The 136,477-nt window shown below is 44.7% G+C and overlaps 16 protein-coding genes, 2 long non-coding RNA genes and 3 other non-coding genes across 27 annotated transcripts in view; 13 read left to right on the top strand and 8 right to left on the bottom strand.

Moving 5' to 3' along the window:
• Nucleotides 1–655, top strand: part of LOC108160923 — a 1,192-nt gene extending 537 nt beyond the window's left edge. Inside the window, exons 4-5 of the mRNA XM_017295206.2 lie at nt 1–102; nt 455–655. The exon at nt 1–102 is cut by the window's left edge and continues 72 nt beyond it. Of these exons, the coding sequence (XP_017150695.1) occupies nt 1–102; nt 455–555 (203 nt within the window). The 3' untranslated portion in view covers nt 556–655. The remainder of the gene's footprint in view (nt 103–454) is intronic.
• Nucleotides 1–850, bottom strand: part of LOC108160922 — a 2,920-nt gene extending 2,070 nt beyond the window's left edge. Inside the window, exon 1 of the mRNA XM_017295205.2 lies at nt 712–850. Coding sequence (XP_017150694.1) covers nt 712–768 — 57 coding nt within the window. The 5' untranslated portion in view covers nt 769–850. The remainder of the gene's footprint in view (nt 1–711) is intronic.
• A 6,614-nt stretch (nt 851–7,464) lies between these two features.
• LOC108158205 (facilitated trehalose transporter Tret1-like) lies at nt 7,465–9,190 on the bottom strand. Its single transcript, XM_017290428.2, has 6 exons — nt 9,080–9,190; nt 8,795–9,024; nt 8,606–8,736; nt 8,209–8,546; nt 7,737–8,149; nt 7,465–7,679 (listed from the first exon to the last, which is right to left on the bottom strand). Exons 1-6 carry the CDS (start codon nt 9,147–9,149, stop codon nt 7,479–7,481), a joined length of 1,383 nt encoding a protein of 460 aa, XP_017145917.1. The 5' UTR covers nt 9,150–9,190; the 3' UTR covers nt 7,465–7,478.
• Nucleotides 9,191–16,069: 6,879 nt separating this feature from the next.
• Nucleotides 16,070–80,342, top strand: LOC108159662 (exostosin-1). The gene is made up of 10 exons (XM_017293139.2): nt 16,070–17,657; nt 47,459–47,611; nt 57,475–57,549; nt 57,631–57,757; nt 58,986–59,105; nt 77,905–78,008; nt 78,066–78,216; nt 78,289–78,624; nt 78,690–79,006; nt 79,081–80,342. The coding sequence occupies exons 1-10, from the start codon at nt 16,846–16,848 to the stop codon at nt 79,187–79,189; spliced, it is 2,304 nt and encodes a 767-aa protein (XP_017148628.1). The 5' UTR covers nt 16,070–16,845; the 3' UTR covers nt 79,190–80,342.
• On the bottom strand, nt 36,748–38,996 carry LOC108159664. The gene is made up of 3 exons (XM_017293142.2): nt 38,911–38,996; nt 38,751–38,827; nt 36,748–38,509 (listed from the first exon to the last, which is right to left on the bottom strand). Exons 1-3 carry the CDS (start codon nt 38,923–38,925, stop codon nt 37,102–37,104), a joined length of 1,500 nt encoding a protein of 499 aa, XP_017148631.1. The 5' UTR covers nt 38,926–38,996; the 3' UTR covers nt 36,748–37,101.
• On the bottom strand, nt 66,840–71,322 carry LOC108159663 (lamin-C). Of its 2 annotated transcripts, none has more exons than XM_017293140.2 (4): nt 70,718–71,322; nt 68,289–68,883; nt 67,418–68,226; nt 66,840–67,350 (listed from the first exon to the last, which is right to left on the bottom strand). In XM_017293140.2, the coding sequence occupies exons 1-4, from the start codon at nt 71,116–71,118 to the stop codon at nt 67,230–67,232; spliced, it is 1,926 nt and encodes a 641-aa protein (XP_017148629.1). In that variant the 5' UTR covers nt 71,119–71,322; the 3' UTR covers nt 66,840–67,229. The 2 variants fall into 2 exon arrangements, with proteins under 2 accessions (XP_017148629.1, XP_017148630.1); XM_017293141.2 differs by having other exon boundaries at nt 67,501–68,226; nt 70,718–71,321.
• Nucleotides 80,343–89,085: 8,743 nt separating the features above from the next.
• LOC108161002 (cocaine esterase) lies at nt 89,086–91,462 on the top strand. The gene is made up of 3 exons (XM_017295309.2): nt 89,086–89,359; nt 89,416–89,508; nt 89,586–91,462. Exons 1-3 carry the CDS (start codon nt 89,258–89,260, stop codon nt 91,446–91,448), a joined length of 2,058 nt encoding a protein of 685 aa, XP_017150798.1. The 5' UTR covers nt 89,086–89,257; the 3' UTR covers nt 91,449–91,462.
• A 546-nt stretch (nt 91,463–92,008) lies between these two features.
• LOC108158541 (DNA-directed RNA polymerase I subunit RPA1) lies at nt 92,009–97,674 on the top strand. The gene is made up of 10 exons (XM_017290950.2): nt 92,009–92,453; nt 92,516–92,879; nt 92,948–94,313; nt 94,373–94,866; nt 94,927–95,212; nt 95,273–96,200; nt 96,261–96,465; nt 96,527–96,653; nt 96,716–96,815; nt 96,886–97,674. The coding sequence occupies exons 1-10, from the start codon at nt 92,111–92,113 to the stop codon at nt 97,614–97,616; spliced, it is 4,944 nt and encodes a 1,647-aa protein (XP_017146439.1). The 5' UTR covers nt 92,009–92,110; the 3' UTR covers nt 97,617–97,674.
• A 27-nt stretch (nt 97,675–97,701) lies between these two features.
• Nucleotides 97,702–98,724, top strand: LOC108158546 (biogenesis of lysosome-related organelles complex 1 subunit 1). The gene is made up of 2 exons (XM_017290954.2): nt 97,702–97,849; nt 97,906–98,724. Exons 1-2 carry the CDS (start codon nt 97,789–97,791, stop codon nt 98,283–98,285), a joined length of 441 nt encoding a protein of 146 aa, XP_017146443.1. The 5' UTR covers nt 97,702–97,788; the 3' UTR covers nt 98,286–98,724.
• LOC108157980 (transformer-2 sex-determining protein) lies at nt 98,725–101,001 on the bottom strand. Of its 2 annotated transcripts, XM_033391353.1 has the most exons (8): nt 100,892–101,001; nt 100,777–100,826; nt 100,641–100,721; nt 100,105–100,243; nt 99,901–100,044; nt 99,485–99,660; nt 99,201–99,430; nt 98,725–99,133 (listed from the first exon to the last, which is right to left on the bottom strand). In XM_033391353.1, the coding sequence occupies exons 1-8, from the start codon at nt 100,892–100,894 to the stop codon at nt 99,108–99,110; spliced, it is 849 nt and encodes a 282-aa protein (XP_033247244.1). In that variant the 5' UTR covers nt 100,895–101,001; the 3' UTR covers nt 98,725–99,107. The 2 variants fall into 2 exon arrangements, with proteins under 2 accessions (XP_033247244.1, XP_033247245.1); XM_033391354.1 differs by lacking the exons at nt 100,641–100,721; nt 100,777–100,826; nt 100,892–101,001 and adding an exon at nt 100,483–100,582.
• Nucleotides 101,002–101,061: 60 nt separating this feature from the next.
• Nucleotides 101,062–103,215, top strand: LOC117185743 (rRNA N6-adenosine-methyltransferase ZCCHC4). Of its 2 annotated transcripts, XM_033391352.1 has the most exons (5): nt 101,062–101,106; nt 101,208–101,356; nt 101,432–101,880; nt 101,941–102,129; nt 102,185–103,215. In XM_033391352.1, the coding sequence occupies exons 3-5, from the start codon at nt 101,480–101,482 to the stop codon at nt 102,918–102,920; spliced, it is 1,326 nt and encodes a 441-aa protein (XP_033247243.1). In that variant the 5' UTR covers nt 101,062–101,106; nt 101,208–101,356; nt 101,432–101,479; the 3' UTR covers nt 102,921–103,215. The 2 variants fall into 2 exon arrangements, with proteins under 2 accessions (XP_033247243.1, XP_033247242.1); XM_033391351.1 differs by lacking the exon at nt 101,062–101,106 and having other exon boundaries at nt 101,112–101,356.
• LOC108158543 lies at nt 102,964–104,478 on the bottom strand. Its single transcript, XM_017290952.2, has 2 exons — nt 104,097–104,478; nt 102,964–104,033 (listed from the first exon to the last, which is right to left on the bottom strand). Exons 1-2 carry the CDS (start codon nt 104,125–104,127, stop codon nt 103,576–103,578), a joined length of 489 nt encoding a protein of 162 aa, XP_017146441.1. The 5' UTR covers nt 104,128–104,478; the 3' UTR covers nt 102,964–103,575.
• Nucleotides 104,479–104,569: 91 nt separating this feature from the next.
• Nucleotides 104,570–105,236, bottom strand: LOC108158544. The gene is made up of 2 exons (XM_017290953.2): nt 105,145–105,236; nt 104,570–105,077 (listed from the first exon to the last, which is right to left on the bottom strand). Exons 1-2 carry the CDS (start codon nt 105,191–105,193, stop codon nt 104,590–104,592), a joined length of 537 nt encoding a protein of 178 aa, XP_017146442.1. The 5' UTR covers nt 105,194–105,236; the 3' UTR covers nt 104,570–104,589.
• Nucleotides 105,237–105,344: 108 nt separating this feature from the next.
• LOC108158540 (titin) lies at nt 105,345–116,521 on the bottom strand. Of its 2 annotated transcripts, XM_017290948.2 has the most exons (9): nt 116,265–116,521; nt 115,874–116,182; nt 115,482–115,808; nt 115,266–115,406; nt 114,945–115,184; nt 109,803–114,821; nt 109,632–109,709; nt 106,001–109,554; nt 105,345–105,936 (listed from the first exon to the last, which is right to left on the bottom strand). In XM_017290948.2, exons 1-9 carry the CDS (start codon nt 116,311–116,313, stop codon nt 105,526–105,528), a joined length of 10,128 nt encoding a protein of 3,375 aa, XP_017146437.1. In that variant the 5' UTR covers nt 116,314–116,521; the 3' UTR covers nt 105,345–105,525. The 2 variants fall into 2 exon arrangements, with proteins under 2 accessions (XP_017146437.1, XP_017146438.1); XM_017290949.2 differs by lacking the exons at nt 109,803–114,821; nt 114,945–115,184 and having other exon boundaries at nt 105,348–105,936; nt 116,265–116,518.
• A 690-nt stretch (nt 116,522–117,211) lies between these two features.
• On the top strand, nt 117,212–118,176 carry LOC108160740 (protein transport protein Sec61 subunit beta). Of its 2 annotated transcripts, XM_017294931.2 has the most exons (3): nt 117,212–117,341; nt 117,398–117,609; nt 117,688–118,176. In XM_017294931.2, the coding sequence occupies exons 1-3, from the start codon at nt 117,339–117,341 to the stop codon at nt 117,773–117,775; spliced, it is 303 nt and encodes a 100-aa protein (XP_017150420.1). In that variant the 5' UTR covers nt 117,212–117,338; the 3' UTR covers nt 117,776–118,176. The 2 variants fall into 2 exon arrangements, with proteins under 2 accessions (XP_017150420.1, XP_033247723.1); XM_033391832.1 differs by lacking the exon at nt 117,212–117,341 and having other exon boundaries at nt 117,392–117,609.
• Nucleotides 118,177–120,930: 2,754 nt separating this feature from the next.
• LOC117188232 lies at nt 120,931–121,364 on the top strand. Its single transcript, XR_004472524.1, has 2 exons — nt 120,931–121,133; nt 121,334–121,364. It is a non-coding gene; the product is annotated as an uncharacterized LOC117188232 (long non-coding RNA).
• Nucleotides 121,365–121,435: 71 nt separating this feature from the next.
• LOC117188539 lies at nt 121,436–121,516 on the top strand. Its single transcript, XR_004472633.1, has one exon. It is a non-coding gene; the product is annotated as a small nucleolar RNA Me28S-Cm3227 (small nucleolar RNA).
• Nucleotides 121,517–121,665: 149 nt separating this feature from the next.
• Nucleotides 121,666–121,745, top strand: LOC117188541. Its single transcript, XR_004472635.1, has one exon. It is a non-coding gene; the product is annotated as a small nucleolar RNA Me28S-Cm3227 (small nucleolar RNA).
• Nucleotides 121,746–121,902: 157 nt separating this feature from the next.
• On the top strand, nt 121,903–121,983 carry LOC117188540. Its single transcript, XR_004472634.1, has one exon. It is a non-coding gene; the product is annotated as a small nucleolar RNA Me28S-Cm3227 (small nucleolar RNA).
• Nucleotides 121,984–122,352: 369 nt separating this feature from the next.
• Nucleotides 122,353–123,967, top strand: LOC117188231. 2 transcript variants are annotated; one of them, XR_004472522.1, is made up of 7 exons: nt 122,353–122,366; nt 122,558–122,636; nt 122,838–122,893; nt 123,061–123,111; nt 123,320–123,381; nt 123,576–123,688; nt 123,878–123,967. It is a non-coding gene; the product is annotated as an uncharacterized LOC117188231 (long non-coding RNA). The 2 variants fall into 2 exon arrangements; XR_004472523.1 differs by lacking the exon at nt 123,576–123,688.
• Nucleotides 123,968–129,554: 5,587 nt separating this feature from the next.
• Nucleotides 129,555–130,647, top strand: LOC108158253 (lambda-crystallin homolog). Its single transcript, XM_017290489.2, has 2 exons — nt 129,555–130,001; nt 130,058–130,647. Exons 1-2 carry the CDS (start codon nt 129,582–129,584, stop codon nt 130,592–130,594), a joined length of 957 nt encoding a protein of 318 aa, XP_017145978.1. The 5' UTR covers nt 129,555–129,581; the 3' UTR covers nt 130,595–130,647.
• Nucleotides 130,648–136,477: the final 5,830 nt, after the last annotated feature.

Here is a 136,477-nt window from a genome sequence, read left to right as displayed (position 1 = left end):
GTGGCAAGTGCTGCCCAAATCTGTGCAACGGACGAAGCTGTGTCCAGCCTAACCAGCTGGGCAACTCTGGTGGAGACAAGTCGCCCTTCGGCAGCAAGAATAGTAAGTGTTACCCCTCATACATGCAGAAGTTAGTGAAATCTAATGAACTCCACCGACTACTGACTACTGATCTCTTCCTTTGGAAGATATTTGTCTGAAATATGGCAGAATCTGTTTATCGGATCTTCGTCCATAGCTTCAAAGTTTTTGTGAAAAGCGATTTGGTTCTTCACGAACGTTCTTAAGTAATGGGAAAGTTTAACTTTGAAGATCAACCAATCAACCCTCACAGAGTATAGTTTAGTATGCTTCTATCGATTCCTTCCTACCTAATCGATCTGGAGCTGTGGGTGACTAAAGTTAGCCTTCATTAACTGTTTTTAATATGATTGTACTTCTGTTTAATTCCTAGCTGGAGCTACGGGCAGCTATTGTGGCAATGTCAAGTGCAGCAGCTTCGAGAAGTGCGATATGGATCGCAGCACCAAGCGTCCCAAGTGCGTCCGATCTTGAGAACACCCAACCCCATACCCATTCCCACCCCCACCTAATATAGCCACTAAAGCACCAACAGCAACGCGATTAAACTTGTTTGTTTGTAACTAAATTGAGATTTTCCATGTGGTTTTCCTTTGTTCAGGGGAGTTTTCTCTTTTCTTTAACACTCACGGGTGCGGAGAGGACAACGGTAGCCAGCAGGCTGGCGATCAACACGAATTTGAACATTTCGATTGGGTTGATGAACTACAACTCTTTACTGGACTGGATGTGTGTTGGCGCTGCAAGTGATTTTGTACTATGGATCGTTGGCTGGCTGGTAGCCGGGCTTTTATATCACACTTGAGACCGAACCGGCCCAAAAGCAGCAGCACCAGCAGCACCGGCAGCTGCGTCAGCTTCGGTGTTGCCTTTTCCCCTGCTGCCACTTCACCAATTTTGGCTTTGGCTTTGGCCTGGCTGTTTACATATGTATTTGACAAGCCAGAGATCTTCCCCTTACCAGATCGGACCCAAGCGTGGTAGTTGTTTTTGTTGGGGGGAAAACTCACAAAATTTCAAATGGAATTTTGCAATCGTTTAAGGGGGGGTCTCTTCGAGTGGCCCGAGGCTGTAAGCTGCAATTCGGTTTGCATGGTGTAGATGGGGCCCTGAAGAAGATTGAATGGGGAATCGGTGCATTGCGTAAGACTCGCGTGGTGCGGTGCGTTGCGGTTCGGGCTGGGTCCCATCTCGGCTTCAAGGTCAGTTGGTCAACCAGTTTCGATCTCGGCCAGTTCCAAAAGGTGCACTTACCCTACTACCTATTCTGTTTCATCTTCTTCTGCATCTCCTTCTCGTGCAAGCGCTGTTTTTTCTGTAGTCTCGGTTGTGTTTTGTTTTTTTTGGTCAACTTATGTAATTTATGTGAAGTTTTGTGCAAATTGAAAGCCTCGATGGTGTGTCTCGGTCGGGTCTGTTTGAGTTTGTGTTTTATTTCTCTTTCTTTCGCTTACGAGGAAGTAAGTGGAGCATTACGTTGCGTCTGGGGCGGGGGCACCCTTTGGTTAAGGCAACGCCATAACCACTCACCAACAGCTGGGACTCTGCCTAGAGATTGGGATTGGGACTGGGACTGGAGCCTGCGACTGGCACTGGGGACTGCAATTTTCGGCTTCGCCCCAATCTGGAGATCTACAGTGGGGCGTACTGGCACAGGATGTTGGGCAATCTTGGTAGCAGCCTCAGATAAAACAGATAAAACATTCGAGGAACCATGGAGAAAAAGTCAGAAAAAGATTCAATGAATACATTTCGTTTGCTATTTACTTAATGCTAATTCTTCCCTCACTTTTTTTAAAGCAATAAACTGAAATTTATGAAGCCTAAATTATACTTGATTGTGTTTTAATGTTTAATTTTTTCTTTACCCTTGCCAAAAGGTTAACCAAATGAATTACTAAATAAATGACTCTCTGCGTATAAGTGAACTCTCGAGAATTCTCTCAACAGACATTTTATCACGTATCCGACCATAAGGTACGTTCTACCAGTAGGACGGACCGATTTGGGCATGCCCAACCGACTCTGGCCCACTGTCCGAGTGCTTGGTTTTTTTGTTGTACATCCGTTCGTTCCACTTTCGATTCGTTTCCCCATCCAGAGCCACCACGGAGCTTCCCTCCATTCACCCACCTGCCGATCGCCTCTGCCTCTGCCTCTGCCTCTGCCGCTGCCCCTTTCACTGCTGGCTTTCTATGAATCGTATGGGTAGTATTTGTAGTATTGTATTGTAGATGTAATAACAGTTTAGTAAACTTATTTTGCTTTTATGTGTGTTATTTCAACGCCGCAACGCAACATTGCAGTGGCACCAATTTCGTTTGAGCTAATATCCAGGCGTCTCTCGGAGATGGAAGACAAGAGTCTTTTTGTTGTAGTTGTTGTTATACCCTGCCAGAGGGTGGGTTTTTTTTGGCACAATATTTAATAAAGAACTTAAATAAAATGAAGACTTGTCCATAAATAATCCCCTTAAAAATACTTGGTACTATGTGTAGAAAGGGTATACAAACATCGTATAGGGTATGCGAGAGCCCACTTTCTTGTTGGTTTTTGCTTATGTTTTGCCTGAAATTGAAATCAATATAAAAAGCTCAAGGTGAGAGACCGCATCAACTCGATGTAGCGATGTAGTCTTCGTCTCGCACACGCAACGCCCCATCATCGGTGCGTCGTTGGCTTGGTTTACCGATAATTTTATAATTGTACTTTGTTGCCTTAATGATGGCCAATAGCGCAGCGACAGAGAGGAGGGGGCAGGAAGCTTCAAACATTTGCCATATTTACGACTCTATTTGGACTCTGCCTCCGCCCTTCCTTCCTTCCTTCCTCTTTCTTCACAAATTAGCACGCTCCTATCACCATCACCATCACCATCACCCCATCTCCTGCCTCCACTCCCTGCCTTCCACTCTTCCGGCGGACATTTGCATGTTAACACCCCGACCCTCAATGGGAGTGGGAGAGCGGGACTCTCTTGGGCGTTTACGTTGACAAATTGCTTTGGGGGGCGCTCTCTTTTATCGGCCGCTCTTATGCAAATGTGCTTTTTATTTTGTTTTATGCTCGTATTCTTCGGGCCTGTCTGCTGTGGGTTGGCCGGCTCTTGGATTTAGCTCAGGGCTATGGCTATGGATATTTGACATTTTCAATCAAAATTTGTTAATTATTTATTGGAGTTTGGAGACGATGATGACCCACTCATACAAATGATGTCTGTAAGGGCGAGTCGCATTCGCCTTTGGCCACTATTTAGTCTTTGTTTTTTGTTGTTTTCTTCTCTATATGGGTGATTCAATGACCTTTCGATTTGCATTTTGGGCATTGTCGATCGATACGCATAATGAGACTTTTAATAATCCATTGAAGATTCATCAATTGATCGGATTTAGTGGGATTAGTATTTAAGGAGGTGGGGGGATCGTTTTGTTTTGTTACCATCTCAAGTGGAGAGGATGGACTGCCACGGCTAATGTGGAATAGCATATAATTAATGTTCATTAATTATTATTACGCGCACTGCTTGAAGCCAAGTGATACTAGCTTCTGGAAGCATTTCCTCAGTGGAGCCAGTGAATCACTTGTTTTCATCTGGAAATAAATCCGATTTATAAGCCATCGCATAAATTTCCAGCTTTAACAGCTGTCCTCGCACTTGGCAGCAGACACTGTATATACGCACAAATTTCAAGGACAGCTGGGCAAAAGTAACCCGCAAAACGTATACATATGTATGTACTTATACTTATGCATACATATACATAATATACATACTTATATTTGACTGCTGACATTTAGAAGAGGAGTGTAAGAAGCTTGATGTCGGCGTCGCCGGGTGCGTGCGCTCAAAAGGAATGCAATAACAGAAAATGTGCGAAAAAAAAGACAGGAAGAGCAGCAGCAGAGGCTCGAATTATGCACAGACACAGAAATACAGCACACACGCACACACACGCATACATTTGCCTGCAAAGAAACGAACGCAAAGCGTCAAGGTATATTAATTAGTGGGTGAGGCCACACAGGCTCGTACTTATGGTAGAGCACTGCAAACGAAAGTTTTTGATGCAGAATATCTTAGACCGACTATGTAATTTAGGAATTAATACATAATTTGAATTGTTTTTGGTACCATACCCACTGCATAACATGTCTCTTGAATGTAAGGAGAGCAAGGTGCTGGGTGAAGAGAGCGAGAGAACTGAAGAACGGGACAGAGTAAACATTAAAATATGTGTAGCAAATATTTTCCCAAGCACTTCCTTCTACACAAACAACCATACGCATGTGTATATGTATGTATGTACTGAAAATACATGCAATCCCTGCACCCATAAAGAAATGGGAACAAATGGAAGCTTCCAGATACATATCTCAAGGCAGGTTTGACCAGTTTTAGATTCACTTTATTTTTTGTAAAAGAAATTTTATATAAAACAAGTTTAAATTAATATAAATAGATTACTGGAGCTGTGATAAAATGTATGCCACATGTTTAAGTGTAGAAAAAGTAATGCCACTTAATTGCTCCAACTTTGTTTCCACTTTAAATCGGGAAACACTTGCAGGAGCTGAAAAAAAAACTTGTTCTTTCGTCTCTTTTACGCGGGATAATGTTTCATGGTCTCACGTTCCGACTTTAGTCAACGTTAATTGCATTATTCATAGCATTTAATTTTATTTTGCTTGTGGTCTTTTTTTTTGCTTTTTCAGTTTTTTACTCGACCTACCTCAAGGCTCACAAAGCACTTAGCAGCAGCCCCAGAAGGCTGTATGTAGGGGGGGGCGGCAGGGGCCCCTAAAGACCCTCATATGCATGAGAGCGAAAGGAGCAACAGCAGGGCGAACAGCTGTAAGCGATACTGAGAGAATGCGCGGTGTGCGGTGCAGTGCGCTGCAGGGGGAAGAGAGGGAGCGAGAGAGAACGAAGTTATCAAAAGTAATTATCAACAAAAGACAGAAACAATGGCAGAACTAGGATTATGGAGGGTTTTTTTTTTGGACCACAGTAGCGGATTATGAGGGGGGGGGGCGTGCAGTGTGTGGTGGGGTTGGTGGAGTGCATAAATCTGGGGTTAATTAAGTTGGATGGCAACCCAGTTGGCAAAACATACAAAATTCCCCTTTTGGCAGTTTATTTCGGCATTTTTGTTACGTTTTTATAACTGGGAGTACAGGTCGTTCAGTTGCTGGGACATGGAGGATCGTCGTACCGCGGAGAGCACCAGCCCAAGATTGATATAGACCAGGACTTCCATTATACTCCAGCTGCTGTCCCTTACCCAACCGCGTCGCTGCCACAAACGTGGCCATATCTTGTTAGAAAGCATCGCACAAGTGCTTATCGTAGAAAACCAATTTCTTGAGGTTCTTAGACGATTCCCCTGCAGTAAGAGGCTCTCCAGGCTCTCTCTCGCCTGCTCCTGCTTTCAACCGCTTGAAGTTCCTCCATAGTGGCAGCTCTTCCTAGTATGTCTCGCAGAAGAATCTGCTGGTTTTCACCGAAAATAGGTGCATTTTTAAAGCTGAAGTGCTGGCTGGTTCTGTGGCTGGTTGTGTGGCTGTCAAGGCAGCATTGACCCTGCAGGAGTCACAAAAACACAGACACAGGCATGGACACACTGCGACATGTGTAATTGTGGCAGCAATTTAAGCGCTGCATCATGCAACATCGCCAAACCGGAAGCAAGTGCACCACAAAACCCACAGACAGGCAGACACGACTAACAAGGGGCGGCAGGATGGCAGGATGGCAGGATGGCAGGATGGGGCTGGGATTGCAACTTCAGGACGGTGGGTTCTTCTGCCGGTGGCTGATGCCTTTATTAAGCCAGCAAATAAAATCCGAAAGCGTCAAGGATACGCCTGTCTGTCTCATGCATAGTCAGGAGCATCACCATGGAGGTGCATACGTATGCATACCTACAGAAGTAGGAGAAAAAGCAGCAGCAGTCGCATCCTTCACATGTTTTGTATACGGTCTGAGGCAGTTGCAATTTATGCTCACAACTTGTCAACGATGGCATGGCGGCGATGGAGGGAGTGGCTTACAAGTGCTGCATTGGTTAGCCCCGTCGAGCAGAGGAGAGGAGAGGAGCGGAGCGGAGGGAAGAGAAGGAGACAGAAGACAGGAGTACTATGTGGGGGAGGGGGGGGGTTTAGGTGGTAGAAGGTTGATAGAAGCAAGCAATTTACACCGCACAATGCGTTGACACACGTCGTCCGCAAATGTGCGGCCAGAAGACAATAGAGCCAGGCAGCCAGACACCCACCCAGAGAGCAACCCATGGAGCTCAAGTCAGACCAGATACGGGTCTAAGATGGGAGCTTCGTGCCTCATTAAGCCGGAAAAGTGTCAAATGTCCTGTGTGGCTGCCAATGGCAGCGGCACTCTACCATCCCAAGGAGCTTTAATCTTGAGCCAGAATTTACGACTGTGTGCCAGGCGGGAGCGAGTATCCTCGCCCACTTATCCTTGACGCTGGGACTCCCCCCCCACCTTCATAATTCACACAAGTGTTGACAATGAAAATGAAATTCCCATTAAAATGCAATATGTTGCAGCAACAGAGAGACAGGACAGGACAGCACAGACAGCACAGACAACGCAGACAGGCCAAAACGAACGGACAACTTGGCCAAGACCAATATTTATACGGCCAACAGAATTTTCGCCTGTGAAAATTTACACAAAACTTTATGATTCGGTTTTCTGTGCAACTGCAAGTGCAAGTTTTCTCTCGTAATTCAGTTTTGTTGTTGCAAACTGTAATTGAATTGGGGAAAATATTTGCAGAATATTATTAAATTCAATGCGAAAATCATAAACTATTTGCCAAGAGCACATACATAGGTGGAGAATAATTAGTGTTTTGTGTGCAGGAGTTGAGAGGTTGCACAAATTTACAATGTTTTAAGACTCAGCTTATATATAGGCTACCTGTCTATAGATCATAAAAGTGTGTGTTCGAAAGCCAGGGGTTCAAACAGCCAAATGACGGGAGGTTGGAACCTTTATTGCCTCATTCTGGCTATAATAATGATAAAGAATAATAGTTGTTGAGTAATGATTCTCTACCTGCCTGTAGATCCTAAAAGTGTGCCCCGAAAAGACTACTGCTCTAGCATTAATGCTGTTCGAAAGCCAGGTGTTCAAACAGCCAAATGACGGGAGAGCTGTAAACTTTTTTTTGCCTCATTCTGGCTATAAAAATTGAGCTGATTGCAAAGCTTTTCTGCAATCTAGTAGACATGGATAGTACTATTTGCATACGAGACATTATACGATTTAGGAAGCTCAGACTTTTGGGGATTTAAACGTAATCTTCGCTATCACAAATCTTATAATTCGCAGATAATAATCGCTGTAAAGAAGGGCAGACATAAATGTAGAAATTTTAATCTTCAATCATGGACTTGCCCATAGTTTCTGGCAAAAAGAATAGTAAATAAATAAATGTGAACAAAGACCAGGCGCCGGAGAACCACATGGTGGCCGATATGCCCCAGTGGAACATCATCAGAGGAAAGAGCTTCAAAGTGGCAAAGATCAAGATACTCATCCACACCACCGATATGGAGGTGGCCAGCGAGCGTATCTAAACAGGGACAAAAACTATATAAAAACCAAAATCGAGTCGGATTAAAAGTATTACCTTGGCTGGAAACAGTTCCACCAGCTGGAGGAAGAAGAGGGCGATTAGTCCAATGTTTGCCAAATAAATGATGACGATCATCAGCACCAACGGCAGCCAATTGAAAGCCGTGAGATCGAACTGCTCCGCACAGTAGGTGAAGCAGCCGAAGGCAATGCATCCCAGGCCCACGCCCAGAGTTGAGATCAGCATGAGCAGCCGTCGTCCCACAATGTCCACGATCAGGGTCGATGTATAGACGCCGAATATTTGCACTATCCCAATGATGATCGTTGAAGTGTTGGCGTCCAGGGCCAGTCCGGACGAGGCAAAGGTGTCGGACATGTAGTTGATGAAGCTGTACACGTTGCAACACTCGAGTCCCAGGCAGAGCACAGCAGCTGCCCCAAAGGCCTTCAGGGCGGGTCTGGTAGCTGCAGGAAATCCAAGTGAGATTTAATATACGGAAGTGCCCCCCCAACTGTTTGCTTACTCAGGTCCTTGTAACTCAGAGGCTCTGAGTTCTGGCACTGCTGGGCCAGGACTGCTGTTCGAAGCTCGTCAAAATCGCACTTGGTTGTCTGTTTGGCTTTGCGGTCTGTTGGATTTTTGTAATAATCAAATGATATCTCGGCAGCACTCAGCTGGCCCTGCCTCAGGAGATATGGTGCTGTTTCGGGTAGTATTAGATTGGCCAAAAAGTAAGCAATCGGCAGACAAATGCCCAGCATGGGTACCACATGATAAGGCAGATATGTGCTCAATACAAAGCCAGCCAGTACGCCAAAGTTGTAGGACAGCATCACCATAGAACACAGAGCACCTCGAATGCTGCACACGAAAGACAAAGAGAGAGTTATAGCTTCCGTAGTGGGGGGTATCTGAAATACCTGGTATCCGCCAGTTCGCTGATGTAAATGGGAAACACCACAAATGCCGCGCCTCCAGTAAATCCGCACAGGAATCGCGCGGCATACAGAAAGCCAACATTCGAGGCAAAGTAAACGAGTATCCAGAGGCACTGCAAAGAGGGATCGAATCTCTGTTAGGGGAACCCCACAATCGAGAAGATTACGAACCGCATAGGGCACGGCCAGAAGGTAAATGCAGAACTTTCTGCCCGCTCGTTCCAGGAGCAGGGCTATCGTCAGATTGGCGCATAAGCTGCCCAGACCGATCATGGAGCCCAGCCAGGATACCTCGTCGATGTTCACCTCAAAGTCCAGCGGGGAGCTCGGCGATTGGATTTTCGTTAGGGTCGGCGAGAGCCAGCCCACGCCCAGGCCATGGCCGAATGTTATGATGTTCACTGTACACAGTAGACATTAGTCCTTGGAGACAATCGATTCGATTCCTCCACTCACCGATCATCGTGGCCAACACCTGGTAGCGTGTCCTTGGCTGCAGCAGGGAATTCTGCAGGATCTTTGTCATTTTTGTGTGTCTTTCGCGTGACAGCAACTCAAACCGAATGCCAGGCCATGTCTTTATGCAATTCAGCAAAAGGCAACAGACCAGCCCCAAAGTTACAAATTACACCCTAAAGATAAATCGGGGGGCTCTCCAACACTTAGATAAGGCTCATCCCGAGGGGCAGACATTTCACAAGATAAACAAAGAATTGCGCAATTCAGTAGGGGGGCCTGGCCGTCTGGACTTGTGTGTTTTTAAAGGCAAATCTTTATGATGCTGGTTTAAAGAGATCTTATTCGTTACTAGGTGAAAAGCGGATTATTCTTGAACATCTGTGCTGCTGGAGGAGAATCATTTTCACAATAATTTCACGTTAATTAATGAAATACTGATGAACATTAATATTCCAATAGATTCCAATAGAGGCACCCAAGTCCTGCCATAAATTCAATTAAAACATCAAAATGTAATTATTTCCCATTAATTCGATTTAATGCCAGACAGACATGGTATTATTGTATCTTTAACCTACGGCTAAGAGGCCTGCAGGCTCGGAGGCTTTCTGTGTGCAAACGGGAGTCTAATCTGGTTAAAGTTTACTCTCGGTTCCTTTGATCATTTGGTGTGTTTAAGGTGGCCCAGATTATGGGGAATATTTTAAATTTCAAATCCTTTTGAGTACACTTCCTTCAGTGCCGTAAAAGTTTGTGTGAAATTGCCTTACGAAATTGCCTTTTGGCATAAAATAACACATTTTCCAGCTGGTTGGGCCTCAAGGATTATGCCGAAAATCTTTGCTCACTGAAACTGAAATTGTATGTTTTTTTTTAGTGGTTCTTTAGAAGTGTACACACAATACATACGAGTACATACAATATTTATGTCTCAAAATTTGATGGTTTTCTTTTTTTTTTTGGATGGATGGATGGACTGTTTTATCAAATAACATATCGAATCAATGATTTGTACGGCCAGAATAGGGAAAGAAAATGCCACAGTTTTTGGAATCTTTTTACCAGAAGAGGTTTCAGAATTGCAGCTTCTGCTTGAATTGAATTATTCCCCACACATCCCTCTCCCACATATGTGGAGTATATAAATATTTCTTTTTTGTTGGAAATATTCATCTGGTTCGGTCGCTGGTGCTTTTATTGGGCGTCTGCTTCTGCTTTTGCTTCTGTTTGATGTTTGCCAAACTAATTTGGTGGAAGCAACACAGCTGAGAGAGGGGGAGAAAGCAATGGCGTAACGGCGAAAGTTTTCCTTCGTGTGGGGTTGGTTCGGGGGGCGGGGGATGAAGTGTTTGCATATCAAGTATACGCAGCGTTGATTGGATTTGTTAACTGACCAACAACTCCTCCTATTACTCCTCCCATCACTCCGGCTTCCCCTGTCCGAGGCACACCAGCAGAATATCCCCCCCCCCCCCCCCCCTCTGTTTAAAGTGCATCCCCCCTGGAACAGCCACTGTGGTAATGTCGTATAGGGTTTTCGGTTGGCGTTATCCTTGGCACGTCCTGCAGGCATCGACGACGACGACGACGTCGTCATGGCTGGGCCTGTCATGTTCACCTCAGACAGGGAAATCTGACAAGATATGGCAGCTGCTCTGCGTGCAAGTTTCTCTGGCTCTGGCACATATAGATATTGCATTTTTCTGGCTTTTTCTGGCCGATGGGTGGAGAGCCATCCAGATGGCACAGAGAGGATGCGTTAACACACCTCCACACACCGCCATAATCGTTCACATTCGAGTCGTAAAAAGACACGAGCTCAACCATATTATGGCCACTTTATATTGCCAAAGGCGATGCCAAGGACACCCCCGGGGATGGACAGCATTAGCTGCACACGAGTATCTCTCCCTTCTGTCTCGATTTCTGTTTTTGTGTGCATGATTTCACAATCGGGACAGGGAGCATTTATTGTCACACAATATGTGGCACTAGGTTTCACACTGCCTTCCGTTTACTTCGTGGCACGAGTGTTGTGTGGCAATGGTCCACAGCAGCCCAGGCTTCTTCCTTGCCAACCAAAGGTTTTCTTTACCTTAAACTCTTTGTTAAATCTACATTTGTTGAGTGGAAAATTGATTTTTAAATATGTGTCATTGAACAAGACATTATTTATGTGTTTTTTGCTAATTTATTCTCAGTATTTTATATGTATTTTCTATATATATATTTTTATATTCTTTTTCTTTTTAATATATTTATTTTGATTCTATAAAAATAATATAAATATATTTTTATATTCTACTCCACATTTTATACATTATTTTTTCTGTTTTTTTTTTTTATTCTACTTTTATTTTCAATTTAGTTATTCTTATGTAATTTATTTATATTTGTTTTATATTCTACTTTCTCGTAATTTTTCCTTCTTTTCACTACTTCTCCTAATTTAAGTTCGTTCATTTAATTTGGCATCTGGTGAATTTTTGCTGTTCCATAGATCTTTCTCTGAAGGTCCAAAATTATTTAGTTGATGTTTTTATCACGGGCATTTAGGTATCCGTTTTTCTATTAAATAAGTGATGGAATTTTGTGGATAGAATTTTGTTCTTTAACAAAAATTAAAACAATAAAATATGGGCCGTAAAAAAAAGGCTTTTTGTAAATGTATAGAATTCAGCTAAAAAATGATTATATCAATAATACATTATTTAAAATAAACCAATAATAGTTAAATAAAAAAAATATATATATGAATATATTTACAGCTAATGAGAAGTATTTAAAAACCGTATTAAAATCTTTTATTAGCACTAGGAATATTCAAAATAAACAAACAAGCAATTTAAATATCTCGCTATTCAAACCGGATTCTGTTCTTGGAGCATTGTATTTTAGATCCTATTAGTATTTTAGTTTTTCTAAAATACCTAGTAAAATGCATAATGAATGTCTTGGAGGAATACCTACCGTAGTATACAATATAATTCCCTTTGACACAGGGCCCCCAGCTTCGTCTGTCTTCTTGCAACAACATAATAATATGTAATAAAGTCCCACCCTTCATCCTTCACCCGCTGAGACTGACGTCATAAATTTTGCAAGCACTTGAAATGAGAGTGGAGTCGAGGGGGGAAGATAGTGCAGTCGAATGGGTGAATGGGTGTACGAAAAGTATATCACATGGCAGGTAAGGTAGTCTGGAATCATAGCGAGAAAGAGTTCAAAAGAGACCTATAGCCGGGGGATATCCTATCCTGAAGAGGGGGAGTGCCTTACCTTTTCTGGAATATGCTATGTATGTTGGGTGGGCATTCGATTTGAGGCGAAAAAGAGCTTTGACGAAATGAGAGAGACAGAGAGTGGGAGAGCGAAAGAATGAGGCAATGGCAAACAGGAATTCCGTAAGCTTCCACTACACCACTCCCTGCACCCTACCCCCTCTCTCACATTGTCTTCGAGCTAATGAATTTATTGTTGCTGTTGTTGGTGTTGCTTTTGCTGCCGAAGGCACCACTAGAAGCCAAGGAGCTGCACTGCCAGAGAAGCAAGACCAGGAGCAAGGAGGAGAACTTAAACAGAGAGGGGGAGAGGGAGAGATATCGATAGAGAGAGGGAGTGTGTGTGTGTGTGTGTGTGTGTGTGTGTGTGTGTAGATTGTCATGTGGTCGTACGAGCAGTTTTTTTGTAAACTTCCTAAACAATGTTCATGTATTCGAGATTCGAGTAAGTAATAAAGCCTGTGGCATCGGAAAGTGTGGACATGGGGCCACGGCCCCTTTGGTCAAAGTGAACCGAAAATTGTTTTATTAGCAGCCAACAAACAGCAAATCATCAAAGTTTTCATCGCATCAGAAAGAGACAGGCAAGACAGATATATAGCTAGAGAGGGAGAGGGAGAGAGATAGGCTGCCCACAGAGTGGGATTTGGAGGGGAGGCACCCAAAGAAGTGAAAGTCCCAGCTGCCTGAAAGCCTTAAAAGTCGGAAACAGGGCCAAAATTATGGATGAGGCGTGTGCATGATTGATTAACATTGAATGAGTGGGTGGGGCGGGCCGTAATCCGTGATTTACCAGAAAAAAAAAATAGGGAAAGAAATCCCTAGAGCTGCAGGGCAGTGGCAGGGCGGAGATGGCCTTTAGCCAGGGGCCATGAGGCGTGGCTGGACTGAAGCCCCAATTAATTAGAGGCGCACCGGAAACGGAAACGAACTGCATGACCATCCAGCGGTGGGGCCAGAGCGCCAGGACCACAGCCAGAGCTGCATTTGGCATGTTTAGCCTGGAAAGGACCAGAGGATATGGTATTTGTGTGGACGAATTAAATGGGTGGAGATTTTTAATCAAATGAAGTAAAAGCGTACAAATATTTGCACTATTAATTAAATTACTGAAACTTTATAAAAACCTAAAAAACCTCCTCCTTTCCATCCCGTTTGTAAATTTTATCTTTCAAAATTAAATTCTACTCCGACGAGAAAGGGAGGCCTGTGCCTCCCTGTGCCTCCAGTTAAAGTCCTTTATCCTGTGACATACTCCTTCGTGTTCCCTCACTTCTCTGCACTGCACAAACAAGTTGCGCTAAATCTAATAAATTTCATAAATTTTCTTTGGGTGTTTTATTATATTTCAGATTTCTAGCATCCTTTTCCTCCGTGTAGACCTCTTTTATTGGCTTTTCGCTGATTTGATTTGCATGTGAGGCGCCTTGGGAGCTCCTTATACAGCCATGAAAGGCGGCTGGGAATGCCAGGGGGTACATGGGACTCCCCTTTTTTTGGTCACAGCTGTCGCCTGACATATTTCACTTTATTGTGAGGGTGGTTGGGGCGGATGTTTTATCTGCGAAGGCGCATCATAATTGCGGCCATGCCGCAGGAAGCACACCGGAAGTAAAAAGAAGGAGGGCAACAGGGGGCAGGCAGCAGGGCATTCCTGTGCATAATTGAAATTCCAGCCTAAACGCGTTTGTGGCACGGAAATTGCGCGCAGAGAGCGCCCCCACAGCATCCAAAAAGGCGCAACCAATGGCCGGACGACGGCCACACAAGGCTGCGGATGCGACAGTTTCCACAACGAACCAACAACAACAACAATATAGAGAAGACACAAAACAAATAACAGTTTATTTGCATTTATTTTAATAATTATTATTTCATAACGCGCCTGCTTCAAATGGCATGTTGCATGCCACCTTCTGGCCTGCCCGTTGCATTGAAATGAGTTTTTGGCCAATAATTAATAACCGAATAAGTACAATTCCCAGCGGCAGCATTCGCAAATCGTGTCCACCCCAAAAATGTAATTAATTTCAAAGCAAATAACAATTATTTTTACGAAGCTGCAACAGCAGGTTGAATGCCACAATTATTATATTGGTAATTACGTCTCGTGAACATATTATGCTATTATACGCTTGGGGATTGAATATGGCCCTTTTTTGCTCTCCCACCAGAAATGCATAAATGATAAATGCATTTGAAAATTCAAATTTGAAATGCGCGCGCATAGCTGCTAGCGATCAGCTGTCGCGATTTATCGAAACACTGCCATCTCAATTGGATTTGTGGGGCAGATTGCGCATGCGAAGGCTTTCCACAAAAGAGTCCAAGCGTTGTTTTTGGACATTTCCAATGAAGTTGGCTGGCCAAGTTGGCCAAGAGAAGTCCGTCAGTACCAGCCGAGCTATCAAAACGCATTGACATTCGCGCGGCCATCGCATCAGCTGCATTTATTGTGCATTGTTATCAGTGCAGTGCGCACGAAACGCGATCAAACAGAAGCAGCTGCTTAGAACTAGTGGAAACACGCAGATAATCACTTTTTTTGCTTGATAATCGAAAGGAAGTTTATGGCACTTTTTTTTTGTGTTTGTGCTAAAAATGTGTTGAATTTAAAAAATTAACGCGCGTTCATTTCACAACATAATGTTAAATGTTAACATAACATTCACATAAAATGCCCTAAATTGTACCAAGCGCGTGCGAAGTCTTGATCGATCATAAAAATGTATGTTGTGTGTTAATCTATATACTTTACGGCATATTTTAACGTCAAAATTGAGCTGACGGTATATTTACTGTATATCGGTATATTTCGACAATGTGATCAATCTATAAAGTTTCATTTTTAAAGATATATTAGAGAACATAGGGTATGCAGGTTTTTTGAATTTTGACTCCCTCAAATCGAACTTCCGTGAATCTTTTATTCCAGTGGATTGCAATTTTTTTTATTCACTTTCAAACTATTTCTATTTGGCGCTTAAACTGTAGCGAAATTTGGTGGGACTCTCTTTGTCGAGGATCTTTATTCACAGCAGTGCCGCTGGAAAATTCAATTTGTATGGGCCAGACTCATGTGCCCGAGAGCAGCATGTCCCGCAACATGGGCAACATCCTGCATACCCTGGGGGAAAAGGATATTATAAAGTTCCGAACATTTTTGTCATCGCAGGCTCGAATAATTGCAGAAACTATTCAGTCTCTTTTTGAAAGCTACTTCCACCAAATTTTGCAGTTTATGGCTTTCTTACAGAGACCAAGAAGAGATATCGGGATCGAGATATATACAGAAAACAGATCAAATGCAATAATATGTCCAAAGCATGAGAATCTGGGTAAAAGACATTATTAATTACGATTCAAAGCAGCTTGAAGAACAATATTTTAATTCAAAATGTACGAAAAGGGTATATAAATGCCCATAATCCGGTTGGCAAGCAACAAGTCTTCAAATACCAGCAACATGTCAGAAGTGACGGGACATTCCATACTCAAAACCTTGTTTTGCACACAAGGGAGTATATAAAATAGAAAATTGATTCATTAACCGGACCAAATTATTTGGGCAGAGCTGAGGGTTCTATCTAGCTAGTAATATTCTACGGAATCTCGAAAACGAGGAATATGATGAAACCCGAATAATTCGTAGGTATATTTACGGTATATTTTGAAAATGAGACGCTATTTTGGTATTTTTCATAGGAACATCCGTGGGCACACTGGTCACGATAACAAGACGAGCATAAAAAATGTTTTGTGTGTGTGTGTGTTATAAACATTAAGTTTATAAAACAAAAAATATAAATACCCGGCAATAATGCAAAAAAATGCAATAGAAATGTCCGCGTATGTTAGTGTGTGTGTGTAAATGTCGCGGATATGTTGTCGCTGGGAGACCGCGAGAAGTGCCGTCGCCGTCGTCGCGCCCTCGTTCCCCCGTCGTCGTCCCATGCTCCAGTCACAGTCACAGTCCCAGCCCTTGCCCACTGCTGCTGCCCGCCGGCGTCTACACCCCACCGCTGCCCTGCTGCTGCCCCACACCGAGGCTTCTGGTCCGCGCCAGGAAATGAATAATCATATAAAGATTATTATAATATAACCTTTGCATTGGAAACAACAACAAACATACACACACATGTAGTACAGGGAGATGATCAAGATCTGTTTGTAGGCAAAAGTGTTATCAGCAGGGGGCGGCAGGCAGCCAGCCAGGCAACAAAAAAACACTAAGCAAAAGAGCAGCAAAAAAGAGAAATAGTAGTAGAAACGGTAAAAATGCGTGTGGCTTAAGAGAGACTTGTTATTGTTGTTGTTGCTGCACTTGAACCGTAAGACACCTCCACACGCTCTCTCTGTCACTCTCTCTCCCACTCATTGGTGCACACAAGGAACAACGGTAGAGCATTCCCCTTCACAAAAAATAATCAAATCTAAAGTAAAAACGAGACTAGCGGTTAACCAAATATAAAAAGGGGGAGAATGCAGGCCAAAAAGCGTTATATTCTCGTGTTCGTCAGCTGCGCCTTCCTGGCCTACGCCTACTTCGGTGGCTATCGGCTGAAAGTGTCGCCGCTGCGGCCCCGTCGTGCCCAGCACGAATCGGCCAAGGATGGGGGTGTGCAACCGCCCTACGAGCAGCTGCCCAGCTTCCTTGACCGAGCGGATCCTCTGGGGCCACTGGGCAATCTCAACGGATCTGCTGGGGCACTGGGCGCCCTGGGACACAACGACTCGCGGCGCAGTCGAGGATCGGAGTGCCGGATGGAGACCTGCTTCGACTTTACCCGCTGCTACGAACAGTTCCTGGTGTACGTCTACCCGCCGGAGCCGTTGAATTCGCTGGGCGCCGCCCCGCCCACATCGGCCAACTACCAGAAGATACTCACTGCCATACAGGAGTCGCGCTACCACACCAGCGATCCCTCGGCCGCCTGCCTCTTTGTGCTGGGCATGGACACCCTGGACAGGGACTCCCTCTCCGAGGACTATGTGCGCAATGTCCCGTCCCGGTTGGCCCGCCTGCCGCACTGGAACAACGGCCGGAATCACATCATCTTCAATCTGTATTCGGGCACCTGGCCGGACTATGCGGAAAATTCGCTCGGTTTCGATGCGGGCCACGCCATTCTGGCCAAGGCCAGCATGAGCGTGCTCCAGGTGCGACACGGCTTCGATGTCAGCATTCCGCTCTTCCACAAGCAGTTCCCCCTAAGGGCCGGCGCCACCGGCTCAGTGCAGTCCAACAATTTTCCGGCCAACAAGAAGTACCTGTTGGCCTTCAAGGGCAAGCGGTAAGTGCATTTTTAATCCAACATTTCTACCTCCCCCATCGATCTGTTCCCTGATCGACATCTGCAGATGCCCCGCTGTCAAAACTGTTTTCGATTTCTCTGCAATTAAAAATCCTACCCCATGGGGTAGGCATACGGCTTGGTCTTTAATCTCTCTGTCTCTCTGTATCTCTGGCAGCCATCAACCAGCAAACATTCTCCTACTCCACCGAGTGGGATGGGGGACGGGGGGGAGTACGTCTGGTGTAGTCAGGCGGCAAATTGCAGGTTGCATCTATCGATGCCAATTCCTCTACAGGAAAATGGAATACTGAAAAACTCAATTCGCAATCCAAAAAGGATGACTATTTCTGTTCGTTTTTGGGCCCATGACTAGCCTATCCATTGGGGACCGATGGGACGACTGTTGGGAGGGGGGGGGGGGGGGGGGAGGGGAGTCGCCATTCAAATTGAAAAATTGTCTAGCAACGCGTCGTTCATCATCATGTCCTTCCATATTTCTGTGCCACTGTTGGACGGGGAGGGCGAGGGCCTCGACTTGGTCCTGGCTTTTTGTTACTCTTTTGTTTGTCTTCGCTTTATTGTTGTTTACTCGATTGTGCCACACCGCACCGCACAGCACAGCACTACAATATCAACGTAGGCAAGGACTACAATGTCCTTTCCCCCCCCCCACCTCACTCAACGAAGGGGACAGGTGGGAGCCCTGTGCTGTGCTGTGTTGAGGCTTCTTTTGGCAGGTAACTCGATTCCATAACACACTCTCTGTCTCTCTCCCGCCCCCCACAGGCACTGCTCGAAAGGTGGAGGAGGAGCTGCCGTCTGGAATGACCTTTTTGTGTCGTGCGGGAATCACCTGATGGCCACGTGTTTATGGGTGACATGAGCTCATTTTGCTCTAATTTAAAATTGATTTTTGTCCGCCTTCACTTCATAGATACTCCCTTCCTTCATTACGCTGAGTGCTGTGGCATTTAACACTCAAGCAATTAATATTTTATGGAAAAAGCACTTGAAAAGTGAAGACATTCGCCATGGAAATGCAGTTGACTGCCTTTCAATAGTGCATTAAATTAAACAGGAAATACAACTATCAAGCTAAGATTAGCGCCCAAGATATGCTCGGATTCTGTACTCCAAAGCGTCGCTGGAACCAGAGCTAGAGCCACAGGCGGCGGACTACATTCGGAGGTACGCCAAAGTGTTGTTCAGATTTTTAATGCCACACGCACTTGATAGGGGGGACGGCTTGCCACTACACCTTCTACTCGTACACGCACTCGATTGAAAGCCCACAGGATTCCACAGGAGCAGGAAGCCAAGTGCCCCACTCCCCCCACAGAGAGGACATCCTTTGTGGAATGAAAAAGTTGTTTTTTTCCCCAATTAACCAGCCAGGCACTGCTTCTGTGTGTTTTTTGGGGTCAGAGTTAATCTGTGACTGGACGTCGGCTTTCAATCTTCTTTTGTCGGCTTTCAGCGTTCAGCCTTCGGCTTATTCGCACTTCTGTGCAGCAGTTGGGCACTCAAAAGGCTCAAAAGGACTTCCTGTGTTAAAAGTTCCCATAGACGAACGGATGCATGCGTTACGAGAAGCTGTTAACAGCCTTAAATAGCCTCGTTGCTGAGGCCAATAGCATATAGAGAGAGCTAAGGCAATTCCTGTGTGTGCAGGCAGCCAGGACTCGCATGCCCCTCGTGTGCCCCCCAACAAAGCGTAGGTCCCCAGGTGGCAATGTCTTGATTTTCTCACGTTTCTCTCTGGCTTTTATTAACTTTACATATCCCCCTCCCCCCACCCAGACGTAGAGGGGGTTCTATAACCAAAAGAAGTAGCATTATTTTAAGAGTTTTTCCCCCAGTTTTCCCCCATAGATACTCACTTGCTTCTTGCAATTTGTGCAATTGATTTTGCTACTTGGAGACTTTTGCTTTTTTCAGAGTTGATTCCTTTAATTAAGGCAATTTTTCCCCTGCCTGGAGAGGACTTCTGTTCATATTTTTGGTACCAATTACCAAAAGGAAGACGAACCAAAAAAGTGTACCTTCTGGAAAATGGGAAAAACTCAATCAACATTCATTTTGTTGTCCATCAAGGACTAAGGACGAATATCTATATCTGCACTCCCCCAAAGCCCTAAAGGATTCCACACTATCCAGTTTTTTTTGTTGGTTCTTTTTTGGTTTATTTTCGTTTGCTTTGAGTTTCATTTGGATTTTCGTGTGTGGCATCGTATGCGTTTTCAGTGCAAATGCCAAATTGCAATTGCATTTTAGACCAAAACTCACACCAAACACCCACCACCCCCCACTCTCTCTCCCCTCTCGCCATTTTTGGCTCGAAAAACAGTTTGTTGCGGTTCGCTTTTCATTGCGTTTCGTTTCCCACTGCTTTGGGGTGGTGGAAGGGGGGGGGGGGGGAATTGGTTGGGAAATTGGGAAAAGAATTAGCTTTCAGTGCTGTGTGTGTTTCAGCATTGGTTCATTGGTTTTTCCCAGCTTTTCACTTAATTATTTTCTGTACAAATCAGAATCGGAGTTTCCGTGTGAACCCCCCCAATGCAGTCTCGGGCCCTGCTCTTGGGGGAATTTGTATTGTTTCTATTGTAAAATCCAATCAAATGCTAAAATAAATGCAAGAAAATGTTGAATTCTGTTTGATTTATTTCATGCCTCTTCGTTTCAATAACTATCTTACTTTCGTTTAAAGTGCACTTTCCATGGGCTTAAATTTCATTGTTTTACACGGTTCCATTTGTATCGTTATTCAACGAAAATAAACAAGAGTCTTGGGTACGTATTTCCGTATGCAATCCGCTGGCAAGCCCTGCCCCCAAAATGTTTTCCCTGAATTGATTATGGAGCAACAATTTCAGTGCCTAAAGATGCCAATAACCAGACAGTGCCAGAGAGCAAAAGATACATAGATACTCGCAGGAGGAAGGAGGCGGGAGGCAGGAGGCAGGCACTCGTAACTTTATATAGGGCCTAGGCTCACCCACACACACACACACACACACACACTCAAAGCCCTCTCTCTCTCTCTAGTCGCACTTATGACGTGTAAGCGGCTCAGACCGTTTATGCGATTTGCAGCTTTATTGACGGCACGTGCCGGACAGGCCAAGAAAGGGATTGCTGCAGATTGCAGATCTGCCATCCGTTCCATCAGTTGGTGTGAAATATAGTCTCCCCCCCTCCCCCTCAATGAGAGCACTCGGTGGCTGGGGAGGGGCAGTGCGGGGCCCATCTCATTTGGCATTCGTTGGTGAGCGGGCAGGGGGGAGGGCGGGTGTGCCCGCGAGCTGTTTGAAAACTGTTTCTAAATTGTTCTCGAATTTCACAAACGCCAAAAAGCTCCAGCCGGCTCCTTCCACACCCTCCTTCGGGCCCCCTCCTTTGACATCCACTAAGTGACATTAGTTGGCATTTTTTCTTCTTCTTCCACATTCTCTTATTCTCTTTTTACTTATTTGCCTTTCTCCCTCATCGCCTTCTTCGCCTTCTCCTTCTCCTTTGGATTCTCTTCAATTGCCTTATGCAGATTTTCTGGCTTCAGTGAAACGGGATTTGTGCCTGGCAAAGGGGGAAATATTTTAGGTCAGCCACTGTATGCCAGTGTACAGTGAAGGCCCACTTTGATGGACAGCCACGTACATGGCTAAAGATAGATAGAAAGAAGAGCACAGAAATATTGGTAGAGGTATTCCTGTAAGGGCTTTATATATATTTCATGTTTAAAATAAATATTTTTTATATAGAAATTAAATATTTTTGTATTTAAATTAAATATATTTCCTATAAATTGAATATAAAATATTTATTTTAATGTACATTAAATCTATATTAAAAAAGTATTAAATATGGGCCAAAACAAAGGCACTTTTTAATACTTTTTTTTTTTAAGTAAAATAAAATGAATATATTTAATTTAATTTCACAAAGTTGGTACATATTTAATATATAATAAAAATATATTTCATATCTAAAATTTAAATTAAATATATTTCCTACAAATTGAATATAAAATATTTATTTTAAAGTATTTGAAATATATATTTAAAATGGATTAAATATGAGCCAAAACAAAGGCAATATTTAATAATTTTTTTTTTAAGCAAAATAAAATGAATATATTTAATTTATTTTCACAAAGTTTGTACATATGTATTTAATATTTTAAAATAAATATATTTCATATTTGAATTAAATATATTTCCTAAAAATGTAATTGAAAATATTTTAATTTGAAGTGTTTTATATTTAGATTAAACATTTAATACATTTAAACAATTTGAATACATTTAAAATGTTTAAAAAATTAAATTAAAATTCAATTAATTTAATTTCGTATTTAAAATCGCAATAAATAAATTTATTTCACATTTAAATTAAATATATTTCCTAAAAATTTAATTGAAAGTATTTGAATCTAAAGTGTTTTATATTTAGATTGAATATTTAATACATTTAAACAATTTGAATACATTGAAAATTAAAAAAAATTAAATTAAAATTAAATTAATTTAATTTCGTATTTAAAATTGCAATAAATATATATTTTTCATATTTGAATTAAATATATTTCCTTAAAATTGAATTGAAAGTATTTGAATTTAAAGTGTTTTATATTTAGATTAAATATTGAATTTAATTTCAATTTTAATACATTTAAAATGTTAAAAAAATTAAATTAAGATAAAATTTAAAATTAAAATTAAATTAATTTCGTATATAAAATCGCAATATTTAATTGAAATTCCCCGAATGTACGGGTTTTAATTCCACTATAAATTTAATTTTCTCACCAAGAACGTGTCCCATCACGAGAGTCTTCACTGTACAACTGTACGGGATGTGCGTGTGGGTGTGTTTGTGTGGGGCAAGAGGGCCACTGACTCGTTGCCAAATAAAAGTCAATAAAAACCGTAAAGCCAGTTGATGACCATAAATATTCTTTATGGTTTCCAGTGTACCAGCAAACGCAGCGTCGAATGAACTTCGAAAAATCATCAACCGATAAATAGCAAAAACCCCATAAAACCCCGAAACGGAAGTCTGATATCTTTCCGATTGATGTGTGTCTATGAGGCGTTTCCGGGGGTTAAAAAGGAGGGAGGTTTACTCTATTTCTGTGGCATATTTTTGGGCTCTTATGCAGAAATAAATGTAGACAAAATAAAGACTTGTGCCTCCAAATTAGTTGCCACAGAAACACTCTTAATTAAGATTGCCACTCGGTTCGAGTCCGAGTTGGAGTCCACTTGCAGCCGCAGAATGTGAGAGGGGGAAAAGGGGTTGCAGTGGCGCCACACAATAATCTTTCGGCTCTTAACTTTTGTGCACCACAAAAAAGGAGAAGAAATGAAGTACGACGCTTGGATACCCTGAGAGATGCTTCGTGTATTTTGAGGAGAGACTTCTGCTCAGAGAATTGTGCTACCCTGTGGAAGGGTATGCCAAATGAAGAGTAAGCCACATTTTCGTCTGCGGACGAAATGATAATTCAATTGCTCTCAATTGAGTGCTGCCATCCGCAGTCCGAGGAGAGACGGAGAGCGAAGAGAGGCCGTTCCGGCCGGCATTGAAACCTCCAAACCATATTCCTGCCCCATGCCCCATGCCACATGCCACATGCCGCATGCCACATGTACGAGCATGCATGATTATTATTCCACTTTCGAGTTTGGGCCTGGCCTGGCAGAACGATAATAAAATAAAAAACATTTAATTTTAATTTCATTTTGTAATGAGTCATGACGTGGCGGGAGGGGGGAGGGGGGGTGTTTGTGGTTGGGACTGCGGTGCGGGGGGTGCCGGAAGGCTCTGGGGATTTGCAGAGAATGTTTGGCCTAAATATGCGATGGCCTCTGGTTGTAACCTGCCACAGCCGCTGCCCCAGCCGCTGCCTCTGCCACAAATTTCTTTCTTTTTTTTTTTTTAATTATGCCTTTCCTCTCCTTCTCTATGTGTGTGTGTGTGTGTGTGTGTGTGTGTGTTGGTCCTTTTCACATGGCCTGGCTTTCCTCTCGGTTTGTGGTTCGTGTCCGTGCTAAATGCGCATATGGCGCAAAATGAATTTTTGTGCAACAAACACTAAAAAAAAAAATAAAAAAAATTAAAAAAAAGAAATGTGCGAAAAATTATGGTAGAAGTAAATTTACTTTGATAGTCTACGGGCATACCCATTAATTTACAATTTTTCTACATTTAAAAAACATTTCCCAAGACATGTCCTTTGTGCCGCAAGGCGAACATAGACTTACGACACATACTATACACCTGCCTCTTAATCTCCCCAGAAAGGTCCCTATCATTCAATAACAACGACCCCATCCAACTTATCTCAAACCCCACCAACGCAAATTCCAAAACTATCCTCAAATTCCTAGAAACCGCAAATCTCCTTCACAAAATATAACCGAGCATTATTTAATAAAATAATAATAATTTAAAATTTTTGAGGAGATTATCCGTGGAATGGAGTTGCAATTTTGTGCCTCTTTGCTCTCTCTTTCCTTATCGCCTATACTGTGCTCTCTTTCTTAGAACTATGAGCACTGCTTAGACGTGGGAGACACCTGCTGTTGGCACCATTATTTCTGGATTCCGTTTTGAGCAGCAATCATGAAGAAATATTTGCTTCTAATAAAGTCTCTGACCCCGCTCTCTTTCTGTGTTTGTTTCTTTCCTTAAATCCATGCTCTTTTTTAGAGATCTCCATGCTCTGGCAGGCTCTAAATTTACTAACAGGGTGACATCGTCACCACATCTGCTCTCTTTTGAGGACCATCCGTTTGCCAAGCACCGAACGTAAACCGTTTCTCTCTGAGAGGCGAGAGAGCGTGGATGGTCCTCACAACAGCGGACGATGTCACCTAATAAATTCATCTGGGTTTGGCATGCAATTCTTTTGCTCTTCTTTGCTTCTTGCTCTTGCGGCTCTCTTTTAATGAAGATCATCTCTTGGGCAAAAGCTCTCTTGTGCTTCTGAAGCAACAAAATATGCGACTATCGGGAGAGAGCAGAGACGGCATCTTATTTATTTGTTCTCTTACCTTTCTGTTCTCTCTTTAGGGTTCGCTTTTAAGGCATGTCTGTGGTGAGGGTTAAAGTAATATTTACTTGAGAGAGAGTTTACTCGTTGGAGAGAGTCGCATATGGTCTTGCAACTACTGGGTATGCCAGCCACACAGTGGCAACACACACACACACACAGTTGAAATAATATGCCATGTGTGCACTTTTGGAGCCACAACAAGTACAGCTACAACTACAACTACAACTACAACTACAACTACAGCTGCTGTGGCAGTGGCAGTGGCGGCAACAACAGTTCCAGTAGTGCAGTGCATTTATGTTTTGTTTGTTTGTTTGTTCTTTTCATTAATTCCTCCCTCTCCCTCTCTCTCTCTCTCTCTCTCTCTCTGTTTAAAGTTTCATCTTAAAGTTTGCCTACTTTTTAGGGCTATACAAATAGAGGGAAAGGGAAGGTTGGGCTTCACTTCGTCCTGTTCTTATTCTTACTTTCGGGTATCTCGGCTTTTAATTTATGGCAGTGTGGGTGGTTGTGGGGGGGGGGGGGAGCAGGCAGGCAGCGTGCTAATGTAATTATGATAAAATGCGTCACCGCAACGAGTTGAATCTGCTCTCCCTCTCTCCCTCGCTCTCTCTCTCCTCTTTGGGGCATGGTTGTTGAACAAATTTGTTGCCAAAAACACGCAGCAGCACTTGAGTACACGCGTTGTGGGTAAAACAATAAATTTATAAACGTTCAACCGAAACGCCGTTCCCCATCCATCCATCCCCCCCCCGTCCCCTCCCCCTCTGTCGCTGGTAGTACGTTTTCTGCCTGTCCCCCGGCCCCACGTTTCTGCCTGTTCCCTGCCCCCCACGTTTCTGCCTCACGACTGCCTGTCCCTTGCCCCGGCCCCATCCCCACGTTTCTGCCCCTCTACAGCCCTGTGTGTGTGTGTTTTTTTTTGGCGGAGTTTTGCCAGTAATAACAGCGTAAAACGTTGTCTGGTAAGGTGCCAAGGACTCTAATGGGCGGAGGAGGGGGCCCATGGGGGTCTACTCCCCTGACAAATGGGTGTGTGAAAGGAAAAATCAACAGCAAGAGAGAAAGAGAGAAAGTACGTGCTTGGCTAGGGAGTTACCAAAGTATTTGGCTAAAAAAAAGGGATGTACATATGCCGGCCCCTTCTCTGAAAAAGCCTCCCATATATCCTTTTGGTGAAACATTTGAAGGGATTGACCAGGAGGCAATACTCGTATGCAAATGGAAAGAAAATTCAATTTGTTTTACAATAAATAAACACACAAATTGTATTTATGGAAATCGTTTATTAAAGAAATGTGCATAAAGGAGGAATAGATTTAATCTCTTTGTTGGACACGGTAAATGCTCTACGAATATGCGAATTCGATGCTCTGCCAAAAAAGATCTGCTTGAAAGTCTTATACATACAATAGAAGAGAAATCTGCGAAGAAACGGAGTCTCTACCTGCACCTCTTAAGGGGATCTGCTTCTAAATGCCAAGAGAGTAAGCGATAGAGAGAGAGAGAGCGCTCTCTTTTCGTTCTTCTACTACTCCATACGCCTGCAAACTTCGTTCTGCTCTCACTCTATCTCTCTCTCTCTATGGCCATGGTCCGAGCGCTCTCCGTTGTAATGAGCGGACCCGAAAGAGGCATAGCCCATACTCGTGGCTCTCTTTTAGTTCCATGCTAAGAAAAAAGCTCTTTAAGTTTTGGTTGCTTTTTTTGCTGTCGCTCTATCGTATTCCTTGCTGCCAAAGAGAGAGAGGAAAAACACGTGTGTGTGTGTGTGTGTGTGTGTGTGCCGTTATTTCCCTGAACTCTCTAAACAATAGAACTTTATTTTCCAATATTCCTTTTCCTTTGTTTTGTGTACTGGCTTTTGTTTGTTTTTTGTCTCGTTTTGTCTTTTGTCTTTTGTTGCTGGTGCCGTTGCTGTTCTTTGCTTTTGTTGCATTTTCATTGTTTGCTGTTTACTTTGGCACTTTTGGCCTATGTTACATTTTTTTTGGCGACTAGCGGGCGACGACAGACAACATTTGTTGTTATTTATTGCCCAACAAAAGCGAAAGAGCGGCACAACAATAGAGTTGGAGTGGAATCCGCTCACGTTTCAAATAAATTGATTCAATTTCATGACACTCCATCAAGCCACAGAAACAGACACTGCCACAGCCACAGCCACTGCCACTCTAACATTTTCATGGGGTTTTTCAGTGGGTTTTATTTTGTAGCTAAAACTTTTCCACATAAAACATGGGGGCCATGGATGCTGCAAGTTGTTTTCCTTGTGATATGATTATTATTATGCCTTGGCTGTGCGGAGGAGGGAGCAGGCGGCAAGGCAGAGTGCCATTCCACTTTCCGGTGGGAGCGGAACAGAAAAAACCACAGCATACTTCCAGGCGCTAATTAACCAACACGTCTGCCTCCCCCCCCCGCCCCGCACAAAACCCCTTGGACGCGTCGCAGAGTCGTAATGAATATTTGAAAAGCGTTTTTTAATTGAATCCACTTCTGCAAGGGCGGTGTGTTTTTTTGTCCGTCTACTCACCAAAAAACATTTGTCTTCCTCTCGTGGCAAAGCGTCAGGAAAAAACCACAAAACCAGATGGCAGATGGCAGATGGCAGAAGCGAGAAAGAAAAGGCCAGGAAGATGGCACCCGAAAGCCTAGATACCCTTGCAGGACGATTTATGACAGTGTTTGGAAATTATTTGAGCGCTTTTTGCCCATTGAAATGTTTCAATTAAGAAGTAATCCGATCTGAAGGCAATAGATGCAGATTGTATAGTTTTTTTATTGCATCCGATTTTTATCCGATTAAATGATGAAATATAATGTTATTTGACGTTCGATCTGCTTCGTAGATAATTCTGTTAAAATCCTTTTAAATAGTCTCTGAAAGTTCAAAAAATGTCAAGCAAAAACCTACACGTTTAATCGAATAAAAAATCCAACAACCTTTGCACTTACGTGGACATCCATTTTTGATTTAATTAAATTTGCTTGCCATTTTCCAACAGGTTTTTTGCTGTTGTTTGCCTTTCCTTAAATGAACGGAAAATGCATGAAAGGAAAAGCAAAAATAATCAGAAAAAAGGGGAAATAATTGCGTTAACAAATACCCGTCGTGTCAATAGAAGGGAAGGTAGGGGGGAGAGGTTATTTGAACTCCATTTGAAGGTCCCTCGAGTGGCAACTGGAAGGACCACAATTAATTGACCCTTAGTATTCGGTTAATGGAGACAAGAAATTCTTTAAGGGTCAATATATGTACCTCAAAAGAAGTGAAGAATCCTTAAACGATAAGGGGTTTCAATTCATAAACTTTTATTTTCAATTGAAACTAACTCCAAGTGTAGATTTCTGTCTACATTTTTTGATTTCTTTAACTTTTCGTATTGCCAAGTGCAAAGAACTTCTATCATAACAATAATTTGTTTTTTTTTTATTCGCTTTCAAGATGGGGGCTTTGTGTTTATTAATAAGTGATTAAATTCCGCACAAGAAACAAAAATGTATCGTCGTTTATCTTCTGGTTTCGCAAGACCCGAGGCTGCATGGAACCTCTCTCGGCGCCCCTCTCACGACGATCTGCTTCGTGATCGGCGCTCGCTCGTTGCTGTGTTTTTGCGCTTTTTATTCGCCGGATATCGAATTCGCCGTCGCTAGCTCTTGCTTTGCGCTCTCAATGGTGCGCTCAGCTCTCCTGTCCGAATTCGCCCTACCCTCGTTCGTTGCTGTGCTTTTGCGCTCTCAATTCGCTGGATATCGGATTCGCCGTCGCTAGCTCTTGCTTTGCGGTCTCAATGGTGCGCTCAGCTCTCCTGTCCGAATTCGCCCTACCCTCGCTCGTTGCTGTGCCTTTGCGCTCTCAATTCGCCGTCGCTAGCTCTTGCTTTGCGCTCTCAATGGTGCCCTCAGCTCTCCTATGCGAATTCGCCGTCGCTCGTTCTTGCTTTGCGCTCTCAATTCTCCTGTAATGATTGGGAATTCGCCGTGTTGCGAAATCGCCCACGCTCGTTGTTGCTTTCTCTTCCAGATCAAATACATACACATTATGTAGTTAATTTTCAGAAAGTTGTCCTTTCTATCCCCCAAGCGAAGCGAAGAGACCATTCAACTTTTGTGCTATTAAAACCCTTAAAAAATACCAACTTTCCGACTGGAATGCGCTTTACTATCAATTTCAATTCTCTCTCTGTCTTTCTCCTCCTTTCCTACTTTTTTAATGCCAGTCCTCACTCTTTCCGCCCCCACACCGCCCCCTCAGTCACTGAATAAAGCTGGAATCTCTTCAAAGTTGGCTTCATTTTTCTGGCACTTTGCGGACCACCAGGACCACTCTCTCTCTCGCATTTCTAACATATTTCTGCTTTTATTTTACTGTTAATGTGATTCCCATTTTACGTTTTGCCCTTCTGCCCTTCTGCCCTTTCGCTGCTCATTTTTATGGAATTTCTGAGGGACTTTTCATGTGGATAATTAAGCGAAATACCAACAAAGCAGGCGTTCAAATTAAAGGCCAAAAGTGAACAACAAAAATGTATGTAAAGATAAATAAGAATGCTGTCGACTATAAGATACCCAATACTAAGAGATAAAAGATACAAGTTGGTGGAAAATTAGTTAATAAATTTAAAAAAATATAGAAGTACATATATGTACATATATTTATATATCTGCATCTTTCGGAAAAGTACAGGATAGTTTTTCTGTTTTATTTTGAATTTTTTTTAGTGCTAGACATTTAATACCCTTTATTTTTAAATTCAAAGAAAAATAGAACTACATTTTCTTGAGAATTGTAGAAACTTCAGCAATTTTTTCTATTAATTTAGTCTTTTATTATGATCTGAGTCTCAGGTTTTCCTAACGATAGACAGAAGGAAGAAATATCTATATCCATAGGATTTTTTATTTTTTTTTAGAAACAAAAATAATTTATTTTTAATAATACATATTGTTGTTGGCTATTACTTTTGGAGCAATTTATACAACAGTCAATAGTCAGGAAAAATTATGAAGATTAATGCCTGTCCTTATTTTGTAATTAATTAATTACGTATATGTATATATTTTATTTTATTTGATTTTAAAGAATATACCCCTTGTCCTTATTTGTTTATTAATTAATTACATATATGTATGTATTTATTTTATTTTATTTGATTTTATAGAATATACCCCTTCGACTCTACAGATCACGGGGTATTAAATTAACTAAAAAATTCCCACGGGACTGTGCTATGCCTCTCTTTTTTTTCTGTTCTGGCTGCTCCTATTTTGCCCTTTCATTAAATTTAATTTTGTTTCGTTTCCTTCGTACTGCGAGTGTATTTTATATTTGACCTAATACTCACTCAAAGAACTTTTATTTGCGGTCCTCTCAACGCTACCTTTTTCCTACTTTATTTAAATACATATATTCTATTTTATTTCTGTTTATCTTCTCCTTTTTTTTTGTTCGGGAATATTTTTGGCAGCTAATTAAATATGAAATTTTATATTGCAAAAAAAAAAGAAAGAAAAACACTCAAAGGCTCAAAAGTTACTCCAACTGAAGGCATAATTAGGTGGAAAATACATGGAAAGGGTCTGCCAGGATTCTAAAGGAAAATCTATGGAAATCTGCAATGGAAAAAATATCAAAGGGGTTTCCAGAAGAAAATTAAGATTTTATTCGTCGCTTTTATGGCGTTTGATTGAAAAAGTCTTGCTCTCACAGCGCTTTAGATCTCAAGGATGATGTGGGGTGGGGTGGGGTGGGAGTGGGAATCAAGGATAGCATTCAATTGCCCCAGCTGCCACATCCTGCCGCACAGGATGTGGAGTTTGGCTGTGGCCGTCGCTCTGCTTGGCTGCCATCGACAAAAATGTGCTTCAATAGTTTTCTAATGGACTTCATCCGCCATTTAATGCACACACCGACACGGACACACACGCCATATCTCTCATCCACACACACACACCCACAGAGAGAGAGAGAGATGCACAGACACACAGATACACAGGCAAACGCGTGCAATCGAAGTCCGAAAAAGTCGGAACACTTTGGCTGGCAGCTTGCAAAGATTAATGATCAGTGCAGGCCCAGACCGAGGACGAGGACGAGGACCCGGACCAGGACCCGGGCCAGGACCAGGACCATCTCCCACCCACCCTATAACGCATAATGTGCGATTTGGAGTCTCTGGCATCGAGGACGTCAATAAAATTCCCCATTTCCCCCCGCTTTAACCCACTCTGCTGCCGTGCCACCTTAACCCACTTGAATCGACCCCACCCCGACCCCTACCCACCCCGATCCGACCCGCTGCCGCTGCTATTGACAGAGCCATCGAGTAGCGACAGGGGCGGTGGGGCGGTGGGGAGAGTGGGATGCCATGCATGAAGTTATTTAATATAAAAAATTGAATGCTTTTTTCCCCGTTGCGCTGGAAAATTCCCAGCTTCTGTTTTGTGTTTGTTTTTAGCTACCGTCGATACGAGCCGGAAAATCGCTAACGAAGCAAAAATTCACCAATTCGAGGGATTTGAAGGAGTTTTCTATAGAATTTTCGAGAACCCAATAAACTCGACTCGATAAAAAGTTATTAAATTTACAGATACATATATCGCCTGCTACCTTGGTCTCTGCTGGGAAGCAATTCCCCAATCAATCGCTGGCCATAAACTCCATCGATTCGTGTGCTCCAGTTCCAGGGAATTACAATTCGTGGTCTTAAATGCAATATTCATTAAAATTATAATGCGCTTGCACCTGAGTCCCTTGGCATCCCCTAATGGCGGCAGGTGGCAGGGGCGGCACCGATGTGAGCTGTGGATCCCATCCGTCGGTTGCTCCTCCTCTGAACTGAGTTTTGTGTGGCTGCATTTAGTAGTTTGTGCTAAATCCGCTCACCGCCGCACGGCAAATTGTGCTCGGAGTTGCACGGCGTAACTTTTATGCCTCATTCTGGGCTTAGGCTGCACCACGACTAGGACTAGGACTACGACTAGGACTAGAACACCCCTTTCTATTCACACATATGTCTGCAGTAATTGCCGCCGAGCCGCTGATTACACTTCAACAGTCGGAACACACACACACACACACACACACACACACAGACACACACAGAGCATCCCCTCATAAAGTTCACTCGAAAACACCTCCCTAGAACCCTAGACTCCCAGACTCCCAGACTCCCATTCTCCATTCTGTTGGCACTCGCCCGCTGGGCCTTCGACTGCGCTAGTTTTTGCCAGAGAGCAGAGCTCTGCATAAAACAGAAGCTTCAAGCAAATGATGGCCAGGCGACAAAGGTGTCGAAATTGAACTACGCTGATCTACGGTGATTATTCTTGGCTTTTAAGACCACATCAAATATGATCGAAGAGTCATTTTCATGTGGGTTTATTTCTGAGATGAATTTCCTGTAAAAGAAGAAAAAGTATCAGAGAAAACTTTTTAGTGGAGATGACAATTGGGTTCTAATAAGTGATGGAATTATGGCTTATCAGGCGCTAGATGTTGGGTCTTTTAATCGGGATAAATCTAACAAATATTCAAGGTATTTATTTAATAAAAACTTGAAATTTAGCAGGAAGCTTGGTTATAGGTGATATTTAATCATTCGCACCCCAGACAGATCTTTTCTCAAAGATCCACTTATTTTTAAGATCTAATAGTCGCCCATTATGGACTCGAAACCACAACGAATGCTACACCTTTTGTCGCCTGTTCCATATGAATATGAACGGGTGATGCGTGTAGGTGTGTTTGCGTTTGTGTTCGAGAGCTTTGGCTGGCTGGGCCTGTGCCACCCCAAAAACTAAACGACTCCTCCTGGAAGCTCGGCTCCTGCTCGCCACTCAATTCGCCCTCTTACCACCCGCCATATTTGAATATTTAATTTTTTAGCGAGGCGGGAACAATTCGCACTTGGAGCAAACCTGACGCTGAACGTGGGCCAGAGCCAGAGCTATCGTCTCGTCTCGTCGGGTGTTTCGCCATCCGTTAGCGGGTGTGTGTGTGTGCGAGTTTTATTAAGCAAACAAAATGTTTTCCATACCAAATGAATCCTCCCTCGAACGCGTCCCCGTTTGTTGATTGCGAGTTCAATGATCGGGTATAAAAGTTGCAGAAGGAACAATGGTTCAAAGGCCCAGCCGAATTGGCTTCAACGCAATTGTCAATATCCATAATTAATACAATTCGGGCACGAATTCTGACACAGCCCAACCACCCACCTGCCCTCACTCCCCATAGCTGTCCATTTCTCACCTGCCACCTATACCCTTTTCGCTTGTGCGGGGGGTACTATGATTTTAGCACTCAAGCAGCCGCACGACGAGTGAGAAGAGTGTAAGAGAAGAGAGAAGAGATATGTATCTGTGAACGGATCGGCGCACATTTAGTAAATACTCGTCTTTGGAGGAAGAGAGCTTAAATATTGTGTGGAGCGCGCCTGTATGCTGTGCTAAGAGAGCGAGCGTGCCTGCTGGAAAAGCTTTACATGCCAGAGTTCAAGTGGCAGAGAGAGACAGAGAGTTATAACATACAGCTTTCTGTTAACATTTACATGGAATGATCGGCTAGCGCAGGCTCGAAACGAACACACACACACTATTCATACATACACACGTGATGGTTTATGTTCGCTCAGTGCGGTCTGAGCGCCGAGTTTCATAGCTGCCTGCTACTACCATTCCAATATATATTTACGTAAGGTAAGGCGTTGGGAGGGAGGTGGCTTCCCCCTCCCCAGCTCTACGTTCCGCTACGTGCAAATGTCGCCCGCCCGCCAGGCGACGGCCTTGCAGTAGGTCCCAAATTGGAGAGTAAGCCCAGAATATGAGCAGCGGCACATCCAGGCCTAGTCGCACCAGGCTCTCCTTCACACTCTTTCCCCGCCCCCTGTCAGCCGTTTAGTCGAACATTCGCTGGGGAATCTATATTTTCGGCCTTCCTGGGCAGCTCCCTTCAGCCGAGCAGCTTCTCCGAATTGCCGTACGGGGGGGCCGGGTGTAATCTTTGCTTTTCAGTCATTTCTCCCTGCATTTTTTCCTTAGTTTCTGAATGTGATCATGCATGTTGGTATGACTCTCTCTCTCACTCTCTTTGCCTGCAGTTCGGGGCAGCGGTTGGACTCTCTTTAGCAGGCAGAGGTTTGTTCCTCTTTGGCTAAAGCTCAGTCGGGCAGAGGTTCTCTTTATGCTCTTTCTTTCATATCGTTTCACTCTGCCGCCACTCTGTAAGAGCATTAAGAGCTTCGGTCACACTGTAAGCTGCTCTTTCTTGTCTTTTAATTAAAAGAATTTCGTTTTAATAAATTGCGCTTTGACAGCAGCAGGTTCCGACAGTAGGTGCCAGGCGAATTAATGAATGAATAATTGAACGAATGTGTGAATGAATAAATGAGTTGGCTGAATCGTGGCACAATATAAAAGCTTTTTCCAATACTTAATTGACGCCAACAGTTTACACGATTTAAAGGATTCTCTTGGCCAAAAGAATGCCAATAAATGTACGAACCAATGCCATCCATCGTCGCGACGTCTGGCGCAATCGATGTGGTGGCTTCTTTCACGAAAAACCACACATTTTTATGGGCTATCATAGGTGGGGAATAAAAACGGATTGCAGTAGGATTGATTCCCTTTTAAATTGGGTTAAACTGTACTTTTTCAGCGTTGCTATACGGCCTCTGGTCACTCAGTTAGCGCTCCCTCTCCGCATTCTCTCAATGGAACGTATTGGATGGACTCTCAATATTTGCATGTACATACATATGTATGTATGTGTGTATTCCAGTGCAAATTCCGTTTATCCCTTTGACATTTCGTCGTTGAGTTGAAGGCGACCCAGTTTGACGACAAGTTCGTTGCAGAAATCTCCAAAAGTTTTTCTCTTCAAGAGATCTGGAGAGATGGAGAAGACGGGGAGTGGATGGAAAGCAGTGGCAAAAAGTGCGCGAAAACTGCATGACATTATGGCCATTGCCAGCCAGCAGTTGTTGTTGTTGCTCTCCGCTCTACGTGCAACCTGTAATGTCACCTGCACACCACCCACACAACCACCCACACATCCACATCCACGCCTGCACCAGCACCCACAAAAATCCACTCCGAGCCATGAAAACTTCCGTTCTGTTTGCATTGTTCATTTAAATTCTAATTTGTATTTGGTGCACTCGACGCTGGTGCGACGTGGCACAGCGGCTGAATGGATAAAGTGGGTGGGTGGGAGGTGCAGGTGCAGGTGAGAGGGCGTTTCCTGCCGCTTGGGCACTTGGACAGGTACAGGTCGACATCGGCCCCCCACCCACCCACCCGGAAAATCCAAAAAGTGAAGTGAGGGAGATGGAAAAATAAAAGCCAACTCCAGGCCCGGCCATGTCCCCAATAATGTCCTTGAAAAATGGGAAACGAAGCTCCCCAAACTGGATAACTTTTGGCTGGTGTGCAGAATTTTTGTTATCGACTTAATCTTGATAGGAAAATTTAAATTTCACAAAGATTTTCCACCTAATCCTTTCCTAAAAGTCTTTCAAATGTATTGCAAGTTTCTCAAAACAGGATTAAATGAAAGCTTATGAAAGAAGCTTTAGATGAGAGAAAAAATGCAAAGACTTTAAATATTGAAATAAATAGAAGCATGGCGCTTCGTGAAGTACATTTCTATGCAAGCGAAAGCGATTCCAAACGAACACCAAAAAGCCCGATCAAACGTAGGTAAACGAAGTTGCTTGTTCGTTTCGAACCCGAGCGACGCGAACATTCATGCAAGATCGAGCCCGCTGTTCGACGTTCTGCTGCCTCTCGCTCTCTCTCTGTTCCAGATCTCAATACAAGTAAGCTTTCATCTAAAGCTAATTGCAAATACCTACCTGATACAAAACCCAACCGTAAATTGCATTCCTTTCGCTCTCGCTGTCTCCCCTTCGTTAATTCATTTCATTTTATTTCGTTTCGTTTCGCTGGCCCTATGCCCAGTGCAAAATGTTCTCTTATCTTTCGTGTATTATCTGCAATTGCAATCGGTAGGCTATCTCTCTCCGACACCCCTCTGGCCCCCCTTTGCCTGGCGCTTTTCCCTGTTAAGCCGACATGTCGTTTCGTTTAAAGTTTACGGCGCACTGTCTATGCTCCTCCCCCTCCTATCCTGCTGTCCCACTGTGTTTTTTCCTTTCTCTGATTCTCTCTGGACTTTTTTCCACCGAGTTCTTGTTTTTTTTTTTGCTCTTGTTTTTTGTTTAATTCAGTTTCAGTTTTGTTGTTGCCTGCCGCCGCCTGCCGCCGCCGCTGCTTTAGTTGATTAAAAACCGCACTCAAAGTGGAAATGCGCTTTTCTTTGTTTGTTCCTTCCCGACTCTCTCCCTCGTTCTCTCTCCCTCTCTTCTCCACTCAAGGGAAAGCTTACTGTGGCTCTGTGTCTCTGTGTGTGTGTGTGTGTGTGTGTGTGTGTGTCTTATGGCTTTTGTTCGGCCTGCTGCTGGAATTTATAGCAGGTTTAACCTACTTTGTAGTCAACGTACTCGATTTCACCCCGCGGGGTCAGCCTCAAGGCTGGCCAAGTAAACTTTTTAAATTAGTTGTCAAATGCAAGCCGTTAAGAGGAATGCGATAGCCACAAACGTACACCACACTTTAGTCTATGCTCTCTCTATGGGAAACAAGGGATGATGGGTTACCCTAACCACTAAATTTCATTCCAGTATATTTATAAAATACCCCAAAGTCCACACTAAACACTACAATCTTTGGACAGACTTGGAAATAAAGAACATTTCGCTTGTAAAAAAGTCTCTGGCTTCTATGATAATAGTCCAATCCTGCTATAATTTTCTAGACCCTTAGATAATAGCAATATTTATTAATGCCCAAAGTTTCATAGCTAAGTTCTAAACATTTTTGAAATATTTATACCCCTTTTTGTTAGCCCTGAAAGCTCTAATAAACTCTGAGATCTAGCAGATCTATGGCTTCGGATATGCTTTCACACGCATGGCTTTCCACTTGGGAAAAAGGCAATGAAAAAACGCAACAGTGGCGTTAATTAAAAGGGAAAAGATTTGCCAAAGTTATGTCCGTTGCACGGCAAAGTTGGGTGTTGCGTGCAAGCAGTGCATTGACTTTGAGGCGGTGCCAGTGGCAGTGGCGATACCCGATACCCATTCCATAAAACAGAAATACACACAATAATGGGGAAATTGTTTGTTAAATTGTTAAATTGTTAAATTGTTTCTTCTTCTTCTAATTCGCTTTTACTTAGTTGTTAGATTAGGCAATTAAACTTAATTATTGGTTAACTTTTTTAAGCCTAACTTAACCCCCCGCCGCTCCTGGCTTAACTGCAGCTTTGGCTCTTTGGTTGGGTAATATCGTCTCCCCCCCCCACCCCTTGTCGTATCATCAGGCCGCCTCCTCGTCCTCGTAGGAGGGTTTGTCGCCAAACTTCACAGATCCCCGCTCCCGGATGTTGGCCCGCGGCTGCCGCTTGTGCTCCTTGGGATGGGGATACTTGGCTGCTCCTGGTTGTGGCACCGCCTGCTCGAAGGCCACTGCACTCGGGCCGATGGGGCTGCTCAGCTGGTAGCCGCTGTGATGCACCTCCGCCGGCCACTTGTCCCCGTGCATGGCCTCCACCAGGGTCGCCTCGTACTCCTCGTCCTCCAGCTGCTGCTTCTGCTGGTGCTGGTGCTTGGTGCGACGCTGCTGCTCCTGGAGACGGGCCCGCAGGCTGCTCATTGAGGAGGACGGCTGGCTGGTGGTGATCGAGTCTTCCTCACTGGCACCACCCCCTCCGTCGCCGCCGTGGATCTGCTGGTGCTTCCGAGGTCGTCTGGTGGTGGCCGCCGCCTCCCGTTCGCGGTACTTCTTTAGGAAAGACGGCGGGTAGTTGGGGGCTTCGGTGGTGCTGGTCGTGGTGCTGCTGGTGGATGTGCCTCGGCTCCTGGGCCTCGGTGGATGCTGCTCCTGCAGCGGTTGACTCCGATACCCCTTGATGGGCACAAAGCCGCTCTCCATCGATGCCACTGCCTCGTACTCCCCGCTGGAATCGCCCGTGTGCTCGGTGACCTCGTAGCGGTGGCCCATCTGCTTGGCCAGCTCGTTCTCGGTCTCCTCCTCGCTGCCGTACTCGTAGCCCACCAGCTTCTCCGGCTTGGGCAGGAGCTCATGGTCGTAATCATGGTGATGGTCCCTCCCGCTACTCGATATATCCGTGTGGAGCTGTGTGAGGGCCTGTGGCCGCAGGGTTACAAAGGAGCCGCTGCTGGGCTGCTCGCCGGCCTTGTAGACGGGCTTCCAGCTCTGGTACTCCATGATCTTGCCGGAGACCACTTCGTTGCTGGCACTGCCCGGTCCCCCCTTGGCCTTCTTCCGGAAGTACTTGTCCATGAGATCCTCGTCGCTGGTCAGCGGTGCCTTGCCCTCGGCGATCAGCTCCTGCTCCTTCTCCAGCTGCCGCATCCGATGGTCGTAGCTGAGGGAGTGCGTTGTCGCCTCCGTCACCACGCCCGGCCTGGGCTTGGGCAGGGGTCGCCGCAGCTGCACCACCTTCTTGGCCGACGGCCGCATCTTGATGATCTTCATCGGCTTGTGGGTGTGCGGATTCCGGATGATGTACTTCACGCGCGTCATCTCCGTGGGCCGCAGGTCGATCGGTGTGGGGCTCTTCTTCGTGTGCACCGCCACCGCGGGGCTCGGCAGGAGGTCCGTGAACATAGTCTTCATGGCCCTGGCACCGCTGAACATGCGCCCCAGGACGCTGCCCATCACCGAGTTGTTCATCTCTTGCCACATGAAGCGCCGCTGGATTCTGCAAGGGGGGGGGGGGGAGTTGTGGCAAGTGAAAGTCAGGGCTGGCTCCAACAAAAGGGGAAAGTCTTGCGAAATTACTGAATGAAATGGAAAGTGATTTACTGGAAGATCTCTTGAGTGAATCAATGATTAGATGGTACTTTCTTTGCCACACTTTTCCGATCCACATTCACTCCCTCTAAATCTAAAAAATCTTTCTTTCCCCTGGCTCTAGCGAATCTCTGGTTCTTCCCACTCACCTGTGCTCATCCGCCTGCTGCTCGGCCCTCACGTGGATCAGCCTCGGCAGCACCAGCACCAGCCAAATCCAATGGATCTAATGGGGCAATGCAGATATCAACAATGAATGTTGCCACGACTCCATGCCACAACTACTTCCTTCCGCTGTGTGTTACTTACGCAATGCTTCCTCATGTTGCACTATTTTATGTAAATTCCCAGCGATATTTAATGTTGGGCTGGGGATCTGGTCTGGTTTGTGCGCGAATTGTTACTACAGGCGGCAGCGCGGCAAGCACTTGCTTTTATATACTTGCCACTTGCTAGGCTGTGCTGTGCTGTGTGGCATGTGGCAGGTTGCTCCAATTACCAGAGCTTGTCTTTGACTAGGCTTTGGTTTTGGCTCTGGCTTTGGCTTTGGCTTTGGCTCTGGCTTTGGCTTTGAGCTTGGCATTGCTTTGGCTGAAAGGGGGAGAAAACAATGGCTCCCCCCTCCCCCCGCCCCCTCCTGCTCCAGCTGGCCGGCTTTTCGTTGGGCAATTAGTTCCATTACTTTTGCAGGTCTCCTCCTCTCTGGTCTCTCCTCCTCTCTGGTATCCACCTCTCTGGTCTCCTCCTCTCTGGTCTCCTCCTCTCTGGTCTCCTCCTCCTCTCTGGTCTTCTCCTCTCTGGTCTCTCCTCCGCTCTGGTCTCCTCCTCTCTGGTCTCTCCCCCTTTCTGGTCTTTTCCACTCCGAATTTGTGGTTTCCATTCATTCTTCCTTCCTTTACATTGTTTCACACCTTCTCCCTCTCTCCCTCTCTCTCTGTATCTCTCTCTCTCTCTCGCTTTGATTTCCGTATGCATTTCTTGACGCTTGATTTCGCCTTCTGTTGCAGCTGCCTTTTGGGGCCTGAACTGTTGCTTTTTTTTTGGCGTTTTTATTTGTTAAAAATATTTCTCAAGTGTTTTTGTTTAACTATTACTTAATAATTTATTAATGAGCCTTGCCTGCACCATAATTTATTTGCTCACATGCCACATGCAACATTTTAATCATTAATTACATCAATTGATGGGCAATGGGCAATGGAACGTGCTGAAAATTTTCCGTTGAATAAATGGCTTTCTGGCGTGTGTGGCTGCCACATCATCATCATCATCATCATCATCAGCAGTGTTGATGCCACTCGAATATATTTAAATTTGTGCCAGGTGGCGCCCCCTCCACTCCACTTCATTGTAGTATCTGTCTAGTACATCCCATTAAAATTAGTATACGAGTATGTCTAGTAAATCCCCTTCAAAGTTTCCACAGATTTAAACCAAATTTTTGCATGGATGGTTTGACAGTTTGTTGTTGCTCTGAAGGGGAATACTCGGATTTTATATGCGACTGTCTCCCCCCCCCCTCCCCCCCCCTCGCCATCTCCATGGAAATGGTTTTTCCACATAAAGTGCTAATGAGATTTCATTGCACTTTCAGTCGCCGGATTCAATGCAAAGCAAATCCTTTTCAGTTAACTTTCATAATGGAATTTTATTTCAATTAAATACCATACGAAAATGCATTTATTTTGCAATTAATTCCGTTATGCTCGCAGATTGAATGAATGCCAAAAAAAAACGACTCGTTAAAAATTACAACAAATTTATGGCTTGTGCTTGGGTATTTGTGTTTACTGTGAATAAACTGTGAATAAATATACTGTGAATAAATATACCGCAAATATCTATAGAACATATTGAATCTATTTACATACAAGCACATACATATTTGTGATATTACGGCTAGACCTTTCAGCTCTATTTATATACCTAATTGCTGGCAATAATCTTACAATCAGCCATGCACCAGTTTTCGCAACTTTTTGACGATTCCGATTCCGGTTTCGGAATGGTTCTGGAATTTCGTACGAATTGAAATTTATTTGCTCCGGTTTTCGCAACTTTTTCGCTGAACAGTAAATCGAAAAACTTTTGTGAATGTGAAAAACTGATCCTGGCTGTATATTTTTTTGGTTTTTATTGTATTGCAGGTATTTTTTTTCGTATTTTTAATATATTGTTTTTTATTCGTATTTTTTCTGTAAAAACTTCGATTTAAAAACTTTATGGTTTTTTAAATTTTTTTTTATATTTTTGTGGTATTTTTATAGCAATCTTTAGTGTCCATTTTTGGGTATTTTTGTGGATTTTTTTTTTGTAATTTATTGTATTTTTTTGCGAAAAAAACTGTGTTCTATGTATTGTATGGTATTATGATTGTTTTTTTTTTATGTTTGCGGTATTTTTATTGTTTGTTTATTTTTTTTTTTTATTATTTTTTTGCGGTAGTATTATAAGTTTTTCGGTCGCTGTTTCAGTGCCAATTTTTGGGTATTTCTTGTGGTATTTTTTGGTATTTTATAGTATTTTTGTTATATATTTTTTCGGAAAATACGGTGTTTTTTTATATGTTTAAGGTATTTTTACAGAATTTATAGAAGGTGTTTTCATCGTTCATGTTTGGCTATTTTTGTGGTATTTTTCTTTCGGAAAAAACTATGTTCTGTAAGTTTTATGGTATTTTGATTGTTTTTTCGATTCGCTTGCGGTATTTTTATAGCATTTTTCGGTCGTTGTTTCAGTGTAATTTTGTTGGTATTTCTAGTGGTATTTTTGTTTGTATATTTGTGGTGTTTTATAGTATTTTCTCTAATTTCTTTTTCTATTACCTAATGGTATTTTAATTGTGTGTTTCGATATGGTTCGAAGGTATTTTCAAACATTTTTTCAGCTTTTATGCGATTATATTTTCATATAATATCCGTTTTTTTTTGTCTGGTATCTTTGTGATATATTTTTTGTGATTAAAGCAGTTTTCAATTAAAAACGCCACAAGTTCTGCACAATTTGTGGAGCCGCGCTAAAGACCCTCCTTGGAAACCAACGAAGTCTCGATTACTTTTTGATTGCTTTGCTTTTGAAGATATGCAGATGTCAAAGAAGAGGGAAAAACACAAAAGTACAGATAGATTATATGTATGTCGGGGCTTTCTTCTGAATGCAAGGCCAAAGAGAAGGGACAATAATTGCATTAAAATAACTCACTTAACGACGAGGATCCACAGCCGAGATGCCCACTCAACTAAGCTGCTATTTGCCAATGACCTCCACAAGCTTATCAAGTTGCAATAATTGCATTTTGTGCACTAATTAAACAACTGCTAGCCCTGGGGGGCAGAGCCAAAGGGCAAAGAGAGAGCTTCGTTTGTGTGGAGCTTCAGTCAATAATGTATTTAAAATGCCATTTGTGTAAATGGATTATGTGTAATCGATGGAGCTGCAGCAGCAGAAACAACCCCCCCACCCTATCCAAAGTGTTGCATGACATATAACCGCATTTCTGTGTAGACACATTTATCTGGGGGCATATCCTTATCCTGGCCATCGCTTGGAATCGGAATCGGACTCGGAGCTGAGGTCGGGGCGACGTAGGGAGGCCCTCTGCCCCCATTGTACGGCAGCAAATTGATGCCGTAAGCCAAATATAAACACAATAAAACCAAACCAGTCTCAACAACAGCAGGACCAAGGGAGGAGATGGCTGGGCGGCATGGACTTCTAACTGTTGTGGGTCCTGGAAAATTTGCCTGTTAGTTGATGCCACATGCCGCAAAATCAGCTACAGCAGCAGCTAAAGATTTCCTATCCCCGAATGCAACACCGAGAGAAAGTTGCAGAAAAACTTTTGAAATTCAAAAAAATATCCATGTTCCATATAGAGGATCGATGGAGGCTATTTTTGGCTATTTTCGACCCTGAAGAATCTCTTTTCACGGCATAAAAGGTTCCAGAAATGTGTCTTTTCTGGCTCGTGTGTTTTGCTGGTCTTTTTCGTTGAGTGTAATCGTGCCCCCGGGGCTCAAGTTGTATCTAAAACGTTGATAAAATTCGCATTGGGGCTCCCACACAGTCGTACTCAAATCCTAGGGAATCCTTATTGGACGCATAACAAAAGAAGGCCAGCGATTGATACAAAAGCCCATCGGAGCAGGACCCTGATTGATACGGATCGATGCTGGGCCACAGAGGATATGGGGCGTGGTCGCTGGTCAGCTTTACAGATGACACCCAAAGAGCCGAAGGGGGGGGCCCCCCCATCGATGAGATGGAATACGTTCGAATGGGGCAAGAGAGAGGCAGAAGAAGAGCAATTTATGGAGGAGCAAATATGCCAGACGGTTGTTCCAGCCAAAGGATAACCCGAAAGGAAATTCAACGATACAAACCGGGGAGCTACCCTCGCTTCGAGCCTTTCCGCATATGTCCTCTTGTATTTATTTTCATGACCTGCCATTTAAGGATTTTCTGTTTTCCATTTTCCATTTTTCTCTCTCCTTTTTTTGTTTTGCTTAACCAATTTGTTGTTGCCGTTGCACTTAATAATATATTTACGTATATTTTACGAGAATAAAAATGCATTTTTCCCTACCTGTCCCCACTGCCCCAATGGCCCACGCTCTCTTTCTGGTCTCCTTTCGGCTTCCTCTGCCCCCCCTGCTCCCCTTGCCCCACCCCCCTGCTCTCACTGCCTTGCATCTGTATCCTTATGTCCACGGCTGTGTCGTTGTTGTCTGCATTGATTTAATGCCAGTGGCGATTCTGTTGTTCCTGCTCCGCGGATACCCCATGGTAATTGTGGATTGGCAGGGTATATCGTGCTTTGCCAGATTTAACCTAGAAAAATTATATATATATAAATAAAATTATATCGCTAATACAAATTATGTTGTTTACTGTTATTGGCCACAATTCATATTTCAAATAAATATATATTATAATTAATCATTATTAAAATAATTAAATATTTATTCCAATTTATTTCATGTTTAAAATAAATATATTTTGTAAATTGTATGGTATTTTGATTGTTTTTTTTTATTATTTGTTTGCGGTAGTATTATAAAATTTTTCGGTTCTTGTTTCAGTGTAAATTTTTTTGTATTTCTTGTGGTATTTTTTTTGGTATTTTGTGTTATTTTTTTGTATAGTATTTTTGCGCTATTTTTTTTTTGGAAAAACTGTGTTCTGTAAACTTGATGGTATTTTGATTGCTTTTTTTTATATGTATGTTTGCGGTAATTTAAGCATTATTAAAAATAATTATTCAAATTTATTTTATGCTTAAAATAAATATATTATTATTAATTATTATAAAAAATAATTTTTAATGTTTAAATCAAAGTTGATTATATTTAATTCAATTTTTTTTTTTCAATGATAAATTTTATTTCTTATTCTAAAATTTTTTAATTTGTATTTAAAGTTTATTTATTTTAAAATTTGTATTTAGTTTTTGGTTTTTTTTTCTGATGATTATTCAGTATTTATCTATAATTTAAGGGATTTCCTCTGGATAGCTGATGAAAGTTGCGCATAGCGAGGGTATCTCTCAAGTCGTTATTCGTCCTTTTTCTTTGGAGGTTCTTTTCTTTTCTGCTGGTGCTCTTGTCGCTGTTTTCTCTCCAATGGCGACACAATTTGTATGCGTATGTATGAGGGACACACACACACACACACACACACACACACACACACACACATAGACAAAAAAGAGAGAAGCTCTCTTTGGAGAGCTAAGGACATCACAAAGGCTTTGAAGCTGCATAGATAAGCCTCGGCAGCAGAGGCTGCTGCATAACCCAGGGCGACACCATTCATCCCCCCCTTCCCCCCAGACCAGAGTCCACCAGAGAAACGAGAGAATAAACTTATGTCATAAGCCATAGCCGGCTCCAAGCAGAAGGCATTAACCCGTGTAAGCCGATCCCCCGGGGGTCAGACGGGGGCCACTGCCACTGCCTGGGGAAGAGTCTGGCACATGGTCTGTCCCCCAGTTCTGTGTCCAGAGCACATTTTAAGCTTATTTAATGCGCGCATAAATTATTCAGGGCGAAAAAGCGTATTCGCGTCCCGGGCATACTCAATTATTTTAGATTATGTTTGGATTAGTGGTCACAAGAGAGAAGAGCATCGTAGGAGAGCCTCCGCCCTGGCCGATGACAGCCGCCAAATGGCTTTTGGGGTGTCGGTGGGGGGGTCCTTGGCCTTAGTTCGCTCTCCTGCTGGGTGTTTGGCCTTTTTCTGCGGGGAATTGTTTGCGGCCAGCCGCTAGGCCCAATCAATATTTAATTGAGCCATCCCGGCAGGTAAATGATTTTCCATACAATTGAAAATTTATGGCAGATTAAATCCAGGGATTTCAGAGAACATATTTCGATTCGCTAAAAGGGTTCGGGGACCATTTTTTATTTAAGATTAGCTCTCCAAAGACATATGTTTTCGCTCTGATCGAGCCTCAAAATTCTAGGACTAACAGGCAACAATCATCCCTGTGGCTTTTTCTTTAAAAATTTCAGATATCTTTAATGAAAGTATCTGCTACTTTCTTGATCTTCAAATGGCACTAGAAAACGCCACTTTAAACTTGTTCAAGACTCTCTCCATACACACTCTTGGCCATTGAAGGCATAAATTAGATTACAGCAGACCATTTCCTGGCCATTATGGCTGCCGTTGAAAGCATTTTTCTCAGCCTCTGCACTTAATTTATATTAATGTGACTGCCATCTCTCTTCTAAATTAATTTACACGACAAAAAAGTGAGCCCGGAAGGAAAAGCGACAATCTGAAAAATCCCAGATGGCCTTTTTTTTGTTGGGGGGCTTTCGATGATAGTCCTTTTGTGAGTGGTTTTCATGGCGTCGCTGTCATTTTCAATCAGATTCGTTATGGAAACAAATTGGCAAATAAATTCTTGTATAAATACATTTTGCATATCAATTCATTCGCGTCGTAGAGGTTTTCAATTTTTTTTTCGAATTAAGGGCAAATATTTTATGATTGGTTTTTTCCTCAATTATCCTTCAGTGTTTTAACTTTGAATTTGATTTGAAATAACCTCTGAAAAAGATTATTTACTTCCACTGTTTCAATTTCAGGCATTCCTAACCTCAGTGTTGCATTTCCAGCCATTCCTAACCCTAATTTTTGATATCCAGTCGTTTTTTTCGAGCTTTTGCAATTTTTATCTTTGAATAATTAAATCAATCACTGTTCGACTTGTTTTCTTCATTCTGACTATAAAATAGATCCGATCTTTTGCCTCAATTAACCGATTTCTGAGCAATTATAGCAATCACCTATTAAAGACGTTGACGATCCATGCCCATCCATCTTTGGGTCTGCTTTTCCTGTTTTCTTTTTGGTTGAAAATGTAAAAAAATCAAATAAATCTCTCTCGGGCTAAAGTGACCCAATTTCGTACTGGGATCCTATGGGATATTGCCACAGGATTTGCCACAACAATTGATACGACGCGGACACACACACACACACACATTTCAATTCCATTCGTAACCCCAAAAGGCGCCGCAGGCAACGACACGCTGATTAAATCAAATAACTTATGGCTTAGTCCCCACCTCCTGCCCCCCTGCCCCCTGCCCCTGCCCCTGCCCCCTGCCCCGTTGCCCTCCTCTCAATCTCTGGGATGTTTGTTCGCTGTGGCAGGCTCTTGGCCCAAAGTCTTGTGCTCCTTGCTTGCTCCAGTTGTCGGACAACGGAAATCAGCGCTGCCCAATCTGCTGCTCCGTCTGTGTGTGCGTGTGTGTGTGTGTGGCACAGTGGCAGTGTGGCAGATATTTTGCTTTGCCCCATACTTCATTGTGTATGAAATTTGCTCAACTGCAAGCCAAGCAGAAGGAAATTGCACACAGAGAGAAGCGTTATCCTGCTCACAGGACTCCCTCGTATCCATTCTCTAATGCCGCTGCTTATTTGTACCCCGTAATCGTAGGAGACCCACGGGGCATGCTGTTTATTGTATTGGTTATCGCTGGTTACAGATAATTTTCACAGTATTTATGGGTATCCCCCAGTCGCTACACTCGATCGGAGCTGTCTGTCTTACTTGTTTTCTGCTCGATTGCTGATGCGATAGATGCCACGTCATGCCGTGCCGTGCCGTGCCGTGGATGCCACTGTGTGTGTGGTTTGCTGCCATTTTGCTTAGCCGTACACTTGAGAGCGTTTACTGTCCGTCGTATCCTTGTATCTATGTATCTGTATCTGTATCTCTGTGTGCTTTGTGCTTGTGCAGCGCCCATTGTTGGCATTGTTGGTATCGTAGTGTGGCGTCTTTTGTTTCAATTGCTCTGAAGGCACCCCCCAGACAACGACTTGGACTTAAGTTTCTGCCACACCCGCATCTAGATGCTTTTCTCTGCTCCTCCTCGTCCTCCTCCTCCTCCTCCGCCTAAGCCCTATCCCTATCTCCGCCGGTGGTTGCTTTATTGCAATTGATTTTGACGCCGCTGTTTATGCCAACTGAACAAATCTGAGAAGCCTAATCCAGCGGCCACTACACTGAGCGAAAAAGAGGGCACAGAAACCCAAACTAACCTGTCCCTTAGGGCCTTTAGGGCTTGGGTTCTTTTTGCAGTGTATCTCCACTCCACTCCGGTTCTGCAAATGTCAGCATTTTCCGATGTGGCACTGACAACAACTTCAAACGTACGAAATCAAATCGAAAGCAACAAATAGAAAGAACTCGGGCAATAATTGTTGTACTTGAATGGGAAAAAGAGCCGAGGGACGCTAAAATAATCAAAGAAAATCGAAAGTATTGAAAATCCCTCTCTTTATATATGTATTTTCCTAGGCATCTCTTTAATACATTTTGAAATATCTTGTATCTTTGCAGCTATGTGCATGGCATTGGCTCGGAGACCCGCAACTCGCTGTTCCATTTGCACAACGGACGAGACATGGTCCTGGTCACCACCTGTCGCCACGGCAAGAGCTGGCGAGAGCTGCAGGACAATCGCTGTGACGAGGACAATCGCGAGTATGACAGGTAAGTGCTCTCTCTCTCTCTCTCTCTCTCTAATGATGTTGTCCTCGGCAGAAATTTCCCAGAAATTGTCTCCAACTGTCATTGGAGGTTCTGTGGGTAATTTGTTTAGCCTCCTTTGTCGACGGAGTGCTAATAGCTGCCACCCCTCCACCAATCCGCTTTCGCAACTAAAGCTTCAACAGCTTCATCCCTATCCTTTGGCCATTAACCGGAGTCCTTGGTGGGGCGGACTGTCTGTCCGTCCGTCTGTCTGTCTGTCTGTGATTAATGTGCTCAAATCCGACTTGACAAGCTCATTTAAATGGCACGACACTTGGGAGAAAGGCATTTACAATGCCAATGGCTTCCGTTTAGCATTAAAGTGGCACCAAAAACATGGTCCGTAGATGGGGTCCAGGCCCCGACTCCTTGACTTTTCAATCATGGTACGAAGATTTGAGATGTTTTACTCAAAGTTGCGGATGTTTGGTTCTTGGAATCGGCAGGGGGGGGCAGGGAAATTGAGTTGTAGAAATGGATACCCACGGCAGGAAGGCGGGTTTCTTAAAGGATGTTGACTGTTCTATTGTAGGAATCCCTGAACATGAAGAATTCATGAAAATATGGAGCGCAAAGTCACGATCAAGCATGATCGATCAAGCCTTTTCAGGATAACAGCTGTAACAGACCAACAGAGCGCTGTTAGTACCCCCATGTTAACAAGTCTGTTATCGCTACCGGCTAGCTACTCTCCGTTACAGCGCTCTGTACCCACTCTCTCTCTCTCTCTCTGACGCAGCGCTTTGAGAGCGGTCTCGCGCTCGCTCTCAAGATCCATACGGCTCTCGGTCGGCCTGTTAGCTTGTAAGCTAGAACATACACACATACATATGTATGTACATACGCAGGCGCAGGTAGAAGCCGCCGCCTCTGCCACTGCGATCATAACGAAAAAAAAGCAAAAGCATTCAAACGTATAACAGTATAACAATCAATGCAGACGATTCTAGCAAGAAGCTTTCGGATGAGAGTCCCACGCATAACGTTCTCTTCGACGTGGCTCTTTGTTTTTGCATGTGCACTCTCCCTCTCCCAAGCTGACTGTTTTGTTATGCATTTTTTTTCAGTAATAAAGAAGTTGAATTTTACTTTAGAAAATCTCTCACAAAAATGGCTGCAATGGCCAGGCAATGCAAAAATACAAGCGAAAGAAGAGATGCTGGAAAAAGTGAAAGAAATCAAGAGAGAGAAAAAACACGAATTGAATGCAAAGAACGAGTGAAGGAAGCGGCACAGTTGAATGGGCATTGAGATGGCAGCCATTTCTGATGGCCATACCGTTAAATTCCATTCCATTCGAGCATTGTCGGCGTGCCATTTAATTCCATTCTCCAGCCATCCAGCCAGCTATCCGCCGAGTTCCGCCCTCGTGCCTATCGAGTTTACTGATTTCCTGCTGATTAGAGATGTCTCGCAAAAGGCATTACCGTTCTCTGCCGCTGCCGCTGCCCGCGCCGCTGCTTCTGCCGCTGACGCTGCCTCTGCATCAGATATCCTACATATTATACACTCACAGAGGGTGTTATAATTTGGCTGAAGGTTTGTCACGCAGAGAGAGAAGCAGCTATCTATTTTCACTGAAGATTATCAATTGCTTCTTTGGGAAAAACTCTTCAAATCGAAGGGTATCTTTAGCTGTGGCACTACGAATTACGAGTTCACTTTTCAGCATTTTATTATTTTTTTTTTTTGCGCAGCGAACTTTGCTTCTACTCTTTCACAATCAATTTATTGTTCGCTTGAAGAATACCATGCAAAAAGCGCAATGAGAAAGGAGAGACGATAAAAAATAAAAAAAGAATGTCAACGTAAAATTTACCTTTCACCTTTAATTGAATGCAATTTTTTAGATTTTTTTGTACTCTCCTCCTTTGCCGTCTCTCCTTTGCTCTCTCTGTCTCTCTCTCTAGCTGTAATTTGACATGACTTATGCGACAAATCCGCTTTAGCGTCGAGCATCAGCGATTTATGCTCCCTTCCTTCCTCTTCCCCTCCCCCGCGCCACCCCACCGCGATATGTTCGCGAGCTTCCTGCTCGTGCCACGCCCCACCGCCTCCCTCAACTGTTCTACATAATCAAGCAAATTGCTTTTCCACTCACATCATTTTTTATCAGGGAACGCCTTCCCTTCGCTGTCTGAAAACTTCGTTAATGCACCTGTCAGATATATATCTCACTCCCCTTTCTTTCTCCGACCCCCCCTTCCCCCCCCACACTACTCCTACTCCTGCTCTATCGTTCTCTGTTCTCTTTATTTACATATGTATGTACTCCATCTATCCATCTCTTTCTACTCATGTTCTCTGTCCGTCCGTCTGTCTAGCTTTCTCTCTATCAAAACATAGATAAACACAAGTACAACTACAACTACAAGTAAATACATGAACATGAACATGTTAAGAAAATTGCATAATACCTTTGAGTAGCATTAGGGATTTTCTTTTATTTTATTTTTTTGCTTTTCTTTTCCTCCTGCTGCTACATTTTTTATACGCTTACAATTTCTAAAAGCTCATGAATGCGCCCTCAGCATGAGCAGAGCGGGTCGGTGGGCCAGAGGAGGAGGGGGAGGAGGAGGAGGAGTGAGCTTCGCTTCTGTATTTTTGATGAGTTTTTCCAGGAGCATTAATATGCAAAAATTTGTGCATTGTTGCTGTTGTGTCTGCCGCTGATGCTGTTGCTGTCGCTGCCGCTGTCGCTGTTGCTGTTGCCTTCGCTGCCGCTGTTGCTGTTGCTGTTTCTGCCGCTGTTGCTGTTGCTGTTGGTGCTGCTGTCGCTGCCGCTGTGGCTCTTGCTGTCGCTGTCGCTGCCGCTGTGGCTCCTGTTAATATACATAACCGTTCCAAAGAAAACCGAAACCAGAGCCCAGAAACCAAAATCCATTCAATTTGGCAATGATTTAAAGTTTTCTCATCAAAACCAGAGAGAGAAAGTGAGAGTGTGAGTGAGAGCGGGACAGGGCGAGTGGCAGTGAAGGGTCAGCGAAGCTTGAAATTGAGATTGAAAGACGGAAAGGCGTCCGTCCAGAGGTTGTTGTATGAATTTTTAAACGTAAACGAAAAGAACAGTTTCTGCCCTGAAAGTGATGAAAACTTATGAATAAAAACCGCGTTTCCTCCAAATAAATTCATTTCGACAAATTGAGCGTTGCCAGATGGCCAGCAGAAGGCTCAGGCGTTGCCAGGCTCAAAGAACTTTGCCTGCCCGAATCGTTTCTTCGTCTTACAATATATTATATATCTTAAATACAGACATTATATGCCTCACGAAAATCCATTAAAAAGTTTTTGGTTATTGCTTCGGGGCGAACTTTTCTTCAACTGCAGTGGCGGGAAAAAAAACCTTGAGCCGCTTTTAATGAAATTTTTGTGCGGTGTCCAAAGGCGCCAATAAGTGTTTTTGTTGCTGGCGGTTGTCACCGCTGTCATGCAACATATGTGTGGCAGGGGCACCATCAATGCATTGCAGTCGGAGCGCAGGGGGTTGATGAGCCGCCGCCGCCACTGATGATGATGATGCCACACGCGACATGAGGCATGCGGCATGCGGCAGAGGGACTGATACGAGGTCAACGATTCTATCCATTTGGTGCTTGAGGTTGTCGCTTTTTTTATTTTTGTGTTCTGTTCTGTTGTCTGTGTATTGCTATTTTTGAAGGCGTTGCCGAGTGGTGGCAACTGTGGCAAATAATGAGACGACGCCATGAAATGTCCTTGAGAGTAAAAGTTGTTTTTCTTCAATCCCCTTTTTCGCTTGTTGGCACCAGACGCGACGCCACGTAGCTGCCAGGCCACGGCAACTGTTGCAGCCACACGTAGCATTACCTCACTCTCTCTCTCTCTCTCTCTCTCCCCCTGTGGGTGTGTGTGTGTGTGGGTGTGTGTGTGTCCAAGGTTCCCCCAAAGGAAACTTTCAGCTTTTTCGGCTCTTTAATTTTGGTTAGCAATTTATGACGTTCCTCCTTTCCGTTTGCCATCTTCCATGCAATTTTCGAACCAATTTCGGTTTTGGATGGAGTCCTTTTGCTGGCCAGGAGACTGAAATTCGGTTTTGCATTACCAATTAAAAATATATCCAGGCCAAAAAGTGAAACGAAATACATTTCAACATGATTTTTGGTTGGTCTTTGCCCCCTTCAGCCCGGAAAACTATGCTACTGTAATTTTTTGGACATTTTATGGGCCAAAAACTATTCAAATATCAAAGGGAAAATTTCCAATATCAGCTTTCATTCGTTCACAGGATGTTCTAGGGATTGAAATGTTTTAAAATTTTAAAGTTTTGCTTTAAGCTGCCATCGTTTATCCTAGATTACCCAATTTCCCTGGGAGCCTGTTCCCTACAAACAAATTTGGAGCTTTTGAATGGCAGAAACCCCTTTTTGGGGGGGGGCTCATTAGAAGGGCACAGCCACTCGGCAAACCCAAGCCGGGGCTTTATGCATTTTTCATAATGTAATTTCCCAAGTAATAAATTTTCATGCCAGCATCATCATTATCAACCAACAAGGGACGGGAGGGAGAATCAGGAGGATGGCATGAGATGGCAGTGTTGCAACGTGAGGAATGAAAAACTTGAGCTCGGTGCAAGGTGAAGCTGCCAGCCGTTGCACCTGCTGCTGCTGCTGCTGCAGCAACCTCTTTCTTCGTTTGCCACTTTCCACGTTAATCTCAGATTTCCACATAAATCACTTTAAAATGGCGACACACTTGCTGCCGAGGCGAGAAGGTGGCACAAGGAACAGAATGTGGCGTGGCGCCTTCAACGAAGGAAGCTCGGACCGCGCAATGGCAATTTCTTTGAGTACTTTCTCCCATTTTCTCCCATTATTTCGCCTGTGTGTGCGTGTGTGTTTGTGTGTGTGGGGCTGCCCCAAAAAACGTGCCAAGTAATTGCTGTCCATGGCATTAATGTCCTGCGCATAAGGACCAAGCCAGAGCTAGCTAAACAAAAGCCCGAATTTTCAACACGAAATTTCAACGAGGCGACTTCTGGGGCAAAAATTCATCTGATGGTTGAAGCTCTGCCACTGCTCTCCCGTATTTTTCATAGCATAATCATTGTATGCTATAATAATCATAAATGTATTTGCTTTTCATGTGTGTGTGAGGCGAAAACTTCTCAATTGCCGTTGCATTCGCCCTCCCACTCTTACGCATTGTGGGCAATCGGAGGACATCTTTGTGCGGTCTTTCGGCGCTTCACCGCTGCGTCTCTGCTTTCATTATGAGCCATTAACACAAGCTGGCGACAAGCGACGACAACGATGAAAGCCGTTCCACAATGAGAGCGGAGAATGGTTCAGGGAATTGGCGGAAGGAGGGAGGGATGCGAGCTTTGCACTCGAAACTAATGCGCCATATTTAATGTTTCTCTTTCTCCTACACCCATTCACCTTATACCCAGTACGCTTCGAGTGCGAGGGCATATTCGTTTTGTGAACATTTATGACTCCACTCTCTATCGATGACATATACAGGGTATACCCTTGTCGTGGCGCTCTCTCTGCTGCGCTTGCTGCATTTGCTTCTCTGCTTCTAGCTACTCCCTCTGCTGCTGCTTTGGGATTCCTCTTCCTCTATTTCCTCCTATATTCTTTTGCTGCTCTGCTCTGCTTCTGGCGCTACCGTTGCCGCTGCTCTGCCTCTCGCCTGCTGCTTCTGGCGCTGCCGATGCTGCTGCTGCGACTGCTGCTCCTTCTCAGTCTCTGCCGATGCCGATGCCACTGCTCTTCCTTCTTATCTTCTGTTGCGCTGCTACTGCGCTGCCACTAGTCTTAGGGCAAACAATGCGGATGGCAACTATTACAGCTGCATTCTCTCTCTCTCGCCCTCCCTCCCTCTCTTGGATGAAGTTTCTTTTTATACCTTTTTTGTGTGTGTGCTTTTATGTTTGTCTATGCTGACGGTTGCTCTCCGGTCTCGCTGCGTACTCGAAATGCATCCCAAATTGTCCCTATTTCAAATGCTGGTTTTGAAAAATTTAATTTGCATTGAAATGCGTCGCACATTTCTTTTACCCTCTCATCTCCCACTGCTGCTGCTGCTCTCTCTCCCTCTCTGACAGCTTTGCTCTCAACTAAAGTCAAGTGAAAACTTTTTGCGCTCCAGCTTGACATTTCTCTTCCAAAACCTCTACATCTCTCCTTTCTTCTCCTCCACCTCTGGGTTTCAAGTTTTTTTCTGTGTTCGTTGATTTTTGCAGTTTTTGGCTTTCTTTAATTAATTTTGCATTCTGCTGCAGCTGACAAGCAATTCCCGCCATAGGCAAAGTGTGCTCTCCACGTTCCCCTTTTGGCAATTCATTAAATGTTGCGTGTACCAGGGAATGGGGTGAGGGGATGAGGACTGTGAGCATATAGAAATTTCAAGCTAAAAGCAAAGATGATAAGGCACAAAGCAGAGAAGCGATCTAAAAAAAGAAAAAACTGCTTTGGCGTTGCGCTGCGTACCTCTTATACATACCATTTCAGATCGAAAGTTCCTCCCACGGTATACAAACAAAAAAATCCGAATCCGATATGCGAAAAACTACTCCAACAGGATTAGTAATACATACCATGTGCCTGGAATGGTGGTGGAGGGGGATGGCCTGTCATTGGCAAAAGCCAAATGATGAGAGTAAATGCCAAATCACAGCACCAGGCAGAGTCCCTCTGTCACTCAGCCAGCTTGTCAGTCACTCAATCAGCGCCGGTACAGCCGTTCCCATTACGAGTACAACAAACAACGGAACCGAAAGAAGCTAAAAAGGAAAAGCGATAAAGATACACCACAGGAAGCAAGGGCCACACAGCACCTTTGACAGCTGGAAACCACTTAAATTATGTTCCCGCTGCGAGCAGGGTTGGCCCTGAAGTTCCACCCCCAGGTTCTTAGGTTAATTTTGTGCGTACCTAGGCTCAACCGCAAGCAATTCACAGCAAATCTCTCTCTCTCTCTCTCTCTCTCTCTCTTTGTCTGTCTGATACCAAGCAACAGGTGAGACTTGCCATCATTTGACTCTGACTAAGTAATTGCTGGGTCAATGCGGAATTTGTTGCCAGGGAAACATTCCACGCGAACTGATACCGTATTCATCAACGCTGGAAACTTGTAACTTGTTGCTAGGTGTCTGTTTCAAGTGGTTAAATGAAATAATGCATAACAGATTTCAAGTTGTTGATAAACTTTTGCGAGGAAAGGCGCTGGAAGCAATTCGCTGCTTTAGAAAGAAGAGCATAAGCCTAGGGAAGCTTTCCTTTTGTTGCTCTCTATTTCGTAGCGAGCGTCAGCAGCAGAGCAAGCGAGTAAAAGCAGCGCTGCCTAAATCAAGATCAAGAGAGCCTGAGCAGCGGGGCTTTAGAAGTATGAGCATAAGCCTAGGAAAGCTCTCCTTTTGTTACTCTCAATGTCGCAGCAGAGCAAGCGAGTAAAAGCAGCGCTGTTTAAATCAAGATCAAGAGAGCCTGAGCAGCAGGGCTTTAGAAGTATGAGTATAAGCCTAGGAAAGCTTTCCTACTGGTACTCTTGATGTCGCAGCGAGCGTCAGCGGCAGTGCAAGCGAGTAAAAGCAGCGCAGCTTAATTAAGAGATCAACGTCACATCTCCTGCCTCATTCTATCCAAAGGCTAATGAAGTGGTTGGACGCTGAACTAAGTGGCGTGGCAGATTTTGAAGCAGCACTGCAAGCAGTGGCAGAAGCTGTACCGCATGCCGCTCCGCCCGCGGCAGAGGGTATGTCCGCGGAGGAGGCAAGAACTTTTGACAGACAAACGCGTGTAAATAGCAAAAGTTTTGCTCGCATGATGTTGGCCAACCCAAACAGCACACAACTGTTCGCTTAACTTGGCTGAAAGCTGAAATCATTTAATTGCCGTTCAGGGAATAAGGAAGGATAAGCAGCAGAGGGAGAGCGCAGCGAAACTATGCTGCTGACTAGCATTGCTCGTTGGCGGCTCTTAATTGCTTAAACAAGTCGCTAACTAAGCGAACAACAAAACTTACTAAGCGAGGGAGCGGCAGGAGAGGCACGAAAGGGCACTGACCTGCGGAAAGGACTCACTCCAAATGCACCTGCATATATGGAAATGGAAATGGAAATGGATACATGTATAAGCTGCTATTGCTACCCCCTAATTAATGGGGTCACGCCCACTTTGGTGGCACTTCATTCCATATTTATATTTGGAAACGGAGCAAACAAACCCACTCAAATGACCCTTTATCCCAAAAATAGCCCCAGGATCCAAAGAAAAGTGGAGGAAAATTTCTTTTCATATCAAGAATATTTTGTTGAAAAGTTTTAATGGGGCAACATTTGATTGGGTGCAACAAATAGAGGCTTTCAGAGACCTTTAGTTCGGAGAACTCTATATCATAATTTATTAATAAATTACTAAACTTCAATGCCATTTATATGCCCTTAAAGACCTAGGCCACAGATTTGAATTTATTGCCAGTTTCCTCTCCTACTTTTCTTGTAGTGTATCCTGAGATTTGCCAACTCTTTTGAGTTGTGGGCCTGCCCAAGCATTTGGCAGTGTAATTTTTCAACTTTTTGCCCAAAAATGTCTGAAACCAGCAGTCAACATGCAATTTATGTTGTTTGCTCAAGATTATTTATACAAAAAAAAGTTCAGAATTGCTCTCTCCCTCTATCCCTCTCTCCCTCTCTCTCTCTCTCTCTCTTCCTGTGCGTTGTCAATGTGGAAATAGCTGCGCCTGCAGTTTTCTAATAATTTTTTCTGCTGATTTTGCTTTTTAAAACGCGAATGTCCAGAGCTCAAATTGCAGGCCATTTTATAGGGGTGGTGGGAGTGGGGCAGCAACTGCTGGTAGGGGGTGGAGATGGCGGTAGGGGGTGGTGGGGATGGTGGGGCCAGAACATGCCTAACTACATGTAATTTTACGCGCAACTTAACTTGTAAACTGGCCGTTAGGCCATGCCATTGGCCAACAACGCCAAACAATAGTTCCTACCGTTCGCTCACTGCCCCCCCTGGCCCCACCTGTATAAATGTTTGGCGTACATGGCGTATGTGTAATATGGCTGACTGATGCATTAGGGTTCGCTTTGATTTCTGGAATTGAAGATTAAAATCCCCGCCAAAGCCCCGCTAAGCGCCCTTGCCAATGGACACCATGGCGTATGAGTAATGGGAGCAAATGTTAAGCATACGCCCCGTCAAGCATTAAGCTGGAATCATGGGAATTTCGTCAAAATATCAAAGAGCAAAGCCGAGCAGAGCGAACGAGTTGAATGGGATTCAATTACAAAGATTCAAGAGGGGGGTGGGGGGGGGGGGGAGGGAGGAGGAAAGAAATTTAATTTCCAGGAAAATATATTAAGAAAAATGGCTTTTGATTGCGTTTTTACGTTGAAGAAATTTTAATTAAAATATTTACTGGAAAAAGCCATGGGATTGATGGTATTTTTAGGAAAATATACCTATAGGAAATGGTAAATTCTCAACGGAAAGTATCGTAAATATGTTCAGAAATATGTGGCTGCTGTGAAAGTTGGGTACTTTCCAATAAAAGATAGAAAGATATCATACAAATGTCTACTGTAGAAGCACCTTTAAGACTAAAATATGATCCGAATAAACAGTTCCAGCCAAGGACTTGCGGTAGCCTAAGAAAAACCTTCCTCTTTTTCCACCTTGGGAGCTCCTTTCAGCGGCTTTGCTTTTGCCATTAACATATTGTTATTCCGATAAGTTCTCTGCAGTTCTCTCTCTCTCGCTTTATGCCATTCCCCGATTAAATACTGCTGCGGGAGGTGCCATTATGCGGGGTCATGACCTCAACTAATTTACATTGTCCTGCCTCTACCGTTCCAGATACGACTACGAGACTCTGCTGCAAAATTCGACGTTCTGCCTGGTGCCGCGCGGCCGTCGTTTGGGCTCCTTTCGGTGAGCAAAAAAAACACACACACAAAAATTTTCATTTAACATTTTCCACAATTGCATTTTTCGTATGCCATGTTTTTGCAGATTTCTGGAGGCCCTGCAGGCGGGCTGCATCCCCGTGCTATTGTCCAATGCCTGGGTGTTGCCTTTTGAATCGAAAATCGATTGGAAACAGGCCGCCATTTGGGCCGATGAGCGGCTCCTGCTGCAGGTGAGCGAAACGGGGAATGGGCGGGGATTCTACACTGAGGGAAAGTCGGGGGGCAGTACACATACATATATTAGGCGGGTTTCCCCCCGAAGAGGCGCAAGTTTCTCCCAGTGTACCCTCCCGTGCAATATATAGTAAACTTCAGTTATGGCCCCTATATCGTATATAAAATATTGAAAGTGCACCTTTACCCTCTGCCCCCCGCCCCCTGCCACGTGCCTCATGCCACCCGGAGTCATTCGACGAAAGCGATTTCATTTGTTGGCTTTCTGTCTAAAAAAAAAGAAGAGCGCAAAGGTTTTCATTGTTTATTTGTGGAGGGGGCTGTGAGCCCCATATAAATACAAAGTTGCGGGGGGGGCGGGGCGGCGGGGCGACACTTTCAAATGTCCAGCCATTTGGCATTGATGAATATTCTGCAGCAAGGATTCGTAACGATTTGTGCACCTGTTACCATGTCGATGGACACCAAAGGAAGGTCCTTGGACCTGGCAATACTTTAAGGAAATCCTTCAAGGCCCTCCAAAGTAGGCCAATGAAGATCTTTAAGCGTTTGCTTGCCAATGAAGCCGATATGTAAGTCGGGGTCCGGGTCCTGTCCGTAAGAGGCCTCCAGCTTAAGTTGTGGACAGTTTTGCACCGAGCCGAGCCGTGTCCGAGTATCCGATGGTCCGAGCATACCTGTCCGTTCAAGGACTGGTTTATCCTTGCTCCTTCCTGTCTGTTTGCACTGCCAGTGTGTCCTTTTTCTTGAAGGCTTCTCCTTCGCCGGGAACTGCCTGAAAGTCTTTGTCGCGGCCAAGTCTTGGCACATTGTTTGCCAATTGCCTGCCCACTCTTCAGCCTTCATCCGTCATCCCTCGTCCTTGTGCTGCGCATCCTTTCTGCAGTCGAACTTCCTGTCTCGGCCATGTCCCCATGCATTGGCATGTTTGCCTTTGTAGTTTATTGGCAGGAAATGCAATTAATTTACGTTAACTTGAGCAGGAAACCCGGGCTGAAACTCCACTCTCGACTCTCTTTAAACGGTTGCAGTGGCACGGGCAGTGGCAGGTGCTGCGGTGGGCATAATTATGATGGATGGCACTCCCGACGCCCCTTTGCTTGAGTCCTTGGGCCAATTAAGGCTGTGCATCTGCCAAATGAATGCATCAATTAAGCTGGCATTACGCATACGCACCTCTGTACTCACACCAGCTCTCTCTATCTCTGTCTCTCTCTATTACAGGTACCCGATATCGTGCGCTCCATATCAGCGGAAAGGATCTTTGCCCTGCGCCAGCAAACCCAAGTCCTGTGGGAACGCTACTTTGGTTCCATCGAGAAAATCGTCTTCACAACCTTCGAGGTGAGTCCCCCCCCCCAACCCATTTGCATATTTGTGGCAGATAGGGGCTGCTGCTGTGGCACGGGTGGCACTGTCTTGCGAGGTCTTACATTTCGCAAGTTGTTGCGGCTTCTTTGCTGGTTTCGGGCTCTCAATCGACAAGAAACGAGTAACGAGAATGTTCTTGGCTCCACTTAGACGTGTGTGTGTGTGTGTGTGTGGGTGTGTGTGTGTGTGTGTGGGGGTGGGGTTTCTTTGGAAAACTTTTGCTGTTGGGAAAACTACTTCTACTGCCCAAAACTTTCAACACAGTGCGTGCCGTAATTAAGCGAACCGAACTTTTCGTTTACTCGTTCGACGAGCAGTTCTCGTCGATGTTCGAATTGAAGGCAGAAATTCCCAGGAAATGTCCAGAAATGTCACCGAATCCAATGGGAATCTCCGCCTGGTCACTGGGTTCTTATATGTTACTGGGGTTCTCTTTCAGTGGGTGGCATACTTTCTGCACAGACTGTCTTGGCGACAGAATACAAAATGTATCTACCAGATACAACAGATACACACACAAAGTTGTGTGATTTCATATCCTTAAATACTTGCGGAAAGTGCCCACTGGCAGATACCCTGTAAACGACAAGGAATCGCTGTATTTACGGTAATAATCATCCAATTTGGAATCCGATTACTCGATATATTTCATACAGGATCTCTTCCTAAAGGAACATCTACATATTGAAGGTTTTTATAGAATATTTTAGTATCCTGGAGGTGAAGGAGCACTGAAGGTTACCTTTGCACCGATATGCTCCTGTTCTCTGACACTACAGGGTATCGATTACTCGATATTTATGAGGAGATCATCTATATATTTCATACAGGATCTCTTCTTACAGGAACATCTACAGATTGAAGGTTTTTATGGAATATTTTAGTATCCTGGAGGTGAAGAAGCCCTGATATGCTCCTGTTCTCTGACACTACAGGGTATCCACTCGACGCCAAGCGACAAACAACGTCTAGCTGAGAGAGAATTGTCTCTCGTTTCTCAATGGAAAACGAGTAAAAGGAGTAGAAGACTACGAAAACAGAAGAGGAGTACGAAGTAGAGGACAGGCGATGCCGATGGCTGATGGGGTTAAGGACCAAAGTTGAAGGAGGACTGGGATGAGGAGACTCGCGAAAAGCACACTAAACCGCCACCACTGGAGACCACTTTTCAACACTTAAATTGACACACGGACAGAGTGTGTGTGTGTGTGTGTGTGTGGGAGAGAGAAATGGAGAGTAGAAAGTGGGAGCATCGGGACGCATCTCGTTTTTCGCGTTAGTGGCGAAGAGAGAGAGAGGGGGAGAGGGAGAGAGAGCTGACGACCGACCGACAACACGAAAATGTCCTCCTGCCTGTCATTTCGCGGATGGACAAAAACCGCAGCAGCAACGGCAGCAACGGCAGCCCCAATGCCAGTTGGGAGCCAGGAGGAGAGTTCGCTGCAGATTGCAGCTTGAAATACATGTCAGAGAGCCGCCTCTTCCGACTCTGCTCTTTTGGGGCTATAATCAATTTACAGTTACATTAAACAGCAGAAGGACGAAAGGCTGGGGGCAGGGGGCGGGGGGCAAACAGTGTTCGCATGTTACCAGATTAAACACAAATATTTTCCCTGGTCATGAGGCAATTAACTAACAGACCAAGACATGGCCAACAAAGGACATGCATGCACGCACTCCCCCCCCCACTCCCTTTTCATGGCCAACTCTCAATTTATTATTATTGGGCCAAGAAGTGCTGGAACAGCTGCTGAATGCTGGCTTCCTTAATTGGTTTTCGATCGAGTTCAACAGAGCAGAACAAAGGGTGGAGGAGTAGGCCAGGCCAGGCCAAGATTTATGATATTTATCCAAGAAAATGGAACAACTTTCACTGGGAACTACAATTCACAGAAACTTCTTTGCTAAGCTCCATTGATATCCTTCTTTGAGATGCCATTCAATCGTTGAAATATTTCACAAAGAAGGATACATTATATACATATTATCGATATCGATTATGCAAGGCGAAGAACCCCTTTAAGTATCCTGAGATTCCCTTAAATTTTGCCAAAGGTCAAGTCCTGAAAGACACCAAAAACCTATGGTTATTTTTATTTTTAGACTAAAGGAAGCTCCTTTTAAATACCTTTGTGAAAAGTCCATAGAAAACGTTTAAATATTAAGCAGGAATCGACAGGGTTCGGCAGTCCTTCAAATATCCTTTCTGTTTCGTTTTTTTTGCGCCTTATTCCGCTCTATTGGGGGTAATTCTTTATGAATAGATTTCGAATCAGTGTCCCGCCACCTCCACGTTCTCGCTGGCAAAAGTCATGCCACACACGCCCCGCTCTATGTGCAACACTATTCTTTTTTACCATTTCCCCTTTGGCTTGCATTTGATTTATGATTCGCGATTAAAATAATGATTTGTGGGCATCGACACGCACACAAAAAGACAGACAGACGGAAGGAAGGAAGGACAGATGTGGTAAGAGGGGGACAGAGGCAGAGGCAGAGGCAGGGACCACCTGCTGAGGTGCGGCACGTGCAGCAAGCCACATGAATTCTGGGCTTCTCCTTTGACCCACATTCCGTATATGCAGATGGCCAAGAATGCGCCCTGTCCCCCCCCCCCCCACTAATGTGTGTGCATCTCTCTACCAAATGCTTGTGGATGCCACATATTTCTAGGGAACATGAATTCCAGGCTTCTGCATGGACCTCGGAGGCAAATTCCTTTATAATTTGTTTTGTTTTTATTAATTTTTGAAAAGGAGGCTTTCCTTTTTCCCCCCTTCTTGTCTACTCCACTCACGTCCCACTTTCTGGGTGGCAGGGGGCAGGGGGCAGGGGGCAGCTAATAATCATTGCTTCTGGGATTCTGGGACACGTATGACTATGAAAAGTAGACGGAGAAGGGACTGTCTGTGTGTGTGTGTGTGTGTGGAATCCTTTTCCATTTTGGGCCTACACTTAAGATCCATTCATGCAGCAAATTGATTTAGGCATAAACAAGCCCGGCACGCTTTTAACCCTCTTGCCACACGCACACACACACACACACATGGAGAGCCTAACAAGAAAAGGAAATGTCAACCAGTTCTTGGGGTCGAAACCATAGATACCCTGGCAGATCCAACGTTTCTATGGCTGTTGCTGGATGTGATCCTAGTTTGCCGTAAAGTTAGTGGACTTTGGGGCATCTTTTACGACTATCTATCTTTATTTTAATCTGTAGGAAGGCACATGTCCTTTAGCAGCTCCTATTCTGCTCTGTCAGTGTGCGCTCCTCTAATCCTTTCCATGAATTTCGGTTCTAAAAGCTCGTCATACCCTTTGGCAGTGCATCAAGAGTAGGCAAATAATTTCTGCTGCCTCAACGGGTCTCTCTCTCTCGCTTTCGCACTCTTTCTGAGCCTCTGCTGTGCTTCCTTCCTGGGCGTTCAACCGCATATGACCGACCAGCCGGTGTCAGTTTTTGGGGTCTCTTCTTAACCCCCTTCACCCCCTTTGGCCTGGCGGTCTATTAAAGTCAACAAACTGAGAAAAACAACAACATAAGCAGCAGCTCCTTTGTTTGCTCTCTCTCTCTCTCTCTCTCTCTCTCTCTTTGACTCCTGTGCGAGCGAGCAAACAGCAAAGGTGAGGGAGAGTTAACAAAGCAGAGAGGCAGGCGTAAACGAGGGACAAAGAGAGCGCCAGAGCGAGAGAGAGACAGAGAGATGTTATTAAAAGGCGGGTTAGACGGAAAAACAAATTAAGCAGTTATTTGGTTTGTTAGACGCTCACAAAAGCTTGGGCACTCTCTCTCCCTTCCCCTCTCTCTCTCTCTCTCTTAAAGTGAGGGCTTCCTGTCTTTGGCTCTGGTGTGGGTGATGACACACTTTTTAAATAGCCAAATGGAAGAGATAATTTCGCAAGGCTCTGGCTCTAAATAAGTCATCAGCTTCTGGCTAATTATGTTGCTTGGCTGATTTGCTTACTGGCAGGCGTACTGCTGGTGATTGATTGATTGATGGAAGATGGAAGCCTGTAGCGTTTCCCTGCCTGTTTTAGATTTTGATTTGCAGCGCAGCTAGCGGGCTCGTGCATCCACAATGTGGATTACGGTCCGACATGTGTTCCACACCAAACACTGCTGACGTTTTATCAATGCACACACAATACACACACACACACACATTTGCTGCGAACCCGAAGCGGCGCGCCGCTCTGGCTGCCTGCGAAAAAGAGAATCGAACGCAGCACAAGTGCCCGAAGCTCTGTCCAAAGTCCACTTAATTCGTGAATGTGTGGGAGGAGTGCAGTGCAGAGGGACAGACGTATGCGACAGCCGAGAGAATTAGTGATGTTCCTTGCTTTAATTGGTTATCCGCATACTGTTCTGTTAGCAGCATCAGCGTCATTTCGGAGCTTGATATGTGTAGAGGAATTGGGGAATCTATGTACTATGTAAAGGAACCCCACATGCAATGATGCCTGGCCTGATTGCCTGTAGACAGGAGGTACTCTTCTATCATGCTCAGGTCTACAGTTCTCTTGGAATTAGTCGCAAATCGTATGCTAATCCAGCCCCAAATCCTGGCTCGTATGAGGTATATGGAGGAAGCTATCACGATGAAACCCAAATATACCTATGCTTATCATTAATACGATACAGTCAAGTCGAAATTCTCTACTACTAACTGCCGTACAACGAACTTTTCTATACTTTCTGCAAAAATGCAAAAATATTCTACGAATTCCCCTTGAGATTCGCTTAATGGAAGTTCGACTGTATTTGGTTCGTTCTGGCCCGCCTCTGGGCTGTTGCTTATTTCATGATACACAATATATTTCTCTATTTTTGGAATGGAAAACCTTTCACCTGGAATCATTTAATATGCCATAGTTGGGAATAGTTTTCCACTTATTTTCAGCAGTTGGCAGCTCCTTCAATTATTTTAATTAATAAATCAAGAGTGGAATACGAAGTAAAACCTCAGTAAAACTTTTTGGCCGGCCCTTCATCAGAAACCAAGGACCTGGACCTGGACCTGGCCTGTGTGTGTGTGTGTGTGTGTGCCTGTGCCTGTGCCTGTGTGCGTGTGTGGATGAATGGAAATTTTATGCGGCTGATCCCCAGATTTGCATAATTTTATTGTGTGTTGAACTTTCGACCGAAAGCCCATCTGCAATACCCAATCGGGATGGGCTGTGCCCCATCCGGCCACAGGAATACACGCCACAAAAAGGTCACTCAAAGTCCACTTACCGAACTTACTTGGGGCCCAAAATCTTGGCCTAAACCCAAAAGTCCTCATGTACCATGCATACATACATATGTATGTGGTGGGTGTGTGGGGTATGTGGATGTGACCGATAAGCGTGTGGCATGCACTTAAGTTGCACAGGGGGAGACGCAGAGAGAAAGTTCGCCAATGGCCACTAACATTCTCAGCAAAACATAATAAACCACAATAAGCCAAAAGCTCAGGACACTCTCTACTCTGCTCTGCTCCTGCTTTGCTCTGTTCTGTTCTGGAAATGTCTGCATACAAATGTACATCGCACACACACACACGCATGGGTCTGCACACATACGACAAGTCGTGTATGTACATTGGCCGTCGCAATAATAGAGCCCGTCACTTAGAAGGCATCTTTTATTTATTTTATTTAAAAGGTTTCTTGGCTGTGCAAATTTGTTTGACCTATTATTATCTCTATTTGGGACACTCTGGTCATCGATGATGAAATTTCAGCGGTTCCTATTGAGGAGAATGCCGTTACAGAATACAGTCGGCACGGAGAAGATTTGCTCTATAGGGAATATATTTAATCATACAAAAAATGATTGCCTCATGACGTGAAAAAAGCTCAGGGAAGGTAACTTACCTGAAAAGTGTATTTATTATACTTAAAAAATTAATTAAAATATAAAACAAATATCTAACTCAAACTGAATATTCAGAAAGGCTTTTGCGTTTGGAGCCAAAACGTTCCGTTTTCGTTTTTAGGTGCTTCCGTTTTCCCATTTTCTCAGGTTCTGTTCAACGCACAATTTCGTGCTGTTAAGCGCACAATTTAGTATACAAATCCTCTGTTAGGAGTCAAATGTATCGATGTATCGATACCCGAATCGGGCTGGCTCAGCTGTTAGCACGAAAACGAAAAGTCTTCCCTTTGAGGTTGGGCTAAAACAAAAAAAATTGCCGCTAAATTGCCCCGCTAATGGTGTCAATTATATATTAATGCATCAATAAGTTGTCTATTTTTTCCTTTTTGCATTTCAGATGCGTTTTCTTATATAAAATACCGTTTACTTTTAATTTCGGCGAGGAAAACGGAAAAATATTACGTTTTGCCAAAATCGAAGCAGCCTTTTTTGAGTTTTTAAAAGTGAATCGGAAAGTTTTTGTATTATTTTTTATTTAAAATACGAAACAGTGGAGAAAGTAATCAGAATAGGATGCTATTATCATTATTTAAACCATAATCTTGACCTCAGCTGTACCTGGGAAGCGAGTGTGTGTGTGTGTGTGTGTGTGTGTGTGGGTGGCATTTTGTTTACGGCATTCCCGGTCGGGGCTGGTGGCTGGGGGCTTGTGGCTTTCTGCTTGCAACAAAATATGTGGCATGGCATACTTTCAGGCAGCTGTTGGGTAAAAAAAAAAAGCCATTTCCACTGCACTCTTCTGTTTGTTACTTGAGCCCCCGCCACAATATCCCTCTATTCAGTCTGGCCGAGATTTGCATGGCAGGACCCACACAGATCCTGGACACCAGGACTCCGCACCTGCACAACGCTCTTGCGAATGGGAAGCAGAAATGGGAGGGAAAACAACTTATTATTTTGCCTAATCCTATTATGCGCATGCAAACGTGCGCCAAGAAGGGAACAAAAAAACTTTCTCCTCGGGAAAACTACTTTGAAGTCTGAACTGTCTCTCAATCCCACACAGCCCCAGCCACTGCCACTGCCACCCACTCTTACCCTCCTCTGTCTCTGCTGTTTCCTATTCATCCCATCATTGAATCGTGCACTCACTCAAGCGCCGCTAAGTTGTCTCAGTGGATGCGATGCGATGCTCGTGCACTGCAAGAAAATTTCTGAGCAATAGATAACCAATTTGGAATTGTATCTGCTGATGCTTTCAGGATAAGTCACAAGACGGAAACAGTGGCATGCAATGGAGCCCCCCCATTCGAAGCCATTTTCTGTGATTCAGTATTTAATTTGGTATAAACCCCTAAATTCCTGTGATATCTATTTCTGACTGACTATCACATTTTCCCCTGTTTTGTGCCTAGGAATTTGGCTACTTTTTTGTGCACCGGCAGCTGCATTTTGTTGCACTCTTTCCAGTGATCCGACCCAATTTACGTTCTAGTTGCAAAGTTGCTAAACTTTTCGTGAGCTGACATTCTGTTTGGGCCAGGCCTCCGCACCGGCCTTGGTGTAGTTAATTTCTTCCACTTACCTGTCCGTTTTGGCCAGGCTGGGCCCTGTGCCTGTGCCTGGACCTTGGTGAGATAGCAGAAAATGCTGCGACAGCGGCTCAAGAAGTTTCTGCGAGTCTGGCAAATCCCCTTTTTGGTCTAAGCCGATTAGGCTGCCTGCCAGCCTCCTGGTCTTGGCCAACTTTCAGATAGTTTTTGTTGGCCGTTAATTGACTTTTTTTTTTTTTGTTTTTTCTTTTATTTCAACATTTATTATATTGTATATTTGTGTGGTGTGTGTTCTTTTTTTTTGTATATTTACCAAAATGCAAAATCATTTACTTAAGCGTAAACATAACATAGAAAGTAGGGGATTACGTTCGTTACTTAAACATAGGAAACATATAGAGTGACGACATGTAGAGGAGGCCAAGGCCAAAGAAAGGCACGCAGTAGTGGGCCAAGTTTAATTTTGTTGTTTTTGTTTTGTTTTACACTTGTGATATGCATGTCAAGCAGTTTTCCATTCCTTAGTCAGATCTCCGTGTGCGTGGATGAATGGTGGGTGGTCTCCGAAGTCTGTGAGTCTCTGCGATGAGTGTGGGTTGGAGCTGTGGCTGTGGCTGTGGCTGTAGATCCAGTCCGATTCGAGTTCCGGGTGTTACCCTTAGAAGAGCAAAGAGAAGAGACTTCTTACGCCAGTGGAGCCAGCTCCGGAACCGAGGGTAAACCCTGTGCTCGGCGTCCCGCTGCTGCGGTGCCGGGAGACGTGGCTGGAAACGTTAGCACGGACACGGTCATAGCTGGCAACATCCTGCAAGCAAAAGGAAGGGGAATTAGCCAACGATTCTTAGGGGGTGAGGGTGGTGGGTATTGCGTACTGGTCGAGCACAAACTCGAGATGTCTGCAGGGGCGGCAGATGTCGCAAGTGGCGCACGTGTTGTATATCGACAAGACTCTCACCTCTTTGTCGGCGTTGGCCAGGACGGAGCGCATCGAGTTGGCCACCGGCCACTTCTTCTTCATCACCAGATTGTTGGGTGGATCGTGGGCGGTGCCGGCATCCACCGACCAGATGGTCACGCTGGCCCCACCGAGCACCTTCGAGCCGCGCGAGAACTTGAAGGCCAGCTCCTCGTCCCCGGCGATGCGGGTCAGCTGCCAGCCGGTGAGATTGATCTCCTCGGTGCCCTTGTTGTGCAGCTTGATGAACCGTCCCTCGACATCGGCCTCAATGATCTCCAGATCACCCTTGGCGGCGGCATTCACCGAGTACTCGGACAGAGTCCGGTCCTCGCTCTCGTCGATCACCGTGCGCCGGCGCTTGACGGCAGTCGATCCGGAGATGCCGGGCGTGGCCGAGCGACGGCCGCTGGGCGTGACGCGGCCCGATCGCGAGCCACCGCTGGCACTCAGATGGGTGCCGTTGCTGCTGGAGATGCCCGAGTCGGTGCCGGGGCGGCCGGGGGACTCGATGTTCAGGCGACGCTCCTCGCCGCACAGCAACTTGTCGTAGGCGGCGATCTCGAGGTCCAGGGACACCTTGATGTCCATCAGATCCTGGTACTCCTGCAGCTGGTGGGCCATCTCGTCGCGCATGCGCTGCAGCTCCGCCTCCAGCGAGGCAATGTACTGGTTGTGGCGCTGCCTCTCCGTGTCCAGGAGGTTCTCCAGCTCCCTGATGCGTGACTACAGAAAGGGGGGATCCAATTAGCAAAGGAATGGCTGAAAAGGAACGCGGCAGTACTCACATTGAGGCCAGCATTGGTGGTCTCCAGGTCCTGCAGCTTGCCATTGAGGCCGTCGATCTTGGTGCGCATCAGACGGACCTCCTCGGTGGCATGGGCCGATCCCTGGGCAGCTCTAGAGACAGCGGCCTTCAAGTTCTGGATCTCGTTGTCGTACAGCTGCTCGATCTCCTCGCGATTGACGCGCATCTGGCCCTCGTACTGGTCGCGCAGCTCCTGGAGGGATTGCTGCAGCTTCGCCTCGTACTGGCGCGACAGACGGCCGTCGATCTCGCTGATCTCGATCTGGCGACGGGAGCGGGTCTCGGTCAGCTCCTGCGAGTGCACCTGATCCTTGAAGGCCAGCTCCTCGCGCAGGCTCTGGTTCTGGTTCTCCAGATCGACCCTGGCCAGGGTCTCGGCCTCCAGCTGCTTGCGCAGATCGTCCAGCTGCCGGCGCAGGCGATCATTCTCGAGGTTAAGCTCCTTCACCTGATCCTCGAACTTCTTGCGATCGGCCAGGGCCTGGTTGTACTTGCCGTTCACTTCGTTGTAGCGAGATTCGTACAGGCGGGCATTGTTCTCCGCCACATTGGCCTCCTTCGTCTTCTTCTCGAGTCTGTCGGCAAAGAAGGGGAAATCGGATTATTCATATGATCCACATTTTATCTACATGTGCTCGAAGCATGACGTCACTCATCTGACTCAGATTCCCCCCTTAAAAAAAGCTGTCTCTCTCTCGCTCTCTATCCCTCTGTCTATATGCATTATTCATTAGACGTCTCCAAATTCGAAATTTGCTTGGAAACCCGTTCAACGATCTGCTATCTTCCATTTTTCATCTAACATCCACATCCACAGATATTTCGCTGCTATTTTGTTTGCCTTGAGTGCCATTAGCATAAACTAGCCCCTTGGCTATTTCTGACCAGCCCCCCCTACACCCCCCCTTCATCTACCATTGATTTATGGTATGTTCTTTTATTTGAAATACTATTTAGCTTAAAATACAAAACTCTACTTATTTATTGCCCCACGAAAATATCATCGAAAAATGCCACACATAATCCCCGGGAATATGTACGTTCCGAAAACGTGGTCGGCACGTTTTGTATTACTTAATATAGGAATAATAATTTGAATTTCAATTGAATGTTGGATATTAATCGTTAAAAAAAATACCTAATAAATGAATGCAATACCTTGTAAGGCAGGCCGTCAGCCTTCAGTCTCTCATTTGATTGGATGTTTTGGATCTATGTACATCCCCCCATTCCATTTACATTATAAACAATTTCCGCAGCTAATCAAGGAACAAAAATTGTGTATAAATGGGCGGGAGGGAGGTTGGGAACGCATAAAAACAAAATAGATTCAAGGCTGTTTTGTTTGTGCTCTACTTTTTTCCCTGTTCCATTGGTTTTTCTTTTTCGTATTTTGTTGTATTTTCGTTTGGTTTTTCTGTGCGTGTTGAAGCTCCATTTCCTTTTCCCCGTTCCCTCCACTGCTGGCATTTTCTAACGAACAAATAAATATTTTTGGTGGAATTTTCGGGAAAATTTTGTTAAAAATTGTTACCAATTCATTTTTTGGAATACCTACTATAGATTGGCTATCTTTGGAGTCTCCTTAACGTATCTTATCAGATTCGCTGTGAACTATCGCATTTCTTTTGGTGACACACCTCAAAAGCAAAGCCTCCACCCCCCCCGCCCAACTCCATTATCAACAATCTGGTGGCTAATACGAATTAAAAAAGCTTTGTGCCCACTAAATATTCCCTGATAACGCAAACGCCAACGACGCGCAACGGAATACCTCGAAAATGGAAAAATCTACATTTGTTGACATCACACCCAGAAGAGCCATAGAGCCATAGAGCCCATAGAGTGCCCTAACCGGTTGTTTTTTCTTTTAGGAAACTGCGTGCGATACTATGACATCATAATTGAAAGACATTAAGTCGTGTAACCTTCCATTGGGCTTAGACGCTGTTTGTAAAGGGGTATATCGAAGGTGAGGTGAGGTGTTTGTTAAGCACAAGCGTTTGCTTATGTTATGCCGAAGAGTTGGTAATTGAAATTATACATATGTACGTATAGCCATGATCTGTGGATAACCATTATAAGCCCTAGAGGTCTAAGACCAACAGGTAAACCATAGTCGAAAATGTCTCCCGTTTTTCGAGTTCGAGAGCACAAAATAAACAAAGAGCAGGCCAGCGATAAGTTACTAGACGAAGAGAGAGTGCCAGAGAGAGCGCGTGAGTGAGAGACAGCGTGAGACGTTGCGCTGCCATGTGCTGCGGTGCGTCGCTTTCGAAATGTGCTTTGGGCATGACATCATCGGCCTCGCTCAGTCTCTACCCCCGCTCTCGCTCTTTCGCCATGACATCACTGGCTGATAATACGCAGTGGGCCCCCCCTTCGCCCCACAGCCCCCGCGGTTATTACCTGGGCTTCAAGTCGTCGTTCTCCTCCCACAAACGCTTGATATCGATCTCAAGTTTGGCCTTTTCCTTGGCCGTCTCGTCGAGCAGCTTGCGGGCGGCGGCCAGCTCCTTCTCGTAGACGGCCTTCAGATTGGAGGTCTCCCTGTTGACGGTGTCCTGGGAGAGATGCAGCTCCTGTGTGAGTCGGCTGTTCTCGTTCTCCAGATTGCGCATGCGATCGATGTAGCAGGCCAGGCGATCGTTCAGGTGCTGCAGCTCCTCCTTCTCCTGGATGCGAGAGGTGCGCGTGGGCGAAGTGGGGCTGGTGGCGCCCAAACGCGAGGAGGTGGATGCTCCACCCACCGGCGTGGAGGTGGAGGCGCGCGAGACGCGTGTGTTGAGGGTGACGCGGCGAGCGGACATCTTTAAAGTGTTTTGGGGTTTTGGGCGAGGAACGTTATATTAAGTACGCAAAGTGGCGCTAATCTGTTTGCTATCTCCTCTAATATTATTCCACTTTGTGCTTGGAGTTTCTTCTTTTTTCTCTTGACTTCTCTGACTTTTTTCTGTTGGCTTGTACGTCCGTTTGCTTGGACTGCTGAATGTTGACTGTGACGACTGTGCTCCGAGCGGCCCCGAACGAGGCCCGATGTGGATGTCTCGGCCATCATCGACGGAATTAGTCGTAGTCGACCGCATACGAAAAAAAATAACAACACGAATGTGTGCACGCTCTCTCTCTCTCTCTGTCTGCCAGTCGACTGCTCTCACCTTTTGGCTTTGTTGTTATTATTGTTTCGCTTTCTTCGCCTCCTCTGCTTCGCCTTTCTATTCGCATTTTTGTCTTTGATGTACAGCTGTTTGTGTTTGCTGGAGCCGCAAATAGAAACCAACAAAATACTAATCACACCACAAACACATTCATTGCCGCCAACCCTTTGTGGTTGAAGGGAACGAAGAGGAAGGGGAGCATAGATTCTCTTAGTGCATTCCCGCTCCACTTCGATTCTTCAATGGGAGCTCGGATTCAAGGTTAATGAACGACGCAATTTCGTTGCGTGGCGTTTTATCGATAGAGAAAGAATAGAGAGAATAGAGTGACACTCTCCAATGAGAAAAAACGGCATTCTTTTCCGCTCTTTCATTGTATTTTTCTGTGATTATTTTTACTGGTTTATTATCTAATTTGATTTAAATTATACTTAAAAATAAGCAGGAATGCTTTCTTTTGTTGCTATCTGTGTTCTTTCTCGTTTCCCATACATTTGCATTCTATTTAAGCATAATTAATGGCCCTTATAGCGATAGTGCCGCTCGTGAATTGACCACAATGCACTCCCACATCATCAATTCCACTCCATTTGGCCAGAAAACCATATGTGCACATGTCCATTATATCGATCAGCCGCAGGTCAATTATGGGCCTTACAACGCGTCCAAAATTATGAAATACCACTGGGGACTAGGGACAGGGGAGGCCCACCCATATTACGTACAAAGAATGTCGGGAGGGGGGGGGGGTGGGAACCAAAAACTGCCCCACTGGATTGTCAACTTGTCATAACTGGAATATTTATTGACATCGACTGCCTCTGTGGGCAGAGAGAGGGCGCGAGGCACTAGGAATGCCAACAGTCATAAAAATAAATAGCATGGGATAGAGCGAGATGGATAGAGCTAGCTTTTGTCTTCTCTTTTTCTATGTATTTCTAGCTTTTATTTGCAAAAATAAATAGCCGGCAAAAAAAAAACTTTTTATTTTACCCACGAGATTAGCAAAGAGTGAGAGAGAGTGAGAGGTATGCCATGTGAGCTTTGGATTCTCTCACGCTGCTCTCCCACAACACAACGAAGAGTCGTGGAGTGCAGAAAATATGTGAACTTGTCATGCAATGTGCACGCCTGTGACGTCATCGAAACTAAAACGGAATGGCAACAAATAAAACGAAAGAAACCCAGAGGGGCGACCGGGTGAGGGGCTACTTGTAGTATGTAGCACTGACCTCCAAAAGGCGGCCCCTTCTCTGTGACGTCACCAAATTATTTTTAATCATGCCGTCGCCAACACCGCCTGCCCGTTTGTCCGTCGTATCGCTCGCATTTGAATAAGTTTGAGTATTCTCCATCTTTTCAGCTTATAATTACGTATGATTCCCCAGTGCTTTTTCGAGAGCTAATTAGATTTAATTAATGTGCCCCAAAACGCCAGAGTGCCCGAGCCTAAGCCGATGTTAAATTGTTTTTCTTCCCTGTTTGTCTCTCCCCTCCTAAGTATTCTTTGACGACTCTGTTTCTTTTTCGTTTTACGCGTGTTTTGTCTTCGCATTCGGATTCCTTCATTCCATTCCACATGCCATTGCCAAAGTATTTATATTTTTGTTGTTCTACATCAATTTGTCGCTTGATGAATTACGTGGAGGGATTACGATTACAAATTGATAAGAATTATTCCAGAGCCCCTGTGGGAAATGGTCTTATTAAACGGATCTTTTAATTATAAATTAGAATGTGGAAAATTTTGCAGCTTGTAGTCTTTTCTTTTAAAGCTTCCTGATTCCTGTTCAATAGATTCCAGCATATAAGAAGAATTTGCTTCGAAATCCATCAATGGCCTCGAATGGTACCCTTTACACTTTGACTTTTAGATGGTTTTGAAAAGCACCTTTAAGACTCTTATTTCTTTCCATTTTCCACTACTTTTCCACACCAAGCTCTTCATAATTCCAAACGAATATTAAAGATGCACATCATTTGCCATTAAAGGAGCTGTATAGAGGGTATTTCATTCAGAATGAGTTTCGATAAAACTAGACGAAACAATGACAAATAAATAAACAGAGATTCCCCCCTGGGGTGCTGTTTGTCTGTTGATTTCAGCCAACTTTTAGCATAAATATTTATACAGTATTTATTTGCTTTTATTTGCGTTTTGTTACATTTGTTTGCCATACTTTGTATCTTTGTATGTCGCCCCAAAACCTATCAATGCTGGCTATATGCAGGAAAATATTCTCACAAACTGAAAAACAAAATTTAAGTCTTCCTTCTCCCCTCCCTCTTTACATTTGCCCATCTATCGCTCGCTCGTTCGCACTGTAGTCGAAACTTGTTTGACTTTTGCTGTATTTTTTGTTGGGTTTTATTTTCGTGTTGTTTAACGAATTTGTCAAAGCTGCTTCGCAACTTCAACTCCGTGTCGCTGCTGCTGTCGCTGCTTCGGTGCTGCTGCTGCTGCTTTGGTGCTGCTGCTGCTGCTTTGGTGCTGCTGCTGCTGCTTCGGTGCTGTTGCTGCTGCTGCTGTTCATTATTTTCGTTGTTCGGAGCAAAAGTAGAAGCGCGAAGACAGGGACGACGGAGACGACAGCGACGAATGAAACGAAGTTTGCCAACAGTGATGACATCATCGTCAGCTTAAAGTTTCTTGAAGTCATGGCAAATGACGCTGTTAGACGAATGGACTCCAACAGTTCCAAAAATAAAAATAAAAGAATTAAGCGAACGACCGAAACCGGGAATATGCTGATGAGTGGCCTCTAATCAAAAGTATCAATTCACTTTGTAAAGTTTTTAGAATATATAATTTCAGTGAAAATTAAATATTCCATGAATTCTCGTGTGTACCATGTACTGAATATTTAACGTTTTTGGCAAAAATAAATTGCCCAACTTTAATCTATGGACACATACACATGTACATATGTACATACATACATGTTTATGTTATAATGAACAAAATCCTATCCAACTTCAGTTTTGAGTTAATTAATATTCGCACAACAATTTCAAATCGTTTAATTTTTGAAAAAAAAATGTACAAAAAAAACCATTAAAACAAAGTTTGGCTTTTGATTAGCAAATTTGTTGCTTTGTGATACAAAATATTCACCCGTAGAACGGGTTTCTGTTTTGGTATATCTTTTTTACATCCTATAGAAATATAATTTTTTTTATACTTCTTTTATATTTTTGTGGCTTTTTGCATTTGGTTTTTAATTACGAGCATTTTTGTGGAGTTTTGAAATAAACTAAATAAAATCTGGTCGAGTGCATAGTTTTTCTAGCAATCCCTTATAATTATAATGGAGGATTAAATGATGAAACATAGAAAATGGAGCAATAAAAACTCTAAATATTGTACAACAATCATTGGTTTTACATAGAACGTGACGGGGCTTCGTTCTGGTAGATGATTGAACCCAAATCCTGCGAAATCTTTTATTCGAATCGGATAACAATTTGTATAGGAATAAAGGTACGATGTACCAGATGTGCCAAGCCTTTCTATCTGGCTTTTGTTCTTAAATTTGATTTCATTTGATTTGCATGTTCTGCTGCAGATTCTTGGGAGCTGTATGGAAAAACTTTTTGGGACAGCATTTACATATCATTTTTGCAGCCACTCTCTGTCTCTCCTTTGGTACTTGCATAAGTTAATTTCATGTTTATCTTCTGCCGAATTCACAACCAGAACTCTGAAAATGCCCTGGCCAAAAGGGAGTATTTTAAATGGCGGTGGGAAATGGCTGTACCCGAAAAGTATGCTAAGAAAAATAGCAGATACTCTTATTCCTACGGGAATGAAGAGCAGAAACAGAAACGGAGTAGCATTACAAATATCTTCAAAGACGAACCTCAGATAGTAAATTTCCAAAAGGCAAATTAATTCCAAAGAAACAAATTCGATTGCTCTAATTCCTCGATGCCTGCGCAGAAACCTGATTTTAGTGCCGTTTCAATTAAAATTGCATTTAATCCCTGTTCGGGAGAAATGTCTGCGCATAAACGAGTGAAAGCCAACAAACAGAAAACGAAAAACAGAAAAAAGCTTGCAAGAAATGTGAGAGAGTCTTGGCAAAAAGAAGTTCTCTGCTTTCGCATGCAATTAATTTTGCAGAAAGTTTCGCTGTGCAAAACGAGCATGAATGTGCATGTATGTACATGACTGCTCAAAGAAGGGGTGGGGGAGGGAGAGGGGGATGGGGAGGTGGATATTGTTTAATGCTGTCAAAACTTTAAGACCTTTTTCTAGCCCCAAAGCTCTCAATCGAAGTACAAAGAGAGAGGCGGACAGAGGCGGATGTGTGGATGTGTGGATGCATCCACCTGTTTTATGTGCATACATTATCCGCTCCATTGGGTTTACGGTCTGTGTGTGTGTGTGTGTGTGTGTGCAACTTAATCATCGCTCAACCACACCGCTGCAGCACTGATGCGAAACGGATATGAAGTTTTGGCTGACTTCCTCTCAATATACCCGTACAAATCCCGCACACATTGCCTTGACACTCGTTAAGGACTGCCAAAAGGCGATTGTCTAAAATTTTGTGTTTATTTTGGAGAGGAATTCGAGGAGCAACTGCTGCTAAAGAATCGCCTGCTCGTGACATATGCAGCGATGCAAATCAGGGCAATATTTGCCATCATGCATCATGCGAGTTGGCCAGCTCTAAGGCAATTAAGTCCGCCTTGGTTGGCCAATTAAAATGTGGCCAAAAGAGACAGACAGACAGCGAGAGAGAGAGAAACACAGGCACTGCGCATAATTGAATCATAGGCAGGCGGACATTTCCTTCTCCCTCGTGCACTCAATTATGCTGCAACGTCGACAGCCAGAGATTTACTTAATTATGTCGCAGGCTGGCAAACACAGAGGCACACATACACCCCCCACACATGCACAGGCACACACACTTAGCGCGAGAGGAAACCGTAAATAAACACGCGCGACGCGACGCGACGCGCTAGTTCTGCGTTTTCAATGGAAAAAAAAACAGACAGGGGGGGGAGGTGAGGAACTGCAGAAAGCAGAAGGAAGGAGAGGGGAAAGCTTATGCAGTGGGCTTTTGCGGGACGAAGTTTTTGATACCCTTGCAGGTCCGCTTGCAATCGGAAACATCGGAAGCATCGGCAAACGGGCCACGAATGAGACACGAATAGAGACTGTTTGACCTGAAGGAGATGTAACATGTCATACCTTATATCCTAATGACCGAATGAGACTGATGCACGTACCCTTACTCTGCTCTCCTTTACCCTTTACCCTGGATAAAAAGCGATGCGCTAAAGAAGGAATTATAATTACAAAATGTAAAGCAGGCACTTGAGACACGCGCCGCCCAGACAGACAAGGAGCCATTCGAGGGATCGTCAGCCCCGGCCCGACCCCACCCCACCCCACCCAACAGCGGCATTGCTCCATCGAAAGGTGCCACGTGGAATGTGGAATGTGCCTAACGAGCTTGGGCGCTGCAGACGGGGCAGCCAGCTGAGTTATGTGGCAGCTGATGAATGCAAACAAAGAATGCAAAGAATAAATCGAGAGAAAAAATGGGAAAAACACGCCAGAAACAAATAAACTAATGGCCCCCAGACCCATAGATTATAAAGAAGTAACCATTTCTCATGGGCCTGCTGAAGTTAAGTAACACTAAAATCTAGTTGGATCTTTAAGCTAACGATTGAGAATGCTCTAAGGCGATTGCTCCACAAAACCACATCACGCCCCATGGGGAAGTCCTTTGCATAACACCCACTCCCTGGTGTTAAAGGGGGGGTCAGGCTTTGCAATTATAATTCCATTCAACCCCGGCCACAGGGAAGCCAAAGCCAAAGGCAAAGCCAAAGCCGATCCGGACGGAGAGGGACTTCGAGCTGTGGCTCCTGTGCATAACTAATTTGGCACGGCATACTTTAAGGCGTAGCCGTGCATTGAGCGACAAATTAACGCGCCATTAATGACACGCGATGCTTGGCGAGGGGGGGGTTGGCCCCTCTTTGTGGAGCACTTGATGAGTGGCGAACGAACTTCCGCCCGTAGAGGCTGCCCTGCTCCTTCCGTTGCGCAGCGGAAACTGCGGTAACGCCTCCTCCAAAGGACGAGGAGCAGCTGCGCCAAGCGGAAAATTAGGCAGCAGCTCAGGCTCCGGCTCCAGCTCCGGCTCAGGACCAGGACCCGGCCCATTGAATTATCGCCAGACAGGCATACACAAACAGAGGAAGGAATAGAGTCATTTGGGATTGGCAGTCGAAAGGGGGGGGGGGGGGGGGGGGGGGGGACGCCATTCAAAACGCAATTGGAGTGCACTCCCAGTGCAGCTGCCTCTTTGCCACTCCACTCCACTGATTAGGCAATCAATTGGCAATCATCACTTGGGCATATAGCCATTAGCTCCATCCACTTACCCACTCCCCGTTTGCCTCTCGTTGCAGATCATTCGCGAACGCCTGCCGGACTACCCGGTGCGCAGCAGCCTGGTGTGGAACAGCTCACCCGGCGCCCTGCTCACGCTGCCCACCTTCGCCGACAGTTCCAGGTACGAGCCATATGCCTCCTCCATTCGAAAAATATAGTATCGATAATCCTCCAACAGATTCATGCCTTTCATGCTCAATTCGATGGGAGCGGAGCCGCGGCACAACTACACGGCCGTCATTTATGTGCAAATTGGAGCCGCCATGGGTCCCAATGCGGCGCTCTACAAGCTGGTCAAGACCATCACCAAGAGCCAGTTTGTGGATCGTGTAAGCATTTCCACCATAAGCCCCCCACCCAGATTGGTAGCAAAGATCTTCATGCACTCTCTCTCTCCTTAGATCCTTGTACTGTGGGCGGCCGAGCGACCGTTGCCGTTGAAGAAACGTTGGCCCCCCACCTACCACATACCCCTGCATGTGGTGGCCCTGGGGGGCAACACTCGTATCGGGGCTGGGGCCGGGGCCGGGCCGACGGGCCAAACGACTGAGGAACGACCGAGCATATCACAACGCTTTGTGCCCTACGATGAGATACAGACGGACGCTGTGCTGTCGCTGGACGAGGACGCCATACTCAATACGGATGAACTGGACTTTGCCTACACCGTGTGGCGGGACTTTCCCGAGCGCATTGTGGGCTATCCGGCCAGGGCACACTTCTGGGATGACTCCAAGGTGAGCTGGAGCGGTGCGGTGTGATGGAGTGAACAATAATCAATACGCCAATCCATCAATTGCAGAACGCTTGGGGCTACACGTCCAAGTGGACGAACTACTACTCGATTGTGCTGACGGGGGCGGCCTTCTACCACCGCTACTACAACTACTTGTACACGAACTGGCTGTCGTTGCTGCTACTAAAGACTGTACAGCAGTCCTCCAACTGCGAGGATATCCTAATGAACCTGCTGGTCTCGCATGTGACCAGAAAACCGCCGATTAAAGTGACGCAGCGCAAGGGCTACAAGGATCGGGAGACGGGCCGCTCCCCCTGGAACGATCCGGATCATTTCATACAGCGCCAGAGCTGTCTGAATACCTTTGCAGCGGTCTTTGGGTGAGTCTCATCTCCGACGATGCCCGTACACCCATCTATGAATAGGATATATACTAATTTTTATGATTTTTCAGCTATATGCCGCTGATACGTTCCAATTTGCGTATGGATCCCATGCTGTACCGTGATCCAGTTTCCAATTTGCGCAAAAAATATCGTCAGATTGAGTTGGTTGGCAGCTAGCGTTATGTGAATTCTGGCAATAGCTACAAGCGTTAATAGTACTGAATACACCACACCACACACACACACACACACACACACAACAGACACACACACATACACACACTCATAGCCATTTAGAAGAAATTAATGCTGTATGCAAAAAACTATGTTAATTATTATTAATAGCGAAACGAGAGACGAGACGAGACGAGAACCGAGACGAGAAGTTAGTTAGGATCCTCAGCGGCAGCAGTATGTATTGTGTGTGTAAGCATTCGACGCTGCGGTTATGCATGTGTATGTGTAACAGCAGTGTGTGTATATATAATAGGACTCTGAATACGATACGATTAGCCATGTATGTAGTTGTAAAACTGCCAGCGGCAGGAGCAGCAGCAGTCGATTTTTGCCATCGTTTTATGCTAATTTCAAATTAGCCAAACTGCTAGACAAGAACTTTTTCTATATGTGTATTATGTGTATAACTCTCTATCTATATCAATATGTGTATCTGTATGTGTATCTGTATCTGTATCTGTATAATCTGTATAATCTGTGTGTATAGTTGCGTATGTTTTTGTACCGTGCGCGTTGAGTTTTCTATGTATTTGTAAATGTTTGTCGCCTGTCGCATTGTTGCCACTCTCTGTGTATGTGTAGCTATAGCTATAGTGTTGTAAGCCCATGTAAATGTGTGCGTGAACGCCTCTCAGTTTCAGTTGCAGACTCGAGGCTCCATCCAATTCCTTAACGTATAGTAACCAATGTAAATTCAACGTCAAATAGCAATAGCAAACAAAAAAGAGCTCCATTCGAGCAGCCATTCTTCAGTCAAGTGTGCACAAAAGCCAGAGGAGTAGCTTTAGTACTATGTTTAGCAATATTAAGTTTAAGGTTAACTTTAGTAGCTTTCTCATTTCCACTTTGTTATGTGCAATTTGTATTTGGACAACTCAGCTTTTAGTTCGTAATCAGCAGCGTGGCCATCAGTAGCAGCCATCAAGCTGCAATCAACTTTTTAAAAACCACTCGCATATCAGATGAAATGAGACGAGAAGAGAGATTTTTTTTGTTAGACTAAGCCAATCTATACGTGCATATACTATATCAAAAGTATATATATCTATATACATATTTTTTACCACAAATATACACAACAATTGCCGATGAACACTTTTGTACAATTTTTATTTCCTTTCTCTTCTTTTTTTTTTGTAATATTTCGTTTGGAATTCCATTTTCTCTTTTAGCCTTTTTCAAGTGCGCAGGGCAATAATCGGAGTGGAGTGCAAGATGAAATCCGCTAAAAATATATAGCTTCAACATATCAAAACGAGTTGGGTGGGCCACGATGCCATAGTTCGATTGGAACCAGTTGGAAAATGACTGATTGGTCAGCGAGCATCGGCAAATATTTGAAATAAATCAATTTCGAATGGAAATCGACCTTCAACGAATGAACCAGTTTCAGGGAGTCAATTAAAAGGGTCGTTGCAGTAACACTGACAGGTACAGTAGGTACCCGCACAAAACGAGGATTTTTTTGAATGAGACACAGATTTTTGGATGAATATTAATCCTTCAATTCAGAGTCTCTCAAGTTTTTGTTTACCTTCAACAAAAAATAGGTTTTACATAATAGAATCAGATCTCATCTTTAGGACGTTCGGCATCTTCTGTATCTGTACGGCCACAAAGAAATTCAGGAAATCACTTTTTTATGATTGAAATTGAAGGTGCATCGTTATCAATCTTGGCCTTGGTTTGAGGGATATTCTGACAGTAGAGACCATTCAGTTAAGAGGCGGGCAAACCTTTTGAACCACCCTCATATGATATGTGGAAGTACACCCTACTATACGGCCCACGAGTTCTTTTGAGATGCCTACTGATTCAGCTATCTCCCGCTCTCTTAATCGGCGATCTGTCATGGGTTTTGATGGGTTTTTGGGCACCTGGGCGAGGCTCATCAAACTCGCTAAACCAATTTTTGACGGTCGCCATCGAAGGAGACGAGTCACCGTGCACAGAATCCAAGCCCTTTTTGAATTCGCTAAGCGATTTCCCTCTTTTTCCAAACGTGGTCGAAAAATAACCACTAGTCCGATTCGGCTGAAATTTTGACAGTAGCCCCCTAAAAGAATGAACTACACGATAGTTAGTAAATATCTTTTGCGAAACTGCCAACATCGGGCTTATCAGAACAACCTCGTATTCGTTCAAATCAATCCCCTGAACCCCTTTCAACCATCCATCTTTGAGCTGCTGAGCTGGTTCATCGTACTAAATTGAAATGAAATCGTATAATGCCAAAAAGTAATGGAATGTTGCCCAAAACTCGGCAAACTCTTGACTGCCAAACAGCAAAATTGTTTAACATTTATCAGTCAAAAATGTATGCTTATCGGGGTAATATGTATATGTCACTATATCTATGTGTGTGTGTGTGCACAAGTATTGGCATGTCAGAAACAGATAGAGAGACAGACGGACGGACAGACAGGCGGAGAGACAGGAGAGACGACAAATGCAATGAAATGTTCCCTATCCGCATGCACATAAATCAAATCAAAAATGTTTGCCGCTGACTACGAATAACAATAATACTCAACAAAAATGCCAGATAAACGGATAAATGTACATGCATGTATTTGTGTGCTGTGCGGCGGCCCAAGGCGAAGGATGTGCACCACACAGATACACACAGGCACGCACACAAATGTATCTGAAAAATGTGGAACTGAGGGAATTACCAAAATTTTTGTACAGTGTGTTTTATTTTTTGTATATAATTGTATTTGTGGATTTGTATTTGACACAACAGCAAAACAAAACAAAACAGAAAAACACACACAGAACAACAGACAAAACTGCACTTTTTATACAAATTTAAAAACATAAACTTAGGAGACAAAAGAGAAACCAAAAACAAAAACAAAAACAAAAAAGAAACCAAGACAAAAAAACACTTGACCAAAAAATACTCAAAAAGGCTCCTCGACCCCGCCCCGCCCACACAAAGAAACAAAATAAAAACAAAAAAATAAAGAAGAATAAGGCCAAAAGAACGCATTGAAAAATCCGTTAATTAATAAACAATACAAATAACATAATTAAAGAAAATGGTAATCAAACTTATTGCAAAAAAAAAAAGAACATTAAACTTAAGCCCAAACCGAAACAAAAAAATTCAATGGAATGGAAAAACGAATATGAATGTTGTGATAAGATTATCCCCGAAAACCTCCCCCCCGCCCCACTAATAGGATATCCCTCCATCAGTCCCCATCCTGGCCCCATATGCAAATACGTTATGGGGATAATTGTGCATAATCAATTATTTTCCGCATTAACTGGACAAAAAGAAACCCATGAATCGCATGAATCGCATGAATCGCATGAATCCCATGTGTTTTTCAATAACACTCGTATAAAAAGAGTTTTTTTTTTTTTTTTTTTGTGCGACAAGGGAGTAAAGAGAAGGCAGGGAGAGAGCACGTAACGTTGAGGGTAGTTTGAATGGGTTCACTTACGAATTACCTATTCGAAAACGATGTGCACTTCAATTAAGCGATTCCCAAGAGCAGCTTTGGGTATTGAAGTGGACTTCTCACCTGCTAATCGATGGATCTGCACCTTTCGATGGGCTTTGCAAGGCCTCGGGCCTGACAGAACTGACAATAAATTAAGAAAAGGAAGGCCTGAACCAAGTTCCCTTTTATTACATATGATTATAGCCCCAAGTATCGTTTCGAACAGGAGCTGAATGCTTCAATGAACACATATCTGAGCTTAAGAATGATTACCCATCCCCAACCCATCCCCAATCCCCCTCCCCCCCCATTGTCCTGCATTTTCAAAGAACCCATCAATGCCATTATTGCAATTAAATCTGTTCAAATGCGCTGCAGGGTGATTCTCGAATGTTAATTAATTCCATTTTTGCGTTTTGGTTATTGTAAATTCACATTTGAGATAAATGAATGTGCAGTGAATGATTTGCATGGAATCTGGTTTTCTATTTGTACAGGAAATAAAAAGAAAACAATGTTGTAAGCTGCAGCTGAAATGAAAATATGCTAAACATGAGTAAATAAAATACATAAATGTGCTTAAACCTATTGCCTAGTGAAGATTGTTAAAGCTTGAGGCATATTACAAACACAGCGACAGCCACACAGATACACACACTTAATCACCCACACACACACATGAACTAATGTAAATTACATAACGAAACAGCATATACCATATAATATTGGCAAAGCATCGCATACACATATATATAACTATATATATAGGTATATATATATATGTATCTACCTACGTATTTATGGCAAACAACAAATGTGATTTTTGAATAAAAATTTAAATGAAACTCAACTTTTATCTGTCTCTCAATTAAGCAGCTAATTTATTTTCCATTCGACAAGCTCGACAAGGAGTCCCCACCGTGGGGGAGGCAGGAATGCTCCTGCGACACCTTGAGCCAAAAGTTTGCCAAGGAAGGAATTAGCGAGAAACTTTCGAGCGAGCACAAAATTTCATTGCCGTTAAATGCGTATCCATGTTTCTAGTTTTCTTAGCTAAACGGAAATAGTTTTCTCCCCCACTGCCAGCCCGCCTTCTGGTGGGTTTCCCCCTTTTCAATACACGATAAACTGAATCAAAGGGTAGGCCTCCACAATTTCTCATTTGCCTGCCACAACCGTCGGGGCAAGCTGCTGCTGACCAAAGGCTGCATATTGTTACGACGTTCGCCTCTCGGCTCAGAACTTTTTTGCAATGGCTTCAATAAACTCGTCAGAACTTGCTACATTTATTGCCAGCCGCAAACAGAATTTAAATGGAAAAACAATTTGCAAAACAATTTACACAAATGTTTCTGGAGTGCATATTGTTGCGTGCAACAATATGTAGCAGCCTCAGACCGAGGATGCTCTGGGCCAGTGAGAGAGAGCCTTCCGAGAGTTTGGCTTTTGTTTCATTTTTTTAATGAAAATATTTATGATATTCGGAGCGACTTTATTGCCTACATATTGCCAAAGCATATTGAAAACTTCTTTACTCAATTTCATTCTAGTAAAAGCCAATTTTCAGTTGTTGCTGCTGCTGCTCTTTCGATTATGAAATGCCTGGGAAAGTTGAGCGTTCTGTGCCTGAGAACAGCTCCTCCTGGAGCTGCAGGAGGAGGAATGCAGATGGGTGCTGCATCCTTTATGTTCCGCCTGCCACTGATATTTGTTACTGCCTCGCATGTCCTCGCTTGTCGAGTGTACATATTTGCTAGATTTTTGTATAGACCGGATAGGACAGGATATCGTATGTCAATTAGCAAGGATTTCAGACTTTCCCTTCCAGCCAGAGTTGATTTGCTCCGAGAAGAGGCCGTTCGGGAGCGAAACAGTCAAAACACTTTCTATATTTATAGTAATTAAATATACATTCAATGAAAGGATTAATTGAACATTCAATTAATTAGAATTTATATTTGATTTATGTACATAACCCCAATGGGTGGGAGGGGCGCAGCGGAAGCCCAACGGCATTAAAATCTATGACATCTCCGGTTTAATAAAGTGATTATCAGATACTTACAACGGTTTTAAGCTTTAATTTGTAGGCACCCCCCTCTATAATAGGATTATCTTCAAAATTATGTTTTAATAGGGAATCTGACTTGTGTTTTTGCCTGCAGTAAAAAGTAGGATCTATAAAAATTATGATTTAAGGATAATAGCTTCAATCTGCGCATGAGGAATACCTAAAAGCAGATCAACAGCAGAGTAAGAGCAGATCAACAGCATGTCAACAGCAGTGTAACAGCATGTCAACAGCAGTAACAGCAGAAAAAGAGCAGACAAACAGCAGAGCAACAGCAGTGTAACAGCAGTGTAACAGCATGTCAACAGCAGTAACAGCAGATCAAGAGCAGTAACAGCACATCAACAGCAGAGTAATAGCAGACAAACAGCAGAGCAACAGCAGTAAGAGCAGATCAACAGCAGAGTAAAAGCATAGCAACAGCATTTAAAGCAGTAACAGCAGATCAACAGCAGAGTAACAGCTGGAGAGCACAGCAGAGGAACACCAGTAAAAAGAGAATCGCTGCCAGACGCAGAGATCAAGGCGTGAAATTAAAGCTAATTGTTCCAGTATACCGCGATTTATTATTATCAATAACCTATGTTTGTAATATCTTCCATGTATGATTTAAGAAAATCCACCATTCTGTGAATTTCAAGCACAGTTCAAAGCACTCGCTTTGTTTTTGGAACAATGGTTGTACCCAGTGGCAGGCGCCTTCTGCTGTAATTACGTAATTAGCAGAAATAACAGCAAGGAGACGAACCAGCATCCTGCAGCAGTTTTGCGTTAGGAGGTACTTAGCAAAACAATGCACAAAACTTGTTGCGGTTCTTGGGGGGTTTTCGGTTTAGTTTTTTTCGTGTTTTTTTTTTTTTGCTGCTTTAAGCCTAATTTAACGGTTCTGCAGACAAACAGCGCGAATGCCAGCAGCGGCAGCCATTTTGTTTATGCCTGCAGCCACAGCCACGCACACACAAGTCGGGAGCACTTAACGGACTCGAGCATGTAAACGGGAGGGGGGGTGGTGGAGTGCTTGAACATGGCCCACTTTCTAATTAATGCAAAATATTGTAGCGCGAAATACTACAACTACCATATGTGTACCATAGTAAGGGTGGTGGGGGGTGGGGGGAAGTACTCTGGCGGTTGCTTTGTTGGCTGCTGTCCGCCGTGCGTTTCGCTGCACCCCAAACGGAGGACTCCCCAAAAAGAGAAAATACAAAAACCTTGACAGTGTCAACGGGGCTTGCAATGTCGGAAGCGAGCGACCACCAGTGGGGTGTAGCCTGTGGAAAAATACACCAAAAATGCTCGTACATTTAAGAATTTTAGAAATTAACCATTTTTTAAGAGTCTTTAAAACTGCGCTTTGGGCACATCTTTTGGCAGAGTTACAAATCAAGGCTGAAGGGTTGAGTGAAAGAGTCCATTAACTGATTCAATCAATGGAGACACGCCTGCATCGATGATACGCCATTCAAGCAATCATTGTCCTCGCATCCTGAACTGTAATTAAATGCTGTCAAGGACCCTCCCTCTGAACGCTGAACGAACCGAAACGAAGCCAAAGTGCACCGAAGCGCCAAACTTCATTAATTTGCAAGCAGAAGGGGAAACAACGTTGGCAGAAATTTTGGCTCTTTCAAAAATGTGTGGATGTGCAGTCTAGCAGATAAACTTGAAGGCTGTCGCCTGGGAGTAGTCCTGGCTAATCTACGGCGAGTAGATCATGCAAATCTCGCACGACAATATGTTAAAAAAAAAAAACAATAAAAAAGTCAAATTTTGAAAAAAGAAAATTATTCTCGTTGAATTGTAATTGGTTGGACATACAGTTTATCACTTTTCACTTTAAGCGCCTGTAAAATCTTTAAATATAAATCAATCCTTGTGATTCTTTTTTTTAAAGATTCATTAATTTATTAAGAATGAAAAAAGACAATCATTTCAATTCAAAAAGATCCTTTTCCTTGAGAGATTTTAATTTGTTCAAGAAAAGAGCATGTGTCCAAATTTTTTTACTGTAATAATTTTTAAAAAATATTTGTTCCAAAGGGCCTTAGCTTTTATCATATTTCGAATAAGTATTGGCATACTCTCGACTAAATTTAGTAGGTGCTGGCAAGGTATCATGCGCCACTCCGACCTCTCGCGCTCCCAAAGACTCACCCAATCCATTTGGGGCAGATTCGTACTTTTCCAATGTTTTTTAAACAGAGCCCATCGATTTTCAATGGGATTTAGATTTGGGCTATTGAGCAGGCCACTGGATTCAGTGAAAACTCGAGTTATTGGGACGATATTTCAGGAATTTAGTCTTGTGCGTCGGGCTACCGTCTTGCTATAAAGTGAGGATTGATTTATATTTAAAGATTTTACAGGCGCTTAAAGTGAAAAGTGATAAACATGTATCCACATGTGCTCGCCACTGTATATTTACCAACAAAATTGCCATATTATTGCCCTGGTTTCAAAGATATAAGCCAAACAGAAGTGGTTCTTGAGGTTGGGGCAAAAATGCGAATTGGATAGTACTATCTGTATTATAATATTTGTCCATCTATAACATATTCATATAATATTCAGTGCTAGTTTTCCAACTTATTAAATGTAAAAGCATATCTCCGCGAAGGCATTGGACATTTTTTCGTTAAAAAAGTTAAAAGTGCCAATTTTCTGTGATTTTTTTGGATACTTCAATATGTTGCAGTGAGAGAGAAAACTTCTATAAACAATCGTCTCTCTTATGGGAAAGACCATACAAATACCAAAATGTTGAGTAAATTTATATCTGAAAATCGGTTTTAATAGCTGCCATGGGAACTATCAGTCAATCAGTGCTGGCGTTCGGCGGTCGCACATCATTGCAGATTGAGGCTCTGTGGTAATGTGAATTTATAATGAGGGTATACATTTCTATATTCACATATATGTACGTATAGTAGGTACATACATATATTCGAATAGCTTATAATTTAATAACCAACCGCGCCGACCAAAGATGAGCACCGGGCATCAGCCTTTGGCGTGGTTTTTAAGGGCCAACAGCAACGTTAATTTGTTTATGGCCAACATGCAGGGACATCACAATGGCCAAAGTAGGACGTGACTGCCATTTGTTATAATTGAACATCGACCTGCCCAGAACCGCCGCTGAACCGGCCAGGACGGCAAACAGAAGCGAACCGCCCACATAGGCAAACATAAATTGATTAAGCCAGGCCAGGCCAGGCCAGGCCAGGCCAGGCAGATGGATATGGCAGGGGGGGGGGACCATTTAAATGTGCATTTTGTAGGCCCGTAATTAACTGGAAATTATGCACATCGCTCTGGAAACGGCAGCAGGAGGGAGAGTGGGAGCGGGAGCCAATGGCAGATTGGCTTCTGAGGGAGCTGCTGGTAATCCGCGTAGGTCAACAAACAAATTATATTTTAAACTAATTAAAATAGATAAATGCGCCCAGTGCTGGCCGGGGGGAGATGCGATGCTGGAACAGCCTCGGAGTCAGAGTCATGACTATATTGATGTTAATTATGAGCACTCTCCCGCACACAAACACAAATGATCGGCCGCTAAAGTCCGCAGACCGGAACTCCGCCTCGGCGCACAGAGTCGGACCGGTCGAGAATCCACCACCAGAGTGGACCAGAGCTGGAATTACTCCACCATTAATGGAAAATTAGTTGCTGCAGAGTGCCCGGCAATACGAGAAATGCGACAACTTCATCTGGCAGCCGGGGAAGGCGGGGGCTGGGAAGCTCTGAGTTATTTTTGTTGGACATTAACAGTACGAATAAAAGTCGAACTCAATGAAAAACAAGTGCGAGGGCGGCACTAGAAGTTCCGTGGGGGGAAGACTGAAAATGTAATGAAATTGGATGCCAGAAAATCAAGAGCAAGCCATCAAACTAGTACAAAAGCAATTCTGAAGAATGCATCTACTATATTTCGAATCAATCACCAATCAACCCTCGAATGGATGGGAATAGGGGGATGGATTTTCGGTTTAGGCTTCAGCTCCAGCTCCAGCTCCAGCGAGTGGAGCCGTAACCATGACACGACTCCCTTCCTGCCACATGCATACCAACCATGCCATATTGTTGCTGTTGCGTGGTGGTGTCTCTGTTCTCTCTTGTTTTGATCTATGGATGCATGAATGATTTGGTGCGGTGCGGTGCGGCAGCTGTAATGACACCAGAAAACCATTGAAATAATTCTAGCAGAAATTTTGGTGAGCACAAAACATTTTCCATGAAATGGTGATGGTGTTTGTTTTTTTTTTTTTGTGTGTCGCTCAGTTTACATTCTAGCGTCGAGTGGACAAATAGTTTCGCTGTGAAAAAATATCCCCAACGAAGCATTTATATATGTAATTTTTTTTATAAAAAATAAAGCGACATAATTAATAAATGCGCTTAAATGCGCCATGAACTATGCAAAAGTGTTGTGCCATACACATTTGTAGAAGTGAAAGCTAAAAAGTGCTCGTTGGAATAATGCGGAACACATTAAGGATTCATTGCCGCCTCCTGATGCTCCTGGCTGCCGTTGGGGCCCAGCAAACCCACATAAAGCTGGAGCAGGGCGATCTAATTGGCGTGAGTACTCCGAAGCGATCAAGTGTGAAGTGATGCCAACCATCCATCGATTTCAGCTCAAGGTCTTTCCGGATGGGACACGTAGCGCTGTCTATGCCTTTCTGGGAATCCCCTATGCCCAGCCGCCCGTGGCCGACCTGCGTTTTGCGGTAAGTAATGTTTAAATCCAAAAACTGAGGCAAATGGAGGTGAAGTATCTAAAAATGTTCTCGTATATTCCATAAAGCCCGCCAAGCCGAGCCTCAACTGGAATCGCACGCTCCAGGCCATGGCCATGCGGCCCATTTGCCCCCAACTCTCGAACACCATCTACGATGAGGGCTCGGATGGAGGGGTCGCCGGCGGTGGCGGCATTCCCAGAGCCACGCAGACGGATGAGGACTGCCTGTACTTGAACATTTGGACACCGGAGACGGGGCTGCGGTACGGAAAACTGCCCATAGCGGTGATCATCACGGGCGAGGAGTTCGCCTACGATTGGCCTCGGAATCGCATCAATGGCCTGGACCTGGCCGCGGAGGGAATCGTCGTGATAAGCGTGCAGTATCGGAACAACATCTACGGCTGGCTGGGATTAGGGGAGGGGCATCGTCAGCTGCCGGGAAACTACGGACTCACCGATGTGAGGCTGGCGATCAGATGGATTCAAAGAAACGCCGATGCCTTCGGGGGCAATCCGGACCAGATCACCCTACTGGGCCATGGCAGTGGAGGAGCAGCTCTGGTTCTGGCCAGTGCTCTGGAAGAGTCCAATCTGGTGAAGCAATTGGTGCTCATGTCGCCCGGCCCCGTTCTGCGCTCCCTGGGCTCTGGGCATGATCAGCGCATCATGGAAACGGGCCGAGTGCTGATCCAGAAACTGGGCTGCCAGTTCGAAGAAGCCCAGCGCCGGCAACTGCTCGGCTGCTTGCGCAGGACGAGCCAGGAGGATTTGCTGAGAGCCTACGAGAGTGTCTACAACCATGGCAACGGCAGTAACCAGCTCGGGGTTGTCTTGTGGAGAGGATTGGAGGAGCGACTCCACAATCAGACGCTCCCTCCAGTGCTCCTGGGAATCACCTCGAATGAGGGCGCCTTCCTGCAGGACTACTGGCTGGATGTGGCCCGAGAGGGCCAACTGGCGCTGCAGGAGTACATCAATCACACAGTGATGCCCAATGTCCTGCGCTCTCTGGAGGCGGGCAACGATGAGAACGGTTCGCAGATGGCAGCCATCAAGTGGCGCTACTTCAACGGAGTGCCCGAGAGGGGGGGAAGTGTCGTCCATCTGTTGAATGGGATGCAGCGACTCCTGTCGGAGTCCCTCTACGAGCTGCCATTCTTCCGTCTCTTGGACATGCTCAATGGTTCCACCAGCTACGCCTATGTCTTCGACCAGTCCCATGCGATGGACATGAGGGGCAGAAAGAACCTCTTTGCGGGTGCCTCGCACAGCTCCGACTTGCCCCTGCTCCTGGGGCCGAGTCTGTTCCAGCAGATAGCCCGACGTCGCTTCACTGGCGAGGAGGAGCAGCTCTGCAGGAAGCTGCGGGGAGCCTTTGCCAACTTCGTGAAGAGCGGCAATCCCACGCCAGGCAGAATCTACGATGCCTGGCTGCCCTACAATCGCCAGAATCCCTTCATCTACAGCTTGGGCGAGCAACAGGCGAAGCCCATCCAGTCTGGGGGCTTGGACGAAGCCGAAATCGATAAACTGCTGAGAGGGGACACGGCAGCGGGCATCGACCGCAGCCTGTCACGGACGAATCGCCACGACACGTACAGAGCCGGCCTCTCCAACTCCTACACGTCCAGCAACCAACAGGATTCCGGGTTTTCCGGTCACTTGCAGCGCGTCTATGGGTTCTGGCAGGTGCTGCTGCCTCTTGAAAAGGACAATGAATTCCGCGGTGGGGCATTGGGGCAGAGGGTGCGTCTCTTGGAGGCCCACGCGGATGCAGCGCGCTATCGGCAGGGCTTCTATGCAATGTTGGGCTTGGTCTGTCTTCTTCTGGCTTGTCTCTGTCTCTGCGTCTATCTGCTGAAACGCAATCCGGATTCGCTGGGAAGACGAAACGCATCGTCGGCGTCGGACTGCTATTGCTTATGACACAAGTGGTTTCGCTGGACGACCATCTTTGGCGGTAGAAAGGATGGACAGGCGACCTCGGGCATTGCCAGTGTCGAGTCCTGGCGCAAAGGTGGTCGTGCAGCGAAACGTGAGCGAGGCGAGGGCGAGGCTGAACGCGAGCGAAGGGAGCAGCCTCTCAACCAACGTGCCCGACGTCCCAGACAATTACAGCCGTACGACTTCAAGGCTACCCCCGCTGCTGGAGGAGCAGGAGCTGGAGCAGGAAGTGGGACTGTTGAGGAACTCCTGGATCCTGTCCCCAGCAAATTCGAGCCAAATCTGGCTGTTAAGAACTGGCAATATCAGTTGACTTGTGATAAGTTCTAAAAGTAACCAACAAATCTTAGCTGTAGTCTATCCACTTATATTTTCAATGTTTATATTTGTGCGTAATTAAATAAATATAAAACACGTTTCAAATTTGAATTTGAATTTCAATTGTGAACTGATTAAAAGCGGCAAATAAGTGTTGTGAAATGGCATTTTATCAGCTGTTTTGCTATCGACAAAAACTCTTCACTAGCGCTACAGCTATTCGGTACTGGATATATATATCGATTACTTGACTACACGTGCGCGCTTACAGTTTTCGTATTATTTATATCAATTTTGACTAAAAAGCGTTCAGAAATTCCATTAAAATGGGTTCTAAAACGCCGCTGGATGTCCACATGTTCCCCTCGGACCTGGAGTTTGCTGTTTTCACCGACCAGGAGATACGAAAGCTGAGCGTCGTAAAGGTGATAACTGGCATCGCCTTCGATGCCTTGGGTCATCCCATGCCAGGTGGTCTGTATGATATACGCATGGGTTCGTACGGACGCTGCATAGATCCATGTGGGACGTGCCTGAAGATGCAGGACTGTCCCGGCCACATGGGCCACATAGAGCTGGGCACTCTCGTCTACAATCCCTTCTTCATTAAGCTGGTTCAGCGCCTGCTCTGCATATTCTGTTTGCATTGCTTCAAGTTGCAAATGAAAGGTGAGGGATAATGAATGATGGAGACCACAGTATCGTATGGATCTAACCACTTTTCCTTATAGATCACGAATGTGAGATTATTATGCTTCAACTGCGACTCATCGATGCCGGATATATTATTGAGGCGCAGGAGCTGGAGATCTTCAAATCGGAAATCGTCTGTCAGAACAGCGAGGAGCTGATCAAGCTGGATAATGGCGACGCCGTCCATCCCCGCATCGCTGCCATGCATGAGCTGCTCTTGAAAAGTGGAACGGAACCCACCCATTCTACGAAGTCCACCTGTTCCTTACGCACGGCCGTCACACATTCTGCCCTGCAGCGGCCCGGCAAGAAATGCAGACACTGCAATAAGTCAATGCGCTATGTGCGGTACATGCATCGGCGATTGGTCTTCTACGTGACCATAGCAGACATCAAAGAGCGGTAAGGGCGCAGAAATCGAGTACATCGAGTACTTAGTCGCTAATCAACCAACCAATTTCCTCCTGCAGCCTCGGTGATGGCGCTGAGACCGGTGGCCAGAACAAGGTCATTTTCGCAGATGAGTGCCGTCGCTATCTGAGGCAAATATATGCCAACTATCCCGATCTATTGAGGCTTTTGATGCCCGTTCTGAGCTTAAGCAACACGGATGCAGCAGATTCCGGGTACTCCCCGGTGGATATGTTCTTCATGGACACCATACCAGTGACGGCGCCTCGCGCCCGTCCCATGAATGTAGTCAACGGCATGGTCAAGGGGAATCCCCAGACGGACATCTACGTCAACATCATCGAGAACAACAACGTCTTGAATGTGGTGCTGAGGCACATGAGGGGCAATCAGGAGAAGCTCACGGAGCATGCATTGGCCGCCTACCAGGATATGAAGGGATCGAATGCCCACGAGAAGCTGTACAATGCTTGGCTGTCCCTGCAGACATCAGTCGATGTCCTGCTCGATGTGAATATGTCGAGGGAAGTGCAGTCTGCCGAGGGCCTGAAGCAGGTTCTGGAGAAGAAGGATGGTCTCATCAGAAAGCATATGATGGGAAAGAGAGTCAACTATGCCGCACGTACTGTCATCACGCCCGATCCCAATATAGACGTGGACGAGATCGGCATACCCGATATCTTTGCCCGAAAACTCTCCTACCCCATCCCCGTAACCGAGTGGAACGTGTCGGATCTACGCAAAATGGTAATGAACGGACCGGACGTCCATCCCGGTGCGAACTACATACAGGATAGCAATGGGTTCACCACCTACATACCCGCGGACAATGCAGCCAAGCGAGCTAGCATGGCCAAGCTGCTGCTGTCCAATCCCAAGGACGGCGTTAAGATTGTCCATCGTCACGTGCTCAACGGAGATTGTCTGCTGCTCAATCGTCAACCCTCGCTGCACAAGCCGTCCATCATGGCCCATAAGGCGCGGATTTTGCGCGGCGAGAAGACCTTCCGCCTCCACTACTCGAATTGCAAGGCATACAACGCCGATTTCGATGGCGACGAGATGAATGCCCACTATCCGCAGAGCGAGGTGGCCCGAGCGGAGGCCTACAATCTGGTGAATGTGGCCAGCAACTACCTGGTGCCAAAGGATGGCACTCCCCTGGGTGGCCTCATTCAGGATCACGTCATCTCGGGCGTGAAGCTGTCCATTCGCGGACGATTCTTTAACCGCGAGGACTACCAGCAACTGGTCTTCCAGGGGCTCTCGAACTTGAAGGGAGACGTCAAGCTGCTGCCTCCGGCCCTGATCAAGCCGGCCATGCTCTGGTCTGGTAAGCAGGTCCTGTCCACCATTATTATAAACCTGATTCCCGACGGCTATGAGCTGATCAATTTAGATTCGTTTGCGAAGATCGGCGGCAAGGTAAGTGGATCAGTTCGAATAGTTTTCTCGGTTCTAAAATGATTCCTAATTTCCCAAAGAACTGGAACGTAGCACGTCCTCGTCCAGCACTGCATGGCAGCAATCCTCAGGAACATGAGCTGAGCGAGAGCCAGGTGCAAATAAGGAGAGGCGAGCTTCTGGTCGGTGTTCTGGATAAGCAGCAGTACGGCGCGACCACTTTTGGCCTCATCCACTGCATGTACGAGCTGTACGGTGGCGATGTGTCCACCCGCTTGCTCACAGCCTTCACTAAGGTCTTCACATTCTTTCTGCAACTGGAGGGCTTTACTCTGGGTGTCAAGGACATTCTGGTCACTGGCGAGGCAGATCGCAAGAGACGACAGATCATACAAGAGTGTCGTGACGTGGGAAACAGTGCCGTTGCCGCAGCCTTGGAGCTGGGCGATGTCCCGCCCCACGATGAGCTGGCCGAGCAAATGGAGGAGGCCTATGTGAAGGATCCGAAATTCCGAGTGCTGCTCGATCGCAAATACAAATCACTGCTAGACGGCTTCACCAATGATATCAACAAGTATGCCGGGAATATTCTGCCTCCACGGGAGCTCCATTGACAATTGTAATTTCCTTCCAGAACTTGCTTGCCTGGTGGCCTCATCACCAAGTTCCCCTCAAACAATCTGCAGCTGATGGTGCTGTCCGGTGCCAAGGGATCCATGGTCAACACCATGCAAATCTCCTGCCTTCTCGGGCAGATTGAGTTGGAAGGCAAAAGACCGCCCTTGATGATATCGGGCAAGTCTCTGCCAAGCTTCACTTCCTTTGAGACGTCACCCAAGTCGGGTGGCTTCATCGATGGGCGATTTATGACCGGCATACAGCCGCAGGACTTTTTCTTTCATTGCATGGCAGGTCGTGAGGTAAGATTTAGGTCTTTCCGTGCCCCACATTGTGGATATTAAATCACTCTCCAATTTCAGGGTCTAATTGATACTGCAGTGAAGACATCTCGTTCCGGTTACCTGCAGCGCTGCCTCATCAAGCATCTGGAGGGCTTGAGTGTCCACTATGATCTCACTGTCCGTGATAGCGATAACAGTGTCGTGCAGTTCCTCTACGGCGAGGACGGTCTGGATATTCTCAAATCAAAGTTCTTCAACGAAAAGTTCTGTGCGGACTTCCTCACCCAAAATGCTTCAGCCATCTTGCGGCCCAGCCTGCTGCAGGTGATGAAGGATGAGGAGGGTCTGGCCAAAGTGCTGCGCCATGAGAAGCACATACGGAGCTGGGAGAAAAAGAAACCAGCCAAGTTGCGGGCCGCTTTCACTCATTTCTCTGAGGAGCTGCGCGAGGAGGTAGAGGTCAAGCGGCCCAATGAGATCAATGCGAAAACAGGTCGGAGTCGCTTTGACGAAGGTCTGCTTAAATTGTGGAAGAAGGCCGATGCCGAGGACAAGGCCTTGTATCGCAAGAAGTACGCTCCATGTCCCGACCCATCAGTGGCCGTCTACAAGCAAGATCTTTACTACGGCAGCGTCTCGGAGAGGACGCGCAAACTCATCGATGACTATGCGCGCAAACAGCCAAGCCAGAAGGACACAATAAGCGACATAATGCGTATGAAGAGCATCAAAGCATTGGCCGCGCCGGGAGAACCCGTAGGCTTGATTGCCGCCCAATCGATTGGAGAGCCCTCCACACAGATGACGCTGAACACTTTCCATTTTGCCGGTCGTGGTGAGATGAACGTAACTCTGGGTATTCCCCGTCTTCGAGAGATTCTCATGCTGGCCTCCTCGAACATAAAGACGCCCTCCATGGACATACCCATCAGGCCGGGACAGCAAGCTCAAGCCGAAAAGTTGCGCATAGCTCTGAATTGTGTGACTCTGGCCAATCTCTTGGAGTGTAAGAATTCGAATAAGCTTTCAAGAAATATCTTATTTATGTGAAATTTCCCATTCGCAGCCGTCCACATCAGCACCAGTCTGAGCTTGGAGCCGGAACGAGCCTACGAGTATGAGCTGCGCTTCCAGTTCCTGCCCAGAGAGGTCTACAAAGAGGACTATGGTGTGCGACCAAAGCGGATTATTAAGTACATGCACCAGACCTACTTCAAGCAGCTAATTCGGGCCATCCTCAAAGTTTCCAATGCCAAAAAAACATCGAAAATGTGAGTACAAGAGTAGCTCTGGAAGAGTAGCCCTTTGACCGCAAAAACATTCATTTTCTAGAATCGAAATCGATGACAAAAAAGAGGGCGAAAACAATAAGGACGAAGATAACGATCTGGACAACGCAGATTATATGGGTCCGAACAAAGGCGCTGCTGACAACGATGAAGATTCATCGGATGATGGCGTAAACAAAGAACTTGTATATCTGCTAATTCAGCGCCCTAATATCGTGATACTTTTCTTTAGGGCGATGACGACACCACAGGACTGAAGTTGAAGCAACGCAAAACAGATGAAAAGGACTACGATGATCCGGATGATGTTGAAGAACTACACGATGCTAATGGTTAGTATTCCCAATAAATGATATATATTGATCATTAAAGTTCTTACTATTCTATTATGCCCGCCAACAGACGACGATGAGGAGCAAGAGGAGGACCAAGACGACGAGGAGAACGGAGGAGACGGCAACGAGAACGCCGATGTAGATGACAAGTCGGTGGAGAAGCTTCTTAGCAACCAAATGGTGAAAGATTACACTTTTGACAAGGAGAATCATCTGTGGTGCAAGGTTAAACTGCAACTGAGTGTTCGCTACCAGAAGCCCGATCTGACCTCCATTATACGTGAGCTGGCAGCCAAGAGTGTAGTCCACCAGGTGCCGCACATTAAGCGAGCCATCATCTACAAGGGCAACGACGATGAGCAACTCCTGAAGACGGATGGCATCAATATGGGTGAAATGTTCCATCACAAAAAGGTATTGGATGTGAATCGGTTGTACTCCAATGATATTCATGCCATAGCGCGCACTTACGGCATTGAGGCAGCGTCTCAAGTCATTGTCAAGGAGGTTAGCAACGTGTTCAAGGTGTACGGCATTACAGTGGATCGTCGGCACCTGTCGCTGATAGCTGATTACATGACCTTTGATGGCACCTTCCAACCTCTGTCGCGCAAGGGCATGGAGCACTCTTCCTCTCCTCTCCAGCAAATGTCTTTCGAGTCGAGTTTGCAATTCTTAAAGAGCGCCGCCGGCTTCGGCAGGTCGGATGACCTCAATTCCCCTTCAAGTCGCTTGATGGTCGGCCTCCCTGTGCGCAATGGTACGGGGGCTTTTGACTTGTTGACGAAAATATGTTAATACAAAAGTTTCTTCATACTAGATATTTTTCAAATAAAATATGCAACAAAAATTCAAATATTCGCGATAGCACATAAACCGATAATTCTACAATCGAAGAGATTGCCCATCTCTATGAAACAGCTGTTCTCATTTGTTGACAAAAAGTTGATTTAATTAAACTTACGGAAAAATGTTGACTTCTATGGTTAAGGAGCATCATAAGGAGCAGGTGAAGCGAAAACAAGAGCAAGGTCTGTAGTCATTTGATTGTCGAGCTGCGTAAGTGATTATAATGTAATACACGCAGAGGTGCGCAGGAAGGAGGCAATCGAAGCGTCCAACGAACTCACACAGTCCTTGGTGGACCATCTAAACGTGGGTGTGGCCCAGGCATACTTGAACCAGAAGCGCTTGGACGCCGAGGCTAAGCAGCTGCATGTGGGGGCCACGAACTTTGCCAAGCAGACCCATCAATGGCTGCAGCTGATAGACAACTTTAGCGGCGCCTTGAAAGAGCTGGGCGACGTTGAGAACTGGGCGCGCAGCATAGAGAGCGATATGCTAGTAATACAACAGACTCTGGAGGTGGCCTACAAGGCTTCGCGCGCCGCCCAGGCTACAGGAGTCGGCTCGGAGGCCTCCACGTCAGCCGCCGCCGCAGCAGCAGCCATTAATCCCAATCCATAAGTAACATGAGGACTTGCTTGAAATCCTTATTTATTTAATTTGTTTGCATTCAAATACAAATATTTACATCTGTATGTATAACATACACTCGCAGTCACTTGCAAGACACAAGCTTATGGTTAGTGAGTTAGTTAGCATGCGGTGCCCTCGACATCGGCCAGCGAGTACTTGTGGGCAAAGTATGGATAACATTATTGGTTGGTTAATCGAGAAAATCAGACCTTCAGTAGTGGCTAAATATTTACACAAAAATAATAATCGCATAAAGCCTTAAAATAGACCAGCGAGTGCTTAAAGAGACGATGGAAACAGAATAAAACCTTTAAAATTAAGAGAACAGTAGCTTATACCTTCACAAAGCGGCAATTCCTTAAAATAAGCAAATATTTTGTACTTGCACACTTAGAATGGTTACGATAAAAGTTAATTCTAATATGGATGATTGTTAGTGTGTTAATTTTATTATTATTATCAGGCTGTTGCTGCTGCTTAAACTACATATCACAATGAGTGTGTGGCATCTACAGCCCGCTTTTGGTGCCAGATTTCTATTATGTAATTCTCGTGTTAATTCTCGATTTTTACAAACTACGTTTTTCAACAGCAACAACGAAGACAACCGATTAAAAGTTTAGATGATGTATGAGTTATAAATTTGTCAATTGCTCCCCAAAGCCATAAGATGCGATTATTTTGCCAGTGTTTTGTTAAAATTCAGTCAAGTGTGCTCGTCTTGTTTCCTAAGGCCCAAAAAATAAAAGCAATACAGATGGGCCTTGACGATGAGCATGGTTTTGGCAATTGGCGCGTTTTGTACTGGAATTACTTATAACGCGATGAGGTGCGGTCTGGAATGAAGAAAAAAATGTTTATTTGTCCATCTCTGAGATCCTCTTCAGCTGATTATGCACTTACACTTGCGCACCGGCGAACGCGAACGATAACGTGAAACGCTGCGACTGCGTACATAACGACTGCGACTAGACTCCTTCGGATAATAGCGGTTTGCACGTTCGTTGCGGTATTCGCGGTCGCTGCGTTCGTTGCGGTAGTCACGATAGCGACTGCGAGAATCCTTAGTTGTTGAAGAACCGTAGTCGCGATATCGAGTACCACACGGTGAGATGGAGCGACCATACTGGTTGCTGCAGGAAATGTGTTTAATGTGGAACCCCTAGACTAGTGCAAATAGTACGTACCGAAACGAACGTCCCATGTAGACTCCAGGAGTAGGAGAGTGGGCACGTTGGGTTATTGAAAAGTCAACGCGTATGCGACGGTTGTCAATCTCCATGCCGCAGCAGGAATCCTTAGCGACACAGGCGTCGGCGACATTATGAAAATAAATAAAGCAGAAACCACGCGAGCGATGGGTCTGGGAAAGCGAGGGATTAGAAAAATAAGAAGAACAATGTGGACAAACATGGAAATGTGTGAAGATGTGGAAACAAGCCTTTAGTTGTTTGCTATGTTTGTTTAGCAAGCACTCACAATTGTTACCTATTTTTATCTAGCCAGACATCCAACCGGACAGGACAGCAAACACTTAAAGCTGTTCCGCCATTAGTGGTGGAGTCTGGCAACTTAGGGGGTGTGCACTTTTAACCTAACTTACCTGGGCATCGATAATCATTTGAATGCGCTCAATGCGGCCGTACTTGCTGAAAAGGTCGCGCACCTTCTCCTGGGAAGTATTGGTACTCAAGCCGAAGACGCCAATGCAGCGGTTTGTCTTGGAACTTTCCGAGGATCCTCCAATCTATGAAATACGCACGTTAAAAAAGATCAAGAATAATTCATACGCATCGCATTCAAATACCTGACGGTCCTGTGACTGGCGTCTAGAGCGGTTGCGTGCTCCTGAAGGCGATATGGGGCGGGATTGCGAGTGAGAACGCGAGCGCGAACGGCGACGTGAGCCTGAGTTGCGGTGGTTCCCATAGTACTTCAAATGAGACCTTGATTTTGTGTTAGAATGGAATTTGGTTAGAAAATCTTCGATGGTTCTGGCTGTTCTTCTTTCTGTTGTGTGTTTTGCAATTGAAATTGATTTTGACACTTAAAAAATGTTTGCGAATTGTGTTTTGTGTGGCTCTGAGTTCTGATTCGATGGGAAGAAAATTTGCTTAGCTTTTCAATAAGTTCAAATAAATGGCCTGTTGGAAAACACAATTAATTAATGCGCACTTTTTCTTACATGTTGATTGGTTTTCTTCTTGCAAAATTTTTTTAGCAGCAGGAACCACTTTCGTTGAAACGACAAATTAAAATGAAGGATTCCAAATGACAATTCAGAATATAGCCTACTTCGATGTCGATACCCGGTTACTCGATATCTACATTTGTTGTATTTACCTGGACGAGGCAGACGATGAGGAGCCAGACGATGAGGAGCCAGACGATGACGACGATCCGGAACGCTTGTGTTTGTAGTTCCTGTAACTGCACTATTAAAGACTCCGGGTCACCTTTTTTCCTTTTTATGGCTTACCTGGCATGGTTGCGGTGCGAATGACTTCCATCCTTGGGAGTACGCGAGCGCTTTGGTGAAGAGTTTTTATTGTACGTTATTATGAAAGATGCAATCTACCAAGCTGGTAACTCACCATCTTAAAATGTTTATTCTACGGTTTATATTTAAGTGCAAAAGCCGTCGAAATTTATTTCACTGCAGCGTGACCGCGGATTTATCGTCCGACCCTCAGAAATATACCAAAATATACCCTCTCATTTTAAAAATATACCGTAAATATACTGACGAGTTCCAGTTCTATTATACATATTCCTCGTTTTCGATATTCCATCGCATATTTCTAGCTAGGTAGAACGATTAATGAATTAATTTATTACTTGACTGGCTTGTTTTAAATACTTGACTTTGATGTTTTATGCCTCAATTTTGGTTCCTCAACAACAATATAGCGTCTCTAAGCCCGAACTTAGCCCACATAATAGAGCCAACATCGATGTCATCGATCTGGGATCTAATTCAGAAAGTTCGCTTGCGACATGATCGGTGTATTCAATCATTGATATCATTGTACATTGAAGGACCCTAGCGGTCTTAAAACGTAAGTAGCTTTAGCTATAGCGTTATATTTATGATAAAACTTTGTATTGAACCGTGTCGATATCGATATGAAAAGAGGACAGCGCCAGACCTTGTTTACGTTATCGAACATTGGGAGTGAGAAATGCCGGAAAAGGAAAACACAAATGAAAAGCTGTTGCTTCAAGTGCAAGAAGACTGGGCTGACGAGGTGGAACAACATCCCAGCTGTCAGCATGGTCCCACAGTGCTTTTCTACCGCCAGTCGCAACGTCCCGAGCAGGGGTACTATGCCTGTTCGGCCCACAGGGACTCCAAACTATGCAATTTCCACATGGCCGCGGATAAATGGGAGCGTAGTAGACTGAAGGACGTATTAGTTGAAATAAACTACCCAGAAGCGTCCGGCCACGTTCTGAATCCATCTGATTCCGACCCAACAAAGAGTATACTGGCTCTAGCGCAGGATAAAGTGAATGCTCAGTATTTCTTTGATGAAGCGGCGTTGGACTTCTTGGCGGATCAGTGTCGTTGCCTGGGAATAACGTGAGTGGAATTTAATTGCGGGATTAATATATATAATCCCTGATGATATCATCATGACAGCAAGGTGGTCTGCATGGGCGCTCCTCGGCTGCATTTTCGCCTGCGTGCGAATTACAAAAGTTTCCTCCTGGATCTGGATGAGCGCTTCGCCCGTTACCTTGGTCCGGAGGAGTTCTGCCTGTACAACATGTGCAACAATCACTTCTTCTACAAGCGTAAACCTTTCGAAAAGTTCCTGCAATGCTCTGCGTGAGTTGTTTCTTTAAGAACAATGTGTACATAAATCCAAATGATGAATTTCCAGCGGAGACCGTTTGCTGATAGTGACCGATCCTCCGTTTGGGTGCCGAACAGAACTAATTGCCCACACCTTGCGCGCGCTCCGATGGCGCCACAATCGCATCAACCAGCTGCCCGTTACCCCGCTGTCTATATTTTGGATATTTCCGTACTTCTCCATCAACCACATCAGGCAGGAAATGCCAGAGATGGAAATGAGCGACTACCGGATAAACTATTCCAACCACTCGAGGTACACGAATGTTGGCAAGGAGAGTCGGTACTGCGGTTCGCCCGTCCGTCTGTTCACCAACGTGCCTCTGCAATTACTGAACCTGCCACAGAACGAGGGCTACAAGTACTGCCCGAAATGTTCCCATCACACGGCCAGTGATAATCTCCACTGCGGCCGATGTCAGAAGTGCACCTCGAAGAATGGCCAGACCTATAGACATTGTAACGAATGTGATATGTGCGTCAAGCCCAGCTATGTCCACTGCCACAGCTGTCGTCGCTGCACCCAACGCGAAGGACACGACTGCTCCTTCTATCAAACCAAGCAACAGTGCTGGCTATGTGGTCAGCGTGGACACATTGAGACGAATTGCGGCGTATGGAAGACGCAACGAAAACGATCTCGGACGGGCTGCCTCCTGTGTGGTCGGCAGGACCATAGGGAGCGCCGGTGCCAGCATCGTGGGAGATACTTCAAGGAACATCAATTTTTGGGCCACACATCGATTCAGTGTCTAAGCAACTGACCCACTGAATTGAGCTACTTTTTTATGTTTAATACAAAATTTATTTGTTCTTAACACTTGTTTATTCTTACAAATTTTGAGTTGCAACGGTTAGACGCGGAATTTCAAATGCACTCGACCACGATAAATTGTGGATTGGAATTCTTTGTGGGCAAACTACGGAAGCTCTCAACATTAGAGATTAAGATTTGCAGGACGAAGGGTTAGCAAATTTTGAAAATATTACGTTCATGTTTTTAACGACGCAGAAGGGAAAGAAACTTAGCTTAAGGTAATAATAATTTCATGTGGAAAACACACCAATGCCTCAACAAGCGGAATGCAGATAATTATGTTGTTCATGTTTTGGCTGCTGCTGCTTCTGTTTCGGTATGAAAGAAATGATGACGTCGACAGTGCTCACGTTTGTTGAGGTGAAAGTATTTTATTGGCTATGAACGTTATGGCTCAAGAACGATTGTATTTCCCCCAAATGTGCGGCATGAAAACGGAAGCAATGTTATCTACACAACACTGCAGCTTTTATGACTGCAAAATTCAATCGAAATGCTATAAGCGACTGATTCCAGAAATATATTTTTATGACCATAACATAAATTATAAATAATGCAATCACTTATCTAAAATCACAGAGTTTTACTACATAAGACCCTACCTAATGGTTGTACCTCCAGTACCACTGATTTTTCACCATTACATAGTTATAAAGTCTTTGCTGCTCAATGTTGTATAGATCCGTTATGGTTTTACAGACGCGCTCGTCGTTAAAATGACTCTTTGGTGGCGCCTCAAGTAAATTTCCTTTGGTAAACCATTTTAATTCCGAAAAATGCTTCTTGACACTGGCGCGCAAGCCAGCTCCACTGAATACCGGCTTCCGGAATAGGTCATACATATTCTTTTTGCCATATTTCTGGTGAATCTGATCCACAGTCTGGTCTATATCCGACTGCTTACAATAATAAATGTACCACAGCTTTCGTTCCGGCGCACGTAAATCGGTTAGGCTCAAAACGCCGAAAAATTCGACCACATATGTATTACATTTTGGTGGATCTTCCTTGGGTTTCATATGCAAAACATACCTCAAATGTTTATCAAATTCTTCGTTGGCTGGAGAGAGATTAATATTCATCAATATTAGCTGACAGTCTTGAGGCAACGAGTTTGTATTACCTGAATCTGTATCTTTTATACTAGCTGCCATGTTTGTCCTTAGGCTTTACTTGTAGAAATGGTCCTAGCAGAGGATTTGATTCTGCTTAAGTAACAAACTTTTCTCCCTCACTATCAATTTCAATAGGCACGCAATAAAGCTTTGCTTTTGTTTACTGTTTTCAATTTCACAATTAAGCTACTACGAAAAGCTTTCTGCTTTGATACTAAATGCAACCCTGCGTATCGATAAGAATACAACAGCTACTACTAAATCTTACAAATATGCGAAAATCTATATAAGGCCCTTAATCGCAAACTATATCCACAGATGCGGAAGTTTTAGATAGCCGGCCTCCATAGGATCAGCAGATGGCTGCCGACAGAATCAAAGCCTTCTAATATTTCTATATTAGCGCTTTTAAAGTTAGATCTCTTGCAACAAAACCAGATTTCTATGAACTCGTACCCACTCGCCCTTAAAAGTGTATTTATTAAATTAAATATGATTTTATTAAGTAGACGCCGGTGCAACCCCCCAGCTGTTAAAATAAACATTTTGGCCCATTATAAAATCATAATACCTTCGCCGTTCGGCATAATACAAGTCTGTAATAGTGTTTATCACTTTTTCGTCATTGTATAAGGTATCTGGCGGGGCCTCCAGTATATTCCCTTTTACGTACCACTTCTTGGCTGCAAAGTGATTCTTTACCCGGGATCGCAGACCGGCACCACTGAAGATGGGCTTTCGAAACAGATCGTACATATTTTGCTGGCCATATTTGCGGTGGATGCGGTCCACCGTGATGTCAACCTGATCGCTGGTGCTATAATACATGTACCAGAGCTTACGCCGGGGAGAGCGTACATCGGTAAGGCTCATCACACCGAAGTATTCCACTGCAGCAAAATCACATACATTTTGAGTCTCAATATTTCTCCTTGCGAATAGTATTGCCATGTACTTTTCCAGTCTATTTTCCAGGTCTGGATACGAAGCTGTGGGTCAAATATTCATTATAAGTTCATTTTAAGTAATTAATAACAGATTGGGCATAAAACTTACCATTGGGAGTATTTATTTCCTCTTTTTCCGCTTCAGTGACGTTCATCATGTTGAGGTCTTTGTATAGTGTATTTTATTGTATTTCCCCTGGCCAGCCGGGCCTTTATATTTTGTTTTGTTTCCATTTCTAATGAAAAGCTTATAAATTTCGCCACGAGAGCTTTTATTGAAAAGCTTAAAGTGCCGTTTAGATTAAAAAACAGTTTGATTACATCCATTTATTTTAACAATAATTTGTTTCTTCATTTGTAGAACTACATAATTCTCTTCTTGCGATCAACGATGCATTTGAGTAATTCATCTTAATCAAAAACTTTTTAAAGTAACTTAGAATACTTTTCCTTTTCTCTTTTTTTATCAATTATACACTCAAGCCCTGCCCTATCCAATCAATTCCATAGTGTCGTCCAGCTCACCCTTGATCTCCGCTTCCATTGGCACAACATTGTTGGAATCGGGCAGTATGCTCTCCTCTGCCTGGGGGGACATCTGGTTAATGATAAACACATTCGGACTGCGCGTTTGATTCAATCCAGCGGATCGCCCGCTCGATGTTGGGGCAGCAGACTTTGACGTTGACCCCGGCACAGGCACAGGGATAGGCACAGCCACCGCATTGGGCTGAGGAGTCTCCGATAATGCAGCAATCGTTTGGGCTACACCTGGCCTTGCAGGGAGTGTTTTCTGTTCTGGCGGTGGGTGAATGGAAATGATCGTCCCTGAACCAACTCTATTTCCAGTGCTGCCTTTTGGTCCTGCTTTCATAGGCATTCCAGCCGTAGTTTTCGTTTTCTACGAAGAAAATAAACATCAAATAATAATTTTATTGAACGTACCACATACTCGATTAAGCTACCTTGTTCTGTTTTAGCTGCACACTCGATCTGGCCGACTTGCTTCCACCCTGGGCTGCCGTGAAGGCGGAGGGTCCCAGTGAAGTGCTGCTGGCCATGGGCGTTGGTCGATTGACAAACGAAGCGTTCGGTGTCGGGCACTGATATCCAATGATGTTCTTCTCCGAATCGTACACCGGAATGCCGGCTGGCAGAGAACTGCGCTTTTGTGCTGGCTTCTTCGTTGCTGGTGCGGGTGCGGAAGGGGTTGCAGTTGCAGTTGCAGATGCAGATGCAGATGCAGTGCTGACTTTACTCTTGGCCACCGCCGGGATGCCGACAAGACTGGCGACTGTGGGCGCACTCTGAGTAGCAGCTGTTGTTACCACAGGGTTGAGGCAAAGCGAGGGCAGGGGCGTCTGGATGTTGGTAGCTCGGTTGAGGTAATAGACGTAGTTCTCAAGGAGCTTGGTGCCCACATCAACATCGATGGGCATTAGGGTGCTGGTCATCACAATCTCCTCAATGGTGCGCTGTCGCTCGACCTTGGTCAGTGTGGTTACGCGTCTGCTCAGGCTCTGGAGCACCAGGTCGAATATCTGAACTCGCGACTGCAGCTCCACCCGTTGTTTGTCCTTGGGGCAGATTGGCGGCAGCTGGATCAGGGCAGGTGGCATACTGGCCACCATCGACGAGCTGGCAGCAGCGGGTAGGGCAGCCCCAGGCGGCAGGACCTTTTTGGTTAGTGTCGTTCCACGTGGCAATTGCTTGGTCAAGGATTGAACGGTGTCTTCATCATGAGAAACTGGAAGTGCAGGAGTTGTGGTGGGTGCAGGTGGAGCGGTGGGTGCAAGTGGAGCGGTGGGCGCAGGTGGAGCGGTGGGTGGCGGAGGGTTAGAAATGGGAATTAAGGCGGGAAGAGTCCGTGGAGCCGGACCAAGGTTGGACGACGGCACTGCCACTGGAATCGACGGCTCACTGGAGTCCATGCTCATGCGCACCGTCTGCCCCACCAACTTCCCTCCAGTCTTATCCAGCTGCGCCAGCTTCGCACGCACCTTGTAGGGCAGATCCTTATCCGCCTTGGAGATGATCTTCGTCGTGATAACCATGAACTGCGGCAGCTCCAGCACAGGCACCTGCGCCGTGGCATGCAAACGCGTCGGGTCAATGGCTCGCATCGGTCCATCCAGATTGGGGCAGCAAAAGTCCAGCCCCACGTCGCCATACGATCGCTGATAGCGGTGCGGATACAGGAAGGAGAAAATCTTGGTATGGCCAGGCTTCTGGCTGGATTCGGCCGAGCTGGCCGATGGCAGCGAGCTGACCAGTCTGCCAGCCGAGGGCGGAGGCGCACTTATGCGAATTGTCTGAAAACTCGATGTGGTGGGTGGAAGTGAAACCACCTCCTGAGGTGGCGTCGCCTCTTCAGGAGCTTCCGGAGCCGTGGGTATGGTTATGGGTGTGGCTATAGGTGTGGATATGGCTATGGGTACGGGCAAGGCTCCCAATGTATCTTCTTCCATTGGCACTTTGGGCGGCATTTCCTCTATTTCCGTTTTTATTTCCATAACGGGTATGGGAATCGGAAGTTTCATCGCCAGAACACCATGGGTTTTTTTCTGTGCTGGTTGTGCCAATGCCGACACCGATACCGAATCTGACTTGTCAACTGGGGCGACTGGTGCTCGTGCTGTCTGCGGCGCCTTCTCTGGAGCTGGAGATGGGGCTGGGGCTGGAGCTGGAGCTGGCTCTGGCACTTGAACCCTTGCTGGCTCTGCTGCTGGTTCTTCAATTTGTGGCTCTGGAGCCGGCTCTTCTGGTGGTTCTGATCGTGGTTGCTGTAGTGCGACTGCTGGCTGCTTTCGTACGTTCGCTGCCATCCACTTGTTGACCACTTCCGGGTTGATTTTGACCACACATTTTCGCAGCTTATGTTTTCTAATGGGCTGTGATTTGGAAGACACTGCAACTGCAACTGGGGCTGTAACCGAATACGGCAGCGGCGAAGAGGTGGAGCTGCTGGCAGCGGTTATCATCACTGGGAAGGCAAGGGACGGAGCTGGACGTGCTTCTGGCTCCTGCTCCTGCTCTTGCTCTCCTCTTGATCTCTTTTGATTGCCGACTTCTGTTTCTGCCTCTGCTTCTTCGGTAGCTTTTCGTTTTTTGGCCGACCGTCTGCGTCGCGAACCAAACCGCAGTCGCGCCGGACGTTTAACCTTCTTAGGCGGAGCTAGTGGCTCGACTGGCGATGAGGAGGCTGCTTCCAGTTCAGGCTTTTTCGGAGCAGTCCGCCGCACGATAGGAGTTGGCGTTGTAGCCATAGGAATTGGCGTTGAAGCCAGGGATCGATTGTTACTGGCGGCGCGCGTCATGTGTGAGGATATTGAGACAGCCATTGGACGGGATGTCGGTAAGGAATTGCCTTTTTCCAGGCGGGTTATTCGCCCGGCGCGTTCGTGAGAGGATTCCCTTGAGGCGCGACTAGTTTCCACCTTTGGTTTTCGGATCGCAATGCTCTTTCGAAACACATCCAGATCGGACCATTGCTGCTCGGGTTGTGTCAATCGAGACGCGGCATCGGTTACTGGTCGAACTGTTGACAGCATTGCGGGTTTAGCCATCTCATCAGTTTGCTTTCTGGCAGCATCTTCCGACTTCCGAGGCTCGGGGTTGCTTAGCAGTTGCGGATGCGGCAAGGATTTCGTGGTTGGCTCCGTATGAGTATATGATTTTTTCGATTGTTGTGCGGACATCTCCAGCCGGCGATCCTCCTTCCTAGCTTGCTCCGTGTTCTTAGTCTTGTCTGGCGCATTTATTTTCACGATCTTCTTATTCTCCGGCTTCTTCTTGATCTCCACTTGCCTTCTTGCTGAGACGATGTTCTTCTCGGCATCCATCAGCGCCTTCGTAACTTGAGCTGCTGTTGCGGGTGCGCTGGTGGGTCCCTTTTTCCCCACTGCAACAGCCGCACATTCATCTTCTTTGCTCGGCATCACTGAAACGGAGATGATGTTCACCTTCCGCAGTGCTGCTGCAGGTGTTTCTCCTTTGGGATATTCTGCTGTTTTCTTGCTTGGCAAATCGCTTGCTGGCACAACACCCTTCCTGGTCAGCAAAGTGGAGCTGGGGATATTCCGTTCGGGGTCCTCATCATTTGCTGCCGCTGTGTTAGATCTCGGCAAGAACTTCTTGCCTGTACTATCCCTTTGTGTAGTCTTGCGGGTATCCACAAACGAGTTGACCACACTCTGCACCAGAGGCTTCTTGGACGGCGCCGGCGGACTCTCTGCAGCGGCATCCGGGGTTTTCTTGGGTACTGTCGATATGATGATGTGCTTGGTCATATCGGCGCCCTTGGGGCTCTTTGCATTCGATTTACGTGCAGCTCCTGAGGACTTTGCCTCCTCCTTTCGTAGGTCGGTTGTGGTTGAAATAATTGTGTCCTTGCCTATAAGGGATATGAATTTAGCCTTGGGGTTTGCAGAGGCAGGTGCAGATGCTGTGGCTTCGTCCTCTGGCTTTAGACGCTTCTGGGGTGGCCGCTCTTCCGCCTCCAGCTGATTGCGGCGACGCACTGTCATTCGGAGAGGTTGAAAATGAGATCAGATTAGAGGTGAAGGTATGAAGAAAAGGAGGCGACTACCAACTCACCTAGTTTTTTCTGGCCCTGTTTGTCCTTTCCTGTTTTCTCCAGCTCTCGCTGCTGCTGTTGCTTCCGACGGGCAGATTCTAAATGGAAAGAAACGATCAGAGGGGAAGAGAATAAAATGTAATATTAGACATTTTTTTTTTAACAGTGCGAATATTTGGGAAGCTATTAACCATCTGGCTGTGGGGTCTCCACTTCCCGTTTACGCAAGGCGCGCACGGGTGGCATGTTTGATTTGCTCGATTCCGGGGCGACGGTGGCACCTGTTGTTTCTGTTATGACTTGGCTGTTGGCATTGGACTCCTCAACGTCCGCCTCAGGGGCGTCGGCTGTGGGATTAACCGATCCCCCATTGTTTTCGTCGATCTTTAGAATGCTTTGGCTATTATCGTCCTCCTTGTCCGGTTCCACAGAGGGAGCCTTCAAAGGTGTAGGTTGCTCTGCCGTTTCCTCGCTTAGTGGAGATTCCTCCTTAGCGGTGTCCCCTACAGATACAGATGTGGACTGAGCTGCTGAAGTAGTCTCTTCCGTGTGGGCTTCGTCCTTAGATTCTTCCGTCACCTTAGCTTCAGCAGAAAGCTCTCCTTCTACACGTGCTTCCTCCTGATGTGCTCCTTCATACTTATCCCTTAGCTGGTCCGCACATGCACTGCCATCTTCTGTATCCAAAATTGGCTGTTCAGGCGAAGCTGGCTTTAAAAGTTCACCACATTCTGGCTTGTCTTCAGCCTCTGGTTCAGACTTTGCCTTGTCCTCTTCTCTCTTTGCGGAGCTTGACGCCTCTGTCGGGCCGTAAAGCCTATCCCTGAAACTCTTGACAGAAGTTCCTTTGACAACAGAAGATTTGGAGCTGGGTGTTCTCCGCATTAGGACGCGAAGCTGGCGACAAGGCGCTGTGCTTGGTGTGATTGGAGCACTTGGCTTAGGTGTGGTGTCTTCCGATGCATTGTGTTCGGATGACACATCCGGTGTGATCTTGGTATTTTTTTGCTGATTGGAACTGTCCCCCCTCTTTTTACTGGAACATCTCTTATCCTCTGTTTTTGGCTGTGTTTCTGGCTGCGGTTCCTTGCTTTTCTCTGAACTAGGATTACTTTCAGAAGTTTGCTTACTCTCCATAACGGTGACCGCTTCAGTTGCTGCTCGACATAGATTCGAATGTTCTATGGATTTTGGTGGAAGAGTTGGTGTTGTCGATGGCGGACCTTCCAATTCGGTTGCTTCCGACGATTTAGTGGATTTCGGCTTTTGCATTCTTGGCCCTTTTGAATCAATCATCTCAGGAGCCGGCCTTGGCTCCTCAGTTGTGGTTCGCTGCAGCTCTTCACCTTTTGTTTCTGTCTTTCCTGGCTCTGTTGTGTCTGGCGCGTCTTTCGGCTCAATTTTGACACTTTCTTTGTCTTGCTTGTTCCTTGATTTGTCTTCTTTCAATATTTGAGCCTGACTGGAATCGAGTTTTGGTTCTACTGTGGCTTCCGATGTTTCCGGTTGTGAAGATTCGCGATTCGTTGCAGATTCTTCATTGTTGAGTTCAGGTCTGGTTTTCCTGCTAATTGGCAATGATTTACTAGAAATTGAGCGTTCTGGCGTCTCCTGCACTGGTTCCGTTTCTTTGATGGCAGTATAAGGCCCATCTGCAGCTTGAGCCGCTGGGTCTGGTATTGCGGCAGAGGAAAGATCCACTTTCAGTTGAATGCTTCTCAAATTTTCCTCCTTCGATGGATCATCTTTTTCAGCATTCAGTGTTTCGATGGAATCGACTTTGGGATCAACTACCTGCTGCACTGGTTCGGGTTCTGGTTCTGCTTCTGCTTCTGGTTTAATGTTGCAGGACTCAACAGAAGTCGTGTGAATGGCCTTTCTGCTCTTTATTTTCTCCTTTTTTGATAATCTCCCTTGAACTGTTGCCGGTATGGAAGTGGATGGATATTCTGGGTTTTTATCTCGTACCAGTTTAGTATTTTCAATCGTTTGTTCCGATTCTTTGCCATCAGTAGAGGGTTCCACAGTAGTTTTGATTGTTTTTCTGCCCTTTACCTTTTCATTTCTTGACGATTTATGTGCCGTTGCAAGCGCTACAGGCTCTGGCTTTTCGGTAGAAGCTTTATCTATCGTTTCAACTTTTTTTGGTCCTGTCATTTCCACTGGCTTCGGTTCTGTGGAAGACGCTGGTTTATTACCTGGTTCCGTAAGGTCCTCCTCCGCTGGGGACTTGTTTTCTTGTTTGTTTTGTCTGCTCATGGATGTAGTTTCCCCCTGTGAAACATTAGGTTCGGCTCTATCTTGTTGAGCATTCGCTGAATCCAGTGATATACCAGGTTTGGGTTTATCTTTGTCCAAATCCTTTGAATAAACATTACGTGAATAAGATTTTACTTTCTTCTTGGGTCTTCCTCTTTTTCTTTTTTCTGGCGGCTCCGCCTGCTTCAGCTCGACTGTATCATGAGCTGGATCCACTTGCATCTTTTCAGGATCTATTTTTGCTTCCTTATCACGTTCGGCTGGCTTATTAATGTCTTCCTTGGGTGGTTCCAGCTTTGATTCAACAGGATCTGTGTTGGGTGTCTCTTTGAAATCCGTTGGGGTACTGTTGCTCTTCTCCTTGACCTCTTCACACCTGGAAACTCGTTCCACCAAAGATTGCACAACTGGCGCCTCAACTTTAGGATGTACCGAAGAAATGTCTTTGCTTAGTGACGACTGTGGGGTTTCCTTCGATTGTGCCCTTGTCTTTGATGAATCTGCTTTGGGGGACTCCCTTCTGTCAAATCGTTTAACCGTGTCTATGGTCGCTTTGGAAGCTAGACTCGATTTGGCTGAGCTGTGTGCTCCTCCTCCTGTTCCTCCGGTTGAACAGCCAGCTGCTACGTCTCTTAACCCACTCTTGGTTCCCTTAGCCAGATCCCCAGCCTCATCTGGTGGTGGTGCTGCTGACGGTGCTGGTGATTCATTCTCAGTTTCAGTCTCAACCATGTCTGTTGCGGTCTCATCCTGGCTCTCATCTTCTGGTTTGTCTTTTTCTGTCCTTTTCCTCTTCTTTTCCTTCTTTTGTGTGCTTCGGGACTTTCTCTGGATGGCATATTTCTCACCGTGATCCGTCTCAGTCCCACTGGACCTGGCCTGCTCTCTTCCAAATCTGTAATTGTCAATGGTCTCATCGGCCGACTGCGGCTCTTGCGATGATTTGCTTCCCGCTGGCGATCTGCCCAATCTCGGGCTGCTCCTTATTGATGGCTCGTTCAAGATTGTATTTCTTTCGCCTTTCGGTGCGCGCTTGACTGGTGTCGACTTTTTGGGGTGGCTGGAAATGGTTATAGCCGAACGATTAGCCATTCGGGAAGCTAAAGGAGGCAAACCAACGTTTGCCTTGGGCATAGCAACGAGTGATGAAGGATTGCGATTGATTTCTTTCTTTGCTGTGTTTTCGGAGGAGCTGGTGGGAATTTCGTCACCAATTTCGCTGCTAATTGACTCGGCTAATGGTTCTTTACCTGACGACTCCTGCAATGCTGGCAATGCTTCTACTACAGTCTTATCTGCAGGACATTTGGCAGAAACAAGAGCTATTTCTTCGGTAGCCTCTGGTGGGCTTAAAGCATCTGCTATTGTCTGCTGCTCAAGCTCCTTAATAATTTCAATCACAGGAATTTCGCCTGGAAGCGCCAGAGCCGTATCGCTTATTTGAATGCCTTCGCATTCGGCGGCTAGAATCTCCTCGGCCAATTTAATATCTTCAGCTAGCTGAGAATCAGTCTGCTCTGTCAATACAAGTTCCTCCCTGAATTGGGCTTTTCGAATGCTGTTGACCGCTTCGGGGAGAACAGTTTCAAGTTGTTCCATCGCCTCGGAGGGTTCTGTGAGCAATTGATCCACAGCTTTGGGTAGTTCCAATTTGAAATCATCCTCTTGGACAGAGAGATCCGCCGTCAATTGATCGACAGATGCCGGTAGAACCGTTGCAACACCAACATCCTTTTCGGATGATTCTAAATCTGCACCGACTTCTGGCTTTTCCATTGGGTCTGTTACGGTATGCTCCGCCATTGGCTCTTGCGTTTCGGCAGCCAATTGAATTGTCTTTGACTCAATGGCTAATTCAATTTTAGAGACCATTCGCTCGTCCACGTTACTGTTCCCGTCCAGACCCTGGCACACAAAGTCTCCTCGGTTCGGTTCGGTTAGTGTTTCACCTTCAGCTCCGATGCTTGGTTGCACGGGACTTTGAGGAATGGAGGACCCGCCATGAGCCGTATTGAACGATTCAGTGGACGTGTCCGATCTAGTGGGCTTTTCCACTTGGAGATTCGCTTCTGGGTCTGTTGTTTTGAGATCTGATAATGGTTCTGATATTTGATGAGATTGATATGATGTTGTGCTAATTTCGTCCTGTGAGGATGCTGTCATTTCGGTAACATCTTTGGCTCTATCTAGTTCTGTGTTTAGTTCCCGCGTACTTCCCGCTTCTGGCTTTTTGATCTGTTCCGCCTTATCCGTATCCTTTTCTTCCACTTTTTCCACCTGTGCGCCACTGGATCCTGGAACTGCATCCTCAGTTGCATCCTTTTTTGTTGTCTCTGTTGGGGCTTTAGCATTTACGGCCAACAGAGCGGTTTCCGCTTCTGTCGGTGGCCTTATCTTGCGGGGTCTGCCGCGTTTCCTCTTTACTGGGACTTCCTGCCCCTCGCCCACAGTTTCACTTGGCTTGACCACTTTTTCCTCCGTCGTGGCTGCCCGGTTTTTCTTATGCTTTCGACTCCGGCCGCGTCCCCGCTTTGAAAATGCTGAATCACTCTTGGCCCTCCTCAGCGTGGTCTTCGATGAGCCACAGCTGTCGAGCTGTTCATTGGAATAGGTTAACTTGCGCATATGGCTATTGCCCAAGACTGAAGTCGATCTGCCCGGATCTGCCGAGATCTTAGATCGAGATCTGCTGCGTGGCTTTGAAGCGGAACGCCTTTCAAATTCAAACGAGCGCTCCACATCAATTTCATTGATTTGCTCGGCCAAGTCGAGGGTCATGCGCTCAAGGGATTCGAGAGTGATGCTTTGATCCACTTCGTAGGGATTACTATTAATGCTGCTAATGATCGGCACTGGATTTTCCGCTAAAGAGCTGCAACCGGCTTCCACTGGTGGCACCTGCTCCGGCTCTGCTTTCTCTGCCTTCTGCTTCTGCTCCACTGTGGGACTAGCTGCGAAACAGAAGCAGAAAAAGTTATAAATGTAAGAGATATGCTTGGTGGGGAGTGGGGGGATATGTACAGTAGGGTAAACTGGCAGACTGGACACCCCAATGGACGCATGGACACACTTACCCGCTGGTTGCTCTTTAGAATGCATAACCTGTTCGGAGGAAGGTAATTTCTTTTCACTGGAACGCGATTTTTTAGCACTACTCTGTTTTTTATAGATCGGAGGCGACTCGGCACAACTTAGATTACTCAAATACTTTTGCAGGAGTTCACTATCACCGCTCATTTTCCGTTGTTGCCGCTGCAGCTCCTGCTGCTCCTGGCCTTCGCCCTCGTCATCGGAAACAACAGGCGTCACAGTTTCTACGCGGTTTTTGTGTTTTTATACGTTATAAATATTATCAGAGGGTTGGCAGTATCAACTAGTCAATAACGTTGACTTACCCGCCACCGAAGTGGTCCTGCTGGTATCCGTCGATAAGTCAATGACCGGTTCCTCATCATCCGTGTCTGGATCGTCGAAGAAATCCGATTCGAACTCGTACGAAGAATCGCTGTCCGAGTCCCCATAGAGTTCCCCCAAATCTGTAGCGATTAGATAGTTCATAGTTAGTATTAGTTCGTTTCATCTTTTTACCCAAATGGATAGCTGGATCTTACTCAAGGGATCTGTCTTGGGCTCGTTCTTTGGTAGCCTAAGGTCTGGCTTATGTAAGGTTACAGTCTTGCTATTCTTAGACACAGAATGGCTGCTGCTAGCAGTGCTAGAGCCTTTGGTCGCATTCTTTGATTGAAGCCCACGAACTCCGATTTTGCCCGAGGAACGGTGCTTTGGAAGGGACTTGTTGGACTTCCCAAACCCACTGCTGTTGCTTTGACTGCCACTGCCTCTGTGCAATCCCTCCGTCTCGGATTTCCTCCCTGCGCCACGAGATGTACTTGGCTTTGGTACAGTTGACCTTTGTGTTGGACGCATAAGGGCTTGGCCTAAGAAAGAAATGAACCTTATTTTTATTATGGATCTAAAATCAATTCGTTTAGGGTTGACTTACCCAATTCGTCTACAGAATCAAAGGACGCGAAACGCTCCCGCCTTTTGTTGGATTTTGGCTTGCTAAGTTTCCTATGAAACAGAGCATCGAAGGCGTCGTTGGAACCGTCGTCGCTGGAGGAGGGAATTCGAGGACGGTGCTTCTCCCTTGATTTTGAACTGCCCTCGTTGAGCTGTTCGTCGTCAATAAATTTCTCATGGAATAGCTTCTGAAATATATCTGCATCAATCGAGGACGAGTTGCTCGAGTCTGACGAAATTTGGCGACGCCGGGGAGCAACTGGCGTGCGCCCATCGCCAGTTTTAATTCCTAAAAGTACGGAATAGTTCAATAGTTCATTTGCCACAAAAGGAATATTGCAAAAAGTATTCGGACGGACTGGGGGACGCACCTGGCAACACCAAATCTTTATACTCATCAAGATATTCTACATCCTCCATGTTACAGTTTTAGTATCGTGCGCGTCGCTGCCTCGCGGATGTGCTATAAGTTTAACCAATTTATTGCATTACTTCAAAAAATTATGCGAACAACTTAGTTGGGGTTGTATCAGGTTAACATTATTCACTGTAAAATCGGCACGCGCAGTAAATTATTTTTTACGCAAAAAAAAAGCCAAGCCGACAGTGTGACGCCGGACTTATCGATTAATATTCCGTCCGACCCTCAGAAATATACCAAAACATACCGCCTCATTTTCAAAATATACCGTAAATATACTGACAAATTCAAGTTATATTTTTCATATTCCTCGTTTTTGATCTTCCGACAAATATTACTAGCTATATAGAACATTTGGCCATGCCATCATCATTTTATTGGATTAATGAATCTACTATCTATATAACGTTGAAAATGAAATTTAATAGATTGATAAAATTGACAAAATATACCATTGTAAAGGCTGTACCAGGGGTGCAATCGTATTCGATATATATAGTACATTGTTGGCGAAACGAATATAATAAAACATCACAAATCCTCCACAGAAAAGCAATGTGAGGAATTTTTATAAATATTCTTAGTGCATGATTTATATTTGACATCACGAAAATAGTGTGTATTCAACAAAATAAAATGAACGATATGACCGACAACCATAGATGGGACTGATATTTCGGTGCGGAGGGTGTTTTGATAAGGGGATTCGGCATTCGCATAATACTATACTATTTATATCTGCCTCAAATAAATAATCACACAAGTTTGTTGCAGGAAATTATGACAGACAAAAGCAACTGTAATTCTCTTTCAGGAGTCCCACAACTGTACCGGACGAAAACATCGTTAGTACCGATAATTTTGCAGCCCTGCCAGTGACGTGGAATGAAAGAAACGAAGAAAGTCATACGAACACGAAGCCGAGGCGAGCACGTCAAATATCACTTCGCCTCTTTACTCATATTTTCCAGGTCAGCAATCGTTTTTGGTTTGCTGTTCAATCAAAAGTTAACAATTATAAAGAATGGTGAGTAAAAGCAACCGCAGTGGGACGATTAGTGACTAATTCGGAATTCAATGCAGCCTGCTCCTGCTAGTTCAACGTCCGTCGGCAGCGGCTCACGCTCGCCCAGCAAATTGTCCGCGCCACGTAGCGCCGGAGCTGGAGGTGGGAGCACGCTGAAGCAGCGCAAGACGACCAGCAGCACCACCGCAGCCAGAAGCCGTGCCCCTGGTGGTGCCGGTACTGGTGGTATGTGGCGTTTCTACACAGACGACTCCCCCGGAATCAAAGTGTAAGTCGAGTGACCCCCAGATTTATTGAAAGATTCGCCAGCTAATTATGATCCGTTTTCTCTTTACGTGTGTTATAGTGGACCCGTTCCTGTCCTGGTTATGTCGCTGTTGTTCATTGCTTCCGTTTTCATGCTGCACATTTGGGGCAAATACAATCGTTCTTAAGCCATTACGTTCATAGCCAATAAAATACTTTCACCTCAACGAACGTGAGCACTGTCGACGTCATCATTTCTTTCATACCGAAACAGAAGCAGCAGCAGCCAAAACATGAACAACATAATTATCTGCATTCCGCTTGTTGAGGCATTGGTGTGTTTTCCACATGAAATTATTACCTTAAGCTAAGTTTTTTTCCCTTCTGCGTTGTTAAAAACATGAACGTAATATTTTCAAAATTTGCTAACCCTTCGCCCTGCAAATCTCGATCTCTCATGATGAGAGCTTCCGTATTTTGCCGACTAAGAATTCCAATCCACAATTTATCGTGGTCGAGTGCATTCGAAATTCCGCGTCTAACCGTTGCAACTCAAAATTTGTAAGAATAAACAAGTGTTAAGAACAAATAAATTTTGTATTAAACATAAAAAAGTAGCTCAATTCAGTGGGTCAGTTGCTTAGACACTGAATCGATGTGTGGCCCAAAAATTGATGTTCCTTGAAGTATCTCCCACGATGCTGGCACCGGCGCTCCCTATGGTCCTGCCGACCACACAGGAGGCAGCCCGTCCGAGATCGTTTTCATTGCGTCTTCCATACGCCGCAATTCGTCTCAATGTGTCCACTTGGCAGTTTGGTTCAATCCAAAGTTGTATCATAAATATAACTCTATAGCTAAAGCTACTAAGGTTTTAAGACCGCTAGAGTTCATCAATGTACAATATCAATGGTATGGTATGGTTTTAATATTTGGGAAATACTTACTATTTTATGTAGAAACGAGGGGGAACGTTGTGAGTTGCTGCGGACACCGCAACTCTACAGTTATACCCGATACTAAGTCAATATGGCTCTCCTCCGGCAGACGCTGCTAATATTAAACGACACGACAAAGAGTGCGTGCGAGAGAGACAGAAAATCAGTCTGAGCGTGACGTCGGGCGCTGCGTAGCCACTGCAAATTGATTTGTTCCTTTTGGCTATAAAAATTATCTGATCTGATCCAGATTCAGCAATCTGATAGATATGGTGGTTATCTATGATTCTGCAATATTGTGGATGCAACAGATTTTCGTCCTTTGTAGGGGCGGAAGGGGTGGGGCGAAATTCTGAGATATACGTTTTATAGTGAGATCTAACAGAAGTGCGGATACTAAATTTGGTTACTCTAGCCTTAATAGTCTCTGAGATTTGTGGATGCCCCAGATTTTCGTCCTTTGCGGGGGCGGAAGGGGGTGTGGCGAAATTTGGACACGAAACGGTCAAGGTCCGATATCACAGGAGTGTGGATACCAAATTTGGTTGCTCTGGCTCTTATAGGCTCTGAGATCCTTGAACTCATATTTTGCAATTGGCAAAACCGACCATGAAACCTGTGAGTTAGAGAGAGACAGAGCGAGAAATAATGAAATTGTTTTCTTGATTTTGGCTATAATAATTATACGATCTGGTTGAGATTTTACACTCTAGAACATATAGTCATCCTCTACGATTCTGCGTTTTTGGTTTTATCGTATCTTTAAAAATGTGGATGCCACAGATTTTCGTCCTTTGTGGGGGCGGAATTGGGCGGGGCGAAGCTTTGAAATATTTTTGTAGCAGTGACATATCACAGAAGTCTGGATCCAAAACATCGTTGCTCTAGCTCTTATAGTCTTTGAGCACTAGGCGGTGAAGGGGACGGACAGACGGACGGACGGACAGACGGACAGACGGACAGACAGACAGACAGGGCTCAATCGACTCGGCTATTGATGCTGATCAAGAATATACTTTATGGGGTCGGAAACGATTCCTTCTGGACGTTACACACATCCACTTTCACCACAAATCAATACTCATTTTGAGTATCGGGTATAAATATTGAAGATTTTGGAGAATTCAAATTCAGTATACTGTATGGTTAGTGGTGCTGTCGAACCTCTAACCATATTGATTTGCTTTCTGAATTAGATCCCAGGCTCTTCGGCTCTGGCGTTCATCTACCTCCGCGTCATCATAAGGCAGTCAGTCCAGCGTTAAGTTAGATTGCGACATGTTTGGTATATGAACTGACACATCTACATATATACTAAAGGTTAGTGGTTAAACATTAAACAATCCCATTTAGCTATAATATTGATGTTTTCAAAAAAAAGCGCCGATAAGTTTCACTTATTACGCAAAAATACCGAACTTTTTGCAAGCAGCCCTGTGCCTCGATAAAACCGACGGTGTATTTACGGTATATCGGTATATAATGGTATATTTTGCTAATTTCATTAATCTATTAAATCTCATTTTCAACGTTATATAGAAATCCAATAAAAGCAATTATTTAAATTTAACCAATCAAGTAGAAAATTGATTCATCAATCGTATAAAATTATCTGGGCAAAACTGAGAGATCCATATAGCTGGGAATATTCGACGGAAGAAAGAATAACCAGGAATTAATCGTAACAATGATTACCGGCAACACTAATTCTCATACCCTAGGGAAAAGGATATGATTGAGGTGAGAAAATGTTTGTCATCCCAGTCTCCGTAGGTATCAGGATCGAGATAAATATATACAAGATACTAATAATGTACTTGAATATGTCTAAAGAATATCAATTTGAGAAAAAGTCTTAATAAATTACGTTTGATCTTCATATAAAATTAACGAAATAGGGTGTACAAAGGGCTATACACGCATCATGTCTTCAAATACCAGCAACATTGCGACAGTTTTTTTGTTGAACTTTTTTGTTTAAGCCTTGTTTTAGCCAAAATACAAAAAAAAACAAGGAATAAAAACTAGCCAATCTTGAAGAAAATTTATTCATCAATAGCCTAAAATTATGTGGGCAGAACTAAAGGTTTTAGTTAGGCAGCATTATTCAACGGAATAAAGAAATTGAGCAATTGGAACGATTTTTCTCTTACGTTTTATTACGTTTCATTTGTTTTTTCGCTAAAACCTTTTTTTACGAAAAATGCAATAAAAGCAAGTGGTTAAAATAAGCCAGTTCAGTAGAAAATTGATTCATTAATCGGATAAAATTAGTTAGGCAGCATTATTCAACGGAAGATGAAAAACGAGGAATATGTAAAATAGAACTTTAATTCGTCAGTATATTTACGGTATATTTTTTAAATGAGACGGTATGTTTTGGTATATTTCTGACGGATCGATAAGTCCGCGGTCACACTGCTAGCTACCGTGTTCTATTATATTATTTTTTCTTTCAAAATTTTTATTGATCCGGGCTGGTTGTGTTGCAGAGAAAGAACAGAAAATGAAATCGTCAAAGCATGGTAGTGAAAACGCTTTGTTGTATGAGATAAAAAAAAGTTAAAAGAGCAAAAGGATTGCAGCAGTATTCATGGATTGAAAATGGGTATGTAGAAAAATCCGTGTTTCGTCTTTGCACGAATTTTTTGATGAATGTTCTATTTTCCGAAGAGTCGAGTGCCAGGTCTTCGGGCCTGGCATTCTTTTCCTGTAGAAAGAATAAGAACGGCCAACTGATAAATCATTTCACCTAAATAAATGCGTTAAACATCCGAATGGCAATTAAACAAATTTACATTTTCTTAGGTTTCTAGGTACATATGAGGCCGCCTCAACACGTGGTCCAGTACCCGGCACAGCTAATGTGAAAGGTAGATACCCCTTGCTGTGTATAATGATTTAGAATTTTGTATCTGATGATAAGTTCAATCTGAACAAAGTGCTGTTGATTTTCAACTTAAAACTAAACCAAAAGGATTCTGAAAAACAATTTTATAAAGCAAAAACCACAAATTTAACCAGATGAACTTTAACCTAAATTATTCTTCATTTTAGGTCAATGCTTCAACATGGCCAGAGATCTCGAAATATATAATGCAGAGGTAAGTTTTTGCTCGTCTTTTTTTTTGTTTGGGTCGAGAATGTGACGATAAGTTCAATCTGAACAAAGAGCTGTTGATCCACAACTTAAATTAAACCAAAAGGATTCTGAAAATCGATTCATTTCAGAAATGTTGTGAAAACCCAGCCGGAATGAGAAATTAATGCATTTTGTCTTTCGTTTCAGCCGCACATTTCAGCAAGTCGACATTTTCGTTGGTCATTCGATCCGGAAAACGTGACTAAGGTATGTTCTTTTATTTATTGTCAATATTCATTGCATGATGATAAGTTCAATCTGAACAAAGTGCTGTTGATTCACAACTTCAAATTAAACCAAAAGGATTCTGATAATTAAAAATAAACCTTTTTCTGATTTAATACAAAACCAAAAATGGACAATAACCTGGATTATTTGTTTATTTTTTTTAGGTGCATTTCTTGATCAGCCGCACTTCAATCGTATTCTATCTGTCAGATGTGCCTTTTGGGTAAGTTTAAAAAGCGTTGAACAAAATATACATACAACTTTTATGTGATGATAGTAATTACCGTATGATTTTATTGATTTAAATCTCCATGGCTGCAATTATTGCAACTGATTATCTTTCAAATCAACGTAAACTATGTATATATTCTAGTGATATTTTATTAAATTGAGTATTCATTTGTACTTTTAGTGACGATCCTCCATAATTTGGAACAACGGAGGAACCCCAATTCATACCATAAATAGAAGGTAAACAGCATAAGTACATACAAATATTTGATGAATTTTGAATACTATGATGAAAGTAATTACCGTATGATGTTTTTGATTAAATCTCCATGGCTGCAATTATTGCAACTGATTGTACTTGAAATTCATGCTATTATTACCATGCTAGTGATATTTTATTCTAATGGATTCTTAATTACCTTAATTTGCAGTGTATACCTCCGTTGAAAGACGTCTGAAATACGAACTGGTCTATCGAAAAGATAGAACAAATAAGGATCATGAAGCTAGGTAAGATATACATACGTATACGTCAGTCTGTAAAGCTTGGTTTAAATATTTACATGATGAATACCTTTTATCTATTAACTTTCGTTCTACTGAGTAGAAAATGCGGAGAAATTTACCTGAATCAACTAGACCATCATCATATTGATGGGAAGACCGAGTTTATATGTGATGTTTATAGCAATTTTCATGTCTTCTTTACAGTGTTGCCTTTATCCGAAGTACCCTGAAGACTGCAAAGTATTGCATTGCTTGTGCTGGTAGGTTTTCTACTCATTTGTTTTATTTTAAACTCTTTAAATGATGTTACTTCAGTATAGTTCATTAGAATCCCACATGTTACAACGTTTTCGAAGCTGATATTGTCGTCAAATCAGCTTCTGACGTTCCGCTATAGCAAATCATATTAATTGATAAATAATTGCAGCTCCGATGATTTGCTCTACACCAGTTGATCAGATTCAGCATAATATATAAGGTAAAGTTTTGGAAACTTAATTAAGATTGTTTTTTGCGAAGCGTTTTATTTTGATGAATATCCTAACTCAGGATTCCTCTTCTGAGTAGAACCCTAAACAACCATGCTGTTCACTTTTCCCTGTCTGAACATAAAACGCTTAACAACTACAATTATTTGCATGTTACACTTTTCTGATATTGTTTAATCAATCATTTTACATTTACAGATTGATTTATCACCACTGTCCTAAGGATACGACATTTCCTTGAGTTCCACATATATTTCAAGGTAAATAAATCCTTGAAGTTGTTGTTTAATAACTATGATTTTTTGATGAATGTCCTAACTCAGGATTCCCTCTTCTGAGTAGAACCCTAAACAACCGTGCTGTTAACTTTTCCCTGTCTGAACATAACTATACGAATATATGTGTCGTTTCGTTGATACTGGTATTAAACTCGAACTATTTATTTTATTTGCAGATATGTTACCTGTCGATCAGGGATCGGCACATATTCACATTTTGTTAGTACGTTTGTGGGCGTAGTCACCAGCCAACAGGAAAATACCTCTTCCGATCATTATAACAACAGAGGTATATTGTGCTTAAAGTATTCATGTTGCTCTTTTGAAATGATGAAGAAGCCCTTAGTGGTTTTTTCTTCTTAGAATCTCAAACATCATGCTGATTTTGTCTTCTTTCCCCAACTGATTACTCATTTCCATTAAGAACTTGAATTAGTTTCCAAAGCAATGTGCTAATTATGTTATCTCTCTCTTCCAGGTTGTTTTGTTCGAGAATAAAATGCATAAGATAAAAGTAAATTAAAAATCAAATATAATAAGAAAGATTTTTTCTGCTAAGATTTTATAACTCTGCCGTTGGCACTGTTTTTTTTTTGGGACGCTGGTTGCATCGGTCTTTTTATTATATTAATACATTTTAAATGGTTACGCGAAATCTAAACCTGAACCATATACCCACTGGCGGCACCTAGTGTTTGATTCATCGGCGTCATTTCATAGCCAGGTGGTGTATTTATACATGACATGTAGAGTACAATGTGTATCATTTTCTTCAATGTCTGGCAACGCTCATGCGAGAAGAAAAGCTGGTTGCTATGAGATTCGGCCGGTGGTGATTAACTTAAATTTTTGATTACATTTTAATGGAATTACGTTTTAATGCAATTTTCAGATTATAGGTCACGTTTGTGGGTTCCATTCGGTGCAGAGGACTTGGAAGCTAAAAGGTTACTCCGAACACTCAACCCCTTCGCACGCACGCATTCACTTTCCTTTGGGTAGTCGGCCTTCTTTGCATTTTTAAAGCACCGCGCTGGCAGCCATCAATTTATCATGCTGTTGTGTTGGCCATATAAGCGGAAGTTGTACAACCCAGCACTACATGCCCTGCCAGCCGTATGAGCAGCAACAATACCATCAGGAGCAGGCAGCCGCAGCGGCAGGCACGAGATGGAGAAGGAAGTCGAAGACACAACCCCACTTTCGGGGGGCGGTGGGACGGGTGTCACATCTATTTTCAACATTGTGCACACATTTCATTCATTGAGTGCATGTCGGGCCCGAGACCAGAACGAGCATATTTACAACCATATATGTAGTAAGAGACAGAGTGCAAGAGGCACTTATGCGCTTTTATGAGATTTTATGGGAGATTTAAAAAAGACAGTTGGCTATTTTTTTACTAAGTTGATAATTATCTTGTGGGTGGATGTGCACGTGTGTGTGTGCAATCAAAACGCAATGAATTCAATTGAAAATTTTCCATTTCTTCTTCAATCTGAAGTTATTTACAGCTTGACTCCAGTCCTTCGGTACAGGACGGGGAGGGGGAAGGGGAGGGGAGCGAGCAATGGAAAAGTGCAGCAATTGGGCAGTCGTCGAACTTTTTGCACTCGATATGTGACGACAAGGACATCGCTGTGCTTTTCACTCGCCTCCCCGAAACTGATAAAGATAAGGCCAAGGAGTCTGTCGCCGTCTCGAGCTTCTGGTTCTGTTTCTGGTTCGAGTGTGTCCTGGAGGAAACTTTGTCGTCATGCCTGCCCGGCCCGTATGGCCCGGCGGTTTTTGCGGCGAACAGAACCAGAACGAGAGGAGTTGACTAGTATTTTTGTGACAATTTATTTTCTGTGCTCTGGCTGGCATTTGCTTTTCAACAAATCGAAAAACTATTAAATTGGGCTGAAAGCCAGAAACTAAACGCAAAAGAAGATAAAGTGAGAGAGAAAAACGTAGCAAATATAAAAGAAATAATGAAAAAAAGAATGTATGTTTAACAAACTACTGAAATCTGTATACTCTTTTTTGAAAGATAATGAATTTATTTACGCATATTGCGTATCCTTCAGGATTCACTTTCATTCTTCAGGTTTATGATATGTATAAGATATACAAAAGGAAGACCTAGCTTCCATTTCCGTAGAGATAATTTCACATGATTTGTGTGGTCTTCGCCCCCATACACTTCCAATTTGGCCAAAAAGGCAGCTCGAGCTCCACCTCAGCATCAGAGATATCGCTGGATGACAGTCGCGCAATTTCTCCCCCGCCTCGACACATTTGATTTGGCTGGCAACTTTTCACCTCAGAAAGTCTCCCGAACGGAGTGCCACGACATCAAGTTAATTGGACGTGCAGTGTGGTCATGGCCAGCAGGAGAGAGGGGAGCCGTGTGGCAAGTGTGACCCAGGCAACGGAAGCCTCGCTGTACACCTGCCACAGCGATTACGATCTAAGCAAACGGTTTGGACGCACACAGAAAGAAACATTCACCATACATAGGAGAAAGGGCCAGATGGATGGAGCTTGGGGCATTCAACAATTTTCGAGACGAGCAAACAGACGTTATCACATGGGTGCGGTTATCTGTCGATCTATGAATATATAGAACTTGTCACCTCTTTGAATCCGAATACGAATCCGAGTCCGAAGCCACTGCCAAGTGGGGCCCAGACCCCATCCCAAGGCAGGAAGCATGGATGTGCCAAGGCGACAAAAACACTTTTCGACTGACACCAAACTAATTAAAAGTTTCCCTGGCTCTCAACCCATATGGCTATTATTGGCTTACAAATTGTGCATTGAAATCACGTAAATGTCGGAGGCGCAATTTAATCAGCACAACATCAGAGAGTGCGGCTGCTAAGCCGGAATTAAATTTAGCAATATAACCAAATCAAAAAAGGGCCCCAGCACCAGCACCAGCACCAGCACCAAGGCCAGCAGCAGACCCGGACCCGGACCCGGACCCGGACAAACGTCCAACCACCACCCACAAAACAACCCGTTGTCAACGGCACACCGCGCCCAGAAACGAACACAAAATTTGCACGCAAACTACGTGACTTCAATGCCTCAGTGCGGCTGAAAAAAAGAAAGGTGTACGGCTGTGTCTGTCCGTGTATCCATGTATCCATGTGGTTAGCCACCAATGGCTTTTTTTCGGGTCCCGTGCACAACTTTTAATCCCTTGCACTTTTGTCAATGTCGGGATGCCGAGATAGAGTCCGATTTAGATTCTGTGCAATGACAAACAATACAAAAAGAGAATGAATCGGGCACAGGCACCTAACGAATAAGAAACACCCTTGATCTCTTCTCAAACCCTCGTCCTTGTGGCGTGTGGTCCGGTCCATTCGAGGAAATCCATCCATCAATCGCGCAAAGTGGCCGATTTTAATGCCCACCACTGACCAGATCCGATTGTCTTTGAGTGCCCCGTAAGCACATCAGAGGACAGAAATTGTTTTTTTTTTCCATCTTTCTTCTTTCGGATATAATCGGAATTAACTTTCTGTTTTCTTTGCTGGGATACGGCAACCGTATGCTGCATCGATTAATTATGAGTGTAAGGAATATATGATACGTGGTTGGGGCGGCATGCGACGATCACACATGTTCAGTATCAACCCTTATCTTAATATCTGTTTCTGTATCTTTGTTTAAGACCGACCGACCAGACCTATCCAATGGCAATTCCTCTTGGGATACCCTCACAGCTCGTACTGTACGTAAGGGTAAAAAGGGTACAAACAAAGGCGAATGGCACTCTGTTTGGGAAATAGTTTTCCACCACAATGACATTTCTGTTTTCCCCTGTGCGGTTAGTGGCTGGGGCACGGAACGGCACTGCACGGGAAGATGGCCAATAAAATTAATTGATTTTGGGGTTTCTTTTTTACTGCTTCTTGTTCTGCTGCTGCTGCAGAGTCTGATTTCTGCTTCTGTGACAGTTTGACCGCATTTGATTGACACTCTAGGTTCTGCTTCGAAAGGGTATTCTGTGGGAAACGGCCTGCTATCGGGTAACCCTTCAGAACCTTAATTAGATTAGCAGTTGTACACAATGATTTGGATGGTAGCTGATTTGGTTTAGAGACTAACAAATGGGAGGAATATACTCGATACTAAGCAGTGGGATTTTTAGTTTGATCTCAGATCTGTTCTCAGATATTCCAGCTATATCCCTCACCCTTTATTCCCCCCTAAACTCTCAATAAATATTTCTGCTAAATAAATACAAAATACATAACGTTTAATTGGATATACAACACAGAATGAATTTCATAATTCTTCATGTATTGCCTATCCTTCGAATGCAATGATTGGGGAATGTCGTTGGGGAAAACGAACAATTGTAAATTGTAAATTGTAAACGTAAACGCTTTCAACGGTTTTCCCTGTGCATCTGGCATTGATTTCCATTTTCCATTTTTATTAACAACCATTTAAGTGCAATGAAGTGAAATGCGAGAATACTCCGAGTATATATACATAAATATACATATATATTTATATATGTATATTCCTCTAGTGTATTTTTGTTCGTCCCGGATTTCGTTTTTATGGCGTGCCATAGTGTAGATGGCATTTCATGGCTGATTTAACCCGGCACCCTAACAGTGACTGCTGCTCGGCTGTTCTGCGGTTCTGTTCTGGCTGTGACTGTGACTGCGCCTGTGACTGCGCCTGTGACTGTGACTGCTCCTGTTCTTGCCACGGTTATTGCTGTTGTTATTCATTCATTTTTTGATTCATTCGTTCCCTCGTTTTGCTCTTTCTGCTTAAGCGAGGTATTTGCGGACGGCCAAGGGTATACTGTATTCAATCATTAGTGGGGGCTATCGGAGCCCCCTATCCCCCCCCCCTATCGGAGTACAGCCCCTGCTGTACTGTCATTTCCTTTGGGATGATTTTAAAAGTGACTGATTTTTTCAGTACTGTTAGCGGGTATCAGACAGTCCGAATATCGACTATACCATTCCTACTTCATTTTTTCATATGTCAGTGGCGTAAATGAAAACGCAAACGGGGCGTATGATTAATGTGGTTTACATATGAAAGCGACTCTGTCCTCTGCCCTCCAGCCGGCACTCTGTCTTTGTCTGGTTTTGGTTCTGTTTCTGTTGCTGTCTCCTTTCTGCTCCTTCTGGGGGCGACTGTTGTTGCTGCTGGCAGTGCTCATTCAATAATTTATTGCTGGCATCCTCAGCCACTTACAATGTCAGAAAAATATGCACGAAATATGCATAAAAGTATTACATGCAGGCGTTTGTCAGCCCCAGCAGACCCCTCCCGCCCCACACTCCTCCCACAAGTCGAAAGTGAAAGCTTACGCCGTAATAAATCACGCAACGTGGGATTATCAATTAATTGGCTTCTAACAATTTTACAATCCAATCAGAGCTGATAAGAGATACAAAATGAAATTACGAATGGCAGAGGGGGGGAAGTGAGTTCTGTGGTGAGTTTTATTCTGATTTTAATTGGCACTCAAGCCAGGGAAACCAAATGACGAGTCTTGGCAACGGAGTATGAAAATTTCAAGGACAGTTTCAGCACACTTTTTAGGATTTATGTACATACATATGTACGAGTATATATTCCGATGTAGCTTCGACTTATTCAATGTTGAATGTACGAATGATCAATGTGCACAAAAATTACTCTCAGCCCTTGGCCTTTGGTCTGGTGGAATGTGGATCGTCTTGGTTATGGCGTGTATATAAGGGTTTACAGTGCAGATCTTTTTCCTTGTTTCTGTATCCCCCTAACGAAAGACAGAGTGAGAGGAAGAGAGCTTCCAATTCCAGAGCTTACGTATAAAATATATTGTATCTATAATTTACATAAATCATAAGCTCATATATTATATAAAAGTATAAAAGTAGAGCCGCGGCCCTTGCCGCTGATTTTCTGGGCGGGGCTCTTATCATTTAAGCAAACCAGACAGGAAGCTGGTTATTGGATTATATGCATTTTTATAGGAATACTTATATACAGTGGAGCACCCGTTTCTCACAGTGTACTTCCATAAATATACTCGTACAATTCACTATCAATTGAATGCCATATGAGCGATGTGACTGCTGCTCGAACTCGAACCGAAGGGCGATAAATCTTCAGTCTCCCGAGTCGAGACATCAGTCGGACTTCAGTCGAGACTTCAGCGACAATTCAGAATGAGCAGTTCGACTGTCCAGAAGATTGGGATCGTGGGCAGCGGCCTCATCGGCAGAGCCTGGGCCATGCTCTTCGCCTCGGCGGGCTACCGCGTACAGATGTACGACATTCTGGAGAGCCAGCTGGCCACGGCCCAGCATGAGCTGCAGAAGGAGCTGCACAGTCTGGAGGAGAGGGGTGCGCTGCGTGGCCAGTTGAGGGCGGCGGAGCAGTTGGCGCTGATCGGGTTCACCCAGCGGCTGGAGGAGCTCGTCGTGAATGCTGTGCACATTCAGGAGTGCGTTCCCGAGCAGCTGGAGCTGAAGAAGTCTCTGTATTCGCAGCTGGATGGCCTTCTGGGAGACGACACTGTGGTCGCCAGCTCAACGAGCACGTTCATGCCTTCGCTGTACAGCGAGGGACTCAGCAGGCGACAGCAGGTGGGATGCCTTGATGCCATTTTCTCACACTCACTTATAACCTTTTGACCCACCAGATGCTGGTAGCCCACCCCCTGAATCCGCCCTACTTCATACCCCTGGTGGAGATTGTGCCCGCTCCCTGGACCACCGCCGAGGCTGTGGAGCGCACCCGCCTGCTGATGCTGAGCCTGGGCCAGCGGCCGGTGACGCTGAAGCGCGAGATCGAGGGCTTCGCCACCAATCGCATCCAGTATGCGATACTCAACGAGGTGTGGCGCCTGGTTGGCTCGGGGATACTCAGCGTCGCGGATGTGGACCGGGTGCTGAGTCAAGGACTCGGATTGCGCTACGCGCTGCTCGGCTCCCTCGAGACGGCCCACCTGAACGCCCCCGGCGGGGTGGCCGATTACTTCCAGCGCTTCGGTGGCGAGATCTCCGCCGTGAGTGCCACCTATGGGCCAACGCCGAACACCCGAGCGGAGGCAGGGACGCTGGAGGAGATTGCCAGGCAGTGCGAGGAGCTGGTGCCGCTGCAGACGCTCGGCCAGAGGCGGGCCACGCGGGACGCCTTCCTCACCCAGCTGGCCAAGCTGAAGAAGCAATTCGAATAGGAAACTAATTGCTACGCATTTTTCGTTGATTAAAATATTCCGTAACAAATCGAGGGAAAAGGCTTTTCTCACTCTCCGTTTCCTGCCCCTCCTCCATGGCCCACACTCTTGATGCTCCTCCGTTTTCTCCGTTTTGCCCGTGCATTAATGAAATTAATTTTTGCGGCAACCGGAAACGCTTTTCCAGGCGAACCATTCAAGTACAACGTGTCACATTTCCGCTCTGGCATTAAGTTCGGTTTTTCCCCGTCTGATTCCGACTCTGCCGCCCCACTTCTTTGCTTCTTCTCTTCTTCGCTTTTCCACTTTGCCATTACATTTTCCCTTCATTCGGCACTTGGGCCTGATGAATACTGACGGCTTTAACTCATTTTTCATTTCGGGGTAGTCTCCATTGCAAATTTCCATCATCCCTTCCTTGAGTGAGGAAACTCAATCTGAGAGCGACATTTGTTTTCGAATGGGACGGGATTCATAGTGAAATTTGAAGGGCCATAATGGCTCCTTCTACATCTACAATTTGATGGGATTACTGGCTATGGTAACCGACTTTAATGCCTTAAAAGAATATCCCTTGAATAATTTGCAAATCACATTTCACTCGACTGTTATTCGAAAGCGAAAGAGCTGCTCTGCCTTTTTAATAATTTAAAAATTCCTCACCAGGGCCATATAACAATTAAAGCCGCAACATTTTTGCCAGTGGGTGGGTGGGGAGTGCGAGTGGTGTGGCCCCCGGGGCGTCTCGTCTGCGGCCCTGAAATCGTGATGGCGTTGGCGGTGGGCTTAAAACTGCAATGTCATTGTTACGGGACAGCGGGGGAGCAACAAAAAGCATGTGGCTAGTAATTCATTACCCAGACCACGACCAGAACCAGGACCAGGATCAGGACTCATCGGACTGCCACAGGGAATTCGTAGGGGGAGACCAGCAGCAGTCAGGACTATTGCACATGGCGCTGTCGGCCAACGCCATTTAATGGCCAAACAAAAGGCGTTGACAAAAAAATATCAGAGAGAACAAGTAAGAACGATATTAATGGACAACTTCCAACTAAAAGATACCCGTTGATAGGGGAACTACTACTATATGTTGGATACATATATCTGAAGAATGTGTGATAATTTGGTTGCGGGATATGATGGTTTTTCTCTGAATCTGGCTCTGGTAAATATCCCTCTATGTTATCTGTCGATAAACTCTCTATTACGAATATATGCATAGAAAATTTTCGGTGAGTCGTCGTCGTGCGATATTTTACGGAGGAAGCGAGTGAGCAAGGGGTTGACGCACGAGTGAAGCAAACGTGCAGGGTGGTGTATTTAGTATAAAGCCGAAGCGGATTTCCACATCCTTAAAATTGTGAATATTTATTTAGTGTCTGAAGCTCTTTCGGCAGGGTTTACTTTATGGGTTCGGACATTCACCTACAAAAACAGAGTATGCCTTTGGACTCTGCCAAGTACCGCGTATAAAAAGAGACGGCCGCAAAGTGTGAAAAGTGTGGATCGAGTTATGAAGTATTTGCAAAAGTGCAGACGGGACGCAGTGGATGGGATGGAGGATGGGGGGCTGTGGACGGGCGGATGGGGTATGGGGTGTGGGGGCAGGCTAAAAGTTAAAACAACGAGCCATAATTAATGGAATGACAACAGAAAGCAGGCAACAATTTCAATGTCCCCTACAGTTTGATTTTTTTGTCTGGCTTTTTCCTTTCTTTTTGTTTTGTTTGAGCCAGACGTTAGGACCTGGTCCTGTGGCTAGGTGGGAATGTTTATTGAACTCTTCCGAGAGCCAGAGAGAGAGAGAGGGAGAGAAAGATAGACAGGGAGACAGAAAAAAGGATTGGGTTGGCGGGAGGGGCTGTGGTGGGGCTGCAAAAAAAGAGGAAATGCATTGTTTCACGCCCAATTTCATTTGGGTATTTTTAATGGTCGTACGGGGAGGACAGACACGGGACGGACAAGGTCCTGGCGGAGGCTGGAGCTGTGGGTGGTGCATGCAATTAGTGTCCAGTAATCAAAGTAATTAATGAAATGAATTCTAGAGGCTCCCAGTCGGTGTGCAAAAGTAGAAATGACATTGTTTTGGCTATGAGAATGGATCAATGGGGATCCAGATACATGTAGAGGAATACGCTGTGACTCTAGGACGAATCAGTAGAGGATTCTTCTCTTGGTGCCATCCCCAGAGCTAGATTCAAACTAACAATTGACAGGATTAACTGTACGAATGAATCACAATAAGAGCCACTAATTGAACAAAAGCAAACCGAAGGAAACTCAATTCCTCCGTCGTTATTCATTAATTATCCCCACCACAGTCCCCCCTTGCGACCCCCCACAAAACACCTTCATGCGAGAAAGATCCAGCAAACAAGGAGATAACAAATACAAAAATAACAATTTTTCATCGGGTCTGTCATCTGTTCGTGTTCTGTGAGTTGTTAACAATCGATATGATGTGTTTTCCAGACCCATCGGGGCGTAGGGCGTCCTTCAACACAACAAATGAGGACAGTGTTTTATGGCCAAGGGGGGATGATGGTAGGGGCACCCATCCCGCTGACAGATAGTCTAGCACAATAAATCATTACATAAAACATTTACGCCTCGCAGGGTACAAAAGTTGATTCGAACCGACGGACCCGCTCCGCTCCGCTCCGATCCAAACCGACCCGATTCGATTCGATTTGCGGGAGAGGAAGCTGAGACGATGATAAATAAATAAGCAGATCCTTTGAATAAAGATGTCAAAGATTGGGACTAGACCAAGGTATGTGATAGGATCCGTGACGTGACCTCCACACCATCAGTTAGCCTTAGCCTTAGCCTCTTCCATTTATCATGTGGGGGGGAAGACAATCGATTGGAATTCATTTAATTTGACCATTTCAAATGCTCCAAAGAGGAATCAGAGCAAAGGCCAAAAGGCATCAAACAGCAGCAAACCAGAGCAAACAAAAGACCTGCCTCCTGGCCCTGCCTTGAGCTGCCTTTGAGGCGGATTCCCCATCCGATTCCCACTGCCATTCCGGCTCCATCTATCGCTCTCCCGCTGACATTTATCTTGATCGACCTCAGTGGCACTTTTTGCACCGCACCACACCAAATTCAATTTGCTTTATGGATGGCACACAATGGACACACAATAAATACATCAAACAAGAGCAAAACCCGTTGGATCAGAGGCAACGAAGTGGGTATACCCTAACCAGCATCTTCGTAGAGAAATGATCAATACAATCCTGACAGAGAGATGTAGGTATGGGAAGCCTATGTAGAGAGTATCAAGAGTATGCTGGCCACGTGTGATACGATATCCTGCAGACTCTAAAGAACATCTCCTTGGGCAAACATTTTCTTTTGGGCCATTCTTTGATTGCGTTATTTGTCTGTGGCATTGTTGTGGCCGGCCAATAAATCAATGCCTTTGTGATAATTTATGTTCTCCATTGGAATTTTCATTTATCTGTCGAACATATTAAATCTGGGCTAATCGAGGGCCGAGCAGTCGGACTCCATTATGACAAATGAGACCAGGTCTGGGTTGCATTATTAAATCGCTTTAAAGGATGCTTCAATGGCTGCCACAGCCTGGGCCTGAAGCTGGGGATGGAGCTGGGGCTGGGTCCTGTGGCTGTTGCAAGTGGAAGAATGTTGCCCTGTCGGGACCTGCCCCGACCCGGCATGTCCGGCTTCTAGTCGTAGTCGTAGTCGTAGTCCCTAGTCCCTTGTCCTTTGAGCGCGGCACGTCAGCGTTTTTGCTACTCCTCGTTTTTGTGTCTGGTCCGTCGGTCAAAACCGCAGACATTTTGGAGGAGGGCGTCGGGCAAATTGTTTGGCCAGCACAAAGTTTATTTAATTTCTCACAGAATGGAGATCTACGTGCCCCCTTTTTTTGACTTTGTTGATTAAAACAAATTGCGCTCTGTCTCAACGGCAACCAGACCCCTAGAAGGGGCAGAAAAGTCTAGCATTCCTCAAGGTTTTTCCAAGGGTGCCTCGAGTCTGGGCTTAAGATTGCTTCAACCAAAGAGTTCTCAGTAGAATGATATGCTTGGAATCGCTTTAATAATTTCCAAATTTTATTGCAAGTCACTTGAATATGCTTTTGAGTGCCACTCTGCACTCAGGAATACAAGTGCTTCAATTCCGTAAATTGCCAAAGAAAAGTGCATTTCAAGGCATTATTCAAAGTTATACACAAGAAATAATACGATTATTTGTTCACCATTTTGTTTCTGCTTTGTTATGCTTTCTTGCCTCATGCACAACTGTACTTGTTGGCCCGCTGCCTGCGCTGGGATCCGCGCATGTGACAGCGCTCGAGAGGGCTTTATCTAATTAGTCTCTGAGTTTATTTGAGTTGATTTTCGCAATCAGATTTCGTGTTTGCTTTTCGCTTTCTGCCAACAAAGTCAAATTCGCTGGCAATTGTCATAACTCTAATGCAATTAACCCTTGCCCTCGCCCTCGCCCTCGCCTTCGCCCTCACTCTCGCCCCAGCTCCAGTCCGAGCCCCAGAGCGCAACTTCATTGGATAAAAAGGATATAAAGGATAGGAAAGAGAGCAGAGAGATGGGAAGCCGAGTAAATACAGCCATGGAGTAAACCTAAATATTTAATTAGGATTATAACGAAGCGGGCTTATCGCGGCCAACGACGACCGACATCAGAAGTGACGAGGGAGGAGAAGACACCGACGAATGTCAAAGAGTGTGTGTCCTGCGGGCCAGGGGCTTCCTGCGGGAGTATGTGGAGGATGCGTGTCTGCCGTTTCACTTTTCGTTGACTTAATTTAATTAATTTCCTAGCCCGAAGGGTCCATCCTGTCTGTCTGTCTGTCTATTCGTCTCCAGCTCGCTTTTCCTTTCAGCTTTACATTTTTTTTAAAGACCCTTCACTTGTGATTGCCGAACGATATGTACATAGTGTGCCTATCGACACACGATATAAAGGATACGTCTGTGTGTGTGTGGGGCAGAAGCAGGACCAGGACCAGGACGAGGACATTGCTCTGCTTGCGGGTGTGCAATATGCTGTAAATAATGAAAATCCAATTTTTGTTGCTTCTTTATACGTTTACCTCTGGAGAGAAATGAGTGCCGTGTGTGTGTGGGGGAGCATAATGTGTTCATCATCATCGTGCCGGAACGATGGCTATGGTGAGGAATGAAGGGTACCAAACACACTCCACTATGAGAAGCTCCACCTTGAGCACCGTACGATACACTTCTGCAAAGGGTATTTCGCATTCTCTCCCCGAAAGAAACGCCAATTTGTTTTGCCTTCCTGATTGCATTACGCTCTCCAGTCTCATGTGCTCTTTTTTTTTGGCTGATGTACCTTTGCGATTTCATTTCGTTTGCCCTGAATCCCTGAAAGTTGAAGTAATCAAGTAATGAAACTCCGCCCGGCGAAACTTAAGGGGCGGTCGATGGGCAGCCACATGTTGACGGGTTGCTGGGACGAAACAAAAAAAAAAAAATTATGCAGAACAGAACAAGTTTTCGTCCATATTAATGCCTGGACGAAATGTGATTAAAGTCAAGAGCCATCTACGGCACCTCAAACTGTTGACTGCAGCCGGAGCGGAGCGGCAATCAAATTAAACTTGAAGTGATTTTCAATTGGAAATTCTCGAAACGGGTCCCTGGCACACCGCAACACTTTTAAGTGTATTCAAATTAAACTGACGCAGACCGAACCAAACCAAACCGAACCAACAATGCCAGACGAAGTCAGGCGGCAACAGTCAGAGACTTACCACCAGAGGTGGCAGCCTGACCGCCTCACCGGACATGGGATGGTTGCAACTGACATTTTCCGATATTCCGACCATATCTTCTGGTGTTTCAGCTGTCCGATCAGAAAGGTCTA

This window comes from Drosophila miranda, chromosome 3 (assembly GCF_003369915.1).
Source record: "Drosophila miranda strain MSH22 chromosome 3, D.miranda_PacBio2.1, whole genome shotgun sequence".
In the NCBI taxonomy this organism is placed as follows: Eukaryota; Metazoa; Arthropoda; class Insecta; order Diptera; family Drosophilidae; genus Drosophila; species Drosophila miranda.
This window is presented reverse-complemented; position numbering and strand designations above follow the sequence as displayed.

Excerpts from the sequence above, each read along its gene's own strand:
- LOC108159663 (XM_017293140.2), bottom strand. The coding sequence starts at position 71,118 with ATGTCCGCTCGCCGCGTCACCCTCAACACACGCGTCTCGCGCGCCTCC. Across the intron at positions 68,884-70,717 it reads AACGACGACTTGAAGCCCAG|ACTCGAGAAGAAGACGAAGG; the intron begins GTAATAACCGCG and ends CTTTGCCGACAG. Across the intron at positions 68,227-68,288 it reads CCACCAATGCTGGCCTCAAT|TCACGCATCAGGGAGCTGGA; the intron begins GTGAGTACTGCC and ends CCCTTTCTGTAG.
- LOC108158544 (XM_017290953.2), bottom strand. The coding sequence starts at position 105,193 with ATGATGAACGTCACTGAAGCGGAAAAAGAGGAAATAAATACTCCCAAT. Across the intron at positions 105,078-105,144 it reads GGAAATAAATACTCCCAATG|CTTCGTATCCAGACCTGGAA; the intron begins GTAAGTTTTATG and ends TTTGACCCACAG.
- LOC108158205 (XM_017290428.2), bottom strand. The coding sequence starts at position 9,149 with ATGACAAAGATCCTGCAGAATTCCCTGCTGCAGCCAAGGACACGCTAC. Across the intron at positions 9,025-9,079 it reads GGTGTTGGCCACGATGATCG|TGAACATCATAACATTCGGC; the intron begins GTGAGTGGAGGA and ends TACTGTGTACAG. Across the intron at positions 8,737-8,794 it reads TTCTGGCCGTGCCCTATGCG|TGCCTCTGGATACTCGTTTA; the intron begins GTTCGTAATCTT and ends CCCTCTTTGCAG.
- LOC108158543 (XM_017290952.2), bottom strand. The coding sequence starts at position 104,127 with ATGGCAGCTAGTATAAAAGATACAGATTCAG. Across the intron at positions 104,034-104,096 it reads TATAAAAGATACAGATTCAG|CCAACGAAGAATTTGATAAA; the intron begins GTAATACAAACT and ends ATCTCTCTCCAG.
- LOC108158546 (XM_017290954.2), top strand. The coding sequence starts at position 97,789 with ATGTTGACTTCTATGGTTAAGGAGCATCATAAGGAGCAGGTGAAGCGA. Across the intron at positions 97,850-97,905 it reads GAAGCGAAAACAAGAGCAAG|AGGTGCGCAGGAAGGAGGCA; the intron begins GTCTGTAGTCAT and ends TAATACACGCAG.
- LOC108159662 (XM_017293139.2), top strand. The coding sequence starts at position 16,846 with ATGCAGGCCAAAAAGCGTTATATTCTCGTGTTCGTCAGCTGCGCCTTC. Across the intron at positions 17,658-47,458 it reads TTGGCCTTCAAGGGCAAGCG|CTATGTGCATGGCATTGGCT; the intron begins GTAAGTGCATTT and ends GTATCTTTGCAG. Across the intron at positions 57,550-57,630 it reads CGTCGTTTGGGCTCCTTTCG|ATTTCTGGAGGCCCTGCAGG; the intron begins GTGAGCAAAAAA and ends ATGTTTTTGCAG.
- LOC108158253 (XM_017290489.2), top strand. The coding sequence starts at position 129,582 with ATGAGCAGTTCGACTGTCCAGAAGATTGGGATCGTGGGCAGCGGCCTC. Across the intron at positions 130,002-130,057 it reads GACTCAGCAGGCGACAGCAG|ATGCTGGTAGCCCACCCCCT; the intron begins GTGGGATGCCTT and ends TTGACCCACCAG.
- LOC108158540 (XM_017290948.2), bottom strand. The coding sequence starts at position 116,313 with ATGGAGGATGTAGAATATCTTGATGAGTATAAAGATTTGGTGTTGCCA. Across the intron at positions 115,185-115,265 it reads CAGGACCACTTCGGTGGCGG|AAACTGTGACGCCTGTTGTT; the intron begins GTAAGTCAACGT and ends AAAACCGCGTAG. Across the intron at positions 105,937-106,000 it reads TGCAGCTAAAACAGAACAAG|AAAACGAAAACTACGGCTGG; the intron begins GTAGCTTAATCG and ends TTTTCTTCGTAG.
- LOC108160740 (XM_033391832.1), top strand. The coding sequence starts at position 117,392 with ATGCAGCCTGCTCCTGCTAGTTCAACGTCCGTCGGCAGCGGCTCACGC. Across the intron at positions 117,610-117,687 it reads GACTCCCCCGGAATCAAAGT|TGGACCCGTTCCTGTCCTGG; the intron begins GTAAGTCGAGTG and ends CGTGTGTTATAG.
- LOC108157980 (XM_033391353.1), bottom strand. Across the intron at positions 100,045-100,104 it reads GCCAGTCACAGGACCGTCAG|ATTGGAGGATCCTCGGAAAG; the intron begins GTATTTGAATGC and ends CGTATTTCATAG. Across the intron at positions 99,661-99,900 it reads AAATGATTATCGATGCCCAG|ACCCATCGCTCGCGTGGTTT; the intron begins GTAAGTTAGGTT and ends TCGCTTTCCCAG.
- LOC117185743 (XM_033391352.1), top strand. The coding sequence starts at position 101,480 with ATGCCGGAAAAGGAAAACACAAATGAAAAGCTGTTGCTTCAAGTGCAA. Across the intron at positions 101,881-101,940 it reads TGTCGTTGCCTGGGAATAAC|CAAGGTGGTCTGCATGGGCG; the intron begins GTGAGTGGAATT and ends TCATCATGACAG. Across the intron at positions 102,130-102,184 it reads AAGTTCCTGCAATGCTCTGC|CGGAGACCGTTTGCTGATAG; the intron begins GTGAGTTGTTTC and ends ATGAATTTCCAG.
- LOC108161002 (XM_017295309.2), top strand. The coding sequence starts at position 89,258 with ATGCGGAACACATTAAGGATTCATTGCCGCCTCCTGATGCTCCTGGCT. Across the intron at positions 89,360-89,415 it reads AGCAGGGCGATCTAATTGGC|CTCAAGGTCTTTCCGGATGG; the intron begins GTGAGTACTCCG and ends CATCGATTTCAG. Across the intron at positions 89,509-89,585 it reads TGGCCGACCTGCGTTTTGCG|CCCGCCAAGCCGAGCCTCAA; the intron begins GTAAGTAATGTT and ends TATTCCATAAAG.
- LOC108159664 (XM_017293142.2), bottom strand. Across the intron at positions 38,510-38,750 it reads CAGCAGGCGGATGAGCACAG|AATCCAGCGGCGCTTCATGT; the intron begins GTGAGTGGGAAG and ends CCCCCCTTGCAG.
- LOC108158541 (XM_017290950.2), top strand. The coding sequence starts at position 92,111 with ATGGGTTCTAAAACGCCGCTGGATGTCCACATGTTCCCCTCGGACCTG. Across the intron at positions 96,201-96,260 it reads TCTGGCCAATCTCTTGGAGT|CCGTCCACATCAGCACCAGT; the intron begins GTAAGAATTCGA and ends TCCCATTCGCAG. Across the intron at positions 96,654-96,715 it reads AAGATTCATCGGATGATGGC|GGCGATGACGACACCACAGG; the intron begins GTAAACAAAGAA and ends ACTTTTCTTTAG.